Consider the following 144,179-nt stretch of genomic DNA (forward strand, 5'->3'; position numbering starts at 1 on the left):
ATTCAGCCAAACTGCAGAGCAAAATCACCAAAACCGATCCACATTGCAGTAATAAGTGTAATTAAATAGCATTCTTTGGAGAGAAGAGAGAGAGAGAGAGAGAGAGAGAGAGAGAGAGAGAGAGAGAGAGAGAGAGATGGTATTACTTTATCATGCATTTACACGAGCAGCTTGATAGCATTTAAGTCACAGCATACAGACGAACTCAGTCTGGATTAAGTGAATTCCCCCCACAGCGTTGATGTGTCTAAAAGCTACATTACATGGGCGTCACAACCATTGTATGTGGGTGGGACCAGACCCAGGGGGAGTAAACCCAGACCCCCCTACTATCAGATTTCAGGATTTATGAGACTCTATTGTAAATGTATCCAAAAATACAACGAAATGCAGTTTAGAGCAAAACATTGAACTTAGCAGCTTTAAAATAGCATATAAGCAATGAGGATTTCTATAAAATACTGGTCTGGTCCTGGTCTTGAGACCGGTCTTAAGACCACTTTTGTACTCGGCCTTGTCCCGGTCTCAGACATTGAGGACTCTGGATTTTATTTTAAGACCATAACTAAATAAACTAAACTAAAATATCAATAATTGCTTTTGCATTGTCTGATTTATTTGTTAAAATCCTAAAATTTTGATCGGATGTGAAAACTTCAAATGCAACCAATAACTCTAATTAAAAATGTGTTGTTACCGTTAACGACTGTCACCCCGCCCCGTCCCCCTTCACATGCACTCAAAGAAAGTGACTGAGGAGATATGGCAGCAAAATCTTCGTAATAACATTTAGCTATCTAACTATAAAGGATTAATCTGTCAAACAGTGTCCTGAAGAAAACACACAGCAATCTCTCAATTCTGCAGTGCAACCTTACGGAGACGGCTGGGACCAAGTTATTAACTTTTACTGCCACTTAGAAAGAAAGCATAAAGAAAGGTATGCTATGTGTAAGCTTGCGTAGGCTATGTACAGGCCTACTGTATACTGCATACAGCTCCCAACATAAAAGCTAAGCTAGCCAAGAGATGTAACAGCAGAGTGCAGACCGAGTTACGCGGTGGGTTATACAGAGCAACCTATATTAAATAGGTTTCTCTGTATAGCCATAAGCACATGGCACTTTACTTTAAAAGAGATCATTTTGAGCAAGAATACACAGTTGCAGATCAAAAACGAGTGATCAAATATAGAATAATGTTACAAGAGTCAACCAGAAAGCCTAATTCTTGCACAAAAAATTGTTTTTATAATAATCAGTACATGATAATCAAAGTGATATAATTTCCATCAATAACAATATATAAATGTTTGAGTTAATTCATTTAAATCACAAATGAATTAGTAATAATTTTTGCATTAAAATATTTTTGTTTGTTTGAAAACGGACTGAAAAAGATTTGTTTTAATGTAACTCATGCATTTTTGTTGTAAAAAAGATTTTATCATAAGATTAGTGAAGCGATCCTCTGTTTGGCATCAAGTGTTTGTTCTGACCGTAAAGAATAGTTTAAAACAACAATTATCACCTGCGTTTAAATGTGAAAAAAATAATGATTTGACATTTATCGTGTTATTTATCAATATCAAATGATACAACTATTTTATTGTGATAACATTTCTGGCCATATCGCCCAGCTGTAGTGAATGGTAAACATAGAAAATGAGTGTTGAATAAAGATGCTGTAGTTGATTTCAGCTCTTAGTGTTTGTATGTGGGTGTTTTAATGGGAATGTGGATCTTTCAGATCAATTTGAGAAGCACCTGTGAACTAGTTCAACTTTTATTGTGTGTCATGTAATGTTGGGAACTGGTCTTGGTCTTGACCCGGTCTCGCCCTCCCTCTGACTCGGCCTCAACTTGGTCTCAGCCCCTAAAAGTCTTGGTCTTGTCTCGGTCTCGATAAACTCTGGTCTTGGTCTTGACTTGGTCTTGGTCTGGGCAGTCTTGACTACAACACTATTAACATCTTGGCCTCTTCACTGGTTGTTGACATAAATGTAGTTCTAATACAGTAACAAAAGATGTGAGCACAAGTTACGCATAAGCCCACCCTGTCTTTCAATCCTAGTGACGTCCCATGGATGAATAAATTCTTGCTTATTTGCTGCTAAACCATATGTTGGATGTTTTGGTAAAAACAAGTTATGATGTTTAAGTGAAACCTGAGAAACACTGAATTTAGCAGTTCTCTTACTTTGTGTCTGAGGGTCCAGGTTCAGGACTGAAGGATATAGGTTCATGTTTGGACCGGTCACTCTTCATAGACAGACAGCTGGATGCTGCAGACTCTGCTCTGTCCTCCTCTTCCTCCACACAAACACTCATCTTCTGGGCTTCAGTCAGTCTGAGAGGTGAAACAGTGACACTGACTGTGAGCTCAGAACACAAACACAAACGGAGATTTGTGTTTCTGCAAAAGAACGCCTCAAGTACGTTGTACAGTTTAATCGAGAATCATATTAATTAATAAATGCATAAAGTGCAATTTATTTTCATAAATAACAAATTACATTTAAATTGATGCCGTTTTCGTTGTGTCAATCGAGCAAATACGAGTGCATAGCTTCATGTATTGTTATCACGTGTTCGCTGACTGCGCCAGCGCAAATTTCGTTTTGTGGCTTTTCTGTCAGAATGTGCCTTAATTTCTTCCTGCAGTCAGTACACATTAATTTTAATGAGCTTCACTGTCCACCAGGAGCTCGCTCACATACGCCACATTTCAAGTTGATTGTGATTTTTAAAGGGAAATCTGCGTACGAGTGCGGTCGCACCGATTTATAAATAAGAATATTTTTGTGCATGCAACTTTTAGGATTCTTTTTATGAAGGCTACAGACCCCAGGACGTTTCTTTCCTCTGCAGTCCACAGGGAGAAAACACAGGGAGTCAGAGGGTTTGACAGTATAATAATAAAAATGTTAGATTAACACTCACCCTGCCTCAGCCTTCAGTTTTCCTCCTTCTCTGTCGACTCAAAATGGATTCTGAACTGATTGAACTCTTTCAGTTTCAGGTTCCTCCCTGTTCCAATGTATGGAGGACCGATCCTGACACAGTCAGAAATAAATAAATGCTCAATAAATAAAGCATCCAATTAAATACACAAAAAAATAAAGTAAATAAATAAATGTAGGTAGTAATTAAATTATACAAGGAGACTGAAGGAAGCCATCTGACTGTGTGAGGGGCAAGATCGTTGATGTCTGCAGGCAGAGTAGGAGCTCTCCTGTCTGACTGGTCCACCAATAGCAGAGAAGATGACCCCTTGAGACACAGCCCCTCCTCATTTGCATAATGAGGCAGAAATACATACAGAAATGTAAAAAGGACAGGCAGAAATAAATACCATGGGTGAAAATAAATAAGGTAAATAAATACAAAGGAAGAATAAAACAGACAAAAATATTAAAACACACACATAAATAAATACATTTAAAAATAAGTAATTAATAAATAAAGTTGAAGATTATAACAGAGAATAAATAAATAAGGTAATTATTACAAAGGTGAATAAGTAAAGGCACTAATTAAAATATATACATTTATGTCTCCTTGTATAATTTAATTAATACCTACATTTATTTATTTACTTTATTTTTTTGTGTATTTAATTGGATACTTATTTATTTATTGAGCATTTATTTATTTCTGTATTTATTTCTGAATGTGTCAGGATCGGTCCTCCATACTAATGTACCTGGATCATCTGGTTAGTCTTGCTCCTCCCCCCTCCATTTATCAGGTGACTTCTGTGTGTGTGTGCTCGCGCGCGTGTACCTGTGTGTTTATGGGCATTTCCTAAAATAGTAATATAGTAAAATGTGTTTTGGTCGAAGTTTAAATGATGTAAATAATCACTTTTGTTTAAGTTACAAAGTGCTTTTAACTAAATTAACTAAATCTGTTCTTTTACAGGGGGACTGGCAAAGATACATCAAAATGTATTTAAAGATAAGATACCAAATACCCTCATTTCAAGTGTATCACAATATAATACAGCAGCCATTGTAATGGTTCGTAGTGAGTGGAGCAGAGCCAGGGGAGGATACAGAGCACAGGAAGCAAAAAACTGAAGGTTTAACGGCTTTATTGCACAACCAGGACAGAAAGATGTGGCGGCAAAGCAGGTAAAAAGGGAGAAACACAGTAAAAACACAGACCTCTGTGACACTCTATCCATGTCTCATTATAAACTACTGTATTTTTATATTTCAAAAATACTAAGTGCATTTTGTATCTATCTGTATGTGTTGTATGTTATCTGCACCACCATCTTGCAGATCCCAAAGCTCTTATTTGTGCTCCATGGAGTGAGGGTACATGAATGCATCCTTCCCTGAAGTCTTTTACTGACCGTCACACCCACTTAATCCGTTATTGATTGGACGCTGCAGCTGACCGGACTGATCTGATACATCATGACATCATTGCAGTTTCACACAGGAGTGAAGACAGATAACAGATTCAACTCAAGAGTATCATTGCCAAGTTTTACATTTTATTTGTTCTAAAATCTGTGTTCACTGTTGGTCTGAACAACAAAAGCACCACAAACGACTTTCTTCATTTATTAGAAAGATTTTTCTTTTCTGATATTTATTACTTATTTTATGGAAACAAAGTCAGAGAGAGTTGGAGACACATCATTTACTGTCATTTCCAATCGGTCCCATGTGAGGCTGATCATTCCTGAGTGTTTAGTCCAAACAGACGACAATAAAAAGTAGTAAACGAGTGAGAAGTTAGTCTGAACAAGTCAATAAACTGGTGCGTGCCTCAAAGAGAGGACTGACTGTGACTCTTGCTGCAAAGAAACACACTTAGCTGCAAGCATGTAGGCCTCTGAATGTGAACATATGAGGCACTCTTTATTCTTCTTCTTGTTATTATTACTATATGCAGCCTTTCTGCTACAATTAGGCTTCACACAACAGCTGCAGCAGCCTCTCCACTGTTTCAACCTGACCTTTCTTTTCTTCGGGAGGGTCAGGCCAGTTAGAGGAGGTCGGTGCAGACAGTCGGTGATTGTTCCTCTGGCTGGATGAAGCCCGACGCTCCTGGTTTTACACATTATCATACAGAAAAACAGAAATGAATGACAAAATATAACATATTCCCAAAATTTCACAAATCATGTTTTCAGCGGAGCTCATGGGTTATTAAGAGGAGCCGAGCTCCCCTGTAGTTCGCTCCCTGGTCAGAGTAGTGAACATAATAATAAATTTAACGAAATGTGCAAATGTGCACCAACTGGTGTGTCTCTGTGTGTTTGTGCAGTGGTGAGTAGTTAATCCTAATAATAAAACAATTCAACATTACTGTGTGTGTCAGGCTAAAATTCAAAGAAAATATAATATAAATATAAAAACCACTTACCATTTTCATTGTTGTTAAAACTACCCAAAGTCTTGTAGCTATGAACTAGCTTAGTTTACAGAATTCAAGGTAAAACTTTAGCACTAACTTGCATGAAAGATTTCTACATATACACACAATAAACATGATTTAAGTTTGAGGCGTTAAACTACAAAGCAGGAAATGCTATAACAAAAAAAAAAAAACTTTCTTACCTAAAAATATATATTTCCTTCTAAAAGTAGCTGTGCTGCCACAGGGGGCCGTGTGGAATCAGGACTAAACTGAGCATGTGCAGAGTGAATGAGGTGAAGGATAACTTGTTCCTGATTGGAGAAACCGACCCGTGTTACAACCATACCTGGTCTCCCCTACATTATTTAAATTTCCCTGAAACATTAGACACCATGATCATATTCTGGTTTATTCAATACACAGTCAGAATATCAATAAATAGGCAACAGAGTGCAGGTTGTTCTTCATAGCGCTACACAAGCAGCACACTTTAGCCTAGCCTCTAGCTAACAAGCGACTTAGCGCATCATGGCCAGTGCAGAGAAGTCAGAGCTTGAAAACCCTCCCTTATTGTTAAGGTCTTCTGTTTGGGCACACTTCGATTTCCTAGTGAAATACAACAACGGACAAGTCGATAAAACGAAAGCAGTGACATTTCTCTGTAGTTATCGGGTGTGTTTCTGGCAAAACTTGCTAACTCAATAATGGTATTACAATGAGAACGTCAATGCAACAAGGGAAAAAAACAAAAACAAGCACAGTGCAAACGCCTTTAAAACGACTTTAGAATTTTTTTTTTTATCTGAGCAGGCCTTCAAGCTGGGATTGATAATGTTCATAGATGGAATAAAAGAATAAGAAGAATACTGCACTGTAATCCATATTATTATCCATCCATCCATCCATTGTCAAACGCTTATCCTGCGTACAGGGTCGAATACATGTATCTCGTGTTTTTGAAAGCATGTCAACATTATACTGTAGTTTTTATATAATTAGCTTAATTGGTAACAGATGTGCTCCCTTTCTGTCTCAGCCTTTGAAACAGGCTAATTCACTGAATCCTCGAGCTCCACTAGCTCCACATTCCTGTGGCACCACTGAATGTGTCTCTTGCTGGACAATCACCTGCCTCTGCTCCAAAGTTGGCACCAGTCTCATCAACAAATTCATAGAAGTACATTTTCAGTTTATTCCAATATTCAGTTTATACAATACAATTTTATTAATATATTTTCTGTTTTTGAATGTGTGATACAAAGCCAATGACACATGAAGCAATCTCGCTTATAATTTGTCTAATGAAGCAAATTCTTTCATCCCTGACAGTGGAGCTGATCTCAGAGCAGTTCAGACTGCAGCACTGTTGGGATTCCTCTGTCAGTCACTGCTGGATGAAGCTCTCCTCTCCACTCTACCTCCCAGTAACATGGCCCAGTCAGAGCCTCTCCACACACAAGCTGATGCTGCTGCTTCAACCTCTCTGGATCATCAGGACACAGCTGATCCTCTCTCAACACCACCACCTTTCTGATCACTCACACTCGGAGACCACTCCTTGTAGCTGATGAGAGAAGAAGACAGAAGTCATAAATTAGAGTTGCAGTACATCCAGTATAAAGACCAGCAGCCCTGTGGGACTGTGTATTGAGTGCAGAAAGCCTCGACTGCTACGCTGGTGGCAGCAGTGGTAGCTCACTTTTCCAAGGCATAAATAAAGGCAGTCTGTCCTCTCAGGAGGAAGTGGACATCCAGGCCACTGAGATACAGCAACCCATGCTGAAGCATGACATGCACAGAGGTCTCTATGTGATACACAGGAAAATGTGGTCGCATTGTGCGATTTTATTAGCAATAGTCTGTGTAATGTGCAATAATTTCATGTGTTTATTGTTGTAGCAAAGCTTTATTTAGTTAATTTGTTGTACATTTATGTTGGGAGCATAATACTGATTTTTGCCACAAGGGGGCCTCGGCTCCCCAGCCAGACAGCTTGGTGTGGCTTGTAGCTGACCTTCGTCTTCAGTAGGACAGAAGCAAGGAAAGGAAGTGCATTACCTGTTGCCTGTTTCATCATCTCTCTGTTATTTACATTAATTATAATCTGGGAACAGAGTTCACTCTCTGGGCCTGTTACAGATTCTTGGGGGGTCGTCCTGGATCGGCTCTCCGGGCTGGTGAGGAGCTGATTCTAAAACCTGACATGACCCTGGACTTGGGAACCTGGTGCAACGTCTGGTGCTTGTACCTAGAGGCGAGCAGTGGCTGTGATTCAAGAGAGCTGTGACCCACTGAAAGCAGAAGTGTAGCTCTTTATGGAGATGGCGCCGTGTTCTGGTGCACTTTGGTGCACTTTGGAGGTTTTAAATTAACAGTGGCTGGTGTAACGATGTGAGTGGTACAGCAGTACTGTTCTCATGACCTGGAATATTTACTGATACACTGTAAACCATTCTACTCTCCCTGCGAGTTTGCTTCCTACTTTCAGCTCGGTGTTTACATTCCACCATAGACCAACGTGCATGACGCAAAGCGCACGCTGGCCGACCAGATACTGCCACAGTGGAGCTCGAGGTTGTACACTTCATGAACTGTCTGTATTTGGGGAGTTCGTGGCTGAGATTTCCTTTGATAAAGTCATCAAGAACAATAATTAAGGAGTCCGGGCAGCGTGCGAATTATACAGTGACAACCGGGGGGGAGGGTCAACTTTTTTTCCCAAGTCAAAAATCTTACAATGCTTATAATATCCTTGCTTATTTAACTAATGTGTGTCTGTAGATGATGATAAATCAAATTCATCAGACCAGTTCATGGGTGCTCTATACCACACAACAACTTTTGTAGTCAGAGGTCACCAAATATTCTAGAGCAAAACTGCCAGAAAGTCAGACACACAACTGAAGACCATCATGACCGCCCAAAACAGACCCACACAATGTTGAACCGGAACCAAAGACACTATCATAAAATACAGTCTGTATTATCATCTCTAATTCCTAATTTTGTAGGAATGTAGGTAATTTTGCTTATGGAACTAGGGTTTCCATATCGAAACCTTCATTCTGGTCTGTAGAAAAAACACATGATTACTAAATGTAGGGGAGGTTTACAGGAAATACTGGATCTCTGCTTTAATACTAAGGCTGCTTTGTCGGTTAAGGGAACTTCCCTTGAAGATATTTCTTCCATTTGGAACACCTGTAACATCATCAAAGCACACATCAGTTCTGCCGTGTTTTATCCTAGTATCGCAAACACCTCAGATAACCGTTGTTACTGTGGTCATTTACTCAAATTATATATTGAATATATATTAAAACAAACTGATACAATTACAAAACTTATATTTCTATAACTTATTCTATTTATATTCTATTAAAATGTATGTAACTTGTGAATGAGTGTGATTGGATTAATTTTCAACATATGCAGCGTCATTCTTAAAAAAATTCATATGAGCATTGTTGTTTTTGGGTTAACCAACTTCTGAAATAATCATATAAATAATGATAACATTAGTTAAAATGACAATAATTACAGATATACAAACTCTGTTCTCTCCTCCATTGTTAGTTTTTGCCCTCCTATGAGGTGCAAAGGCTTATGGGTAATCTTTCTTGTCAACTTCCTGCGAACTGACGAACTGTTGTTCACTTCTTTCCTACACAGTTCACAGTGCACTTTGAAGTGAACATGTTGTGCTCCCTGCGGAATCGTACTTAAAATGGCCGAATACCCTGTGCACTTAACAGGGAACTACGGGTCGATCGGGATGCACCTTAACTGTGTTTATTACAATTCTGCTGAAACCAGCATGGACTGACTCCAACCCTCTACTGACCTCACGGTCTCCAGTCCGCAGTGTGGACTCTCCACAAGATCAGACAGCGGCTTCACGTCTGAATCCTGTAGGTTGTTGAGACCAAGCTGCAGCTCTCTCAGATGGGAGGGGTTGGACTTCAGAGCTGAGGCCAGAGAAGCACAGCTGATCTCTGACAAACTGCAGTCCAACAATCTGAATAAAGAACCAATGATGTAACTTTAGAAGACAATGTTCCTCCTTGAAATCATTCAGTGTTTAATAATCTGTTCAGAGCTGAAGAAGGTTTGGAATGTAGAAGTTTGGAAAATGGAAACTCCAAACACCTGAACCCAAAAGGATGCAGGTTCAAACTGTAAAATTTTAATGTGGAGCTTAGCATTGCTCTGCCACAGTCAATGGACTAAACGACTACAGAAGGAAATCGACTTTAGCATTAAGATCCTCAGTGTGGATCAGTATAATATCAGCCTTATGTCTGCAGTTTAATCTCAGCACAGAAGGAATAAATGGTTTCTGACCTCAGAGTCTCCAGTCTACAGTGTGGACTCTCCAGAAAACCACAAAGCAGCTTCACTCCTGAATCCCGCAGCTCTTGGTTGAAACTCAGCTCCAGATCTCTCAGATGGGAGGGGTTGGACTTCAGAGCTGAGGCCAGAGAAGCACAGCTGATCTGTGACAAACTGCAGGAACTCAATCTGAATAAAGAATAAATGATGGTGATAAAAATCCATTTCTAATCCAATAACATGTATTCAGGTTTTAAATTGTGGAGCTCAACATTACTATCTCTACTTCAGCAAAAAAACTTGATCAGTTTAAAACAAATATTAGTTCAGAAGATATTCTGTATACAGATGTGACCATTTACCAAAAATTAGAAAGATTCATTTACTTTAACGACGAAGAGCGAACATTTTCTTTGTCTTTGTGACTGCAGACTAAATTTAGTACAAGAAACATGAAAATATGAACAAAAGGACATTTACAACTTTATGGATAGAAGTTATGTATGAAAAGAAATTAGGTTCTAGTTAATTAACCATATCAGATCTACAATATTAACAGTCAGTGAACTGACCTCAGAGTCTCCAGTCTGCAGTGTGGACTCTCCAGAAAACCACACAGCAGCTTCACTCCTGAATCCCGCAGCTCTTGGTTGTTACTCAGCTCCAGCACTCTCAGATGGGAGGGGTTGGACTTCAGAGCTGAGGCCAGAGAAGCACAGCTGATCTCTGACAACCTGCAACCAAACAATCTGAACAAAGAAGGGAATAACTTGGTTAACTAGGTTAACTTGCTAATTAAACATATCAGATCTACAAAAGTAACAGAGTCAGTGAACTGACCTCAGAGTCTCCAGTCTGCAGTGTGGACTCTCCATAAGATCAGACAGCAGCTTCACTCCTGAATCCTGCATATTGTTGTGACTCAGGTCCAGCTCTCTCAGATGGGAGGGGTTGGACTTCAGAGCTGAGGCCAGAGAAGCACAGCTGATCTCTGACAAACTGCACCAACTCAATCTGAATAAAGGGTAAATGATGTAACTTTAGAAGACAATGTTCCTACTTGAAATCATTCAGTTTTTAATAATCTGTTCAGAGCTGAAGAAGATTAAGAATGTAGAAGTTTAGAAAATGGAAACTCCAAACACCTGAACCCAACAGGATGCAGGTTCAAACTGTAAAATACAAAAAGGTAAAAAGAGCTTACATTAATATTAATGACAACGTGTTGCTACTTCAAAAAAACTTATACTCTGCAGCTCCACCAGTGACTCCATCTATACAAACTCATGTTGTGCAGTCAAACAAAAATAAAACCCCACAGAAACTGATTTAAGATTCCACTCAAGATCCCAAATTTCCAAAGATGTCAAATATATCAGCATGAACTTTGGGGGAATGTGAACAAAAGACATCTACAATATTCTTTTAGGAATAGTGGAGTCATAAAATCAAAGCCTCTTCAGTTTATTCTATTCAGCCAGTATAAGCAGCATATAGATTCATAACAATGTTGGAAAAACAAATAATGAAATTATTTGTTGTATTTATGTATTTATTATTCTTATTTATTTAAAACATGGTGAATAGAAGCTGAAAATCAGAAGTTTCAGAGCTTCAGAGTCAATTATCCAATGGAGATGTTTTTTGTTATTTTAAGGTTTTAAATGTGGAGCTCAACATTGCTCTGCCACAGTCAATGGACTAAACCCCTGAAGAAGAAAATAGACTTTAGCATTAAGATCCTCAGTGTGGATCAGTATAATATCAGCATTATGTCTGCACTTTAGTGTCACCACAACTTTCACATCATATTAATCTCAGCACAGAAGGAAAAAATGGTGTCTGACCTCAGAGTCTCCAGTCTGCAGTGTGGACTCTCCAGAAAACCACACAGCAGCTTCACTCCTGAATCCTGCAGCTTGTTGTCACTCAGGATTAGCTCTCTCAGATGGGAGGGGTTGGACTTCAGAGCTGAGGCCAGAGAAGCACAGCTGATCTCTGACAAACTGCAGCGCCACAATCTGAATAAAGAATAAATGATGTAGATGATAATCCATTTCTAATCCAATCAGATGTGTTCAGGTTTTAAACTTATTCAGTGAAGGAATAGTAGTGTAATGGATAACTTTTTCCAAAATAGTAATATTATTACAGTTAGTAAACTGCTAATCCAAAGTATTGAAACGATTTAAAAACCAAATGTTTTAAAATAATGTTTCTACTCCAGTTTCTGTGTATATGTCTATGAAGTAGTAAGTAGTAAAAAACATAATGATGTCCGCTGACACAACATAAAAGTGTGATCATATGTCTAGATGTTTCTTATAAAAAATAAAATTGAATGCGAGAGAAAGTTATAAAGATGCCTCTCGCACATTTAATTTTACCTCACATGACATGTTATTACAGCAGAGCACAGCAGCTGTTGAACTGCCTGCATAAAGCCAGAATAGTGGCAGGAGGCAGGCTTGCTTTTCCCCGATATTAGATGTGATTTAGCTTCTGAGTCCTTTTCAGACGGCTGACTGATGAAATTATCATCATCTTAAAAATCCAAGATAACATCAAATAGCATAAAAAATTTGCAGAACAGAGCATCAGTACTTTTTAATAATATCCTCTGTGCATATATCATCATTTAGTCTTCAGTTTAGTTTTTGTGTGTAAATTCTCTGCAGTACTCTGTAGGACTTAAGTAGTATGATTGCTGAAAACATAAATGTAGCCCCGTTAAAATGTGCATAAATAGTTTCTATGGTAATAATTTTATTGTAGGTTCAATTTCATGGTTAAAATGTTCAGACATTTAAAATGTTGTAAATAAATCCTCAAAATGTAAAAATCCATATATGTGCGTTATTTTTTATTTCATTTGATAAATGACATTCATAAGAGAAATGTATACAAAAGTGGTCAGAAATGTGTTGGACTGTGATTGCATGATTTGCGTACAATAACGGTTGTAGCAGTTGAGCTAGGGCTCCCTACTAATTCCAAGGGAGCCGAAGAGACAGTCTCTGTGTTTGCTCTAGTATGCCCAGATACAAAAAGCCCTAATGCAGTTCCAGTTATTATTGGCACCAACTCCCAGAAGCTGCATTCTTTACTAAAACATTGTAAAGAATTATACTCACTCCCTGATAATAATCACTCATTTCGTCATAGTGAGAAAAAAGAATGGCAAAGTGAGAATATACATCGACTACCGTCTACTGAACAGTACAACCATTCCAGACCAGTACACAATGCTGCATGGATGATGTGCTTGACTGTCTGACAGGAAGTAAATGGTTCTCTGTATTCGATCTGAGAAGTGGATATTATCAGGTGGAGATGTCTGAGGCAGACAAGGAAAAACCAGCCTTCATTTGTCCCCTTGGGTTTTTCCAGTTTGAGATAATGCCTCTGGGCCTTACTTGCAGTCTTGCTACCTTTCAAAGTTAAATGGAGAGAGCAGTTGGAGACATGAACATGATATAAGTCCTTCTGTTTTGTCTGAGTTCAGTTGGAGGAAATTATTTGACATCCATTTTTTAACTTCACAAAGGCAGTTGTTAAGTGAGCTCAGCATTCCAGGGTGTGTAGATCTGACGGGCAAGTATATTTGTGTGTCATCAGCATAAATATGAAAAGAAGTGCCATGTTTATGGATAATGTCCAAGGGGAAGCAGATACAAGGAAAACAAAATGGGTCCTAAGACCGACCCCTGAGGCACACCATATTTAACTGGACAGAACGAAGAGACATAGTTGTTTACAGACACACAAAACTTCCTATTTGACAGGTAGGATGAAAACCATTCTATGGCAGTACCAGAGATCCCCACCCAGTGCCTCAGTCTGTCTAACATGATGTTGTGATCAATGGTGTCAAAAGCAGCGCTAAGGTCCAGGATTACCAGGACTGAGCACATGCCTTCATCAGCAGACATTAAAAGGTCATTGGTGACTTTAAGCAGGGCAGTCTCAGTGCTGTGGTACTTCCTGAAACCAGACTGAAACTTTTCAAATAATTTGTTATTTTCCAGTACAGTGAGCAGCTGTTTGGACACAATTCTTTCTAGAATCTTTGCAATAAAAGGCAGTTTTGAAATTGGTCTAAAATTATGTGGGAGGGAGGGATCTAAACCAGGTTTCTTTAAAAGTGGGTTCACACAAGCAGTTTTAAAATAATCAGGGACACAACCAGTAGATAGGGAGCTGTTGAAAACAGAGATCAAATGGGGCCCAACAGAATCATTTAATTTCAGTAAAAATTTTGTAGGTATTACATCAAGTGGGCTGGAGGACACTCTCATTTGTGATACTGTTTTTAAAAGCTCAGACAAGTCGATGGGATAAAACTGGTTAAAACTCTCTTGTTGCTGGTGAGGAACCTCTGAGTAAGAGGCAGCGGATGATCTGTGTTTGGCAGAACTCTGGTGGAGCATTAGGAGAGTCTTCTCCGAATCTTGGATTGGCTGGAGGAATGTGGTCTCAAAATCTCCATTAACAAGTGCCAATTCTGCCAACCCCAAGTGAAGTTCTAAGGGCACATTGTCTCTGCTTTTGGTGTCACCACAGATCCTGAGAAAGTGAGTGCCATTGCCCATTGGAAGAAATCCATTGCACCAAATGTCCCAGAGATCTTTTCTGGGATTTTGTGGGTACTAACAGCGGTTTATTGAGAATTATTATGCAATTGTCCACCCTCTAAAAGAACTAACTAAAAAAGAGCAATTGATATTTGTGCTCAGACAAACCCAGAGAACAAGAGAACTGAGAACTTGTGATATGGATTTGGTAGATATACACTGGACAAGAGCAGAATACATGAACTGACCTCAGAGCCTCCAGTCTACAATGTGAACTCTCCAGTCCAGCAGACAGCAGCGTCACTCCTGAATCCTCCAGCTTGTTTTTACTCAGGTCCAGCATTCTTAGATGGGAGGGGTTCGACTTCAGACCTGAGGCCACGACTTCACAGTGAGTCTCTGAGAGTCCACATCTAAAAAGTCTGTGATGACAGAAGAGGTGCGGTTCACAGTGAAAGCAAACAAACCAACTATAGGATTTTATGATAGCAGAGATGTGATCTAAACATTATTTCCAAAGCTAAACCACTAATGTCCATCTGCTGATGCACAGTGTTTTCAGCAATCTTATAATTGATGTCTAAGCCGCTATGTTTATGAAAACCATTTTGGTAATGTATACTTGTAAGTGAATGTATTTCCTTGATTAATAGATTAAAAAGTAGGGGAAGTAGTACTCCCTTTACCCTGTCAGTTCATTAAGTCCATAAAACATTTGTGACAGCGATACCACAGTACTATATACTATGGTACTATAGGCTAATAAGCCCCGAAATATTACTGTGCATGTCCTGTTTTAACGTTATTATTCATAAAAGGCTCTGCAATTGATCCGTGGTCAAACATTATCATTCATGCTTATAATAAATGGGGGTGGCGATGCAGCAGTGGATAAGACACATGACTTTGTTGTGAGAGACCCTACAGTGACACGTCCACCAATGTGTCCCTGAACCCTCAGTTGCTCCAGAAGCCTGCGACCTCTGACAAAAACAGCAACTGTAAGTCGCTTTACGGTTAGGGATAAAAGCTAAAAAAATAACAACAACAAAGAAAACCCTATTACTTCGTGAGCTCTTTGCGATACAGATCAGAAGCATTGAAGTGCTGCATAACCTTCTGTCAGTCACCTGAGTTTGATTTCCTCACGTGAGTCCTGATGATGCAGGATGACAATTGCCAAACAATTGTTCAATCAACAAGTTACCTGTAAGTCTGTGTAACATCATGGTTACGTCTGTGGTTCGTTTGTAAAACTAAATTGTAAACATGAACCAGACCAGAACTAAAATGCAAATAAAATGTATAATTTTTTTCACTTGAGTTAATAAATCAACCCAGAAGTAGGGTCATATTACCATTATTTCTAATGGAACAGGACTTATTTTTGCAACCAGCGGACTCACCCCCTGCTGTCCGTTAGAGAGAATGCAGGTTTAACCCAGAGGTTGCCGCTTGATTAAGATTAGAGAAATAACATTTGACAACCGCTCGTCACGTCACTACAACACTCGATTGGATAACGATGCATGCCAAGAGCTGCAAAAAAACTGCAGGATGTTGAGTTTGTAATGTGATTTTTATTTTATTTTTTTAAAGGTGGTATTGTGCTCATTTTCAGGTTCATAATCTTATTTAAACACCATATTTTTTGTCGTACTGCACTTTGCTGCAGCTCCTCTTTTCACCCTGTGTGTTGAAGGCTTCCTTTTTAGCTATGGAGTTATAGATCTTGCCTCTCATGATCCTTGTTGGGAGTTGCACAAATGCAGTTCCTAGTTAAGGAATACTAGCCAATCAAAAGCAGAGAAGGACAGGTCAGTGAGATGCCGGTAAACACAGCTTCGGTTCAGCTGTATATGTTCCCCTTACCAGCTTGGCAACATGGACTGGGGCAAGAGTTTCAGAGTTGTGAGTTATTAATCTGTTACATAAGTATCTTTCATCCATAAAGTTATAACTGAGCTCTGTCTCTACATCACGGTAAAAACTTTATGTCCACTGACTGCCTGGAGGGTAGCTAGTGTTTGGAAGGGAGAGGAGAGCTGTGTGCTGCAACCGGTGTTTTTGAGGGCGTGTCGGAGTAGCCGCTTGGCGAGGGTTATATGTCACACATTTTGCCCAAAGTCCACCGCCAAAGAGAGATGGGAACTCCCCTTGGGGTGGACTTTGGGCTTTTTCTCTTTGCAAACCTATTACATGCACAAAAAAGAGGGAAAAAGCCAAAAAGCAGAATACCACCTCTTGAATGCCCTGTCTACACGAACACGGGTATTTTCATAACTGTGACTTTTTCTGCGCAGTTCGGCTGTTTGTCCACATGGAAATGCAGTAACAAGTCACTGAAACCGAACATTTTTGAAAACCCCTGCCAGGGTGAGGATTTTAAGAAACGCTGGTTGCAGTGTTGTTGTGTAGACACTACAACTGTGTTTTTTGTCTTGTGACATAAGAGTGTGTGCCGTTATCTGTTGTGTTTGATGATTGTGCGCCACTACTTGCTTTCTTTACAATTTTATTAGGCTGTGGTTGGCCAACATGGCTTTACGGTTAGGGTCATATCACTTTAAGGTGGTTTGGCATGCTCTTGACAGTGCTTGATAGCGCGTGTTTGCGTTTTCATGTAGATGGAGATTTTTTTAAACAAAGTCTGCAGAGAACGGCACAAAACGGGTTCACAGATAGCTGTGATCCATAGTTGAAGCACACAAAATGACAAATTAACAACACGTCAACAACGTAGGGCAGACTAAACGCTCCAATGCTGAAACACTTCAGTGTGAGTGGATGCCGGACAAAACCGTGGCACAGCTGGTACCACTTTCTGTTCGGCTGATTCCATTATCCCACGTTTTCTTCTAGTTTTGTTTGTTCTTGTAAAACGTACACGCCCTGTGTCAAATCTGATTTATGAGTAGGACCGTAACAGGAGGCGCTTGTGATTGGAGAGCAGGTCAGTCACATAAAGATGACAGCGGAATTAATTTGAAACTGCATGACTGTTTAAAACAGGATGGATATTTTTAATGTCTGTTTAACCTACATTTTAATCGCCTTCTTCAAGACTAGCTAATCATGTTCTTTTTTGATTTGAAAGTGATTAATTGTTCAGGCCTATTAGAAACACAGAACAGAGGCCAAATCATTAAAAGTTTATGAAACTTTAGTGTGGAGGATTTATATTGTATGTGTGGGTATCTTTCCTTTAATACTGATGCTTCAGCTTTACAGTGTTAATAATCACATCTGGACTTACTGAGCCTTTCTGCAGTTCCTCACAGCTGGAATCAGTCTCAGTCGTCCCTCCACCGATGTGTTGTACTTCTTCAGGTCCAACTCATCCAGAACCTCCTCTGACATCTGCAGCATGTAGGCCAGAGCTGAGCAGTGGATGTCAGAGAGTTTCTTCTCTGATCTGTTCTCTGACTTCAGGAACTCTTGGATCTCCTGATTTACTGAGTGGTCGTTTATCTCCATCAGACAGTGGAAGATGTTGATGCTTCTGTCTGGAGAGATATTTGTCCTCTTCTCCTTCAGGTTGTTGATGGCTCTCTGGATGATTTCTGGACTGTTGTCTGTCTGACCCAGCAGGCTTCCTAAGAGTCTCTGGTTGGACTCCAGAGAGAGGCCATGAAGGAAGCGAACAAACAGGTCCAGGTGGCCATTTTTACTCTCAAGGGATTTCTCCATTGCTTCCATCAATAAAACATCCAGGGTTAAATCAACATGTTTTTTCCCCAGGAGTTTCTTCAGTACTTTTAGCTTCCTGTTGGTGTGACAGTGGAACATGTAGACTGCAGCCAGAAACTCCTGAACGCTCAGATGAACAAAGCAGTAGACTGTTTTCTGGAAGATCACACTCTCTCTTTTGAAGATCTCTGTACAAACTCCTGAGTACACCGAGGCCTCTGTGACATCAAGACCACACTGCTCCAGGTCTTCTTGGTAGAACATGATGTTTCCTTTCTCCAGCTGTTCAAACGCCAGCCTCCCCAGCTTCAGAAGAACCCTCCTGTCAGCCTCCGTCAGCTCCTGTGGACTCGTCTCATGTCCCTCATCATACTTGTGCTTCTTCCTCTTTGTCTGAACCAGCAGGAAGTGTGAGTACATGTCAGTCAGGGTCTTGGGCAGCTCTCCTCTCTGCTCTGTAGTCAACATGTGCTCCAGAACTGTAGCAGTGATCCAGCAGAAGACTGGGATTAGACACATGATGTGGAGGCTCCTGGAGGTCTTGATGTGTGAGATGATTCTGCTGGACAGCTCTTCATCACTGACTCTCCTCCTGAAGTACTCCTCCTTCTGGGCGTCAGTGAAGCCTCGTACTTCTGTTACCCTGTCAACACATGAAGGAGGGATCTGATTGGCCGCCGCAGGTCGGGAAGTTATCCAGACGAGAGCCGAGGGAAGCAGATTCCCCACAATGAGGTTTGTCAGCAGCAGGTTGACTGATGACTTCTGTGTGACATCAGACACGACCTCATTGTTGTTGAAGTTTAATGAAAGTCTGCTTTCATCCAGGCCGTCAAAGATGAACAACGGTTTCCAGACAGCGAGCTTCTCTGCTGGGACCTTCTGTAATGTTGGATGGAAAACATGGAGCAGCGTGAGGAGACTGTGCTGCTCATCTTTGATCAAGTTCAGCTCCCTGAACGAGAGCAGAACCAGCAGACTGACATCTTGGTTTTCCGAGCCCTCTGCCCAGTCCAGAGTGAACTTCTGCACCGAGAAGGTTTTTCCAACACCAGCGACGCCGTTGGTCAGAACCACTCTGATGGCTCTCTGTTGGCCAGGTAAGGCTTTAAAGATGTCCTGGCACCTGATTGGAGCGTCATGGAGGGTCTCCATCTTGGAAGCTGTCTCAAGCTGCCTCACCTCATGCTGGGTATTAACCTCTTCACTCTGTCCCTCTGTGATGTAGAGCTCAGTGTAGATCCTGTTGAGGAGGGTTCCACTTCCTGTTTCATCACTTCCTTCAGTCACACGTTCACATCTCCTCCTCAGACTGATCTTATGTTCATCTAAAACCTCCTGCAGACCACTATCTGCTGAAAGAGAAGAACAAATAACCTGAGACTAAACAGAGAGCAAGAATCCAGATAAATCAAATGTTTCGGATGGATGATATTCATGAGAATATTAAAAACCAAATGTTCCTGTAATTAAACAGAAAGTCCTGTTTTCAGACATGACGACATCAGCAGACAGATGAACAGTCTTACTTTGTACAGAGCTGCTCTGACTGGCTGTCTGCAGTCCAGCTCTGGTTCTGGATCTTACCTCCACACTGGGGACAGGAGGAGTCTCCTGATGAAGCAGACTGGTCCCAGTATGAGGTGATGCACTGTCTGCAGAACCAGTGTCCACAGCTGGTAGAGACTGGATCCGTCAGGACGTCCTGACACAAAGCACAGCAGGACGGCTGCTCCTCCACAGGAACAGGACTCCTCTTCCTCTCTCTGTGAAGACATTTCTTTAGAACTAAAATGATTTGTTGCTTGTTGTTGAAAAATCTCCAGATGTGTCCGACACTGTGTAGAAGCTCAGATGGTCACAGAGAACAGTAAAAGTGTCGTTACTTTTCTGTTTTGAATTCAGCTTTCAGTCAGTAATGAAGATGATGCTTCCTTTTATTACATCTCCTCTGCTTTCAGAAAAATCAGGCCTCTCCATATATGCTGTACTGCTCCTTCATACTCCCGTATATGATTAATTGTGTGGGGAAACATTTACAAAACAAATACATATCCAATCTTCATCCTACAAAAAAGAGCTATTCGAATCATATATAAAACTGCATACAGAGAACCAGCCAACCCATTCTTCATTAAACTCAAAATATTAAAATTCAAAGATTTGACTGACTACAATTCAAATTGTTTTTAGAGCACATACTAACCAATTGCATAGAAATATCCAAGAGCTGTTTCAACTACGAGAAAACACCTACAATTTCAGAGGAATATCAATGTTTAGTAAACCGTTAATAATAGTTCCAGTTAAGTTCCACTATATAACAACCCAGGGTGTTATCCTGTGGAACAACAGTAAAATCGATTTAAAGTTATGTAACAACTTATTGCAACTGAAATTTCTATTTAAAAAAAGAATCCTTTGACGGATATGAGCTGGAACAGTGATTTTCTTTTTTATTGATTTTTATGTATTTTATGTTGAGTATGTATATATATATTTAATTGTTTACCTTGTTATAGTCAACCCAACAGATTATGAACTCTAAACAATTTAAGTAGTTAAAATATATATCATTGAAGTGGGGGTAGGACAAGAAAATATATTCCAACTTCTTCCTACCCCCTTTTTTGTTGATTGTTTTTTGTTGGTTTTTTGGTTGTTGTCTTTTAACATGTTTTATAAAGAGTTCAAATTTTTTTTTCAAAAGAAACAAACAGTAGTTACTACAGAAAACCTCCATACTAGTATGGGTCTAACAGGAACAGGTCTTTCGTAACGGTGCACATGTGTGCACATGAATGCAATCTTTAACGTCATATATTAGGCTTGTTTTGTGTGTGGAACATGTGTAAAATCTGCCGTCACTGAGTCCTACATGCCAACTTCTCCCCCTCAACTCTCTGGCCCAATCCCAAAGTCCACCCTCATAGACTTTGAGGCGCGTTCCGTGAGGGTTTACGGCTGTCCCACTGTCAAATCTTCAGTACGCATTTCTGCAGACTTTGCCTGAGGGAATTGCCCACAGTTCATAGCGGTATGACATGAAACACAGGGGTTACCAGGGGAAGCCCAGAAGCGCGAGAAAACCCCCGGCAAATCCGCGTTATAAGAGAAGAAGAAAAACAGTAAACAAAAAAGCATCGACCCCTACGCTTATGTTAACATTGTTAGATTTTTTCTTAACCTAAGATGGTACATAGAACACATGAAATTGGAGGAGAGCAACCACCTTTACACACTTAGTTTATTCAACTATTTATTTTAGTTATTGGTTATTGATGCTGTTTTGAACAACAATAGTGTATTGATTATTGACAAATATATATTGACATTTACCTCTCCTCCACTCTGTAGGGCAAGAGCCTGCAGGACTTAAAAATCAGGCAAAAACATAAAATAAAAAGTGTGCAACGTGTTTCAGTGTTGTGACAACCCTGCCTAGTTGGGTGTTTAACTGTGTGGTGTTGGGCAGTTTACTGTTCTCCTTTTGTCCCTGAAGGTATCAGCGCCCGTAAACTAGATTGGGAGCACCTGGGCCGGTCGTTGTGGGAGGAAAAATACTCCGGCCCTTTTGCTCTCACTCTCTCTGATCTGGTCCCACTCCTGCCTGCAGCCCTCGCAGCCCTCCTTTGTTTTGTTACATTATGTTTGTTACCACTCCTCAACACCCAAGCTCCATACTTTTCACTCATCCACATCTACACCACTGATTTCACTGACTAACACACTCTACACCGTTGATTATTAGTTTAGTTGTTTAAGTTGTTACAATAAATATGTTTACTTTTGGCAGTCCTCGTTGTCCTCTCCGCATTTGTCATGGCCTTTGAGCCGGGTTATGACAAATTGGGGGCTCGTCCAGCCGTGAGTTTCCTGTTGATGCTGCGATTGTTTGGTAAGATTACTGAAAATGGTATTTGGTACTTAGTGTTATAGTTTGTTGCCTAGTAGTGTGTAGGTTTGCTTTGTATTTCACACGTGGATTTACCTCAAGGTAACATGATAAAGTGACAAAGTGCTGTCCCGTTCCTGTTTACAGCATTTTGAGCTCCTGCAGCCTCTTGCACTCAATCACTGAAGTGACATCAGTAAAGTCTGTGAGGGTTCAGGGTTTAGGGTTTAGGGGGGACATTGGGATTGGGTCTCTGTCACTCTCCCTTTGGCTCCCACACACAATCATCCCTCTTAATTCTCTGCCAATCACAGGTACGAACACAGTTTATTGACAGGCTTCTAAACACATCGCACATTCACAAACATCCTGGAACACTGGAAAACACAGTGCTTATGATAAACAGCCCTTCCTGCCTTAGCTGACTAGAACAATCTTACTAGTGACATTCTGACTTAACAATGAAAACCAACTAGTCATCCAGTCCGTTACATTATATTTCTTATTCTTTTTTATTTTATATAATTTACTTATTATGTGTAATTTGGTAATTTGTTTAAGAAATTGTAACCTAATGTGGATGTTTACAAAACTTCATAATAAAGCAGCATCAATTTAATGTTTGCATTTTTTCCCTTACTGTAACAAAAATAAACCGAACCGTGACTTCAAAACCGAGGTACGTACCGAACCGTGATTTTTGTGTACCGTTACACCTCTAGTTGCTTACCGGAGCCAACCTGATTGAAATTGAACCTTCCCTCATCCAGGACAAGGGCTAACCACTAGCTAGGACATGCACATGTGGTAACAAGATTGACATCCCTGGCTGCTTATGAGCACTGTGCACGTCTCCCCTCCAGGACTCGCAGACGCTGTCTGTCACGCCAAGAGGAGTCAAGCTGGTTGTGTCCACCATGATGTCTGTGGGCCCCACTTTGCCTTACAAAGCATTTTTTCCCCAGTTGTCATTAACAGAAAAAGGCTACCAGGCGGTGGCAATTTATGTGAAGGCATTGAATGCATTGTCACTACTGTTGGCCTATCAGGCTCAATTAGAAGACAACATGTCTACATCGCCCACCCCAGCCTTGTGTGAGGAACTGTATGTGGACCTCTGCCTGAACCTCCACAGATCTGCTGTCCAAACCTCTAGAAGAGCTATGGCCCTGATGAGGGTGGCTCTCAATATCCCTGTGGTCCCGAAAGGGTCATTCGGCCCGGCGGTGATGCTATGGGGTTGCAAGGAAAAGAAGAGAGAACGTGAAGCATTACAGCTTTGTCTCCCCAGGATGGTGTCTATCCTTCTCCTTATACTGCGCCCAAGCCGAGGCCCATCCAGCTTATCGCAAGCCCGAGTGTCACCCCAACCACAGGTGGGTGCCCGGCTCAGAGCAATGTGCCTGAGCTCAAAGGTGCATGGGCAAATTTCAGTTTTATTGTTCATATGTAGGTTAACACAGGGTCAACAATACAATGAAATGAATGATAAGAGAGAAACAAAGGTCACTCCCAGCAATGCAAACAAGTAAATATTTATATGGCTATCTCGGGCACAAACTGGACTGCTCACATTGGGAAAAGAGTGTGTTGCTCCCATCTCAAAACATCACATTTATAGGCCTATCTTTAGATTCAAAATGTGGTTGTTGGCGGGAAGGGTGGAAGCTTTTCGGGCTTGTCTGGCACTTTTTCGCAGAGGAGCTCTTCTGAGGTTCAGTGTGCTTCCGGCTTCTGGCTCTGATGGCATCAGCACTTGTTGTCGTTCCTCTCGGTCACTTATACATGAGGCCGTTTCAGCCATGGATTGCGTCACTCAAACTGAACGCGACGCACCACAGCTGGGTTTTGGTTTCCATGGCATGCGTCCCTACTCTGCACCCTTAAAGATGCATTGCTTTTCTGAGCGCAGGTATTGGTATGGGAACAGTCCTGGTGAGGAAAGTTACGAAAGATGCCTTTCTGGAAGGCTGGGGGCGGATGCCACGAATGAAGCCAGGGCAGTAAATGGCACATGGAGCTCTTACATATATAGTTATATCAACAGACAGGGTGGGGCTGTGTTCACTTCATCTGCACACAGACTGATAATGTGAAGCAGTTCTAACCTGTTGTCACTGATGCCATGTATGTATTGGGGTTAGTGAACAGGGGTCAGATTTATTGTTCAGGGACAACCCTCGTTACATAGATTGTAAACTCTACAGCAAGGTAGGTTGGATACATTGGCGCACGAGTGGCCACGTGTCCTCCTGTACGCCTTTGTATTCCCTTTTTCATTAGAGCTTAGAGAAGGGATTTCCTCAGATTTTGATAGCCCCTCGCTGGCCAGGGAAACACTGGATAGCAGAGATATTTCACTGGACAGTTGTTGCCTCTGCCCCTCAGCAGCGATCTCCTATTGCAGAATGCAGCAGAGAGATATTCCCTCCTCACCCAGTGCGCCTATGTGGGTAAAAAAGCTGGATTCAGGAAATCAGAGCAGCTGTTTGTGTCTTAGGCCACCCCATCCTTAGGATAAACCCTTACAAAGCAGCATTTATCACACTGGATTTTGGGGGCTATTGATATGGCCTACAATAGCAAGGGGTTGTTGGTGGTGATTTTGTCTGCTCAGTCCACTGTGTTTCTGTTTAACTAGATTTTACAGGCTGGATGTTACTGCACCTTCACTGACTCACACAGTTTGGCCATAGTTAAGGTGCCTGAGGTGCCTATCTCGCTAGCTGTTATTGTCAGGACAGGCACAGTGTAAAATAGCTTTCTGGGCACAGCATGGGAAGTGTGTCCCACAGTGAGATACTTCACTCCTGTCCTCTGAGAACCGAGTATAATCATTTAACCCAACGTTTGTTATGAATAAAATCTCAACTCTTCCTGCTGCTCTTTTAAAGTAAAAGTCTCCATTAAAGAGACGTGATTATGTCCTTCACTGTCTTACAGTCACTCTGGGCAGCTAAGCATGAGTTAGATTTCAACTGAGGTTAGACATGGTCTAAGTCTCACATAGCATGTGTGTGTGGTGTTACAGATTCAAGTCCAGACAGTCCCCTTTACGATTCCTGCCACTCTCTGCTGTCAACAATCAAATGAGAACAATTCATATATTAAAAAAACAAACAGTGGTCCAAATCTACATGGGACCATTTTCTGTCGTTTTTTCATCCATTTTGAGCTCAAAGTCCCACATACTTTTTTAATGATTCAAAGCAGATTTGGAGTTAATATGAGAAAATTTATGACACATTTGAGGCAGATTCTTTCAGACTTTAAATAGTTCTAAATCTTGACGTCAACATGAGGCCAAACATGCGGCCAATACATGAAAATGTTGTTGAAGTGTAAATTCTTAAATGGAGATTCTCAGGTGTTTTGCAGAAATAAAATCAGATCCATCTTAGTTTGAAACAGTATTTGCACTAATAGTTCTGCATCAGGAATGTTAATATCTTACATTTGTCTTCATCCTCAAAGCATCAACTTCCATCAGGTCAGTTTACAGTGAAAACTGTTCTCTTACCTTGTATCTGAGGGTCCAGGTCCATTACTGAAAACTAGAGGAGGCTCTTTGGACTGATCACTCTTCATAGACAGACAGCTGGACACTGCTGACTCTGCTCTCTGTCTGTTAGAATCAATTCTGTAAATAACAAGATGTTTTTATTTATATCACTTGATAAATTCTCCGCTAAAAGCCATCAGAAACAATTAAAATGTTAATTGATGAACAAAACAGAAAGATGCCTGCAGTTGGTGAATAGACATTCAAAGCATTGTGCAGAAGCTCCGATAGGGAAATCCTACTGAAAGAAAGAACGGAGGAGACCAGACAGAGAAAAGGGTTGGGGGGAGAGGTGCAGAATGCGAGAGCAAAGAGGAGGAGATGGGTTGTATGGGTATTTATGGAAATGCCAGGAGGGATTTGATTGATGTGTGTTCCCGCTCCAGGAACTCTGCTACTTAGCGGCACTTCACTAGCAAATACCACAATCAACAGATGCAATATATGAATAATTAGTTGAAGAACAAAATAGAAAAATGTACATCTGTGTTTTTATTAGCATCAGCATTGAGTCCCTTAAAGTTTTCTTTCTCTCAACAGAATGGAGCATCTTTCGATGTAACGATTAACATAAAATTCTGTGTGGACATTGAAAGAAAAAACTGTATATCCTAACAACAAACCACAAATACTGTAACTAAGTGGGTTAAAGACTGTATCAACCGCAAGAAATTGGCATTTAAGAACCGAGACACAGCACAAGTGAAAATTGTGCAACAGAACTTAATCACTTGCTCAGGGAAGCCAGGAGGAGACAGCGAGGAGGAGTTTTATAGAAGGCAACGTGGTGGTGCAGTTGTTAGCACTGTCGCCTCACAGCAAGAAGGTTGTGGGTTCGAACCTTGGTCGTGTTCTCCCTGTATCTGCGTGGGTTCACTGTCCAAGGTTAATTGGCGTCTAAAAAAAATTGTCCTTAGGTGTGAATGTGAGTGTGGTTGTTGGTCTATGTGTGGCCCTGCAATGGACTGGCGACCTGTCCACGGTGTACCCTGCCTTTTGTCTGATGTAAACTGGGATTGGCTCCAGCCCCCTGCCATCCTGTATGCAGGATAAGCTGTTGACGATGGATGGAGTTTTACAGAAATTAACTCAAAGAAACGAAGACACGAAGGTAATTACTAATATGACACCAGCTCAAAAATGCATCAGTACCTCTGATGACCTGCAAAAAGCTTATAACCTGAATGGTGACCTTCTATCTGAGATTAGATTCTTGGGACTTTTCCTCTGAATGGAAGAATGTTTTAGAGACACTTTCTGTCACAGAACAGGATGCAAGGCGTGTTAGAACCTCAGGAGGTCAGATTACTTTTTAAAGTCCTATGTACTAACAAGGCCACTGGGCCAGATGGACTATTATATTCCTGCTAAAGACATGTGCAGAGGAGCTGACACCTGCATGGTGCCCCATCTTTCAAAAATCAGTACACTCGCACACCTTGTGGAAGAATTCAGTAATTACACCTGCACCCAAAAACCCTTGCCTAAAGGTGAATAATGATTTCAGGCCTGTGGCACTGACATCCATTGTCATGAAATGTCTTGAGAGGACAACGGTGCCACTGCTTAAGTAAGATGTTTGTGTGCTTTTAGATCCTTTTCAGTTTGCTGGGCGGGGCACAGATGACGCTATGAGCAGCATCTCACATCTGGTCTTTAAACACCTTGAGGACCCCAATGCACGCATTTGTTGATTTTAGTTCAGCTTTTAACACTCCTCCAGAAACTGAAACACATGAATGTTAACTCTTTAATTCTCAACTGGTATTTTACTTTTTTAACAAACTGTACTCAAACAGGTCAGAGTGAATAATGCTCTCACGGAGCCCAGGCCAATCAGCACTGGTGCCCCTCAGGGTTGTGTCAGCTCTCCAGTCCTCTTTACACTGTGCACTAATGACTGCACTAGACTCCCCCCCTAAAATTATATTATTACATTCTCAGATGACTCAGCAATCCTCGGCCTCATGCACAAAGATAGAAGCCCAGCAGCGTACAGAAATTGAGGAATTTGTCCAGTGGTGTAAGAGAACCATCTTGTGCTAAATGTGACTGAGACTGTGGTGCAACACATGGGCTGTTGGATAGTTCAATATGCCATAAGCTATTGGGCTGTGCAACATGTTAGTTAAGCAATACACAAGCTGTTAGATTGTTCAATATGTCACTTGTGCAATACATAGGCTATTGGGGTTGTGCAATATCTCATTGTGCAAGAGTTGTGCTACATTTGTGAGGAATGCAGCCGACAGGGTTGTTCAATCAAAAACTGCCAAGATGTTTATTATTATTATTATCATTATTATTATTATTATTATTATTATTATTTTGTGTTGTCTTTGTAAAGTTGCAGAATGGACAGAGTCCAAAACAAATTTCCCTAAGTATATCTTATCTTATCTAATTGTTTTTCAAATACACTAGCTGGCCTTTTCCTTAAAAAGACAAATACAGCTTTTATTTGTAGGAGTGCATTGACTGAAAAGAGCATTTACTGGGAACAAGCCTATTTAAGATTACAGACCTTTCTTCACTCAGTATCCCACCCAGCTTCTGGTACAGACCATGGTTTTCTCTCACCTCAACTATTGCAATGCCCTCCCAGCAGGTCTTCCAGCTTGTGCTGTGAGATCCCTACAAATGGTTCAGAACGCAGCAGCATGTCTGGTTTTTGATCAAGCTTAAAGGAATCATGTCACTCCATTACTCAGTGATCTCCACTGGCTCCCCGTGGCCTCCAGAATCAAATTCAAGTCACTAATGCTTGCATACAGAGTGACTACTGGGTCTGCATCATCTACCTAAACTCCATAATACAAGTTTACATTCTTTCTCGGCCACTACGCTCCTCCAACGAACACCACCTGGCTCTGCCATCCCCTTCACGCAAAGCAATCTCAGCCCCGGCAGTTATCATCTGTGACAACACGATGGTGGAACAAGCTACCACAGGCTATCAGAGCAGGGGCGTCCCTCTCTAACTTCAAGAAGCTCATGAACACTCATCTCTTCCGAGAGCACTTATTATAACACTCTTATAACACCTCTTACTTTTAACATGCACTTCCTATGCTCTTCTTCTTCTATCTCCTTACAATTCTCTTGTATTGATTGCACTTTTTTGTTAGCTCTTACTTCTGTCCATAGGTATTTACCCCATTGATGCTCTAACTAGTATGTATTGTCAGTTGTAGATCTTGTGCTGTATTGATGCTTCTATGTTGCACCTCAAATGCATGTCGCTTTGGATGAAAGCGTCTGCCAAATGAGTAAATGTAAGTGTACAGACATCATGGAGCATAAATGTTTTTTGCCTTCCTTTGGTGTGAAAGACCCAGGTTCAATCCCCTGCTGTGACACTTCTACCACTGTGTCCCTGAGCAAGACACTTAATCCCTTGTTCCTCCAGATGCGTGCGACCTCTGACACAATGAAGCACACCGACCACTATTAAGGGATACAGACTGATTCAATAGCCGCTTTCACACAGAGATCTTGCAGTCAATGCGGAAAAATGTTCGCCAATATGCTACAGTCGCTCATTCATACAGAACAAAATCTTGCAGCATAATCCCGCAACTGTGTGTGTGCTTCACATAACAATCAGGTGTAATGCCAAATTTTGCATGCCTGCAGAGAATAGCATGCACCTCAAAATACTGCTTTTAAACACTATAATATTCTTTGTGGGGTTCATTAATGGCAGTGTTTCCCATATATTGATTTATTTGTGGCAACCCGCCACAATATCAACGCTGACCACCACATGTTGATTTTTGATTATTTTTTTTTACCAGGCCTATTTATAATCATATTTGATTGCAGAGCTGCGTGCAGCGCATATATTCCTCTCATATTTCTCTCTCTTTCTCATATGAACACCTTTGCAGAAATCAGTCCAACACAACGCTGTCAATGTGGGAGACCCAGCTATACCAATATAAACCCTGTTACTGCTGAATGACAGAAGCTAAGCAGGTTTGGGCTTGGCCAGTAGGGGGCAGTCTTCCCTCTGGTCCTAATAATAATGCCCCAGCACAATGATGGGACACTGTGCCGTCCTTCAGATGAGACGTTAAACTGTGGTCATTAAAGATCTCTTGGCACTTGTCCCAAAGAGTAGGGGGTTCCCCATTGTCATGGCAAAATTCCCAACCTGGCTTTTGCCATCTAATCATCCCCTGTAGTAATTGGCTCAATGTTTCTCTGCCTCAAGCTGATGTGTGGTGAGCGTTCTGGTGCTAAACGGCTGCTGTGCATCACCCAGGTGGGTCCTGCAGTGGGTGGTGAAGGCAGCAGAGCCGGCCATTGGGACAATACTACCCCCCCTCGAGGACACCTACATTAAAGAGGTGGTATTATGGTTTTTGGCTTTTTCCCCTCTCCTTTTTTGTGCATGTAATAGGTTTGCAAAGTGAAAAAGCCGTTTGTAGTCCAGCCTTTACTTCCCTTTCTTGTGATGTCACAATGAAAATACGTGTCATAATGCTCGCTGAGCGACTACTCCGACACGCCTTCAAGAACAGCGGTGGAAAAACTGAGCTGCAGCACACAGCTCTCCTCTCCCTTCCAAACACTAGCTACCCTCCAGGCAGTCAGTGGACATGAAGTTGTTCCTGTGATGTAGAGACAGAGCTCAGTTAAAACTTTATGGATGAAAGATACTTTTGTTACAGATTAATAACTCACCACTCTGAAACTCTCGCTCCAGTCCAAATTGCATACCTGGTTGGCAACATGTAGCCTACAGGTGAATCGAAGCTGTTTATCGTATTTTCGCTGACCCGCCCTTCTCCGGAGGAGGTCTAGCACGCTGGTGCGACTACGCAGAAGAGGACACCACACGCTTTCTCTCCAATGTGCAACAAACTGAATGAACTTCAGCTACTGGTGGGCCTACAGAGCGGATCAATGTAAATTGTCCGTACTTGTATAGCGCCTTTCTAGTCTTTTCAACCACTCAAAGCGCTTTTACACTACATCTGCATTCACCAGTAATACACATTCATACACTGAGCCTAAGTGCTCACACTCATTCACACTCGTTCATACACTGGCGGAATAGCCGCCAGGGTCAAATCAGGGTTCAGTATCTTGCCCAAGGACACTTCAACACGCAACCAGGGAGCCAGGGATTGAGCCACCGACCTTCCGATTAACGGCCAACCCGCTCTACCTCCTGAGCCACAGCCCACAATGCAACAGTGATTCAGCAGTACTGTTCTCATGACCTGGAATATTTACTGATACACTGTAAACCATTTAACTTTCCTCGCGAGTTTGCTAGCTACTTTCTTCTCAGTGCCAGAACAGTTTCTTGGAAGACACTGACTGTCATGCCCCCCTCCCCAAAAACACACATGCAAAAAACAAACACACACTCCTGACCCCATACTTTACAACAACGCTCAAGTGTGCTTTATGCTTATGATTGTTATGAATCATTCTTATGATTCTAAATCTGACGCATCCAGTGAATGGTCTGTGGGCTGTATTGCTATCGTAGTATGTTGTGATTGGTTGTCTGTTCTTCACGCACCATGGCCTGTACGAAACAACATTTCGTTCAGCCTTATACTTGTATGTGAAGAATGACAATAAGGTTTAACTTTGATTTTGACAGCGTGTACAACCATTTTGCTTGTATTTACTTATACAATGAACTTGTGCCTTGATGTTTTGCGAGGTAAGAATATTCAAAAGAGACTTAATACTGAACATTATGATCAGCATGACATAAGCAATTGACATAGAAAACAGATAGTTGTAAGTAGTTGTATATAATAATTTGCATCAATGTGTCTGATGCATTTGCAATTTGTTCAAAATAATGAGAACTTGCTTTTATGATGTGCACAAGTGAGAATTTCAATTCTGATCTGACAAATGCACCAAAGCGACTGAGAAAAACTGTAATAATATGTTGTGTGTGTAGCATGAAGGGACTACACATTTTGTTTTGCTATGCAGCCTTGTGCTGTATAATAAGAAAAAAAAACACCCTGTACCTTTTACCATGTACCTTGAATGAGGTTCTCTTACTTTGTGCCTGAGGGTCCAGGTCCATTACTGAAGACTAGAGGGGACTCTTTGGACTGGTCGCTCCTCACAGACTCTGCTCTGTCCTCCTTTTCTATACAAACACTCATCTTCTGAACTTCAGTCAGTCTGAGAGGTGAAACAAGTAACACTGACTGTGAGCTCAGAACACAAGAATCAAGACAAACAAGACTGAGAGAACAGGAAATACCACTCACACACCAAGTTTTGAGTTCACTTTAAACTTTCCTCTACAGGAAGAAAACTTTACATTACATTAACTTCTTTAGCTGACACTTTTATCCAAAGCAACTAAAAATTACAATTTTTGTCAGAGGTCGCACGTCTCTCGAGCAATTAGGGGTACACTGTACTATCACCACCCCTGTTGCTTTGACAGTAAAATAATAAAAATGTTGGACTAACACTCACCCTGCAGTTTTCCTCCTTCTGCTCTGTCGACTCAAAAAGGATTCTGAACTGACTGAACTCTTTTAGCTTCAGGTATCTCCCTGTTCTCCGGTGACTCTGTGCATTTGTGTGTGTGTTTAACATGGTGTGTTTATGAGTGTACATATTTACGTATATAGCCTACTATATACGCACTATTCACTGCTCACTGTGTATAGTTACTGTTTACTGTGTATAGTTTTGTGTATATTGGGTGAATGGTCTGAGGGCTGTGCTGCTGTATCTGGTTATTTGTAGTTGTCTGTTCTTTATGCACCATGGCCTGTACAAAACAACATTTCGTTCAACTATATACTAGTATGAAAAGAATGACAATAAAGTTTGACTTTATTTAACTTTGATTTTGACAACGTGTTCAATCATTTTGCAAGTAGTGACTTATACAATGAACTTATGCATTGATGTTTTTGGGGGGTAAGACTATTCAACAAAGAACTAGAATAATACATTATGATCAGCGTGACATAAGCTATTGATAATGTAGGAAACAGCAGACAGTTGTACATACTCATTTGCATCAGTGAAGCATTTGTAATTTGTTCAAAATAATGAGAATTGCCTTTACGATGTGCACAAGTAATGCACATCAAAAAGTAGGCTCAACAAGTAGTTTTGAGAATTTCAATTCTGATCTGACAAATGCACCAAAGCGACTGAGAAAAACTGTAATAATATGTTGTGTGTGTAGCATGAAGGGACTACACATTTTGTTTTGCTATGCAGCCTTGTGCTGTATAATAAGAAAAAAAACACCCTGTACCTTTTACCATGTACCTTGAATGAGTTAGTAGCGGTTCTCTTACTTTGTGCCTGAGGGTCCAGGTCCATTACTGAAGACTAGAGGGGACTCTTTGGACTGGTCGCTCCTCACAGACTCTGCTCTGTCCTCCTTTTCTATACAAACACTCATCTTCTGAACTTCAGTCAGTCTGAGAGGTGAAACAAGTAACACTGACTGTGAGCTCAGAACACAAGAATCAAGAGAAACAAGACTGAGAGAACAGGAAATACCACTCACACACCAAGTTTTGAGTTCACTTTAACCTTTCCTCTACAGGGAGAAAACTTTACATTGCACACTGCACTATTACAACCCCTGTTGCTTTGACAGTAAAATAATAAAAATGTTGGATTAACACTCACTCTGCCTCAGCCTTCAGGTTTCCTCCTTCTGCTCTGTCGATTTAAAAAGGATTCTGAACCTTTTTGTTTTCTTCAGTATCACACTGTCTGTACATCCATGCTAACATTACATTTATTCATTTAGCTGACACTTTTATCCAAACCGACTTACAATTGCTATACATGTCAGAGGTCACACGCCTCTGGAGAAACTAGGGGTTTAGTGTCTTGCTCAGGAACACAATGGAGGATGTCTCACAGTGGGAATCAAACCCAGGTCTCCTGGCAAGGCCAAAGGCAAGCATCTTATCTATGCGCCATCACCTCCATTCACAGTTAAAAGCGGATTCAAATACTTTTAATGGAGATACTTTGACTAAATGTGAACAAAGAAAGACTAAAAATCACAACAGCACATCTGATCAGCTATTTGGGGTCTCTCCCTCCTGATGGCTTTAATTGTTTCTGAATGTTCTTTATCTGACTGGACCTTAAGTATTTGAGTAGTGAAATCTAATGATTCTTGTTTGTTGTGAATCTCTTGAATGTTTCCACAGTGTAACGTATAGATTTGTTTCTTCCCTCCAGGCGAGAGCGAAGCAGCTGTATAACGCTGGCTATAAAACGCCGACTCACCTGGTGAACGCTGACCCTGCTGTTCTGTCCAAGATGAACGAAAACTTTTTAGTGAAAACACATGGAATATATTCCACGTGTTTTCACTAACAAGTCTTCTCTCCCACACACACAGAAGATGTGTAAATGCCTCTGTAGCTCAAATTAAATTCTCAGGTTCACTATTTACATGTTTGCCCACATGTAGCAAAGAGCTTGTCTGGGTTATTGTTGGTGGGATGTGGCGTCTGCACTCTCTAGTTGTAGCTGAACCAGCTACCCTTCATTGGAATCAGGTGTACTGATGCAGTCGCAGCAAAGTGTTGCTGACTTTAACAACAAAGAATCTCTGTTCACCAATGAACTTGAAATGTGAGTTAAATGTAGGCCAACTGACATCAGGGGCACGTTCAGATGTGCAGCGTTTTGCTACGGTTTTCAGGTTAAACAACATTCTTTGAAATGGTGTGCAACCATAGACAGTATATTACTGGATGAAGCCAGCCCGATGATTTGAATGGAGAGCAGTGAAGCCAGTTTTGGACCAATAAAATACAAACCCGATTCCAAAAAAAGTTGTGACACTGTACAAATTGTGAGTAAAAAAGAAATGGAATAATTTACAAATCTCATAAACTTATATTTTATTCACAATAGAATATAGATAACATATCAAATGTTTAAAGTGAGACATTTTGAAATCTCATGCCAAATATTGGCTCATTTTGGATTTCATGAGAGCTACACATTCCACAAAAGTTGGGACAGGTAGCAATAAGAGGCCAGAAAAGTTAAAATTACATATAAGGAACAGCTGGAGGACCAATTTGCAACTCATTAGGTCAATTGGCAACATGATTGGGTATAAAAAGAGCCTCTCAGAGTGGCAGTGTCTCTCAGAAGTCAAGATGGGCAGAGGATCACCAATTCCCCCAATGCTGCGGCGAAAAATAGTGGAGCAATATCAGAAAGAAGTTTCTCAGAGAAAAATTGCAAAGAGTTCTAGCACAGAGCACAAACACCAGCTTATTCCACGAAATCAGATTATGGTTGAAATCGTATAATCAGCAGAAGGCATGCCTAGGACACAGAGTGAGAGCAGTGCAGTCAAAAACAATCAGTTAAATAAAAATCCACCAAAAGGTTGGAAAGCAATGAGAAATCCATAACAGTGAAATAAAAGTTCTAAAAATCCACCAAAAGCTGAAAGGATGGAAAGCGGTGGTCGTGGTGGCGTCGATCTCTGACGCGCTCTGGTGAAACTTTTGTATTCTAATTGGTGTCTATTTCTGTTGATGATAAAAATGTTGGTAAACGTTCAAGCTTTCTTATCTGGCCCAAGTCTTGAATGTTTTTACACGAAAACCTGTTTTTGAAGCATATCATATAGTATGGATTCTATTTGATATTGATTAGTGATATTCTAGTAGAGGATTGAATTGGTGCCATTTGTAGTGAACAAATGAGGGTACTTTGTATTAAAGTTTGAGAACTCTAGCTGCAAAATTCAGTGAGTTATAGTAGCTGAAGCAAAAACTCAAGCAGTTAAAACACAGGTTCATTTTTAGGACGATGTATTTAAGGTAAAATAATAATTACGGAGCTGGAGGAGGGGGTTAATGTTCTGAGAAACTCTAAATTTACTCAAGTAAAGTCATAGATTAAAGTGATAAATATGGATTAAACTATTTTATTGTGAAATACAGTAAATCTCTCTGTGAAGGAGTCAAACGGCTTTCCAAGTCTTTCTTATGCTCAGAGTAAAATTAAGATTTTTGACAGAGAGTAAAACACAAATATCCAATTAAATGTGTTAATCTGCAGAGGCACTTTGGGTTCAGGACATCTGAATGACATGAAGTCCAGGTCCAGGTGGAGGAGGTGGCTGAGTGTGGAGCAGAAGTAGTGGAGGAGTCTCAGTGTGTCTGCAGAGACTGTGTAGAAGGACAGAGCAGCAGCAGAGCAGTCCAGATCCACTGATGATACTCTGTCACATCCAGAGGAACACACAGGGATGATGGTGGACTTGACTTTGTGTCTGACAGTGGAGCTGATCTCAGAGCAGTTCAGACTGCAGCACTGTTGGGATTCCTCTGTCAGTCACTGCTGGATGAAGCTCTCCTCTCCACTCTACCTCCCAGTAACATGGCCCAGTCAGAGCCTCTCCACACACAAGCTGATGCTGCTGCTTCAACCTCTCTGGATCATCAGGACACAGCTGATCCTCTCTCAACACCACCACCTTTCTCATCACTCACTCTCACTTCTTCCATCTGATGAGAGAAGAAGACAGCAGACGTCATAAATCAGAGTTTACAGAGACTCCCTTCATCAGCTGTCAGTCAGTGATGCAGCACATCCAGTATAAAGACCAGCAGGGACTTCAGTCCTGTTCAGACCAGAAGTGGAGCGTCTGTTCTAAAAACATTTGGACCAAACTAAAGACACATGGACAGATATATATATATGATGTTAAAGGTCCTACATGTTCATACAAAGACTGAACAGCTAAACATCAGCTGTGCTTACTGGACTTCAGCAGAGGTTCTGCTCTGTAGAAAGACCACATGGTTACTAAATGTAATGATGGTTCTCTGAAATAAGATCCAGTGATTTGCAGGCTTCAGTCAGACTGATCTCAGAGCTGTGACAAAGATGAACTGATCAGAAGTTTAGTGTTGAAATGAGAGAACAAACACTTTGAGATCAGATTTGATGGTAGGACAGTTTGATGAATGAGGACCACTGTCTCTATACATCTTGTGATGCTGTCAGCTGGAATCCAGCTTTATTTCCTGGAGACATGAACACAACACATCAACTCAAACACATGATCACAACAAGCTTCTGGCTGATCTGATTGGCTGCCTGTTCTCTCTCTCTCTGTCTTTCTGTCCAATCCTGAAGCCTGTCATCATTCTCCTCTCACAGCTTCACTGAGGAAAGCAGCCGCTGAGAAGGTTGGAGGTTTATAGGAAATACTGGATCTCTGCTTTGATACTAACTGTGTTTAGTACAATACTGCTGAAACCAGCATGGACTGAGTCCAACCCTCTACTGACCTCAGAGTCTCCACACAGCAGCTTCACTCCTGAATCCTGCAGCTTGTTTCCTCTCAGCTGCAGCTCTCTCAGATGGGAGGGGTTGGACTTCAGAGCTGAGGCCAGAGAAGCACAGCTGATCTCTGACAAACTGCAGCCCCTCAATCTGAATAAAGAATAAATGATGGATATAAAAATCCATTTCTAATCCAATCAGATGTGTTCAGGTTTTAAATGTGGAGCTCAACATTACTATGTCCTAATCAATGAGCTTTTCCCTAAAATGAGTAGAGGGACTTTGTCATCGTGTTATTGTGGATCATCATAATGTCAGCCTTCTACAGACATCATCCAAATGTCAGCACAACATTCATACATGCTGCTGATCTCAGGCCAGTCATCAAATCAGACTTCTTCAGTTTCTTCAATTTCTTGTGATTCGTAACAATCAGGTGCCATTCTATGAAAAATACTAAATGTGTTGGCCAAAATGAAATAAATCAGATTTTATTATTTTATTTTTTTATGAGATGAATAAGACTTTTAGTGACTACAAACCTTACAGAGCTTTTTAACACATGTCCCAGCACTTCTGATGCTCATTTTATAGCACAGATTTAGCCTCTCCTCATTACCACTGTCATCTCCATCAACACACAGCTGACTGACTGTGAGCTTCATCCTCAGTCGTCTTTAGAACTGGATCAAATGTGCACTGAGCAAAGTGAGAGGCTCGTTCACTTCATCTTCAATGTAACAGAGTACCTTCCTGTACAAATATAGTGTATTGTTTATGCTCCTGTTTCCTGGTTGAGTCAGAAACCAAAGTGACATCATTTATCACATGTTGAAGTGTCACCTGTCATTGGTGAACGCATTTAAATTTAATCATTTAGCTGATGCTTTTATCCAAAGCGACTTACAATTGCTATACATGTCAGAGGTCGCACGCCTCTGGAGCAATGAGGGGTTAAGTGTCTTGCTCAGGGACACAATGGTGAACACCAAAGGCAAGCATCTTATCTATGCGCCACCACCACCCATCAGCCACCCATCAGCCACCCAGATCAGACCCAGTACTTCAAACAGCTGCATATGGAAATTTGCTTCACCATCTCTGGATCTGTGCTGCTGGATGGGAGTTTCAGTATGTGTGTGTGTGTGTGTGTGTGTGTGTGTGTGTGTGTGTGTGTGTGTGTGTGTGTGTGTATAAATGTACATGTTTCTGTAAAACACTGTGTTCTGAAGGTGATATATAAAATGACATTATTCCTGAAAATGTGTTGAACTTCTTTTAATGTTTTACAAATATATATGTCTCACATGGAACAAAAAGATAAACATTGATTTAATTTAGCAGCACATTGAAGGATAAATCCTACAGTTTCCTTAATAACATGAATCCAGTTTGAGTTCAGCCTAAATTTGGAGCCAAACTTAAAAAGAGCTATAGTGATTTGTGCTCAGACAAACTCAGAAAACAAGAGTACTTTATTTTAAATTTAAAAATTTTCTTTTGATATAAATTTGGTAGATAAACACTGGACAAGAGCAGAATACATGAACTGACCTTAGAGTCTCCAGTCTACAGTGTGGACTCTCCAGTCCAGCAGACAGCAGCTTCACTCCTGAATCCTGCAGGTCGTAGTTACTCATGTCCAGCTCTCTCAGATGGGAGGGGCTGGACTTCAGAGCTGAGGCCACGATTTCAAAATGAGTCTTTGAAAGTTCCCAGTCTGTGAAGAACAGAGAATTTAAAACTTAAAGTAAAATAAAATCTGACATGTTATTATAAAAACAGACTGCAGCTCAGCTGGTCAGCTGGTCATTCATTGATCACAAGGTTTGAGCTCTTGTTCACATGTCAAAGTGTCCTTGAGCAAGATAATGAACCACAAACTACTGCTTTAGACAAAAATGTCTGCCAATGACTGTTATGTGAACATGTCATATTGTGATTAACAGGCTTCTGCGATTTGTTTGTTAAACTTTATTTTAACGTCATGTTCACTGAGCTGTAAAATCACTGCAGGTTGGAACTGCACTCGTAGGGATTTACCTCAGTTATGTGATTGTGTGTGTTTATCTTATTATGTCACTCCATCTGCTTTTCATCTCCTAGAAAATTAACTTAATGACTCCTTTTGCATCAATAGCATAATTAGTACTAAAGACTGTATTATTAACATTTTATGGGTGATTAATTTTTTCTCATGTTTTAAAAAAAAGGAGACATAGTTTTGAAAATGTGTGTAAGCAGTTGCAAAAAATGGGTAATAGTTTTCTCCAGTGGAGTTCAGCTGTTTAACAGCATCATTTCTTCTCTGAGCTCGGTGATGATAAAATCCCTCCACTGAACTGAAGCTGCTGAGCTCTCCTTCACTGGCAGAATGAACCTGGAGGCCGTCCCAGCAGCTGACTGTGTAATGAGCTGCTGTCTGAGGAAACCAGACAAAGACTGTGGCTGCAGATTCAATGAAATCCACAGTGGAAATGTGTGTGTTACAGGTACCGGCTGCAGCAGATTTACCATTTTGGTTTACAAACCATATTACTCATATAAACAGCAAAAAAAGTCCTTTTCAAAAGAGTAAAACCCCACAAAATCAAATAATTACATTGACACATATGTGATCACACTCTAGTGATTTCCTCTGCATACCTTGCCTTTAGTGTTGCTGTTGTGAAATGGAGAAGAGAGGAAACACATTGTCTGACAGTTTGTGTTTGCAAACTAATATCATTTCTCACATTAAGTTGTAAAAACATTCTCTGTCAGTGAACATTACTAAAGTAGCTTTGGAATTTACCAGTTTCTAAATCAAACTCATTTCTAATGTAGCAAAACACATAAAGAGACATTCATTGTTGGAACTAAACTATAAAGTGGCACCTTTTATTTGATGAGGATGGAGAGGGGGATGTTCTGTTCGCTCTTTGAGAAGGAGTATTGTCTCCCCTCACATCCTCTCAAATCAAATATTGTATAAACTGTGAAAATGGACAGAACACTCCTTCATATAAAATAACTCAGAAGCTGGAGAGAAACAATTGAATAGCAATAACTGCATGAAAGCTATAATGAAAAAAACAATTGACGTCAGCTCCAGCAGATCACAGATATGACATGTCTGTGTGTCTGTATATAAGAAGAACAATAAGCAGACACAGTATAGAAACACAGTACAGAAACTGGATCATTGTAAAAATAAAAAGACTGCAGTGATAAAATGATGACTGTCAAAACATTTTCAGCACAAGCTCTTAATCCTCAAGTTTTCCTGCTGGGTTAGATAGAAGATACTTGTGTCACTAACATGCTGGATAGAAACACAGCAATGATGTTTGTAATTGTCTGTGAAGATTCTCAGTCATCCAGGTCATAGTTATGCAAAGAAGGTTAAAGTCAAGGGCAACTGGACTTGGTTGAAGATACTAGAAGACGCTTTGTCCCTCATCCAAGAGACTTCTTCAGTTCTGACTGACTTGTAGGGAAACCAAGATCATTAATACTGCTGGTTCATTAGTGCTCCTGGCTGTAGTAATGACTATCGTTATGGTCATTAAAACCACCCGAGGCCAAGTCTGAATGACCATCGTTGGCATCTTCCCCTGAGGCCAAGAGGAAATGCTTGTTCACTTTCCTGGGAAGTGATGAAAGGACAGCATTGTAGATGGGGGATAAGTTTGGCTTCCTGGACTGTGTTGTACACCTTGAAGAGGACAGGAGCCTGAAAACTGGGGTTTACAGGAAACCCCCACACAAATTCTTACTTTTTGACTCCCACTGAAACATAAGCTAGGGGTCATTAGAACCTTGCACGACAGAGCGGACAACATACCAACAAGCGCCCAAGCCAGGGAGAAGGAACAGAACCACCTGAAGGGGGCACTTACAGCCTGTGGATACCCTAAATGGACCTTTGTGAAAACAGCCACAAAATCCAGGAAGAAGACCAAAACTACAGGGGAGGAGGAAAAGAAGGTCAAACGCAACAACATTGTGATTCCATACGTGTCTAGAGTATCAGAGAAACTCAGGAGGATTTTCAACAAACACAACATCCCTGTGTTTTTTAAACCCAAGAACACACTAAGACAGATGCTGGTCCACCCCAAAGACCGCACACCCAAACACAAGAAAAGCAATCTAGTGTATGCGGTCCAATGCAGTGAGGAATGCACAGACCTGTATATTGGGGAGACTAAACAACCACTACACAAACGCATGGCTCAACACAGAAGGGCCAACTCCTCAGGTCAAGACTCTGCAGTCTACTTACATCTGAAGGACAGAGGACACTCGTTTGAGGACCACCAGGTGCACATTTTAGACAGAGAAGATGGATGGTTTGAAAGAGGTGTCAAGGAAGCATCTACACCAGGGTGGAGAAGCCGTCATTGAACAGGGGAGGGGGTCTACGCCACCACTTATCCCCCACTTACAATGCTGTCCTTTCATCACTTCCCAGGAAACTCAACAAACGTAACCTATTGGCCTCAGGTGAAGATACCAACGATGGTCGTTAAGCAGATTTAATACTAGTTTAGGAAACTTTTATAGCGTGGAGGTTTTATAATGTGTGTGTATAAAGTGTGTGTCTTTCCTGTAATACTGATGCTTCAGCTTTACAGTGCTGATAATCACATCTGGACTTACTGAGCCTTTCTGCAGTTCCTCACAGCTGGAATCAGTCTCAGTCGTCCCTCATCTGATGTGTTGTATTTCTTCAGGTCCAACTCTTCTAGAACCTCCTCTGACATCTGCAGCATGTAGGCCAGAGCTGAGCAGTGGATCGCAGAGAGTTCCTTCTCTGATCTGTTCTCTGACTTCAGGAACTCTTGGATCTCCTGATGTACTGAGTGGTCGTTCATCTCCATCAGACAGTGGAAGATGTTGATGCTTCTGTCAGGAGAGATCTTTGTCCTCTTCTCCTTCTGGTTGTTGATGGCTCTCTGGATGATTTCTGGACTCTTGTCTGTCTGACCCAGCAGGCTTCCTAAGAGTCTCTGGTTGGACTCCAGAGAGAGGCCATGAAGGAAGCGAACAAACAGGTCCAGGTGGCCATTTTTACTTTCAAGGGATTTCTTCATTGCTCCCTTCAGGAAGTTATCCAGGGTTGAATCAACATGTTTTTTCCCCAGAAAGTCCTTCTGTGTTCCTGCTGGTGTAATAGTGGAACATGGAGGTTCTCAGGTGTTTTGCTCCAGAAATCAAATCAGATCCATCTTAGTTTGAAACAGTATCTGCACTAATAGTTCTGCATCAGGAATATAAATCTTTGTGTGTTGAGTTCACTCTAACGTTTCTTTCCTCTACAGTCCACAGGGAGAAAACTGACTCAAAGACTTTGACAGTAAAATAATAAAAATGTTGAATTAACACTCACCCTGCCTCAGCCTTCAGTTTTCTCCTTCTGCTCTGAAGACTCAAAATGGATTCTGAACAGACTGAACTCTTTCAGCTTCAGGTTCCTCCCTGTTCTCAGCTGGATCACCTGGTTTGTGTTGTTCCTCCTCTCCATTTACAGGAAATCAGGTGACTGTGTGTGTGTTTCTCTCTTGGCCTGAACAGAATGAATTCAAATGGGTTTTGGTCAAATGTTGGTTCTTTAATGAAATTTAAATGTCTTTTACACGGGGACATGCAAAGATACATCAAAATGTGTTTTTAAATAAGATATCAAAACAATCTAAATATAATACAGCAGTCATTGTTACTGCTCGTAGGAGGCAAACTGAAGGTTGTTTTCACTGTAGGTCTGAACTACAAACCACAAACACCTTTCTACATTTATTAGAAAGATTTTGCTTATTTTATGGAGACACAGAGAGACGGAGACACTTTCTGATTTATCATGACCATTTTATTGTCGCATTTAAGAGACTTATGAAGCACCCTATCTGTCTATCTATCTGAAATATGTATAACTATTTAAAATAAAATAAATAAAAAGATAAAATATTTTATTCAGTTTAATTGCATTTTATAGTTATTTCATCTGATTCGTTTTAAGTCCTGCAGGAATCATTTATAACTCAGTCCGTGTTTATTCTGCCACCTTGTGGAGAAATGATGCATTACAGTCCCTCCTCAGTCACTCAGGGTCTTGAGTGACTGAGGAGGGACTGAAGCAGACTCAGGTCAACAGTCTATCCTGTGTACAGGGTGGCGGATTTTTATCTTTTATATGATTTATAGCATTATAATTTTACTGCAAACAAGGAGACGTTTCCGCGCTGCTTCTAGTTCTACCTGTGCTGCAGTGAGCTGCAGGACTTTTAGCCCAGCCTGTGTTCTGCAGTGAGAAACGAGTCAGCCTGAGTGAAAATGTGACAGGAGCAACACCCGACCAGAATCCATCGGGTCGATTTATATTTCGGGCCTTTTATTTGGGCAGAACAGATGAAGGGAGAGAGAGAGAGAGAGAGACCCAGCCCTTGCACGAGGTGCGCTCCGGGACTCAGAGGGTTAAATGTTAAAGGGGTGGCCTCTGAGTCCTGTGTGCTCAGCCTGGGGTGGAGTCCCGTCCGTTCAGGCTCGTCCCGGAGATGATCCGGCTCTGGTGCGGACGCTGTGAAGCCGGAGGAAGCCTCCTCCTCCCCGGCTGTAAAGAAGAAGAAGTGTTCCGCACGTGTTGGAGGTTCCGTCTGCAGCCATGAAGCCCGTCGCGGTGCTGGTTCTGTGTGTCCTCAGCTGTCAGACTGACGGAGTCCACATCACAGACCCGGACAGGAACTCCTCGGCTGTGATCCGCCGGGTGGACCTGCGCTTTCTGTCCGTCACCATCGACGCCAGCCTGGCGTCTGAGGAGAAGTTCATGTACCTGTTGAGGTGAGCGCGGTCCAGACAGAAGCGGCTGGGATCTGATCTGAAACCCGATCTGATCTCTGAGGGAGGCTTATTTAAGTCACAGGAAGTGTTAGAAGTCCAGTAACGCGCTGATTGGATTCACGGTGTTTCACAGAGCTTTAAATGTTTGACTTTAACAGACTGAATGAACCTTTAATAAAATAATCTGTCAGAAATACCGCGGGCTTCTTTGTGTGCAGCTAAGTAGGTGTACTTACAGTGAAATACTGCACTGTTGGTTTTATTCTACTTCATACCTCCACTCATTCCGAGAAATATTGATCTTTTGCTGCACTACATGTGTTTATTGAGTTAAATTGCAGATTAATTACAGATTATAGGTGAATTTAGACAGTGAAAAACAGAAAAATGTTTTAACCAGATAATGAAAAAAATAACTAAGAGACTGATTGATTAGCCTAATAAAGATATTTGTCTATTGCTTTCCTGTAAATCCCTGTCAGTTCTAGTTTTGGATGTGTGTTACCTGAAGATGTTTTGTTATGATGATTGATACATTTCTTAGTAATTACACAAAGAGTACTACACAAGGCTCACATTGTGTAATATGTACCTACTTTTACCTCAGTAACACTGTGAACGCAGGCCTTTTTACTGAAACATTGTTCTTACATTGTAGAATTGCTTTTTTTAAACTTAAATATAAGATGTGAAAATAACATTTCCTCCACCAGTGGTGTAGTTTTGGTATATTTTGTAAAACATTCACTTACATTCATATGTGTTCAGTATCAATTGATCTACTGATTGTTTTCTCTCTATAAAATGCTGCAAAAATACAAAACCCGAAAATGTTCAGTTTACTGAATGATCATGTCAGTATCTTTAAACTTCGGACCTGTTTTCACATATGTTGGTGTTGAAATGATGCGTTGGTAGGAAAGCTTTAAATCCCTGCACTAGATGCTTCAGTCATAGCTGAACAGGCTGCAATATGTTCCTTCGGGACGATTACGCCTCTTAACATGGCGTCCACAAAAAAGTGCTTCTTGTGGCCACTGACAGGCTCAGACTGTTACACCAGGTGTCTGACAACAACATGACATGAAATGTCGCTGTGTGAACACACGTTAGAAAAAGCGAGTCACTGTAAACCACTTTATTTTAGTGGATATTAAAGATGCAACTTGATTGTATGAAGACAGAGTGATGCTTCTTTCTTTTACCAGTTTTTCCACTTTCTTCTTGAAAATGAGTTAAATGGACATTAAAATGATTTGTCAGGAACATGTATATATCTTGATGTTTTCTTCTCTACAGTTCAGTGGGATGGAGCAGCAGAAGCTCCTAAACTGATCATGTCATAAACTGAAAGTGTTATTGACAGTAATAATAAAACCGACCTCTGGTCTCCATGGCTGTAATAAAAAGTGTTATTTTCTCTCTGGAGACCAACAGAAGCGTCGTTGAGGTTTTACAATCCTCACATCAACACTGACTCTTTGTTTTGTCTCTCCAGCTCTCCAAAGGTTCGGACGCTGGCTAAAGCATTAAGTCCGGCATTTTTGAGATTTGGGGGGACCAGACAAGACTTCATGGTGTTCACCCCACAGAGGCATCAGCAGGAGTCTGGTTCCACTGCAGGTAGCCTGTGTTGCAACAGCTTCTAATGTAAATAATGCTGCTCCTTTTTAAACCTTCATTCCTCCCACTCAGTGTGTCATAACTTCTTCTTTTGCTGCGACGACCTCATGCTTTCTCTTCCTCAGAAAAACTCTGTCACACATAAACCGCTATCAGTTCCACCCACAGTGAGTAAATATGAAAGTCACAAGGAGCAGGCTCATGATTATAAGGCTGTGATTCGTCATATGTGTATAAATATATATTTTCAACCTCCTCCGTGTAAGAAGTGAAACTGGGATCCATGTTTCTTATTGTTAGACTTGACCCAGCTGCTCCTCCCTCATGTGACCTCATGTCGTTTCTCTGGTTTCAGCTCTGCTACAAAAACAAGTCCAGATATCACTGAAGTATTTCTACATATACAAATCACAACACTCTACACATGCATTCGCTGGCGTTGCTCTTCAGTGTTTTGGCTCCTCGGCACATTTCAAGGTGTTTTTCTGCCCTTTAACATGAAACACACTGAGCGTTCCCTCCCCTGTCGTTGTTAGATCAGTCCTGTGATAAAGTGGAGTTGCCCTGGTGGCTGGAGGAGAGGCTGAAGAAGGAGTGGACTCAGCAGCAACTGATCCTGGTGAGAGAAGATCTGCAGAGGAAGTACAGCAGGGTGAAGTTCACAGGTACGAGCGTTCCTGCTTCATGAAATGTGCTTCTGTAGTTCACATGATGGATCCAGATAGTATTTAGATTTGCTTAACCTCCCTGTTGATCATGATCTTCTAATCCTCTTCTTGCATGAACACAGATGTGGTGACCTTTATGTTCCCTCTGTGACAGAGTACACCGTCGACCTGCTGCACTCCTTCACCAACTGCTCGGGGATGGATCTGATCTTCGGGCTGAACGCTCTGCTCAGAATGGCTGACAACAGCTGGAACAGCAGCAACGCACGCTCGCTGCTGCAGTACTGCGAGTCCAGGCGGTACAGGATGTCGTGGGAGCTGGGCAACGGTGCGCTGACAGGATGAGACAACTTCCAGGTTTACATACTGTCAACAACAGAGCTGAAACGATCAGATTCACAGGAGATTAACCTGCAAATATTTTATGATGATCGTGATTCAAGCTTCTTCATCGCTTTTCTTACACACATTGTTAGTCGGATACAATAGTTGTTGTTAATCATCCACACGTTGTTGGTTTGGCTCTGAACATGGGATTTTATTTTATTTTAAAAGAATATAGACTGATACTTTAAATACTTTAACTGCAGTTGCTTCAGTCACTGAACTCACTCTGACTCTCGTTCAGCAAACCACTGGAAACAGGCTGCTATCAAACTCTTTATTTCAGCCAGTGTGATTGTTACATGGATAAAAATTTGGATTTCGAATAACGTATCAATTAGGAATCATTAATTTGGCTCAGAGAGACAGCAAATCTAGGCTTCATGCACAGATTAAGAGAGATGTAGAGAAGGTTACCGTAGTTATTTCAACTTGGAAAACCTGTTTCAATTCTTTTTATTGGTGAACCCTCACAGACTGAAGAAATATAAATAATTGAGGAATGGACGCATATTCAGACTTAATGACGCCTCAAAGGTCATTAAGTCAGTTCTTTTTCACATCTCTTGTTTACCACATTGTGCTGGTAAACCTTAATGACCAATGATGTGTAGCATCTCCATGCTGACAACATTTATCCTTTTGATCTCAGCAGCATCAGTTTGATCCGTTTATTGCAATTAAATCACAGCAAAATGTTTCCTTTGGGTTCATACATAAAACCAATTAGCGTTTGGTCTGAATGCACAGTTACACATATAAAGAACTTCTATAAAAACCAGACCAGGCTTCTAATTGAGACCTTTATTTGTCAAAACATGTAGCCACACCAGGCCTGTAAACAGGACATGAGTCTATCGGCCACTTTTAATTAAAGTTTTATAGTAATTGTCAGCTGAAAATACATTTTAATCAGAGTTGTGTGTGTGTGTGTGTGTGTGTGTGTGTGTGTTAGATCCACCTCCTTCTTCTGCTTCATTGTTCTAGTGAAGTTACAGTCATACTGAAACACTGCGGTCTGGCATCTGAGGTTTTGCCTTTCCCTTCTGTGTTTTTCTGTGATGTGAGGCCTTTTTATCTCGTCGCTGGTCACACAGGAAGTTATCTCTTATTATTTGATCTGTCTGGGAAACAGTTTGCTCTGTTGAACAGTGGTTTTGTGTTGACAGTTACACAGAAAGGCCCACAGGAAGTGTTAACACCATTTTACTGGCAGAGAACAGCACTCCTTTGAAACTGAATTTACTTCTGTTTTTCCTCAGAACCAAACAGCTTTGAGAAGAAGGCAGGGATCCGGGTGGACGGATACCAGCTGGGACAGGATTTCACCCGTCTCAGGGAGATGATGTCGGAATCCAAATTTTACCACGACGCCGGACTGTTCGGGCCGGACATCGGTCAGCCGCGAGACCGCAGGACGGACATACTGGAGGGGTGAGAGGTCACACAGGTCACGATCACTTCAAACATTTTAAAGTATTCAAAATAATGACAGCGTTTGACAAACCCGGTTTTTCACACATCAGTTCTCGGATAAACGTTCAGAATGAAGTCCTGCAGGATGCATTTAAAATCAGTCGGCCGTCAGACACAAAACCATAAAAGAAGAGCTTCTCTTTAAAATCAAAATAACTGCACATGAATTTGTGAATGCATACTTATTAATATGTTTATTTTGCCAACTGAGAGGCTGGATAAGTAAAATTAACCATCCACAGACGTGATGTCGGGCAGAGATCGATGAGTCTCCCCACAGCAGGCTCTCTGGCTCTGCCCCCTTTGACTCCCCGTCTCTTTAAAAAAGATGATCATGTCTTTTCATCAAACACGTTTTGATGGTGTGTTATTGTCTTGATGTCTGTTCTGTCATCTCGATCTGGTTTCACTATTGTTTCGCACTTAAGACAGTGCTCTAAATTTCCTTTCTCACCGCCTCAGGCTAGATTTGACTCCTACACACCAGCTGCACCTGGTTCTTGTGTGAAGTCCCAGAGAGGCAGCAGCTGCACCGTGAGCTGAATACAGAGCATCAAATGCTGACCGTGCACCGCCTCAGCGTACAAAGATAGACTGTTCTCGTAGTGTCCCCTCTCTCTGCTGTGTGTCGGCCTCCCTCTGCAGCTGCATACACAGTCAGGCAGAGACCAACGCACACTCACCGGGTTATTATCGTTAAGGGAAACTGACGAAATAACAAAAACAATGTGTGAAAACAACATTTACGTTAGTCCACGTTTTGTTTTAGTCCTGCCTGGTATCAGGCGTGGTGTATAAGACTGTGTCTGAGATAAGAGCCTCACAGTGGAAGGTGATGAAATATGTGGATCATTTCTCAAAGGGAAAAACATCGCACAAATTTGGGGACAACAAAGAATCCACTTGATGCGGAAGCTGAATTCTTTCCCAGAGTATCTTATGTAACTTTTATTATTCATTCAATGAAAGTCTTTTAACATTTTCTTTTATCTGCTGGTTTTATGGATTGTCAGCCTCAGCCGCGTTGTTAAAATCTGCTCCAGGATTATTGGAGTTCAGCTGACAGACCTGAGCTGGTTCTCCAGACAGGTCATGAGTCATTCTGACCATGTTCTTAGTCATGGATTCTGTTTAATGCCCTCAGGACGGCGCTACCTCGCCCCCCAAGAAAAACAAATTATTTTATTCCTCCTGCCATCTGGCTTTTAAATACTGCTGTCAGCAGCAACTACACATTGAATTTTGAAAGTACATTTGAAAAACTTGCACAAGAAGGCAAACCTAGCTTACCTTAACAAAGTAAGAGAGAACGCCAAGCTCCCCTCCCCCGAAACAGAAGCTAACCTCGGTCCAGGCAGCTGACACACAGCTTTTACATTGTCACCTGTGGATGTTTTTCATTCATTTTGTATGTATGTTTTGTTAAGTTTTTATTTCACAATACTTTTTTCTGACCTTTTTGAATCTTGCCCCTGACAAATACTAAAAAAGACTAAAACTAACACTGAAACTAATAAAAACTAAACTAAAACATGGGCAATTAAAACAATAACAATCAAATTAAACCAGAAAACCTGCTTTAAAAACTAATTAAACACTAAACTGAATTTGAAAACAATTTAAAAAAGCACAACTGTAAAAACCTTGACACACACACAGCTGACAACCTGCAGCTTTGCAGACCAGGCACTTCTTGCTTGCACATATGTTTCTACTATACTATTCAGACAGAATATATTGAACAGCAAGTTAATACACAACAGGTACATTAAAGGAAGTTTGGGATTCCCTGGTACAGTTTAGTAAAAGAGTCACACAGACAGAAATCAATCTTTTAGTTAATATAGAGAGATGTTTAAATAAATTCCCTCTTCAATATGAAGGTGGATCTTTGTGTTTTAAGTTGGAGAAACATTAAATGTATGTGTATTTACAGAATGTTGCTGGTATTTATTGTTAATGTACTATGAATTAGCAGTATTTACTACCTGTGCTGTGTATTGTTGGATTGCAGTGGAGGGTTGGTGTGGGTGAGGTTTGCCCTGACACATTAAATTTGATCAGGAGAAAGACGTAAACACACAAACCGCTGGCGATTATTGGAGTTTCAGTTTACAGCAGATACATAGCTGAGTGTGTGTGTGGGGGCAAAACAAAAAATATCTTCTCCACCGCTGTTTGTCGTTGCTGCAGGTTCCTGCGGAGTGGAGCTGAGGCGGTGGACGCCTGCACCTGGCACCAGTGAGTTTACCTGAAACCTCAAACTATACAAATACACTGACACTGATCATTTAACTGAGTAACTATATACAGCATGTGTATTATTTATCAGTGAGTCAGATCATCACAGACTTCATTTACTTCCACTGCTTAAAACAAATGTTTACATTATCGTTTATAAAGAACAGCAGACGTGACTCCAGACTGAGACGTGTTATAGTCTGTAGTGTTTTACTTTTTTATGTATTGCTGCTGACTTCACTGCTAAAAAGTGACGCCAACGGGTCTTGACCATCAATATGTGAGGAGTTGGGAGTGAGAATGTGTGAGATGTTTATTTATCAACTGAATCAGACAGGATGACATGAACAGCTGCTCGTGTAGATTTGTTGTCGATTAACTGAATAATTCAGTGAAGGAAATAAATCTGTTGATTGCTTCGTTCCCCCTCTCCTGTTTCCTAGTTACTATGTGAACGGGAGAAACGCGTCCTTGGAGGATTTTCTGGACCCAGAGATTCTGGACACTCTGGCCTCAAAGACCAAAGAAGTCCTGGAGGTACAGATGTGCAGCAGAAGGAGACGGAGGCGGCGACACGTCAGCGTTTGAAATGTGTGATGCTGAAGTGGGTGTTTTCTCTCTCTGGGCTCAGAAAGTGAAGCTGGTGTCTCCGGGGAAGTCGGTGTGGCTGGGAGAGACGAGCTCGGCCTACGGAGGAGGAGCTGCGGGACTGTCGGACACGTTCGCCGCAGGATTCATGTGAGTTTATACCAGTCATGACCATCGAGTCGAGAGCGAGTCCAAACGGGAGTCAAGACCAAGTCAGGAGACCAAAAAGATCCAAACGGTGTCAGTTAGAGCCGAAACAGTTAATCGGTTCATCAAGTAGTCGTTCAGCAGTTTTGATTTAAGTCACTTTTTAGGAGAAATAACCACAAACGCTCTGTTTACAGATTTTAAAGTGTGACAGCTGTCTTCAATTATCATAAATTAAATATCTTTGCACAAAACAAGCGATTTAAAGACCAAACTGAGGGAAAATTCTCCCTGATTTATATCACAGAAGGAATGCAGTAAATGACAACTTGTGCTGTAATTTCTCTGGAACGCCGTGGTGTCGCCGGACTACAGCGTGTAGGCTAGCTGATTGAGTTTACTGATTACCCAGCAGCCCCGGTCTCATGACAAACCTTAATTCATCCTGCTGCTCACTTACAACAAGACTCATGTGTGATTCTCAAAGTAAAGACAACAAACCGTCATTCTTCAATCATCTTCACTTACCTGTTGGGCACATAGTGTAACACTGTGGTATTAATACACCTTTCAGTAGTAATAATACATGTTTTAGTTGTATTTATACCTGTTTACGTGTTATTAACAGATGTTTCAGTAGTAATAATACATGTTTTAGTTGTATTTATACCTGTTTACGTGTTATTAACACATGTTTCAGTAGTAATAATACATGTTTTAGTTGTATTTATACATGTTTACGTGTTATTAACAGATGTCTCAGTGGTAATAATACATGTTTTAGTTGTATTTATACCTGTTTACGTGTTATTAACAGATGTTTCAGTAGTAATAATACATGTTTTAGTTGTATTTATACATGTTTACGTGTTATTAACAGATGTTTCAGTAGTAATAATACATGTTTTAGTTGTATTTATACATGTTTACGTGTTATTAACAGATGTTTCAGTAGTAATAATACATGTTTTAGTTGTATTTATACCTGTTTACGTGTTATTAACACATGTTTCAGTAGTAATAATACATGTTTTAGTTGTATTTATACATGTTTACGTGTTATTAACAGATGTTTCAGTAGTAATAATACATGTTTTAGTTGTATTTATACATGTTTACGTGTTATTAACAGATGTTTCAGTAGTAATAATACATGTTTTAGTTGTATTTATACCTGTTTACGTGTTATTAACAGATGTTTCAGTAGTAATAATACATGTTTTAGTTGTATTTATACATGTTTACGTGTTATTAACAGATGTTTCAGTAGTAATAATACATGTTTTAGTTGTATTTATACATGTTTATGTGTTAACAGATGTTTCAGTAGTAATAATACATGTTTTAGTTGTATTTATACATGTTTACGTGTTATTAACAGATGTTTCAGTAGTAATAATACATGTTTTAGTTGTATTTATACATGTTTACGTGTTATTAACAGATGTTTCAGTAGTAATAATACATGTTTTAGTTGTATTTATACCTGTTTACGTGTTATTAACAGATGTTTCAGTAGTAATAATACATGTTTTAGTTGTATTTATACATGTTTACGTGTTATTAACAGATGTTTCAGTAGTAATAATACATGTTTTAGTTGTATTTATACATGTTTACGTGTTATTAACAGATGTTTCAGTAGTAATAATACATGTTTTAGTTGTATTTATACCTGTTTACGTGTTATTAACACATGTTTCAGTAGTAATAATACATGTTTTAGTTGTATTTATACATGTTTACGTGTTATTAACAGATGTTTCAGTAGTAATAATACATGTTTTAGTTGTATTTATACATGTTTACGTGTTATTAACACATGTTTCAGTAGTAATAATACATGTTTTAGTTGTATTTATACCTGTTTACGTGTTATTAACACATGTTTCAGTAGTAATAATACATGTTTTAGTTGTATTTATACATGTTTACGTGTTATTAACAGATGTTTCAGTAGTAATAATACATGTTTTAGTTGTATTTATACCTGTTTACGTGTTATTAACACATGTTTCAGTAGTAATAATACATGTTTTAGTTGTATTTATACATGTTTACGTGTTATTAACAGATGTTTCAGTAGTAATAATACATGTTTTAGTTGTATTTAAACATGTTTATGTGTTATTAATATGTTTCTGTGGTGTTAAAACATGTTTAAGTGTTATGTGCTGTCTACAGGTGGTTGGATAAACTCGGCCTGGCAGCTGTGCTCGGCCTGCGTGTTGTGATGAGGCAGGTGTTCATTGGTTCTGGGAGTTACCACCTGGTTGACGAGAACCTGGATCCTCTTCCTGTAAGAGTCCTTTGTGATTTATAACTCTATTTGTTTTAATTGAGTTTTGCACTCCATGTGTTTAGTGAAAATTTAATTCTGTGTTGAGTTCAGGTCCATCAGTTTAAGTGAAGTTTTTCTCTTTTTGCTACTTCACTAGATTTCAGAGGGAAATATTGTCCCCAAGGTGGTAAATAAATCAATGGAAGCAGTAAACGGTCTGAACTCTTCCTCCACCGCTGTTAACCCTTTAGTTTCATACTGAATGAGCTTCAGCTGTCATGTGTCTTCTTTTAGGATTATTGGTTGTCTGTTCTCTACAAGAGACTCGTCGGACCGGAGGTTTTGAAAATTGAAGGATTTTCCAGCGTAGCTCGAAGTAAAAGAGTGAGGCTGTATCTGCACTGCACCAACAGAAACAGGTACTCTCTCATCTCTCTCTCATGTTCAGTATTTTTTTTATCTGCCTGTGACATGATGTGGTAACGCTGGATTCATTCCTGCAGCTACAGCGGTGGAGCGGTCACGTTGATATCCATGAACCTGAGTAAGAAGCCGGCCAGGATCTCCGTTCCTGCACCCGTCTCCTCGAGCACAGTGGAGGCTTTTGTTCTTCAGTCTGACCAGCCGGGGAAGGAGGGGCTCTACTCCAGGTGCCCGTCAATATGACCATTTATCACTGAGTTAGCCTGAAATCTTCTCTCCTCGTGTCATGTGAAGAGTCACGTTTTACTTACTTGCTTTCGTGTGAAAGCTTCTCCAAGGCAAGAGAAGAAAAAACAAAGCTTGTGTGTTACATGGCTTTTTCACAGCTGCATCATTTCTTCCTCACGTAATTTGTCTTCATGAAATTTATGTTCAGACGTTCAGTCTGGTCAGATATGTTTCTTAAAATGACCTGGGAACGCTCGTATTAACGTTTCACACCAAGACAGAGTTTAAAGACGCCGTAATGTGGACATCGTCTTAATCTTTAGCCTTCAGACGGCCGTCGTATCTTGTTTATTTAATCTGTTCACAAACAGGAATTTGAAAACCTGTTTGTGGCTTCATGAGAAGCTATGTGCAAGAACTATTTCTTGTTTTGTACTATCGGGCCTGCACAGAGACCAAACGTGTGCTCAGCCACCATAGTCGTCGACCCTGGGTAGATACTTATAGCTGCAATAGTTACGTAACCGTTTCTAAAACCATAGACTGTTTGGGTTCAGATTAAACAAACCAGATAAACATGGTAATCAGTGAACTTCAGAGTGTTGGTAGGTGGAGTTTTGAACTTTGGACAGAGCCAGGCTTGTGCTGTCCCCCTGTTTTCAGTCTTCATGCTAAACTAAGCTAAGATAACTCAATCCAGACTCAAAATCTGCACTTAACACACAGACATGAGACTGATGTCCATCTGAACATCTCAGAGAGAAAGGAAATAAGAGACTTTCCCAAAATGTTAATCTATTGCTCAAATGCTCACATTTGTTAATCTGGAACAATCAAATGTTCTGCAAAACATAAACAGAATACAAATGTTTTGTTGATTTACTGATCGTTTCCTTGTGCAGTCAAGAAGGACGGCTTCTGTCTTCCTTCCAGTTGTTATTATTTTGACGCTGATGAAGAAAGAAAGTCTTTCACACTGTTGTTAGGCTGTGAACAGCAGCTGATGTCAAAACACAGTAAGGAGCTGTGAGAGCGGTCAGCTGACTGAGGTGGGCACACTTCCACCTGCTACTTCCTCACTGAGAGGAGTTTCTGCGTCAGACGTGAAGATTGGATAAGCATAGGTGTCATTTACAATTACACTTGGTAAAGATGTTCTGAAACATAGCAACAAGAAATGTTAAATAACAAACCTTGAGAAAGAAAGCATGAAATGCAAAGTAAATATAGAAGAAACAAATGTGCTTTGTGCAAAAAATTATATATTATTATATATAATATTTTTATATTCATGATTTGTCACCTGCCACCGCAATTTTGTGTTTCCGTTTATTTAAATAAAGACATTTTGGCCATAAATCAGTGCAAAAATGTCTTCAGAATGCAGGAAATTTAGAATTTAATGCTCCAATTTTTGTAATGACCCCCACTCATATATTTCAGCGTTGTATATTTATTCTGTGGATATTCTCTTGTCTGAACCGGATGATTGAAGCCTGCTGGGGGGAGGAGCTTCTCTCTGTGGAGAGAATTATCTGTCATCAATAATACTTCACACCTGCACCAGCTGACTCTGCCCACACACACTAACAAGCTGTTTTTTTCTGAAGGTCTGTGAAACTGAACGGGGAAGTGCTGAAGATGGTGGATGATAAAACTCTTCCTGACTTTAAAGGAAGTCGTCTGCCTCCAGCTGAGCGGCTGCAGCTTCCTGCGTACTCGCTGGCCTTCTTCGTCCTCACAGATGCTCGGGCTGCGGCCTGCATCTGACCTCAACATGGACTCCTCTGTAGAGACAGTCATCACTACTGAGAAAACAGCTGCTCATCACTGGACTCAAATGACCTGAGGCAGTAAATGGATTTTTGTTTTGTTGAGTTTCTCTTATTTAACGGATGCTGCAGGGTCTTTAGTGTTAGAAATTATTACATGCTGTGCTAATAAAGATTTTTTTATATGGTCTAACCGTCCCAGTCCGTCTCAAATCCTGAAATCAGGGAGTAACTGTCTGGAGGAAAATAAAGTCCTGCAGCTACAGCTAGCTGGATGCTAACAGCATGCTAACATGCTCATAAGGACAATGCTAATGTTTAGCAGGAATAATGTTTGCCATATTCACTGTGTTAGTGTAGAACAGTGGTTCTCAAACATTTTCTGCCACTCCCTCCTTCAGAAGCCAAAAAAAGTCTGTGCCTCCTCAAAGTTATTACAGTTCATCCTGAGCGGAACATGAAGGTCTGAACCACGTTTCATTAAAGTCCATCCTACAGCTGCTGAGATGTTTCGGACTGATCGAGGTGGCCACATGTGTCATTTACACTGGGGACGCTGGGGACATGTCCCCACCACTTTTTGAAAGCATTCGTTAAAAATGTTCTGAAAAAAAGCACCAAGAAATGACAAAGGTTTATTTGCACAATAATAAAACATGCAGTGCAAAGTAAATATAGAAAAAACAGATCTGCATTGTCCAAAAAAAATTACTTAAGCTTAGAAAACAATTTAATTGCTGCATTATATTCCAGTATATTTTTATATTCTGAATTGTCACTTTCCACCTGAAATTTGTGTTCCCCTATATATAATTAAAGATATTTCCACTATGCATTGGTGCAGAAAATGTCTCCAGAAGGCAGGAAATTAAGTGTTTAATGCTCAAAATCTTGTGTTTTGTCACAACAGTAATCTGAACCCTTAAATGTCCCCACCACTTTTCAACACAAAGTGACGCCCTTGGACGTGGCTAATGATCAATACATCCCAGACCAGGTATTCTCAGTTTTTCCTTTTTTATTTTAAACTTAAAGAAAGAGACAAATACTGAACTTGATGCTTCTCCACCAAACTGCAGCAGAAATATGTTCAGAGCCTCGTTATTCTTCCTGCTCCTCCCCGTGTGTGATGATGTAACACAGAGATTTATAATCCAGGTTTCCTGCTGTGTCGATGTTGGACGACTGGAACATCTGCTTCACCTGCGATCAGACAGATTAATGGCACTGATCAGTGTGATGAAATGGGCCATTTCTCCATTAGTCGGTACTTTAAGGACATTTTGATGCTTGTACTTCAGGAAAATCTTGAATCTAGGACTTAAATGTGATTCTGTGATATTATTACTTTATTACTGAAGTACTTCAGAGTACTTCTTCCACAACTGCATTTCAACATCTTTCAGATTCAAATCAACTTGTTTCAGTTTTTAAAAACGAGTTGATTTGAAATGAACTCACCACACAGGCAGATTTGGACAAAAATAAAGATTAAATGTGCTTGATGAGATTCAGATGTTGCAGTTATAGCAACATAAAGCTAGAAGATACTTTACCTCCTCATGTGTAAACTTGTCTGCTTGTGTCGTCAGAAGTTTCTGTAATCTGCAAAACAACAACAAAACAAAAATCCAGAAGCATTTCATTAATGGCAAAAATTACGTTTCTAAACCTCTGAACATGCAACTGACAACTTACTCGTCTTTGTGAATGAAGCCTTTGGCGTCAGGATCGAACAGTTTGAAGGCGTTTAAGATGGTGTCTTCAGGGTCGGTGCCTGCAAACAAATCAGAGACAAAACATGGTGACGACACCTGCAGGCAGCTCACTTTGTTCTGATAAATCGATTAGTTGTTTGGTCCATAAAATGTAAATCAGTGTTTCCCAAAGCCCAAGATGTCGCCCTCAAATGTCTTGATAAACCAGAAAATATTCACATTTAAGAAGCCGGAAACAGAGAAATTCTTCTTAACAAATGACTCAAACTGATAAATCGATTATCAAAATATTTAGAATAGTTGTGTTTGGGTGCTGTTTTCCTATTTAACCACCACATGAGTCAGTTCAGTTTAAAGTGACACTATATTCAAATTTCCAACCAAATGTAGTGCAACTTTTATCTCAGTAACCATGAACTACAAAATAAACCTGACTTGCTGCTTGTCTCCACCCACTGCTGCTGTGTGAACACAAGCTCATTGGCTGATGGAGACAAACAGCTGGTGGAGCTGATTCTCTAGTCGCTGCCATTAGAACCACCACAGAAGAAGAAGAGGACTGAAAAGAGCTCCAGTCACAGTTTACTGCTTCATCAAGGCTGTTTCTGTTCATCCATAAACTACTTCTTCACCTCAGACAACTCTTTTACACAGATTTAAACTTTTATTCAAATTTCCAGTGTTTCCACTCACATACTTTTATGAGTAAATTAAAAAATGTGCATAAAAACAGGTGGATGGAAACTTTAGGCCAAGTCTAAAAGAAGAAATTACCCGTTCTTCCTCTTACCCCATAAGCAATAAAAAGCACATCTGCCCATTTCAGCACACTGTTGCTACAACCTGTCGTGGTCTGGTACGACCAGCATGGGCTAATGTTAGCAAACTACATGTATGTGTAACTGACATTACTACATACCACACTCCTCCCTTCCTGCCCGCTGTGACACAAGAAAAGGAAGAATCTTCCAGCTCAAAACTGCTGCTGCCAAAACAAATAACTACAAATGAATCCAAATTCAGCGAATCATCACATTTGAGAAGCTGGAACCGTGAAATGTTTGGATGAAAAAAGATTTGAACGATTATCAAAATAACTTAATTAACGTTCTGTCTATCGCCTGATGGTTTCAGATGTATTTAGAGCAAAGCGTCACGTTTTATAAACTCATAGGTTTTGTGTGTAAAAATCTGAACTGGTAGAAGAAGAAAGGAGCATTGAAATAAAATACTCAAGTTAAATACAGGTACTTGAAATTTGTTTTAAAGTGCAGTATTTTAGTAAAAGTATTTGCTCTACACTCAAACAACCGTCTCGAGTTGTCGGATGCTGTGAACCTTCGCTGGTCATGAATATAGGAATATTTTCCATCTCTACTCAGGCTCTTGGCTTGGAAACCAGAGGGTCACTGGTTCAAGTCCAGCTCGGCCAGAGATCCGGAGTGTGGACCCGTAGCTGGAGGGGAGCCAGTTCACCTCCTTGGCCCTTCTGGAGGAGGCTCGAGGTGGCAGCCCCCTCGCTCTGACGTCTCTGCATGTGTTGTTGCATGTGTGTGTATAATAACAATAATAATTACAACAGTAAAAAAACACATCATTTCCCCTTCAGGGATTAATGAAGTCTGTTTTCTTCTTCTGGCTGAAGCTCCTTAAACTCAGGATCCTACACTTCCCACCATGCAACTAGATGTCATCTTTGTACACCTGTTTCCATCAGACTCCGCTCTGCTCCTCCGAGCCCTCAGCAGCACATTGGTGTTGATGTTCTCACCGTGGAGCTTTTCTCCGAACAGGTTGAGGAACATGGTGAAGTTGATGGGCCCCGTGGCTTCTCTCAGCATGTCCTCCAGCTCATTGTCCTTCACGTTCAGTTTACCTGAGGAGGCAGCACACACGTCATCGTCACAGCCAGGTGGTGTCTGAATGATGTGTGGAAAACATTTCCAGTCAGAGCTACAAACCCAGAGACGCATATGTGTCCTTCAGATCTTCTTTATCAATGAATCCGTCCCGGTTCTGGTCGATGAGCGTGAACGCCTGAATCAAAAACACAAACGCATGTTTAGTAACGAGGTGAAAGCTTTGAGTGAATCTCTGCTGAACGTCACTTCACCTCTTTGAACTCTTGGATCTGAGTTTGTTCAAACATGGAGAAAACGTTGGACGAGGCTCTCTGAGCTCTTTTGGCGCCTCCTTCCTTCTTCTTTGTCTTTCTGCTCGCCTAAAATTTCAGTACATTAAAATCAAAGCTAGAGTTATTGAAACATTATTTATGACTAAATAAACAACAATCAGATAAAGTTATTACTTATTAAGAGCTCCGGAGTAATCGGGACTTTTTCCAGTAATACTACGTTGTAGAAATACAATTTACAATTTACAATTTTAATTTGTAATTTATTTAATTACAAATTAGGGTACTGCATTCAAAATTTTACTCAAGTACATAATACATATTAGCAAAATATTCAAGTACCAAAGTACTCATCAGGCAGAATAATTTATATTATATTACTGGATTATATTTATTGATGCATTCATGTGTTCATTACTTTAATGTTGCAGCTGGTGCAGCTACTTTTAATGACTTTATACACTGCTGGGTACTTTAATCATAATACTAGTTTACATATTTTATCAGTTGATTGATATTTTTAATTAATAATCTGAATCTGCAAAGTAACGAAAGGTTTAAAATGAATGTAGTGGAGTAAAAATGATGTAGTAAATAAAGAAATATTGAAGTAAAGTACCACAAAATTGTTCAGCAGTACAGAACTTAAGTAAATGTTTCTTTCCAACACTGCATTTGTTAGCTCATCTCTCTCAGCGTCACAAACCAAAGTCAGCAGCTGCTGGTCTCAGATTTCTGCCTGGAATCAGGCTCGACTTTGCTTCCTGTCTGGAGGTCTGAGGTAACAGACGGAGCTACCTGCCAGCTAACTGTCTGAAACTGTGGTGAGGTGATCGTGTTGGTACGCTGCTGCCACTGCCAGGGAGACAAAGGCCAGACTGCAGCGTATCACTCTCTCTGCAGAGAAGGTGACCGGCTGCAGTCCACCATCCCTCCAGGACTCTGAGGCAAGCAGGGAGGATTGTGGCTGATCCCTCCAAACCCGGACACAGACGGTTTCAGACACTCCCACAAGACCAGTGTCTTCCAGTCTGCAGCTGACACTGACTCTCATGACTCCCCAAACCTCTCCCAGTGTAAATGTTTGCACAATACAAAGCTGATAAAATTGCACATGTAAATATCTGCCACATGGCACACAGTCACATTACTCTTTTTGAACAGCATTATAGACACAAGCCTAAGCTGGATTTTCCAGACATCCAGATGATAGGGAGCGGTACTGAGAGCGTCTCAACCATAGACTGTATATAAAAAGGTTTCAACCTGCTGACAGTTTCCTTTTGTTGTCTGTCCAACATTAAAACTGAACCTTTCACCTCCTCCAGCTTGTTAATTATGTAACTTAAAATAACAATAGTTAACTCAAACTCTTTGAAATTTAGATTCTGCTTTAAAAAAAGGTCTTTTAGTCTTTCAGGAATAAAAATATTAGTATTTGATCACCTACCATGTGTCCTCCTGGTTCCCCGTGTGATGCTGTGGCTGCAGTCGGTGTGAGCACAGAGTTTAAGTACAGCAGCTGTCTGGGATGCAGGGAGGGGATGTGATGATAGTCTGGATGAAACCGGGGTCTCCGGGGACGAGCCGGACTCGAGATGGGACCCCCCAGCCCTGCAAAGTTCCCCTTATATGGGCAGGTGTTCGGTAAAACCCAGGTTCTCCGGAGGCCCAGCAACAACTGCTGCTGCTGACCAAAACCTTTTAAAGAGGGTTTCTATTTACAGGGTTCACATTAAAGGGGGGAGTCCCGAAGCTCACTGAATAAACTGACACTCCTCTTTTACGTTAACACTTTTTATTCTTTTATTAAAGTCAGTTGTAAAATCGGAGACTGAGAGTTTTTACTTTGAGCTTAACAAACCAAACAGAACATATCAAACATGAGCAGCATCCAACCCAGCTGCCAGTTAGCTCAGTTTCACCACGAGGAAGCGTCAACAACAGTTCAGTTTAACAGTAAAAATCTTCCATCATCTAAGTGTCCCACAAAAAACAGTAACTAGTGTCCTAAAGGACATTTATTAGTCGTATCCATCACTGAGCAAACAGCCAACAACACTTAACTTTGCTTCACATTCAGCTGCACATCAGGGCGTCGCTCTTCTTATATGGAGACCTGAGTTATCCAGATTATAATGTTGATAAATCTGGATTATTTAGGCTCCTTGAAGCTTATTGACAGTTTTAGGGACGGAACCACATCAGTCCAGGTTCAAGGGTCAACTTCTTTATATCATGTGTATAAGAACAGACTGAAATGCTTCAGCTCAGACTTTCCCTGCCTTATTTATCAAAAAGGAAAAGGGGTGGCACTATGGATAAGACACATGCCTTTGGTGTGAGAGACCCAGGTTCAATCCCCCACTGTGACACATCCACCATTGTGTCCCTGAGCAAGACACTTAACCCCTCGTTGCTTCTGAGGCGTGTGACCTCTGACATGTATAGCAATTGTAAGTCGCTTTGGATAAAAGCATCAGCTAAATTAATAAATGTAATGTACACACACAATAACATTAAATATTTACTATAGTGTTCAGTGCACAATGTATGATACAATAACAATAGAAGTTTTACTGAAGTGTGCAGTGCATGTGTGGCTGCCTGTGGACAGAAGCTGTTACTGTGTTGATCTGAAAGGAGGAGCATGAACAGGGCGGCTCGTGTCCTGCATGATGTTTTTGGGCTTTCTTTTTGCAGCAGATGGAGTAAATATGAAGTATTTTTTGAAAATACAAATCTTCGACTTTCTTTGTGATGAAAGAGCGTTGATGTAAATAGGATTTTAGATGATAACATGCAGGGTATTCAGAAATCGTTATGATCTGTTGGTGTCATTTTTACACAGGTGACTTACCTGTGAACTCGATCGAATGAACAAAAAATTAATGTTTGTTCACAAACAAAAAGTGAAAACACGCTCACTTTGCTGAGAACTTTACTGCTCTAAATAGATTTTAATAAGGTTTCATTTTAATAGTAGTTTCATGATTATCACATAAAACACGTCCGACATGGACCTCAGCACTCCAGCATTACGTTTAATGTTTAATCCTGTAAAGCTCAATGTAGAAATGACACCTGTTACAACACAGGAACGCATTAAATTAGAAATCTGCCCCAGAGCATGCTGGGAAGGTTAACAACACACCTACCTCATGCAGTTACAATCACGTTGCTGAATGCTGATCCTGGTTTAAAGTTCTGCTCTTTTTGCCTTATTTATTTATTGATTTACACAACAGATTTACACATTATAAACAGTTACTGTCAGAGGGAGATTTACATCATAGGTGGATTAATTTATAAGGCAAGGCAAGTTTATTTGTATAGCACATTTCAACAACAAGGTAATTCAAAGTGCTTTACATAAAACATAAAATATAAAAAAAGTTTAAAATGTACAATCAGGGTTAAAAGAGTTAATGGAAAATAAAAACAGGCTGAGGGGTTGAGCAAATAATTGAGTTACAGTCATTTTGAAAAGAGAATAAACAGAGAAGTACACTTAATCTACTCTCTCTAGCTAGTCTGTACTCGGGTCCATAGCAATCTTTGGGTCCACTGAAACTCCAAAAACCCTCGGACACCACAGAGAAACCAGGACATGTCTGTCCGCAGGCCACTTTGATCCTTATATTCCCCTCTACCCACCTGCACGTTTACAGGTGGACAGAGGTTCCTGCAAATCACTCGGGCACGAGATTTAAGACCACTTCCTTCACTCTGTTCAATCTCACTCTCATCATCTTTTCACTCAATTACCTACTCATTTCTAACCGTGTAAATATTTAATTAAAAGCAATGGTAAAAAGCTAAAAACAAAGAAAAAGAAAACAGGACAGTAAAAGTTACAGTGCAGTGTAAGTTATCAATCTACTAGTTAAAGGCAGCGGTAAAAAGAAAATTCTTCAGTCTTAATTTAAAAGAACTGACAGTTTCAGCAGACCTGCAGTTATCTGGGAGTTTGTTCCAGATATACGGAGCATAATAACTGAACGCTGCTTCTCCTTGTTTAGTTTTGACTCTGGGGACAGAAAGCAGACCTGATCCCAGACGACCTGAGAGGTCTGGATGGTTCATAACGAAGCAGAAAATCAGAAATGTATTTTGGCCCTAAACCATTTAGTGCTTTATAAACTAACAGCAGGATTTTGAATCAATTCTTTGACATACAGGAAGCGAATGTAAAGACCTCAGAACTGGAGTGATGTGATCCACCTTTTTGGTCTTAGTGAGGACTCGAGCAGCAGCGTTCTGAATCAGCTGCAGCTGTCTGATGGATTTCTTAGGGAGCCTGTAAAGACACTGTTTCAGTAGTCGACTCGACTGAAGATAAAGTCATGGATAGGTTTTTCCAGGTCCTGCTGAGACATAAGTCCTTTAATCATTGATATATTCTTCAGGTAATAGTAGGCTGACTTTGTAATTGTCTTAATATGGCTCTTCAAATTCAGGTCTGAGTCCATGACTACACCAAGATTTCTGGCTTGATTTGTGGTATAGATTGAAGTCGAGCACTGACTTTCAATCGTTCCTCCCTGGCTCCAGAGACAATAACTCAATTCAGTTTTATCCCTGTTCAATTGAAGAAAATTCTGGCACATCCAATCGTTGACCTGCTCAATACAGTTACTCAGCGCGTGTATGGGATCATAGTCCCCTGGTGAAATGGTTATGTAAATCTGTGTCATCTGCATAATTATGGTAACATAATTTTGTTGGTTTTCATAATCTGAGCCAGTGGAAGCATGTAAATGTTAAACAAAAGAGGTCCACATGTCATTTTTGTCAGCTCAGATGTGTGATTACCTATAAACACAAAGTAGTCCCTCTCCTTTAAGTAGGATTCAAACCATTTTAGTACTGTGCCATAAAGTCCAACCCAGTTTTCAAGTCTGTCTAGTAATATGTTGTGGTCGACTGTGTCATTGCAGCACTGAGATCCAATAATGCTAAGAGTGAAATTCTGCCACTGTCAGTGTTTAAATGGATGTCATTGAAGACCTTAACAAGAGCCGTCTCAGTGCTGCGGTGTGGTCGAAAACCTGACTGGAAGACATCAAAACAGTTATTTAGTGCCAAGAAAGCACTAAGCTGTTGAAAAACAGCCTTTTCAATGATTTTAATTAAATTGGGAGATTTGATATGGGCCTGCTCATTAGTGAACTGTCTAGATTGCTCTTTTTTAAGAGTGGCTTAATGACTGCAGTTTTCAGGGCCTGTGGGGAAAAAACCTGAGAAGAGACATGTTGACAATTTGTAGTAAACCTGAGGCCATGCATTTAGACACATATTTGAAAAAACCTGTTGGCAGAATATCAAGGCAGCATGAGGAGGATTTCAGATGTTGTATTATGTCTTCCAGGTTTTTATGGTTAATAGAATCAAATTGTCTCATGCTATATGAATTGTTTTTAAGTGGACACATGGACAAGACATATCCTGTAACTGATATGGAGGCACTGATTGCTTGTCTAATTGTTTGAATTTTGTCTGTGAAGAAGGAGGAAAATTCATTGCAGGCCCTGGTGGATAGAAGTTCAGAGGCTACAGACGCAGGAGGGTTATTTATCCTGTTGACAGCAGCAAACAGGGCACGAGCATTATTAGTGTTTTTGGTGATGATGTCAGAGAAGAAGGACCGCCTTGTATTTCTCAGCTCTAAATTATAAATGCGAAGTCTCTCTTTATAGATGTCATAATGAACCTGGAGATTTGTTTTCCGCCACCTGCGTTCAGCTTTTCGACACTCTCTCTTTTTTGAGTTCTAACCAGCGTGGCATTTCTCCATGGAGATCTTCTCTTACCAGAGACCACCTTCACCTTGGCTGGTGCAATGGCATCAATAACATTTGTAATTTTAGAACTGAAATTATCTACAAGCTCACTGACTGAGGCCCGTGAGAGGGCGGTTGTTGAGGAGAAAGCCTCAATAAATTTTTCACTAGTGTTTTCAGTGATATGCCGTTTTGTGATTACCTGTTTGTAGACTTGTGTGCACGCAGATAGCACTCTCAAAGAAAACACAGGGATGATCAGAGAGAGCAACATCAGTCACCACAACCTTGGAAATGTCCAGACCCTTGGAGATGACCGAGTCCAACGTGTGCCCCTTATTGTGCGTGGGCCTCCTCACATGTTGAGTCAGTCCATAATTACCAAGGACACAACACAGTTCTTTAGTCCCTCTGTCCTGGGGGTCGTCAACATGGATGTTAAAATCACCAACAATAACCACACAGTCAAAGTCAATACAGATTATAGACAGCAGCTCACCAAAGTCATCAAAAAAGTTTTCACAGTATTTAGGGGGCCTGTAGATATTTAGAAAAATAGCTCGAGAAGAGGAATTCAGCTGAAGAGCCACATATTCAAAAGAAGCAAAATTCCCATAAGACATCTTTTTGCATTGGAGGGAGTCATTAAACAAAATGGCAGCTCCACCTCCTCTCTTATGCACTCTAGCTTCACTCATGAAGCTGAAGCTGGGAGGCGTAGACTCAATAAGGACAGCTGCACTGTTATCTTGGTCCAACCAAGTTTCAGTTAAAAACATGAAGTTAAGATTGTGAGAGATTATAAAATCATTGATTAAAAATGTTTTTCCTGCCAAAGACCTAACGTTTAACAAAGCTAATTTTAGTGTGTCAAAAACATTATCTGGCCCACTGTTTTCAACAGGTTGCGGCTGACGAGGAATTAATACTAAATTTGCAGGACATGTTGAGTTCTTCCTGTTTCTTAACACATTCAGGATGCTTTTTCTGTTACCTGTCAAGACAGGGATGGAGAAGACTATCAGCACACTGGGCCCCGGCTTGTCCTGGGAAGAGTCATGAGTGCTATTTTCCTTGTAGCCCGGACCCAGCACATATCAGACAGAGCTTACTGGGCTTTTTCGCCATTGCGGAGCGGGAGGGCGGGTTGGGCGCTGTATGTGTGACACATGTGTCAAACCAGGAGGACTTAGAACCAGTGGTGGAGGTGAACGGTGAGGGAGGTTTAGGGTAGAGAAAATGGGAGTTGGTCCCAGCTCTAACCAGGTCTTCCATGTGATCAGTGGGGAGAGGGGAGAAAGGGTGTCTGGAGATAAGGGTGACCTAGATGGGGATTGGGGGGGCAGAGATGTTGAATCCTCACTGTTTTCAGTGAGGGAGGTGGAGGCTCTTCCTCTTGGCTCAGTTGTCTCCCGTGATCAGAGCTCTCTTCCGGCGGGGGCTGAGGTGGCTCTCCTTCAAGGTTTCTGGCGTGTTGTGTTATGTCTATATCTATCTATAAGCACTTTTTGAATCAGTAGTACTTAATTTATTTATTTATTGTTCAAAAAAGACAAAATATTGGTAAAAGAACCTAAAAACAAATACCTTTTTATTAAAAAAATAATACCCCTACTGAATAAGACTAAATTAGATTCAACTTTATTTTTGTTGCACATGTCTCTGGTACAAAGCAACGAAATGCAGATAGCATCTAACCAGAAGTGCTTAATCAGTAATTAAATAGAATATGATACATTATTATACAAGTGAAAGGTCTGAATGACATATAAATATAAATATATGTGTACATGAATATTTATAGCTACAGGTCAATAGAGGCTATGAACAGGTTATGGCAGTACGGTATGAATAAAATATGCACAGTTGTGCAAATGTGCTTATTGTAGGGATTATACAGTATGTACAGTAGGAATGTCTGTGTGTGGGGAATGATTTACAGTAAATACTGAATGTGGGGTACGAATGTACAGTAGTGGAATAGTACGCTTAGAATAAGGTCAGTTTTTCTTGTTCTCTACACCAAAACAAGAAGAAAACAAAAGAAAGTGTCCATTGATGTGTCTGAATATTCTAGCTTTTAAGTTACAAAATATATATTTGTCATCATGGTCAACACATGTATTGTATTTGGAGCAGTTTGATCAGTGTCCACGTGGCGGCGCTGTAGTCATTGTGCTCACCTCTTGTGTCTTGTAGAAATATGGACAAACATAGCACCTATGTTTTAATATTTAGTTTTTCTATATGCTGAAGAGTCTTGGTGACCACTAGCTATTACTGATAGGAGCAGCATGTTCATCCAAACCTGTCTGTGAAACTGAAACAGATTCTGTGACAGACCTGACGCCAAACTCAACAATTTAACATCTCTTTGAATCAGGAAGTCAGCAATCAGAGAACCCAAATAAAGCTCTTGTGTTTTGCTGGAAAGGGATCAATGGTTCATGGGCAAGTCAATTTTAAAAGGGGAAATTCTTTCCAAAATGCAGTTTAATGTAGTTTTATAGAAAGACAAATTAGAGGCTGGGTTATTTAGCACTGTTCTCCTTGATCTACTAGAAATACATGTACATGATAACTGGCAGCATGGCGACTTTAATATGCCAAATTTGAGAATGGAGATTGGAATAAACATAAAAAACATGTTATTTTTCATTCGTTTAACTTCTTTATTTCACACCATGTGAAAACAAAACCTTTCCTTTTTCCAAGAGGTAATATTCAAATACTCAAGTAGCCTATGAGTCCTGCATTCAAAATGTTACTTCAGCAAAAGTACAAAAGTATTAGCGTCAACATATACTTGAAAGTACAGAAAGTAAAAGTTCTCATAATACAGAATGGCCCATTTTAGATTAAAACATTATATTATATTAAAATCACTGACGCAGTAACGTGATCATCCAGGTAAATTTCACCAAAGAATCAATTAAGTATTTTCTTTACCCATAATAATACATCATCATTTCTTTGATTATATTTTGTATTAAGCTATTAATCTGAAACTACAAAGTACTGTTGTCAGATTAATGTGCAGCAAAAAGTACAGTATTACCCTCTGAGATGTAGAAGTAGAAAGTAGCAGCAAATGGTAGGCTAATACTCCATGTACCTCAAAACTGTACGCTACAGTATACTTAATCTATCACTGCTCTTTCCTGTGAATTATTGCCCTGTTGTTTTGTTAAACTTGTCAAATGTTAATTTCCCAAGTAAAGTATGAATTCTAAAAGAAATTCAGTCGTTAAAGGAATTTTTGTGTTGTTGTTTTTTATTGAAAATTAGGAAAATATGCAAACAAGTTTGGGAATATGTAAACAAACCAGAAATCAGTTAATACTGGTGGGACTGATACTATATGCCTAGCACACTTAAACATAGCAGCAGACAATAGAAGTAAGTTACACTGAAAAACAAGAGAGATAAAGATAAACAAACAGCAATTAATTAAATAAATGTGAACAGAGGAGGAGCTCAAATTAGTAAGATTAGAGACATTAACAAAGCAGGGATGTAGAGATAAAAACAAGTGTTTTTTAGTGTTTTTTTATTTATTTAATCCATCACTTAGTTAAAGTAGTTGGCAAAGAAAAGCACGTGAACACAGTAAAAGAGGAAGTAACTACTGGCCTTTTACTAACAAGCAGCCTTTGTGTGGTATTTACACCTCTTTTTTACACAGTCCTAAATAATCACAAGGTTCAGTAGGCCAATGTGAAACGTGTCCAGGCTATACGTAAAAAATAAATGACTTTATTGTATTTAAAATAAGGTATGTTTTAATTTTTAAGGACGACCAGTCATGAAACGTGCGTGTTTGCTCCGCCGCTGCGGTAAACCCAGTGAACGCGGCGCATTGATCTCGCGTTAACACTACACTACCCAGCGGCCCCCGCGCCGCCGAGCCATGTTGTAGGAAATCCGCTTGCGGCGGATTATTGTAATCCGACAGAGGGTCTGGACGACACATCGGATCACGACAGCAGAGCGGAGCCCAGCGGCCTGTAACAGATGCAGCTCGTCCCAGAATAAAGGGATAAAGTTGAGATATGATCTGACGCACCGCGCGCTGCTCCCGCACGCACTCATCGGCGGCGCACGGGCCGTTTCCTGGACCAATCGATCCGCCTCGCGGACACTGACAGCGGCCAGGCACCGCACAGCAGAGAGGGAGAGGAACCAGCTTTATCTGTTAGTTAAAGACATCTCCCCCTTCTCCCTTCCCCCCCTTAGCCAGGTTTAAGTCCGGCTCGGCTCGGCTCGGCTCGGTTCTGCTGCTGCCGCCGCTGCTGACACGCAACTAGCTAGCGCGGCTAGCTCACCCCAGCTAGCTAGCTAGCTAGTAAGGAATTTAGCAAGTTTAGTCAGGAATTTAGCAAATTCTCCGACCCGCAGCCCGCAAGGAGGGAGGATGTCGGCGAAAGACCCGAACAAACTCTCCACCACGGACCGACCCATCAAAGGTACGTGACATTTATTTAATCGTTGCCCCTCTCGGTGCAGGAAGTTCACGGCTGCTGCTGTCGGAGCTAGTTGGCTAAATGTGAGCAGCTTAACGCGCCGCTGGGTGACGGACAGTCCCGCTAACAGCTCATTTACTCTGCCGGGGTTTGTTTGTTTGAGAGGATCACGGTGCGTTAAACCGCCTCTCTGCACCGAAGGGACCGAGATAACCAGGTTATGTAAATTAATCAATCCGACGCAGCTAATGAGTTAGCTGCTTTAGCTTTAGCTGCCCCCTGAGTGCCAGATGTCAGTTGTGCGTTTGACATTTTGCTGTTAACGCTGCTCAGGTGCACCGAGCAACACCTGGGTCCGTCTCAGGTACGAGTCTGAAGGCGTGTCCGCGCCAAACATTTGATGGTTGTTGCTGCAAATGCGTCGCTGCTGTTGGTGGTTGAATGCAGGTGTTGACCTGAATTTAACACCTTCACTTTCCAACTAAGCTACTTTATTTTAACACTTTATTTAACCAACAGTTTTCCCCCAAGAGACTGTTGGTCCTGGTCCAAGACAGAGCTGATCCTTGAGTCCTCCATAGTGAAGCATGAAATATTTATGCCTCAGCATTACGTAACTCTCAGCAGACCTGACACAAGTAGTTGATTAATCATTTGGCTGATAAGACAGATAACCAGTCTAAAGACTTTATTGTCTATCAGATGTCAAGAAATTGCCTGGGGAAAAATGCTTATCACCATTTTCCAGAAGTGACGTCTTCAGTTTGCTTCTTTTGTCCAAAATCCAAAGACTCTTTATTTACTGTCATAAAATGACAGAGAAGCAGCAGGATGTCACATTTAAGACGATGAAACCTGCAAATGTTTCACATTTTTGCTTTAAAACAATTAATGGATTTATCAAAATAGCTGTCGATTAATTTTCTTTCGATCGACTAATCTAATAAAACAGAGTTGCAGCATCTAAAATAGTCAGATGTCCTTCTATTCTTTGTTTTATTAAAAAGCTGTAACCTGAATATTTTAGGGGTTTTGCACAGCTGGTCAAACAAAACATTTTGTACATATCATCTTAAACTCTTCTGACAGTCTAGAGACGAATCAATCAGCTGATTAATTGAGAAAACAGTGGACAGAGTGATTAAGTGAATACAAGTGTCTCTCTCTCTCTTCAGGTTGGCATATTTGTTTTTCCAGTTCCCCATTATGACATTTTGTGACACCGGTGTTGCACCAAATGCTGTCACCCGTCAGATTGTGACCCAATTAGGCTTTCAGCTGTATTCCCTCTGCAGACGTTTCTATAATAACACTTCTCCACATACTTCAGCTGCTGGGTCACACATTTTAATAGTTGTAGTAGCAGAAACTGTTTCGTACAGGTGTGTTTTAGAGCACCAACACCTCACCTGTAACTAGCTTTCTGGTTATTTAGTTAAGTGTGCAGGTCAGCTGTTCCCAAACCTTTTGTGTCTGAAGTCCTGTCAGATAAACTCTTCAATTTTTTTTTTTTCTCCGGCGTTTACAGCTCACACAAATCAGGATCTGCCTCGCCAACCGAAGGGGGTGTGGTGTTATATTTAGGAGTCTATTATAAATAAGTAAATATCCAGTCTCTGAATATGATATGACCCCGTGGACACAGGAAGTTAACGCCCGCCATCCTCCGCATGTGGGTGAATTAGCTGAACGTACCAGCCACAGTGGCGGGTAAATAAGTTAGTTAACAGAACGATTTGTGAAATTTGAGAGTTCGGGTGTCCGAGTGAAACCAGCAGAACCACAAGGAAGACAACACACGTGTAATTTCATGGCAGGGGTGAACAGCTGTTATTTTTGTCGACCAGATGTTTGCAGACTCTTCCTCTGATTGGCTGGTACTGGTTCGCCTCTGTTGGTTCGGGCTGGTGTTAACCAATGAGAGTCCTGGCTGATAAGTGACACTTGTATGGACTGTAAAATGCTCACTGAGGTTCAATCAGCAGCGGCGCTGAAACATGCAGAAAGTTAGAAACCGATGAGCTGCGGGTCTTAACGAATCCACGGTTCATTGAACTTTGGTAACCCTTGTTGCGCTTCAGTACTTAAACAAATGGCGTTACACGTCTTGCACGAAGTCAGAGAGACGGTGTCAGTATTTTCTATAAGAGTTAAATATTGACTGGATTAAATAAAATAACCTGTTGTTGTTGAATATTGTACATCTTGTTTTATTAGTTTTCCCACGCAGTGACACACCGCTGGTTAAAACAGGATCTGGCTCCCACAGAGAGAGAGAGAGAGAGAGAGAGAGCGCTCATGTGGACGAGTGGAGACACGAAACAAAATCTGTGTTTGATCATGAAGCCTGATGTAACTCTAACAGCTCTGTGGTTTAGCACTGAAGTGAATGAAGCGGAGTCTCTAACAGGGACGGCCGTCTCATGTGGACACGGTAATGCACCTCAGTGTCTCATGCGCCGGTCTCCTGTATGAAGCGTTGTTATTAACCTCTGCGTGATGAACTGGTCGTGGGTCACATGTCTGCTCAGCTGACCTCAGTTGTCTTCCAGTCGTCGTTGCTGCAGCAGCTTTGACGGCCTGTAGTACTAATTATCTGTATTTTCAGAATATTTTCCTGAAATGTGTCCCGAGGCGCACGCTGTTTCTCCTACACAACATTTAACCAAACAACAAAACAAATACTACAAACGGATATCAGGCATCAGGAATAAGAAGCTGCAGTGACTGTTGGATTTAAATGATCCTGAATGCAGAGCACGTGAACGTGGCGTCTTTATGCAGACTGGCGTTCCTGTGCACCACCTACTTGTCTCAGTGTTTAGTTAAGCGTCAGGTTAGTGATGTTGTGTCTGTGGGTTAAGGGCGGCCACGTATGATGGGCTCAGTCCGTTAGGAAGGCTTAGGAGTGTAAAGCAGCAGGAGAGCGTCACTTCATTAAAGCTGCCTTCTTCAGGCTGCTGGTCAGTCAGGAAGTCGACGCACACGATGTAGGCTAGCTGCTGTTTGCTTCACCCGTCCGTCCAACCCGCTTCTAGATTCCCTTTGTTGGCTCATTTATCTGTGTGGCCTTCAGAAGTCCAAAATGGACCCGTGAAAAACCTGTGGATAAGTAGACGTGATTCAAAATACGATCCTGGACAGTGTAATAGAGAGCAGCAGCAGGTATAAACAGTCAGTGGCCACTTTATTAGGTACACCTGTAACATGTCTCATCTCAGCCATAGATCCACCGTTACAAAGACGATCATGTTCATCATTTAACAGCATAATACCCGGCTACACCTCGGCAGTCTGCGTGGCTCGGGGCCAACAGAAAGTCATGTTTAGATGGTAACTTGCTGTTCAAACAAGCTGGAAGGAAAACAAACCAGGTTTTTATCCACACCAGGGCTGCAGCTGGTGATTGATCTCATTATCAGATGATCTCCCTGATTTCTGACATTATGTAAACAATGTCAGAGGATGAGGATGAGCGCCTGAGGTGTTGTCTTTCAGTTGCTTATGTTATCAATTTAAAATGATATGACTGGAAGGGTTTAGGCATTTTGATTTGGTAAGTTATATAAACAGATTTATTGATTTAGCAGCTTTTGTTTTTGGGACTATTAGACATCTGAAGATGTCTGCTTTCTGTCTGGGAAACGTTAACGGGATATTTGAACCATTTAACGACCGTAAAAGACGAAACGACGAATCTGTAATGGAAATGACATTCAGTCTTCTCATCAGCTGGATAATGATTTCAGGGTGAACGGCGAACAGACGTCCTGATGGTTCGAGTTCATCACTGCTGCCCTTTTCTGACTGACGCTGCAGCAGCATCCTGTTCAGCTGTGTGTGTGTGTGTGTGTGTGTGTGGGTGTGTGGTCAGTACACATCGTCTCTGGCCTTTTGGCTTTTAGTTACCAATGGTAATCGAATCAGTCTGTTCATTTGCATCAGCTGGCACGTGTAATGATTCTGTTCTCGTTGGCTGATGATGGAGCCGGTAGAGGGCCGTAAAGACTGTGGTAGAGGTTGAGCTGTATCTGTGGATCTCACCTCGCCGCCCAGCCAGCTGCAGCTTTATGGTCTGAGCGAGAGCGCTGCAGGGTGCTAGTCAAAGTTACACAAATTATTTTATTATTAGTTTGGCCATGTCTTTGTCACACACAGCCGTGTCGTTACCTTCAGGGCATGTTTATCAAGTACATTTACATACAGCAGCAACGCACACACAGCGGTGCAGAGCTGAATGGGCTTCTGTGTAACAACTCACAACTTTGTTTTAACTTAAAGATCCACAGGATCAAACACACCCGTTATTAGTTTACTTTAAATGAGGATTAACGTTCACACAGTTTATCTTTACTGTTCCTCAGGATTGGGGCCGAATAATGTAATTATTATGACTGATATTTCAATTGTGATATTAAAGGGAACAATTATTTTTACTTTTTTACTTATTTTCACTGAAAATATGATCATGGTGTGATTATTTTTCTAAGGATCTGCACTAAAGGATATTTTCTTAAGTCTGTAGAGTCTGATGTGTAGGCCGGGACGTCTCTGCAGCACCACAATGTTTAATTTAAATTAGTATTTCGACACATGTATGACCTTTTTAACAAATATTGCACCTCCTGCGATTTGAAAATTGCAATAGTCTGTAATTTAGATTAATTGTACTCAATATTAGTCCAACATCACAGAGCCTGCCAGCCACATTAGCTGCACAACATGCTAACACCAAGTTAGCTAACCTACAAAATAATAAAACAACAGAAAACATGACTTCCAGATGTGAAGTCGGCCCACACCCCTCCGTCCTTTGAAGCGTTACGGCCTTTGTTACGGCTGTATTTCAATATTGCGGCTATTGCGACAGCTGTAGGAAGAGGACAGTAAAAACAGACATGTTTAGTACAATAATAACCTTGTTTAATACTATATCAGCCACAAGTACAGGCCTGTATGTAGATTTATAGTAAATTAGTTTAAAGATTAGATCCGGTTCTCACAGGGCTCGGCCTGAGCTTCAGCCCTGAATTTGCCTAAACAGTTTGTGGTGGTGACATACAGAAATGATGCAAGCTGTATACTGAGGAACTTTGCGCAAGTACCTGAAAGTACTAAAATGTTTTTTTTTATACAGACAAATGAAGGCGGATCAAAGAAGTGGGATCACTGTAATCTGACGATCACACACATTCCTGCCGTCCTCTGCCTCCACACGCTTCCTCGTGTCGACACGCTCTCTCCTGGCCCAGTGGTCTACTTTAGTGAGCAGCTCTGAAATCAAACCAGGTCGCATGCGTTCAGCCAGTCACATGAGAGCTCCTGAACTGGTTTATCACCAGCAGATGTGAGTCTGATCGGACGGGGTGATCACGAGGAAGACGGCGTCTCAGACAGTTTTGTGAAGAGAGAAAACAAAAACCACAGTTGTGAAACGAGACGTCACAGACCACTGTAGGAAGTGGTATTCAAATAACCAACGACAGTCCTCCACGGCTGAAGGGACGGAGAGAAAGTTTAAGAATAACTGCGCCAAAACACTCAGCTGCTTGCAGTGTAATCAGCTTAGGTAAACTCTCACAGGGCCCGAAGTTTCCACCTGCCATGCAGACGCTTCATTTACAGCAGTTAAGTCAGAGTAAGATAAATGTGAAAAACATTTTACATTCCACTGATTAATAGAAGCTTTGGTCTTCTGCTTGTTGTTGAACTTTGTCCCTCTTGGCCACCGTGCCCGCTGTGGCCAGGAGCCAGCCAAATATAAGCAAAACAAAAGAGTGTTTCAAACAGGCTTTGTTTTCTTTTTTTCTGCTGCTCTGCACAAACGTTTCTCTGGACGGTTAGCCAGCAAACACTAGCAGCACCCAAAACCAAACCAGTGTTTCCCACAGACTGAGAACTTGGGCGGTGGTGTGGTGGGCGGCGGGGGAGGTGTCAGTGTTAGTGGGGGAGGCTACATTTTCTATTCCTAGTAGTTTATTTCTTATCGCACCATTTTAATTCTGCTTCATTCTCCACCCTTGTTTTTTTTTTTTTTTAGTGTCACTAATTTAATCTCTTTTCCCCACTCACCTTCACCTGTGCTGCGAACGCACCTGCTGGCCCCGCCTCTTCCTCTCTCTCTCTCTCTCTCTCCATGTACGTGTCTGCTGACCGTCTCCATCAGCTGTAAAACACAAAGAACTTGTCTTCTGGATTCTGTTAACAGCAGCATGCAGAGGAGGCTTGTTAACGATGTAGCCTGTCAGAAAGAAAACAACGTGCTAGCAAATGAGTGACATCTGCACTGGTGATAAAATATCCTCCGTGTCTTGTAACGTGATAGAGAACGACTCTGTCTCTGCAGAATGATAAAACAACGACGAGGTTGGATGTGTGTGTCTAAAATGGGAAATGAAAATATAATCACTTGTTAGCTGCTTCTGACTCTCTGAAGAGCTGCAAAGAGATTTCCCCTCTCTGAATTTATTTTATTGATCTCCCCGGTGTTGTATAGACTCGTGCCTGATATTAATTGGTGTCGCTGGACTTCACACAGATCATTTGTGTAGAACAGGACTCCTCAAACTCAGTTCTTATCTTCTCCTTTTTGGTCGTTTGTCTAACTGACAGAATTAAAAACAATCAGCCGCAGCTGAGTAAATTAAAACGTGGAGTCGTCTGTAACAGCTCCGTCAGCTTGTTACGATGCATAGCGGCGCTTGTAATTACAAGATGGCAGCCTTTCAAATGGCAGTCTTGGTGTGAAAACAGTTGATCTCTAACGCGACCTGTTCCTTCAGGTCTTCCTTTCTGCCTTTCTGTGGAACAAGGGTGTTTTCCAAGAACTGGTATTTCCTCAGAGGGCGTGTTTGTGCTGCCAGACTGTTACTCTTTGTCTTCAGGTCGAGCCTCGACACGCCGCCACAGTCTCTGTGAGAAGTTCTGCAAATCACATCAGAATATATCGGCTCTGGAATCTCACAGACGTGCTCCTGTATAATCTGTCTGATAGATCATTTAGGTCACGATAGACTGTCTTCACATTCAAACACACGCCCGGATTACGTCACAGCCGAGTCTGCAGACAGGGAGGAACGGCTGGAACAGTTTATTTTATTATCCATTAATCTGCCCACTTGATTAATTCATCCGTGCATTAAAACATCAGTATATCTTGCTCCTTTTGTCCAAAAGACAAAAAAATATTCAGCTTACTACAATGTCAGACCAATAAAAGCAGCTAGTTTGGTCTTTAAATGAGTAATTAATTAAAAAATAATGAAAAAAGGTGCAGATTATTTTCCTAAGATCCATTCAAACTGGATAAAAACCCCACTATCATCTGGCTTTCGGTGTGAAAAGGTGCTATCGGCATTCACTCCAGGATCAAATGACTCTGCTGAAGTCTTGGGTATTGATTGTCTCCTGCTCTATTTAGCATGCTAGGCGAACAGGCCGTCAGCTGTGACCTTGTATCCGCACTGCGACGTCCGTAAACTCACCTGCCAGTCTACGGACTCCACCCAGCAACCACCCGAACGTCCTCACCAGCCTCCGTGCTGCTTTCTACTGTTTACTGACCCCGTTTAACGGTGGTTTGTGATGTTGAACGTGACGCGTCAGCAAAACAAAACAAAAAGCAAACTTCTGCTGGCAAAGTGACAGAAGTCTGTTGTTTATTTAGTTAAAAAAACGTGAATAATCTCTGTTTGATGGACGTCAGGTGGTTTGATCAACTCTGACTGTAAAGTTTCCAGGCTTTTATTTAACTTCTGCTTGTGTTATGTACACAGAGCAGTTGGCCCAGTGGTGATGAGAGTTCATTTGTCAGGATTTTCTTTGTGTTTTCAGTTGACCTGTGTTTGTTGGTCTGAAGCTGTGTCAGATCAGAGGTTTCAGGGGGGACGCTATATGTTGTAGGGCTGAAACATTTCATGGATTCATTTACAGTTCGTCAAAAGAATCAGCAGCTATTTTCAATGTTGAATCGTGAAACAACAATAACTCTCAGGTTCCAGCTTCTAGGTGTCTCAGATTTCCTGCTTTTCTGTTTTCTGCCTCAGTAAACTGAATATCTTCTGTTTTTAACTGTTGGTCGAGCCAAACAAGACATTAAAGGACGTCTCCTGGACATTTTAAAATAAGTTCTGACACTTGTTTTTAAAGTCCAGATGATTAATTGATAGTGAAATTGATTGTTAGCTGCAGCCCCAGTCAGTTGTTTACCTTCGGGCTGAAACATTACTCCCCGACCCAGGATCAGTTATGTGCTTTGTGTCCTTGCTGAATGTTCCCTGTGTTACATCCTCATTTTCAAAGCTTTCTGTAACAACAGACATCCCGTCTGTCTTCAGACTGAACTTTAGATTAGATTCTTTATTGTCTAACTCTATCAGCGTTTGACCCGTCTGTCTCTTTCCTGTCTGCAGCGGTGCCATATCCTCCCGGTACACGCCTATCCATCAAAGACCTGTATGTGGACGGGAGGCCCAGCGTGGAGGTGCTGAAGGCCCATCTGGTGAAGGAGGGCCGGCTGGAGGAGGAAACGGCCCTGCGAATCATCAACGAGGGCGCCGCCATCCTCCGCCAGGAGAAATGCATGCTGGAAGTGGAAGCCCCCATCACAGGTAAACCCCTGCCTCCCGCCGCTCGCATCTCGCCATATCGGGGGCGGGTTTCCCTTGAAACTGAGATCTTGTGATGTAAATTAAAGCGAGACAAAGACGGCGTGTGTGCTCTCTGGAGTCTCGGCCAGGGTCACAGATCCGCCCCGTCTCAGATGTCTATTTCTACAGCTGCCCCCTCTGACATGTGGCTTAGCTTAGGTATCCCAGCCTCCCCTCATGCCCTCTGACTATTTTTATCTCCTCCTGCGTCCTCCCTTTCTCACTTATTGTTGTTTTTGTTTTTTTTGTCTGCTTGCTTCTTCTTCTTTCTCTGCCGTTCAGCCAAACTTATCTTCATGTTAAACGTTTGAAGCTGTTTTGTGTTTGTTCTGTGATACTCAACATTTTTCTCTTTGTCAACAAATCCAGTCTAAAGACCCAAACAAATCATCTATCAAAGGATACTGAGCCTTTTAAAGTCAGACATGTTGCAGGTTTGGGTCTGAACATGAGATCTGTTGACAATAAATAAGAAAAACTAAAATAACAGACACATGAATCAACGTGTTTGTGTGTCCAGTGTGTGGAGACGTCCACGGGCAGTTCTTTGACCTGATGAAGCTCTTTGAGGTGGGCGGATCCCCCAGCAGCACCCGCTACCTGTTCCTCGGAGACTACGTGGACCGAGGGTACTTCAGCATCGAGGTAGGCGGCCGGCTCGCGCTCGCGTGTTTGTGTTCCTGCCGTTTCGCTCTGACATTTGGAGCGGCGGCCCCGGCTTAGCACAGCGTCTTTAAATAGTCGTAGGAAATGAAAGACACACCGTCTGCGTCCTCGCCCTCCTGACTGCCGCGCTCAGCCCCACCCAGACACACACAATGTACGTGCGCACACACACGCCTCCTCGCATGTCGCCTCCAGGCTCGGCCTCTGTCCCACTGCCAAAACAATCCGAGGGAAGGACCGGGTCTCTGGTGTAGCTATGGATGGCATGACATTTCTATTGGCTGCTGTCATACTTCCTTGTTAGGATTAGTGGATGTCCTGGAAGACTCTTTTGTTCAGAGGCCGGGCCGCAGAGAGCCACATTATCCAGTTTCAAAGACAGAGTCAGAATCCGGGTCGGCTGCAGTTTGGAGTCACTGACGCTCCATTTGAACCAGATTAATTTAGAAGTCATTTATCTTCAGGAAGCCACGTTTTCCAGATGATCTGAACAGCGTCAGATGAGCGTATCGGAGTCTGAAAGGTATTCATAAGATCAAACATCACAGTGTCACACAGTTTGTCCTCCTGCCCACGTTCACCCTCTTTAATCAGAGTTTGTATTCAGGCGCTGTTTTTCAGAGCCCGGTGCAGAAAATTGGCACATCAAGTGGAACAATCGACTCCGTTTTATCTCTTTATTCACTTGATTTCAGTTCTGAATGCAGCTGCTACAGATCTACAAAACACTAAGTACTGTTGAAATAACTGAAGCTGCTTTGTTCCTGCTACTTCAGTGTGCCACAGAGTAACAGCTGCTTTATCACAGGAGGTAAGACCCTGGAAGAGTTAGACTGCATCTATAGGAGCCAAGGTTTTGTATTAGTCCTTCTGCCTTTCCAGCATCTGGCTCCTCCTGAGGTCGCTGGAACAATCAGATTCGCCTTTAAAGATTTAGTTATCGGGGTCATAAGACTGCACATCGTATTGACTGATGAACTGATCATTTTGACAGCTCTACATGTCGCCGCCCGTGTGTGCCGGCCTACATCGTAGCAGCACAAATCCCCGCTCTGACCCGGTTTACACTCTGCAGGGTGTGTCCGGCGTTCGTGGTGCTGAAGGAGTGAGTCTTCTGGTTCCTCTGTGAACAGACCTGTTTGGTTTTTAGATGAACAGCAGGTCAGAACTGGCTCCTTGTCGACGCCTTCAGAAAAGAGTTTAACAGGTGGTTTGATGCAGAACAAAAACACTGAGCGGATGACTGGCAGCTGGAGAGAGTGGGTTTGCTTGGAAGCGAAGTATGCGTCAGATTCAGCAGCTCCTTCATGAAAACAAATGCACATTTAGAAGCTGATTATCTCCCCTGCAATACTTTAAATTCATAAAATGCTGTAGCAGGTTATCGTTTAAGATCCTGCATTTGCTTATTCTCTAACAGGAGGTCACACAGAACAGTAGCTAATCACGTCTCTTGTCTGTGGTGGCAGATTCTCTCTGAATCGCTATAAACTCCAGTTTTTACTGTAACAAAATGCTCATTTAGTCCCACAAACATGTGAGAAGATTTCATATGAACGCTGTGCTGCCTGCATGCTGTCGTCATAAGAATTCCCACTATCTTTGTATTCAGTAAACGCTCTGCTAAATATCAAACCCTCTGCAGCTTGTGCCCAAAAATGTTAGAGCGATAAAAACTTTAAAATCGGTCTATCACTAAATATCAGGATAAATGTCAAATCATTATTTCTTTCAAGTTTAAAGGCTGATTTAGTTCCTAGTTAAGGACTACTAGCCAATCAGAAGCAGAGAAGGGCGGGTCAGCGAGAAGCCGGTAAACAGCTCGGGTTCAGCTGTACATGTTGCCGACCAGCTCGGCAACACGGACTGGAGCGAGAGTTTCAGAGCGGTGAGTTATTAATCTGTATCCGTAAAGTTTTAACTGAGCTCTGTCTCTACATCACAGGAACAACTTTATGTCCACTGCCTGCCTGGAGGGTAGCTAGTGTTTGGAAGGAGAGGAGAGCTGTGTGCTGCAGCTCGCTGTTTTTCCACCACTGTTTTTGAGGTCGTGTCGGAGTAGCTGTTTGGCGAGCGTTTTTTCACGTATTTTCTTGTGACATCACAAGAAAGTGGAAGTAAAGGCTGGACTATAAACGAGCTGTTTTCAGGCAGTTCAGAGCAGAGTTTTCTGTGGCAGATGGGAACTCACTTTGGGCTGGACTTTGGGCTTTTTCACTTTGCACGAGTAAAAAAGAAAAATCTTCTTTTTTCAGTCCCTTTTCCTCAACAAAGTTAAATGTCTTAAAGAAAAATTAATTGCCAATTTGTTCATGATTCAAATGAATTGAATCAAACCTTTTATAACATTTGTTATATTGTTACAACGGAAAATAATATTGCGCTATCTTTTTTAAATTTTGTTTTTATTATTGTCCAGCCCTGTGTTCAACTACTATCGACCAATCAGACGCTCTCCTGTGCACAGCCGACCAGTTCCTGTTAGCTTTTAATGCATTTATGCTTCACGTTTTGAGCAGTTTATCCTGTTGTGTTGGTGTTTTTTACCAAAGTAAATGTTACAGCTCTCATCCCCGTTGCATCATTACTGATTAGTGTCTTTTTTTGGGGGGGTGTCCACTGAGACAAATTGTTGTAAAACACTAAAGTTGAATGCGAAATCAGTGTCGTCATCATTACATTGGGAACAGGAAGACGTGTCCAGCCTTCTGGCTCTGGCTCCACTGTGTTTCTAAGCTCACCATGAGCAGCAACAGGTCAATATTTACAAACTGCAAGAAATAAGCTTCGAGTCAATTCGGTCTCATTTAGTTTCATTCTCCTGACTTTTAAAAAATAAAATCCTGTCAGAAGAGACCAAGATCGTGACTATAATCTGAAGAGTTTAGTTTTGTGTTTGTGCACAAACCGGTTCAGTTCAGTAACCAAATATTTAGTTTCATGTCACACACCCTGACTTTATCGATGCGTGGTGCGGCTCTGCGGTGAATAAAGTGTTCCCTCTATGACGGCCTCTTCCTCCTCATCCTCCCATGTGTCTCCCTGCAGTGTGTACTGTACCTGTGGGCTCTGAAGATCAACCACCCCAACACCCTCTTCCTCCTCAGAGGCAACCACGAGTGCCGGCACCTCACAGAGTACTTCACCTTCAAACAGGAGTGTAAGTCCTGCAGCTGTTTGTCTTCACGTCCTCCGCCATAGACAAACTGTGTCCTTTCCTGCAGGTCTGAGAGGGCGCGGTGCTGTGTGTTTAAAATGTGCCTCTCTGTTTGTCCTGCAGGTAAAATAAAGTACTCTGAGCGTGTTTATGATGCCTGTATGGATGCGTTTGACTGCCTGCCTCTGGCTGCTCTCCTCAACCAGCAGTTCCTCTGTGTGCACGGAGGTCTGAGCCCTGAAGTCACCTGCCTGGATGACATACGAAAGGTAACCAGAGGGCCGGACAATATCACACAAAATATTGTGATTGAAATTGTAAATATTTTCCTATGAACTAAACCTCAGCGCTGTATTTGGGTCTATATTAAACTATACTAAAAATAATTCTACATAAACGGATTCAGATACAATCAAGTAAAGCTAAATCACTTTTCCAACCGCTCACTCGGGCTGCGTTCAGACTGCAGGCCAAAGTGACCCAAATCTGATTTGTTTCAGTGTGAACAGTTCACGTGGAATCTGATCTGTTCCAGTTTGGATTTGAGCCTCTTTCAGATGTGGTTCAAATCAGATCCTGGTCTGATTGTTTGAAATGCGACCTGTGAAGTCTGGACGTCAGATCAGAGTTCAGGCGTCTCTGACACTGACACTGTAGAGCGACCGTCATCACAATTCTGCACCAGACGGAGCCGCTGCAGAGACGTTTCATAGAGGAGACGCCCCGCTTTAAAAACCCTTAGTACAACTCAATGGGCCTCTATGCCCGCTAGAAAGCCAATCACAGCTTTTAACAGCAAAAGCAGGAAACGTATTTACATTTATTCATTTAGCTGACGCTTTTATCCAAAGCGTCTGCTATACATGTCAGAGGTCGCACGCCTCTGGAGCAACTAGGGGTTAAGTGTCTTGCTCAGGGACACATGGTGGATGTCTCACAGTGGGAATTGAACCCAGGTCTCACACACCAAAGGCAAGCATCTTATCCATGCACCATCACCACCCCCTATTCAGCCAATCTTGTGGTTCCACTGACCTAAGAGTCCGATTTACTTTACTGCGCATGCGTAGAAGTAAAACTTGTCTGGAAAAACGTTTATGTCGTCAAACTTTTTCAGTGATTTTTAATCAGATTTTACTGCTGATTTTATTGATTGTAGTTTTTATGTCCTGGTGACCTGTGAAAGTGCAGTTCTGGCTCTCTCCCCAGTCATTCAGATACTAGCCTGGTCTTGTTGGTCTGAAATAGCTGCAGAGTGACTTGCCTGTAAGGACTTTTGATATTACTCAATAACATAGTAATTAAATCCAGTATATAACAGTCACCTCTTGCAGCTTGTTAAGACACTGTTATAAGTTGAAATTAAAGTCGCGGCAGTTTCTCTCTTTCAAACTGAGGTTCTGATATGAAATAGTTGCTCACAGCTGGTTGATTGTGTTTGTAACGTTGGTGTGTCTCTGTGTGCAGCTGGACCGGTTTAAGGAACCTCCTGCGTTCGGGCCGATGTGCGACCTGCTGTGGTCGGACCCGGGGGAGGACTACGGCTCAGAAAAGACCCAGGAACACTTCTGCCATAACAGCGTCAGAGGCTGCTCTTATTTCTACAGGTACGCCCGTCACCGCGGGACGCTGTGTGCTGCTGCAAATGTTTCCACATTTAAAAAAACAAAAAAGACCAAAAGCAGCTTGGTCTGTTAATCTGAGCTGATTAAAGCTTTTACAAACAATGGCTTATCTCTGGATAAGTGACCGCTGCTGAAATCCGCCGTCAGACAGATACTGAAAATAAATATTAGCATTCTCTCCTCGCTCTTTATATTTGTACTGAATTTGCGGTGTTGACACCACATGGAGGTCACAGCGAGGGGAAAGCAGCAGCTGCTCAAAAGCCTCTTTCATCCTACATTAGTTTGTTTAAGTAGCACAACATTTAAACCATTCAGTGAGAAATGACACCAAGCCACTGTGTTTCTCTAACGCCCCTAATAGATCTGTTGGAGATTACAGCCGCCTGTCAGTAGGAGTTTTAGTCCCGTCCCGAAAGCCCGTCCAGGTAGCTTCTGGTTTTAAAGACCAAGCTGCGCCCCCTTTCAGAGCTGCACCTCGTTAGGTAAACGTTCCTGCAATTCAGCGTCTCGTATCTGAATAAACACCAGCTCACCTTTTATGTTAAAGTCACCATCTCGACGAGGTCGAACACACTCTGGTCTGAAGTAAACGCTGTTCAATTAACGACTCCAGGTTCAACACTTACAGAGAGATTCAGCGTGTTCACCTTATTAATTAATAACAGTAATGCATTTAAATCATTTATGTTTCTCACCAGAAGAAAAGAAGAAAATACACTCAGTTAAATAAAGTAAACTTAACCTAACCTTAACAAATACTTTGTACTACCAGAGAGAGAATAAGATGAGCACTGACGCTTGCTTTAATTCATGAAAACAAACTTGTGAAACAGTTTGTGCTCTTCAGTCTGGGCTTTTCAAGAAACCATCAGTCCTGTTTCAGAGAAAGAATGCAGCACAAAGAAGAGAAGCATGCAGATGCAAAAACAATCAACTTATTCCGCGTGAATGCAGTATTTTGTACTCGGGGTGTGTATTGTACTTGTCGTGCGTGTAGTACTGCGTGTGCGTAAAGGGCTTTTGGTGTTGGTGATCCGAGGTGAATCGTCAGTTCTGTGAGGATCAGATATAAACTCCTCCCTCCTGTGAAAAAGCCTCGACCTTAATTGATCTCTAATTTTAGCACTTTGAAGCGTCTCTTGTTATTCTGGAGTTGAAGCGTTAAAGGCGGCGGCGGCTTCTGGGAGACAGCCGGGCGGCGGGAGGAGACGAGGCTGAACATTTGGAGAAACATGAAACAGTCGTTGAGTGAAATCCCTCCGCTCTGTGTTTACCAAACTGGCATCTTGGTGTTTGTTGGAGGATAATAACTCCCTGTTCTGTCTCCAGTTACCCAGCAGTCTGTGACTTCCTGATGAACAATAACCTGTTGTCTGTAATACGAGCACATGAAGCCCAGGATGCAGGGTGAGTGACGCCTCCTGTCAGACATCAGCCTGACACTTTCATTTTCTGCAGTGATACCATATAATAATACTGTGGTGTTATTATTGTGTTATATTAGATGGTTGCTTGTCTTTTATTATATTCTCTTTTTTTTAATTTGAGCTTTTACAACAACACAAAAAACAAAAGGTTTAAGCAGCCGAGGCCATGTTTCTCTATTGGCTGTGGTTCCCAACCAGGGGGTCGGGACCCTCCAACACGGTCACATGATAAATGTGAGGGGTCATCTGATTATTAATGGGAACGCAGTGAATCCTAAACATCTGTCAGTTGCCAGTTTATTAGGTACAGGCAGTTAAAGCTAATGCAGTCTCATCTGTGACAGTAGTGACGGTTATAGTGATCAGTTTTAGTTTTAGAGTAGAGTTTATTCAGCTTGAGGGTCATTTTGTAGGTTGTGGTGCTGTTTGGGCTGGGCAATAAAACAATAGTCAAGATCTTGGCAATATAATTTCCCTCAATGACAAAATGTTCAAATTAGCACTTACTTTTTCTATCAAGATGTTTATTTTGTTGAGGCCTAACAAAACCAGATATTACTTAATTTTACTCGTGCATATTTGTTAAAAGATTTTCATCATGTGTTTGTTCTGACCATAAAGAAGAATTTAAAAACAGTCTGGTTTCCTAAACCTTCTTCCTTCAGGAGCAAAAATCAGCCTTGAAACTTGAAAGAAATAATGATATGACATTTATCCTGATTGTGATAACATTTTCGTCCATATCGCCGAGCCCTTGGTGCTCGTCCACTCCATTTTTATCAATAAGGGAAAACAAAATACCAGAAACACACTGAAGTTGAACCAGCATCTTTTCTAAAACAACAAACGGAGCATTAAAGCCTTTTATGTTGTATTAGACTGAGTATTAACTGAGTGTTTTCTGCTGCACAAAACAAAAATACACTATGAATGTTCCTGTGTAGAATTACTTTGTTTTAAGGGGACACGAGCCGATAAGGTTGGGAACCATTAGTCTGAGGTATTGTTTAATGCTATAAAGTGTTATTGTTGTTGTTTTATCTGTTTTGTTGCATCTCAATAACCTAATCTTTATTTTCTTATCCGTCTTTAAATCTCATCATGCAAAACTCCACCCTGTTTGTTTTTGTCCGTCAGGTATCGAATGTACAGGAAAAGTCAGACGACAGGCTTCCCTTCTTTAATTACAATATTCTCTGCTCCGAACTACCTGGACGTGTACAATAACAAAGGTAAGAGGATGGAAACCATGGCAACAGGTTGGCAACCTTGAAGCCTTGGCAACGGCAGACTGGAAGCGCTCGGTGAAGTAGAAAACGTTGACGTGTTTGGTGTTGTGTCCTCAGCGGCGGTGCTGAAATATGAGAATAACGTGATGAACATCCGGCAGTTTAACTGCTCCCCTCACCCCTACTGGCTGCCCAACTTTATGGACGTCTTCACCTGGTCTCTGCCCTTCGTCGGAGAGAAAGGTGAGACTCCCTCCGCTGCTGTCTGTGGTGGTGTCTGCTTTTATTTAAATGTTTAAGGCTGCAGAGCGTTACTGCAGCGTGAATAACAAGGGGACAAAAACATGCAAATGACCACAGACCAGAAGTGAACAAACCCACTGCACCATTTGGAGAAAAGGTCACTTTGCGATTGATGGTTTGATGTAGGGCAGCACAATAAAACGATAACGATAATTAACGTGATATAATATTTAATGTTTGATTTCATTCACTTTAATTATTAACAAATTAGGACTTTATTTTTTTTATTAAGATGTTTATTTTATTGAGGAAAAAGGACTGAAAAAAAACTTTTACTTAATTTTACTTGGGAATATTTGTTGTCAAAGATCATAATTGTTTTGAATATTCTACCTAAGTGTTTGTTCTGACCGTAAAGAATCAGGTTTCTTCAGCTTTCACTCAGGAGCAAAAATCAGCCTTTAAACTCGAGAGAAATAACGATTTGATGCTTATCGTGATAATTATTGATATCGAAAGAGTTGAAACTTTTTATCCTGGTAACATTTTTGGCCGTATCTTTCCTTTCTTAATCCAAGAAATCTGTCCATCAGATCCTGTAGAACCTCTTACATGTTGAAAATATAAATTAAGATTATAATCTATAAAACTGAACCTTTTTAAACAAGGTTTAGTCCAGTTTCTGTGAGCGGCTGCGCGTTGGGATCACGTTCGACCGTGAGCTGCTGAGGACCGAGAGACCCGGTGACTAACTTACCCGCCTATCTCAATTTAAATCTTTCCTGTGACACAGATGGGAGTTCGTGGATCGTGTGACATAGCTGCAGTGTCGGAGGAGTTCTCGGCTCCCGTTATAATTGTGTCACATAATTAGGTTCGACTGTTTCCTGATTCAGAGACGACACTTTGAGCCAGAAACCATTCAGTTCTTTTGTCAGGCAAAGACTGAGACCGCAGAGCTCCATGCTGACTTTTATACGTTTTAGAAATTTAGGGGCACACATTGATTATTAATATTCATCATATTGATTTTTAACTGAGGCCACAGAGGTGTTAACATCCTGAATAAATACTTTCATTCACTAATTAATTCCAGTCTCTTCTGTTTTTCCTGATTGTGAACACAACGCTTCCCGCAGACATGTCACCTTTAAGCAGGGTTGGGTATCGTTAAAGGTGACATTCACCTTTTTATACTGAAGGGAAACCAGTGATGGCTACGAATGACACGAGTCCCCAGAGATACCCCCTCTAGGACAGAGACTCCTTTCACTTTAGAGATGAGAGAGGAGGAAGAGGATGAAGATCACCGAGCGCTGAAAAGATCTGTGGTGAAGGAACCAGAATCGATAAAATTGATACCCAACCCTACTTTTAAAGTATAAACTTTTTTCGTTACTGGAAGGATTTTTATAATTTAAAAATCTGCAGGGAAGTCTGTAAAAAACTGTAATTAATGTGGATGAAACGAATATTATGTTGGTGAGGACGACGTGATGATGTCCATCACACTGAGTTCACCGTGTGAGAGCTGCTGATTGGCTGCAGGTGATCTCACCGACAGCCTTTATTTGTTTGTGCCGGCCCTCAGTCATTATTTGAACACTGGCCTTTAGGTGAGAATCTTCTATAACTCATTTCCTGTAGCTATTTCACAATAAAAGCCTCCATGCGGTGTGTGAATAGAGCTTTCAGTCTGAAACGAGAGCAGCAGTCACGTAACACTAGAGCTGCAACGATTAATCGATTAGTGCAACAGAACTGAGTAATTGGCCAAATATTCTCTGTTTCCAGCTTATTAAATGTGAATATTTGCTGATTTTATTTGTCATTTATGACATTAAATCAAATGTCTTGAGATTTTGGACAGTCTGAAGGCCTCGCTGTCGGCTCTGAGCAGTTGTGAAAGGTGTTTTTTAAAGTAACCTGTTAATCAGGTAATTGATAAAAGAACATGCAGATTCGTCTGCAGAGAAAATAATCATCAGTCTCAGCCTTGGCACGAACCCTTTATTGTGTGTTTGTCTGCATCTTGATGTGTTGGTGACTGTGCTTGTTTTCACACAGTGACAGAGATGCTGGTGAACGTGTTGAACATCTGCTCTGATGACGAGCTGATGTCAGAAGGGGACGACACATGTGAGGGTAAGAGGATGTAACGCCTTCTCCCATCATCGCACCCGGCTGTTCTCATTTTTAAAAAAACTGTTAGTAACCACGTTTGACCTCTCAGATATTTCAACCACAGGCTGTTTTTGAGTCGGTAGTTTCCACTAGTTTCTGGTGCAGTTTGCAGATCAGCCTGCTGAGATCTGTTAATCCTCCTCAGAGAGCAGTTTGTCACCTTCGTGTCTAGTTGTTGGTCATGTGGCTGAGCAGGTGTGAGTTATGAAAGCTGCTCTAGTTGTTGGACATGTGAGGCTGGAGAGTTACCTGCTGAACAGCAAACTGACCGTACAGTTTTTACTGATAAAGTAGCTCATAACTCTCAATTGTCAGATTGTCCTTGAACGCACCACTAAAAGAGAGTTTTAAAATGGTCCCTGCTTGCAGCTGCATGACCACGAAGCTGATTCAGAAACTGTGTCAACAAATCTCATGTTCAGACTCAAACCTGCAGCAGGTCAGTCCGTCTCTCAGACCTGTCTGACTTCCTGTCTGTGGCTCTCCGCTCCGAGCCCATTGGTTCCTCCTGAGGACTTTAAAACTCCTCAGATATTTAGTTTCATGTTAAAGTTTCATTTCCTCTCCCAGCTGCCCGCTGTAGTTTCTGTCAATCAATAATAAGAAATCATTTTTATTCAGCAGGAAGAGAGGTAAAAGAAGTTAACTGGGAATGCAGTCTTTAAAAAGTGGGTTTCTGCGGGCCTGTTTGAAAGGTGGCGCGGTGTTAGCCTGTCAGATGTGGCGAGGGAGGGTGCAGCTAAGGTAAAGGCCCTGTCGACCCAGGTCCGGCGCTTTCTCCTGATGGGTTTTAGTGTTGCGTCCGCGGAGGTGTGGCGCAGGAGGTCCGGAGAGGTAGGGCTGGGCCAGGTTTAAGTTTAAAGTGGATCCTGTAATTAACCGGGAGACAAACACATGTGATGCTCCAGTGAGTCTTTGTGGCAGCAGGACGGTGTATGTTGGCCTGAGTCAGAATAAACTACAGTGTGTTCACGGTGAAGGAACACGAGGCTCTGATGGGTTTATTAGTTTCTGGCGCGGCTTTACGGAGGTTCGTGTTGGTCAGAATACTCAGTGAGCAGTCAGCCATCGTTGTGTCACTGAATATAATTAATCAGACCCAGTGCAGCTTCAGGAGGAACTGAAACCCTGAAGGAAGCTGAAGCGTGGTGTTCTGTGTGTTGGCGTGATGGTTGAATCTTTGGCCAATCACGTGTCCCCCAGCAGTCGCTGCTGTGAGCCAATGCCAACGCGGTGCAGTGTTTATCCACAGAGCGTGGCCGAGTGCCACAGCTGAGCCTCTGCAGTCTGTTGCTAGGTTATTCTCTGCTGTCCGCAGAGCTACAGAGCTCTGCGCACCGGCTGGACTCTCCTGCGGCGGCACAGAGACGGCTTTCTTCAACTGAGTCCTCCGCCTCTTTCCTGTCAGTACACTACACCAGTGTTTCAGTGAGATTCTTACTGAGCTGAGGTGAATTAGCAAATGCATAAGACACCAAACTATAGACGGTCCATTAGGAGCAGAGGTTCGCTCCGTGGGCAGCTTTAGCATCAGCCCACCTTGGTTATGCAGCAGCCCACATCCTCCTCCTCCTCCTGCTCCTCCTCCTCCTCTTCACCAGTCCAGCTCTTAGTTGTAGCTCAATGGTTCTGCAGCCGTAAGACAGTAGGGATAAGATAATAACTCGCCTCATGTCTCTTCCAGATATTTAGGAGATGGATCTGACTTATCGCTTTGTGTTCTGGTTGGAACAAAACGACTGTTAAATAAATGCTGAACATGTTTAATCGTATCAAACTGATCCAGTCTTTTGGAGCCTTGCGGTTGTCATGGAGACACAAAAAACAAATTGCTCATGCTCTCAAATTTGCACACAAATGACTTATTTTCTGCTAGAACACTTCATTATTTGTAACATTTTAATTATACCGTGTGTACCTGAACACAACCTGTAGTTAAACAGTCATTCTGTGAACAAACCTTAAAGTGTTCATATTAAGTGTAATTATGGATCGAGCTGCTGACTTCCACTGATTATGTTGCTCTGCGTTCGGCTGCACGGTGTGGAAACGGCGTCCGGTGGTGCAGGGACAAGGACAAATGTAATGTGAGAAGACAAAAAAATAGATTTTTAATTTGTGCTCTTAAATCAATAACTCATGTACACATTGGTACTAAGTTGGATGTACTTGTCACTAGTCATTCGTGTTATTTGGACACACATTACTAGTTTGTATTAATTCAAGAGAACTAACACCATTTATTATTACGGTTATTGTTTGCATACGTTATTAATAAAGATAAAACCTTGCGTGCTCCATGTAGTCGCGACTCTCCACATTTGAGTCTGTGTGGCAAAACAAAGCTTCAGTTATTAAACACAACCAGCTGCGTCTCCGGAGAGAAACGCATGTGCAGCTCTGATTGTAATTTTCATTTTGTTCTTTAGGTGGAACTCCGGCTGTCAGGAAGGAGGTGATCAGAAATAAGATCCGGGCGATCGGAAAGATGGCTCGTGTCTTCTCTGTGCTCAGGTTGGTTCTGTTTCTCTCACAATTTTACAGGAAAATAAAGATTGAAGGAGGGTCACTTTGCCCTTTTTGAGCACTTCCTGGAACGAATGGTGACGTTTGAACGGACGCTGCTTTCCTTCAATAAATGAGGTTATTGGACAGAAAATCCTGCGTCGAGGAGTAACTGCGGCTCCGTCCTGTTTCCAGTCGTGCTCCACTTTAGTACAAGGCTAATGACTTCTCCTTGATTTACACGTGTCCTCTTTAATCCTGTGGAAGTGTGTCACAATAATTTGTCCTTTATCAGAAGGCCCAGAAAAGCACCACAGACACGTTATCTAAAGTTCTCCTCTCACTTTTAGTTATTACTAGTGAGTTAGTAATCACTATCGCTGCGTGGGAGCAGCAGGCTGTTTATCGCTTCTGCTTTTGTTAGGTGGTTACTGTCCTCGGCGTGCTCCACCCTCGCTTCATAAACACAGGATTAGATTTATATTCAGAGGTGGAAGACGTACTCAGATCTTTTAATTAAGTAAAAGTAGCAGTACAACAGTGTAAAAGTACTCTGTTACAAGTACAAATCCTGCATTTAAAGGTAAAATACTAAAGGTTCTCACAATGCAGGATGCTACATTTATAATATACATTAAATGATAATAAATGACTGGATAATTATAGATTCATTCATTTGTCCATCACTTTAGTGCTGCAGCTGGTACACGTGGAGCTCATTGCAGCTACTTTAAAAACTGCAGGGCGACTAAATCTACAATAATACATCACATTTTATCAGTTGATTTTATATTTTGAATTAATAATCTGAATCTGCAAAAGATAAATATACATATATAATATAAAGTACCTCAGAACTGTTCTTTAGTACAGTACTTGGGTAAATGCTGTCGGCCGCCGGCTGCACTGGAACGCTAGTTTAAATTTTAAATGTCTTCTCTCAGCAGATGAGGACATTTTGTTCTGAGCATTAATTCATTACAAGTGAGCTCAGTGTCCTCTTTATGGAAGTGCGTACAGCAGCACGTAACAAAGGAATATAATAAATTCAAAAGGCCACCCACACACCTGAAAACAGCTAAGAACCCACACGCTGCTCGCACATACAAACCACACACACACGAATAGCAGCTAACCAGAAGCCAGAGAAAGCAGAAATGTTTTCACTTTTCTCTGTTAAATATTGGACACAGGTCTCAGGTCACGAGGGTTTGATTCAGAGAGCAGGACCGGTTCTGAAAGCAGCACCTGATAACGTGATATTAGTGAGTAAGTGTGATATATGAGGGAGACAGCCCGACCTCATGTGTCATATAGACTCAAAAATGACTACTTTTGGTCATTATTGTCATTTTAAGACCATTGATGTGACGACAGTCCAAAGAGAAAGGAACTTTTTATTCCTAAGAATATTCAGACATCTTTTTTAAATATCATAAATTAATGTATAAAATAAAACCACAAAACCAAAACAAAGAATAAAAAGGACTTTCAGGCTCTTAATTGCTGAAAACATGCTGCATATGCGCTGTGCCCCCCACAAAATCCTGCTCTTTATTCTGGCATGATGTTGGTGAGGATGCTAAAATGTTCTCATGTAAACACAACAGATGATATCGAGGAAAGCTAAAATGATTGAGGTCGTAATGTAATTATGAAAAACAACTTCGCACAGAGGTTTTAAACTCTGCTTTACTCGAGGTTCCTGACTGTATTTCATAATACGTGAAGACATCTCATGCCTCTGGTTTTAGACTCTACTACAAATATATCTTATAAATATGTCTTCTCTTTATTCAGCTGTAAAAACATCTGAAGTCTGAGATCATCAAGAGAGAAAAGGAAGATAGAAACGCTTATCAGCTATAAAGAACGTGCATTATGTTTCTGTATGATGTTGCAGAGCGTGTAGGAGTTACAAAGCAGCTGTGTGCTGATTCATCCTTGTGAAACATGATAAAATATGTGGTTAAACAGATTATAAAACATCTGACGCTCTAAGTTTATCAATAAAAGCTCTTGAGCAGCTGTGCCAAAGGCTAAAACACGAGGCCTCCTTGCACCGCTGTTGATCTTGAGGTCATTGATCTCCCTGACGTGGTTTGTGTATGTGTGTTGACAGAGAGGAGAACGAGAGCGTGCTGCAGCTGAAGGGCCTGACCCCGACAGGAACGCTGCCCGTGGGAGTTCTGTCCGGAGGGCGGCGAACTCTGCAAAGCGGTGAGTGTGAACGCAGCCGAGCATCCCACCAAAACGCTAACACGGAGTCCAGCTGACACTAACGCCCTGCGCCTGCACTCACATGAGAGACTAACCGCTCAGAGACACACGGTGAAAGGGAAATGTCAAGTGGCGTCCTCTCCTCCTCTGAAGGACCGTCTGCTCAGAGAGATCTGCCCTTTAAACACAAACAGTGTTTCTGCTTTGTGTAATAAGAAAGACTATTAACTATTTAATGACACCAAGTCCTAAAGAAGCTGAAACCTCATTCTTAGTCGTTGACCGATGTGTGTTTATCAGTGTCCGACGTTTAGAGAGAGAAGACATCAAAAGTAACGCGAGTAAACCTGCAAATATTCAACCTTCATCTGCAATAAACTGATAAAAAAGACGCCGGAATAACGATATCATGAGGCTGATTTGTGGAACAAATGATTTCATGCTTTGTTGGGTCTGTCTGCAAGATGACACGCAAACAACTTTTAAAATGCTTATTTTCTGAATGGAGTTTGGCTCAGTCGAAGCTCTGCTAACTTGTGATCAGGTAGTCCAGCTTCCTCACTTCCTTTTCTCCCAGCAGACTCCTATGAAAACGTTTGAGATTTAGAAAAGACCACGGTGACCCTTGTGTTAACCCTTTCAACACTTTCCTAAAACTCACAAGGGAGAGCGCTAACATCGTTCACCAGCAGCTCACTGAGGAGGCTGCCAGCAGAAGTGTCCTAGTGAGACATTTGCTGTTTATCGCGCGAGTATCGGCAGATTAATCTCAAATCCTAACAACTGCTCTGGCAATTCAAAGACCTGTAGTAGCGCTGTGGATCAAACAACGACAAATGTTTGTTTCCAAAACTTGTAACATAAACGTCCCTGTCAGACACCCAGCGGATCATCCAGCTCGTCGACCGCTCAGGTGATTAAGCCGACATCAGGACCTCAAACTGAACAGCAACCTGATGTGCGGGATTTCAGCCCGATTCTGAAATGAGTCACAACACTTAGTGGTTGAAACACGGTGCTCTCGGTTTTAGAGGTGTTGGCAGGGGTCATCTTGAACATCTAACAGAGCTAGGCTAGCAGTTTCCCCCTGCGTCCAGTCTTTATGCTAAGCTAGCTAGCTAACCACGTCAGAACATCTCTCTCAAACATTGAACCTCAATTAATTTTTAATAAAATCTGTAATTTAGCTTTTTAGGGCAACATAATTAAAACTCACATTTTATCTCTCTAACAAATCCTGATTGTTGTTGTTATTATTGTTGTTATTATATTTATTATTATTATTATACAGGCTGTTCTAACCTGACTGTGGTCACTGCCATGTGGGTGGGGGGGGTTGTATGATGTTCCTACGTGTTAACAGGACTGACTGATTGCTGTGATAACGTGACTGACTGAATGCATTGATATATAACGTTCCCACTCTCTCTCCATTGGTTTTGGGCATGGCACTTCTACTCACGCTTACACAGCCACCGTAGAGGCAGAAGAGGCACGAGGTATGCAACCCCGTCCGTCCGTCCGTCTGTCTGTGTCATGTTTTAACTATGTGATGATGTGTGATGCTGTTTAAGTCTTTAACCTGAGTCCTGCAGGGAGAGGTGAATGTTTATTTTCCAGCTTGAACCACAGCTTCTATTTCATTTTGATTAGTTGTAACATCGTTTTAGCTTTAGTGGAGGAAGCTGATATCGTGTGTCTCAGGCCTCAAGCAACAACAAGCAGAGGCTCATGTGTACTTTTAAGAAAAACACTTTAATATTCCTCTCTTTAGCATTTAAAGGCTGTAGATAAACTTTTAAGAAATGTTTATAACACTATGATGTAGCTGTAGGCAGATTACTCCTGTGGACACTCATTGTATCTATTATTCTGTCCACCCCATTTATATCAGTGAGGACAGGCGACAAGGGTTTTTATAACAACAGTGACTTTGTCCTTTTAATGAAAGTCTGTTTCTTTGTCTTCATGCTGTCCGTGTCCTGTTTTGAAGTAAGTTTTCCCTCCTGCTTTAACCAGTGCTCCCAGTGCTCCCAGTACTCATGTACCATTAAGACCTGTGTGCAGCAGGGTCAGACATTAAAAGAGGGTGTTTATGAAACACACAAGTCTCTATTTTCAAACCTGGGCCTTATTTTCACTCATGTTGGTGTTGAAATGACAGTTTGGAGTATGTGCAGTAGATGCTTCAGTCACCCTGCGAGTGACGCCGGTGGAAACGAGTTTGTTGTGTACGTAGAGGAGCTGCCAGCGAGACTTCAGTTTCCTGTTAAAAACAAAGGGGGTCACCAGGAGGCCCTCGTAGGGATCCGTCACATGATGTCAGACAACAAGAAGCACTTTTTATGGACGTTATTTGACTCTACTTTAGATTTTGTTAGTTTCAGTGTTTAAGTCTTTAGTACTCTGCCGCCGTCTCCCGCCATGATGCCAGGCGAGGGGTGCAGACTAACAACTGGCACAGCTAAGAAACTGGAAGATCTCATTTCCACCCAAAATACCAGGCTGATGTAGGAACTATGAAATAAATCGACAAAGACGAAAACTAAAGACAATTACTTTATAATTTTAGTTTTGGCCTTTTTATTTCAGTAAATGAATTTTCTTTAATTATAATAACTTACCCTGAAGGAATACGTAGCAGCCGCTTCAGCCTCAGGGCTGAAACATCTACTCTACCGATTCAAAACTTTGTGTAGCTACGAGTCATTTCAACACAAAACATGTGAACAGGTTTCAAAATGCTGAAATAACCATTTAAGAGAGGTTTAAAATACTTTGTTATTGGTTTTGACTTTAGAGCACCAAAGAGGAAACCGGTCCGTCCTCGCCTAGTGCCAGATCCAGCTGGTGAAGAGACGTTCTAGTCGTAACACTCGAGCACCAACCTGTCCTTTAGTTTCAGATATACGAGTGGTCAGTCTAAGAAAACAACCTGTTTATTAAAATAAAGTCACGCTGATGTAATAAATCAGTTATTCAGATCCATTTATAAATGTTTATTTGTAGAGTCAGAACAGTTGCAGGTAGATCAGAGTTTGTGCCTCTGCTGCTCTCTGGAGGCTCCTCGCTCATATACGTCTTGTTTCCTCGCAGCCATTCAAGGCTTCAACCCGCAGCACAAGATCCAGAGCTTCGAGGAGGCCCGAGGTCTGGACCGCATCAACGAGAGGATGCCCCCCCGCCGCGACAGCAAGCCCCAGGAGGCCGCCCCCTCCCTCAACAACCTGCCGGCCAGCCCCGGACCTCCGGACAAGAACGGCACCAACGCGCAGGCCTAGATCCTCCCCCCGCTCTCCCTCCTCTTATCTCCCTCCTTCTTCCTCTCCTTCCTCCCTCCTCCTCCCTTGCTTCCTCCCCGCCCCCCCTCTATTCTCCGTTTAAGAGCAGGAGAAGAAGCGACTCTCACCACGCTTAATTTATTTTATCATCTATTAAATATCATAGTTTAAGACTGAACAGGATAAAATCTCAGCCGTACGTGGACTTGCTAAAGGCAATCAGTGCCCAGTCGAATCCATTTTGTAACCAGGAGGCTGGTGTTCGGGTGTTCAGCGTTTTTATTTTGGCGGGGGGAGGAAGTGACGCTCATTCGAACGCCGTCTCCGCGCACACACAGAAACGATTGCATAAAGTCCATCCTTTCTTATGCCAATGATAGTGTGACTGAGCTCTGAGGAGCAAGTGTTGACATTTATATTATATACTGTATGTATATTTTAATTGTTCCCTCTTTTCAATGTGATGGTTTTTTTGTTTTTTTACAACACATAGATTTAGGCTTAATTATCCAGAGTGGGGGAGAACGAGGGAGGGAGGGAGGGGAGCAGGAAGGTGGAGGGTAAGAGTATTCTGCTTAATTACAACTCGGGGCTCGAGCGTTAATGTTCAGAATTAAGATTGGAAATGTCAGTTTGACGGCAAGAGCTTCACTCAAGGTCCACTTACTGACTTTTCAGCTGCTTGATGACGACGAGTTGTCAAGGCTGATGGTTAAAAGCTCCAGAAACAGCTAGTTAATATGAGGTGGAGGTGTGCTAATTTCTAGTATTAAGGGTGTTGGGTGGGTGGGGGGGGTGGAGCCTACATTTCCCATGATGCAATTGGACAGCATGTTTCATTACAGCCTCCCAGCCCGGGAGAAAAGCCACTTCTGTCAAACTCCCGATCTCTCTCGGCTTTTACTGAGACATTGTGGTTCGTTCCCACCAAAACACAAGTTTACCGACTCGAACGAACTACAAGTAAACGCCTCTCCGTTCATCTCGTGACCTTTTTAGATAATCTAGATAAACTGACTCCAGCCTGTTTGATTTCTCAGATCTCAGAAATGAATTTAGCGAGTTTAGTTTTTCTGTCACTGACGGATGAAACTACAAACGAGACCCGAGTTTTAACGAACCGGAAAGATCCTTTACAGAGAGAAGCGGGGGGGCAGAGGTGTGTTGACGACAGTGTTGACTCAGACCTGGTTGGGTTTGATCGGACTGTTTTGTTCTTTATTTTTCGGGGGGGGGGTAAAGTATAATGGGATGTTGTCGGGGGAGGACGAGGCCTCATTTCTGACTTCTGTTCATGTCTCAGAACATATCTCACAGAATGTACAGAAACCGTTTAAAAGATTGAATCATGATTTTTTTTTTTCTTTACAGCTGAATTTGAAAAAAAAAAGAAAAGAGAATTTTTTTTTTTGTCGTACATGTACTGCGAGGCCTCTCATTTATGTAGATGTTTCACTCCATTCAAATAAAAAAACAGAAACGTTAACGCTGCCTGTGTGTCTGTTGAATGCTGCTGCTGAAGGACGCGTCGCCGTGCGGCTGCCAATCAAAAGGCCAGCGTGGGAGGTGTCGCTTTGTCCGGCGGAGAGACGAGTGGCATTGAAACATGGCCAGCTCCTCGCTCTTCTGTGTAGGCCCATATGTTTCTTAGCAACACAAACCCTCCACAGGATTACCTGCAGTTCACTGAAGTAGCAGCGACACAGAAAAGGTTTATGATAATAATAATAATGCAGCAGCGGGGGTGTTTGAACACAACACACAGTCACAGCGCTGCACAATCTCTCACTACTGCACAGAGGGAGGGAGGGGGGGTGTATGTAGTAACAAATGAGGAACAAGAGTGAACAAATAAAACATGAGGTGTCAAATTAACACTGATGATACATGAAGGTATATTTAGGTCCAGCACTGATTGGTTTTAAATCTCCTTAATGCAACTGCAGATATTATTAAACATCACCGTGTTTAATGTTACGAGAAAAATTTATAATAAATACAAATTATTTCCGTCACAAAGATTCATAACTGTTTTTAAATTCAGCTGATAACAGGAAGGGTCAATAATTCATGTTGAAAAGGCCAGAGAGCTTGTTTTTAACACTGTAATGTCCCAAACATCAATTAATAACGTTTAATAACGGTCTTCAGAGACCGCGATCTTTAACAAGCAGGTGGAAATAAATAAGCTGCTTTCACTGTGGTCGTTTGAAAGGCAAAACTCTTTCATGGCAGGAAATCTGCGGTGAACTAATTATTTGATTGAACTAAAGATTAAGTCTTCCTATAAAACATCTGTTTCAGCTTCTCTCGTGAAGATTTGCTGCTTCTCTGAATAATTGTAATAACTGTAATGTTTGTAGATAACGTCGAGCTTTGGACACAATAAGCAGTGTGAAGGAGTCACTTTGGGCTCTGCCTAACTGTGACTGCACAATCTTTACAAACCAAACGATGGTTTCATGGAGGAAATAATCAGCAGATTGATCCAGAATGAAAAGAATCATCAGCTGCAGTCTGATACTAAACAGTTCAGAGAAATAATAATCTGATGAATATAATAGTCCAACATGTTACTGCCTAAATACTTTAAAGGTTCAGTGTGTAATATTTCTGAGAATCTATTGACAGAAATGCAACATAAGATCCATAACTCTGTTTTCAGTGGTGTATAAAGACCTCACATAATGAACCGTTTTGTTTTTATTACCTTAGAATGAGACATTTATATCTACATACATGGACGTCCCCATGTTGCACCGCCATGTTTCTACAGTAGCCCAAATGGACAAACTGCTCTACAGAGTGTTTAATCACTAAGTTGAATACGGAAGAAGAAGAAGACGTCTGGTTTATTAAATGTGAGTTGAGAAGATAAATTTGCACAAATGGAGGACCACACGTATTATTTAGCTCAGAGTCGACAGAGCGCCACTGTAGCTTCTCCTGCGAGCCTGCGAGGGGGGAGTGAGCTGCTGGATGCAATTCAAAACTCTCGCCACTAGATGCCACTAAAACCTACACACTGAACCTTTAAAGGAGACCTATTAAACTGCTTTTCCAGTCCTATATTGTAGTTCTGTGACTCCCGTATGGCAGCTTTGCATGATTCAAAGATCCAAAAAATTTCTTTCTATCTTATACTGACTCTTCATGCAGGCCTTCATTTCAGCCTCTGTCTGAAACAAGCTGTCGCTGCTCATGTCTCTTTTGATTGGCCAGACCTGAAGCATGTTACCAGGCCGTTGTTGTCGCTGAACAGTCCAGGCAGAAATGAGCGTTGCTGTGCTGTTGCTATGGGAGCAAATGACCATATATGGAGCTCTGACTCCGTGTGTCGTAGAACGGAGCCGTTTGTAGAAAAAGCTGTTAAAAACGGAGCGTTCAGAACAGGAAGAAACCCGAGGTTATTGCTCACAGGGATTTCTTAAAAATGCTTTAACCTCATTTTTTGAAGTTTTTGGCCATGTTTAAAATGAACATCCAACATTATAACATTGTAAATAAGTCATAAAATGTGGAAAAGCATAATAGGTCTCCTTTAAGCACTGATTACACTCACAGACTGCAGGAATATTTACTAGTAACAGTATTTCTGCTGAAGGATCTCATTACTTCTTCCACCACTGACGGTAACATGTTAACAGTCATTTGATCCATTGGTAGCGTAAAAAAATTTGTCTGTTTCTGGCTGTTTGGTGTAATATTTGGTAAAAACTAACATGTTTCATGTGTGATTTGGTCATTTTAAATAACTATAGAACAAATCATTTTACAGATGTTTCAGGGTGTGAAGGAGACAAGAACGAACCCTTTGAACGTGATCTTTTTTCTCGATTTATTTAACATCGTACGACAGAAACAATGAGGACTGGATGGTGCGGAGGTGTAACCAGAAGAAAGCATGAAGACGGACACTGAGCGTGAAGACGGCGGCAGAGAGACGCGGTCCAGTATAGATGATGTTGATTAGTACAAACTGCTGCTAGAACATCAGGTATGTGGTGAAATGTTAAAGACCGGAAGTCATCAGTGTGGGTGCTCGTTAAAAAAACAAAACAACTGTACAGCAAAAATGTTTTCAAAATAAGAGTTCACAGTAGCAAAGAAATGTGTGGCAAAAAATTACAATCATCAAATAAATAAAAGGTTCCACGTAATAAATATTACAATCAGTTACATGTTTAATGCGCGACAGAAGCTCCTCACATGGATCCGCTGTCGTTCAAGTTGAAGCAGAAACTGGAGCAGAGGTCTGGATCAGGAAGTCTGTTTCTGTTTGGTGATCCTGACAACTGGTGTCATGAAGCTGGTTTCCCATTGGTCCCGTTAACGTTGAACCAAAGATATTAATTACAGCCAAACACGTGCAGCCTCGTCAGAACTGTGAGGGAAGTTTCGAATATGATGTGAGGGGAAAAAAAAAAAAAAAAGAGTTTCAGCTCCTGGAAATATAAACAATAAAATCGGAAGCAGGAGGTGCAGAAACACGAGGACGTCCAAGTTAAAGGTGGAAACAGACCAAATACCTGCAGACCTGATGACATTCCCATCAGCCTCAGCTGTATGATATGTTTACTGCTTATCAGCTGATGTGAGCATGCTAACACGCCAACATGGTGAACATCACACCTGCTAAACATCAGCACCGTCACTGTGAACATGTTAGCATTTAGCTCAAAGCAGCGGGACGCGGTGGTCGACTCGCCGCAGTGTATCCATCACGCACCGCGAATTCAGGGATCCATAAAAAAAACTTCTGCCCTCGCTCTTAAAAACCAGACACGTGTTTGTGAGGTCAGAATATCTGGGGTCAAAGTTCAGTTTGACTGGAAGTCAGTGTAGCTTGAACAGCCTGTCTGTGGTGTGAAAGTCCTGTGAAGGCGGGGAGCAAAGCAAAACCGCCGGATTGACCGCTTTTCTCCCCAGACAGTCAAATGAAACAACCGCACGCACGTTAGCTGCAAGTCGAGCTCTTCCTGTCTGTTTCTCTGTGACGAGCCTTCATTTTCCAGTGATCTGATTGGTCAGTCGTTAAGTGTGTTCGCTCTGCATCACAGGTTATCGTGGTGAACCAGCTTCATGACACCAGAAGAGACCTGCTAACCTGATTCAGACCTCTGGAGCTCAGTGAGACAAACTAGATGATGATGGTTGATATTAGTGGACACATAATGAGGATGATTTGCAAGCGGTGGTGATTATAAGTGCAGCACAGGAAATATGTCTGAGTGTCGGTTAGTCAGAGTGAAGGGTTAATCAGGGCCAGCCTTCAGTAAACCCTGATCCAGGGGGGGCCGTGATTGGTTAGTTAGATGGAGGACATGTTTGCGTGGACTAACGTGATGAATCTGTATCTCCGCCTCCTCCTGTCGAAGCGAAGCAAAGGGGTTCATCAAGTATTTGAGGGCAACGATGTCACTTCCTGTTAGAAAAGTGAGACTTTCTTCTTCAGTTCATTTCTTTTCCACAAAGAGAGGCGGTCGAACTCGGCAATCGGCATCCCGAACAGCTGCTCAAACTCCTCCGGAGCCAGATGCCTCTGAGAGGAGGAGAAGAAGAAGAAGAAGTCAGATCAGGATCCAGATTATCAAACAACTCAGAGTCGTCCTGGAATAGAATTAGGACTAAAGCGAGAGTTGCTGAAGTCGTCTAAACCAGGACAGAGATGTCACTGTCGTAAGTTCTGACTGTGGAGGGGTCTCAAGTCACACCAACATATCAAATGGATTTAATTTGACTCTCAGGAATGACTGGCTTCACTGGGGGGTAAATCCACATTAGTTTTGCACCTAATTCAACTTTAACTTCGACACACAGTTTGGCCCGTTGACCAACAACAAGCCTGACAGCTGATCTCTGAATGGACAGAGAGTCCAAATCAGAGGAGTCTCAGCTCATTAGCTGTGTGTGAGTATAAACTGCTGGTTCACACTGACACAACTCTAAAGGGTGAATTTCTGTATTTTTAATCCTCTATTCTCACATTTGTTGCTGTGGAAATGACAATTAGGCACAAAAAGTTTAGAACCTTGCAGTAGATGCTTCAGCGAAACTGAAGTCTGGCTTAAGGACAGTTCTCGCTCTGAAATCTTGAGAGAGGTGAGTTGTTGCAGGAAGATGCCGGTGGAAACGAGGGAGAGGAGTTTATTTACATAAAGGAGCTGCTAGGAAGACTTTATTCCCCGACGTTACTCCAACACAACAAACTCCTCCAACTCTGACTCACGTTTCCGCCGGCGTCTTCTTGCAACAACTCTCACGAGATTTCAGAGTGAGAGTTGTCCTCGAGCGAGGCTTCATGTTAAAAACAAAGGACTACAGTTCAGCTGCTGGCTGAAGCATCTACTGCACAGATTCAAAACTTTTGGTACCTATGAGTCAATTCAACACCAGTATGTGAAAATACGACAGATTAGTGTTCGTGTCGTTAACAAAGATCATCTCTGTGAGTCGTCTCTGCTTAAAGCTTCATCTTCCTGTTTTCTCTGAATACGTTTGTTATGACAGATCGTCTCAGTCGGACCTCCTGCGGCTCTAATAAATATCAACACAGACTGAAGTTAACAAAGTTTCTAAAAAGCTTTTGCTGCTCTACTAAAATGAGAATTTAGATGATGAGGAGCTGTGAGTCGTTCTCCATGCAGATCCTCTGGAAGCTTCACATCAGCAGCTGCCGTCGTGTTCAGGGTGAGAACATGCAGACTGATCAAACACACCACCGCCGCCTGAGATACACACCTCCAGCCGAGTGCGGTCGACTCCTGGAGGCAGCTTACAGCGCCCTCTGTGGGTCACAATCAGCGCTTCATAGGGATAAATCTGAGCAGCAGACAGAAAGAAACACAAATATTTAAACATTTAAACAACAAATTTTATCGGCGAGTATTCTCATATTGCCATTTTCTTTATTAATATAATGCTTCACACACCCAGCACACAATGATTCTGTCTGAATACAATAGTTAATATGCTGCAATCCAGTGCTACAATACCAAAAACTGTGGCCCCACAAATATATAAAATAACATGGATCAATAGTTCTGTTTTTGTGTTGAATTATTGAGATGTATTATTCAACAGTGTCAACGGTCACATATACAGTATAATCTCACCAGCATCTAAGAACACAATTCAAATATAATCAAATCCTACAAACATGTCACAGTCGATCTCCAACTCACATGGAATAAAGTAATAAATATAATATCCAAATATAAACAAACATCTTCTACATGAACATGTCTGATTCATCAACAGTAATCCACATAAAGTAAAGTATTTATTTATTATTATTTTATTTTTCTCCTCCTACTCAGTGCTTTAGAAATATAATTACAACATTTACAAGAGGATTCAATTAAAGCTCCATCTATCATCATAATAATTTACGACATGAACTGTTGTAAAATGTAAAAATATATCCAAAGTACAGAATGAAACGACTTTTGTTTTCCATATTTCCAGATTCGTTCACCTTCAGTCGCCCCTCTGGTTCTTCTATTTTTAATTTGTATTTACAGTAAATCTCATCTGTACACAGTCATCTCTTACTTTTAGACAAATTATACTTTTTATTTAACCACATGTAGAATTTTTAATTCACCTCAAGTTTGGCTTTTACATCCCTGCATTTCCAAGTCGCTACATCCTTAATCTTTATTCCTCTTCAATTCAATTTATTTACCACAGCGTGTGTGTTGTTTTAAGGCAAATACAGCAGTTCTCTTTTTTTAATGCAGCTAAGCTAACAGTTTCCCTCTGCTTCCAGTCATTGTGCTAAGCTAGGCTAACCACGTCCTGGACCTAGTGTTTGCTTTGACTTGTGAACAGCGTGTCTGGACTCACCTTCTGCTCCAGGATGCTGGGCAGAGAGTTCCCTCTGTCCATCCTCTCCCTCCGAGACTCTCCGTTCTGCACACACAGAATGAAAGATACGTATATATCTAAATATAATATAATAAATACATCTAAAATCTGCGAAACAGCAATGCAAAGCCAGAAGTAAGCAGAGTGTTAGAATGACGTATAGCATGACGACGGAGTAACGGTGCAGCACACAAACATCTGTTTTCAGGGCAGACAGACGTTCAGGTGGATCGGGGTTGTGCAGAAACTCAAGCTGAGTGCAGGAGGAGTTAACGTAGATTTGCAGCTGTTCAGTCGCAGCACAGGCGGCAGGTTAAACACTGCTGACGCAGCTGATCATGCACATGCCACACAAACAGTCTGAGCAGACAGCACGCTTACCTGAGCAGCTGCAGAGACGTGACGACAGGAAGGACACGGAATAAAAGTGATCAGAGTGCTGCAGTTTAAAGTCCTGTCCAAAATCACTGTATGCTTTTAAACCAGGTGACATGTTCCTTCATTACCATGAAACACACTGTAGTTTATTCTGACTCAGTCCCACAGACGTCCCAAACACTCACTGCAGCACCACACGTGGATTCATCCGCCGCTGAAAATAGTCCCCAACAAATACACTATTTCCTCCTGATAGAAACTACAGCGAGCAGCTGTTTGAGGAAACTACTGAGCCTTTTAATACATGAAACTATATATTTGTAAAGATTTAAATCTTCAGGAGGAACCAGTGGGCTCAGAGCTGAGAGCCACAGACAGGAAGTCAGACGGGACTGAGAGACGGACTGACCTGCTGCTGGTTTGAGTCTGAACATGAGATTTAATGACAGCAACAAAAATGTAGAAAAACACCAGATCAAACCTGACTGCTGGAGTCAGGAGGCGGTTAGCTTAGCACCATCTCCTCTAAAGTTTTATGGGGAGTATGTTTTGTTTTGTCCTGACCTCACACGATAATCTCGCCTGCTTATAATATGCTAACCTTGAAAGTCACACTAGGTTACAGCAGGAGGTAGGAAGATGCTTTCTTTATTTGGGCAGTTATTCTGTCACTCTGTCAAACTCAACAGGAAATCCTACCTGGCAGTCCTTTATCTCCCTCTGTGGAAAACTCTGCAGACTGCATCTGCAAACACACAAACACACAACATCTGTTTATTTTCTCGCTTTACACTTAAATGTATTATATTTATTTTCTTCAGCCAGTATTAACATATATACAAGCGTCAGTCCGACACTGACGTCCAGAGCCAGATGATGATGACTGAAATGTGTCATGAATGTAATATTTAGAATATATAAAATTAAATATAGTGATGGGCTGACAGATTTTTGAAGCTTTGTTTTTATAATCTGCAGCAGTAAATGTTCAGAATATTCTACAATATAATAAAATATCTATAAATACATTAACCAATACGCATGAAGTAACTGTCCATTTCCTCTGTAATGTGATTAAAGAGTAACTAAAGTACTTTTTTTTTTGCTGGAAACTTATGTATTTGTGTATTTAGTGGTGCTGTTGAAAGATTCAGGTGTGCAAATTTCATTTTCCCATTGTAGTGCAAATTATTTGAATCCTACATATTGTGTTTTAAATATGCATAGAGACTGCCCTCTACTGGTAGAAAACCAACATCTCCCAAGTCTGCAGCCAGTGCAGAGGAGTTAGATTGTTCTGTAAGCATAAAATGATAGTTAGTAATTGTAGACAGTTGTTAGGTTGTTTATAGATTTTTCCGTGTTAGTAGTTGATGGTTAGCTTTAGCTCACAGGTCCTAAAGATTACAGCACAACATGAAACCTGCAGGATTCAGTCACCATCATCAGTTTCATGAACCCAAAACATTTAGACGTAACGTTTTAGCCAAACGTGATGAAGGTGGCGAGATTCTGCTAAAAGCTAAACGATCAGTTTGTATCATTCCTTCTGACTCATAATGTGGTTATACTGTATATTTATGATCACATTACTTCTGTATGTGAAACTGCTGCTGCACACAAACACTTACTCTGGTCAGGCCCGGCCCTGAGCGCGACGGAGACTTGGATGTATTTGCTAACAAACCTGCCGGCAAACAAAAGAAAGATTCACTGAGACCAGATCCCTCCTGAACCTGGACACTAAAAGGTGAAGAGGCTGCTGACGCTCTTACTGGTGTGCATGTGTGTTCTGTCGGGCAGTGACTGTGTCTTCCTCCGATAGTTAATGGCCTTTTCCTTCTCCTCCTTCAGGATGAGACGACCCAGGTTGGACTTGATCTGGATTCCCCACAAACACAGGACCCGTCAGTCATTACTCCTGGTTGTTATTACTGTGTTTGTGTTGCTCCAGACGTTTTACCTACAAACCTTTTCCAGCTCTTGCTCCTGCAGCGTCCTGGCCTCGTCTGTCAGGTCTTCAAACTCATCTTCCTCCTCCTGGACCTTCTTCTTCCTCCACTCGATCTCTGCAACAGGTCAACCTCAAGGTTAGATCCAGCTACAGACACCAGCCTGCCTCTTTGTGTCACTTAGCATCTGATTAGCTTTACTCAGATTTAGCAGCAAAGCCAGAATGTTTCAGGGGTTTAAGATTTTGCTGCTGGGATCTGATCGCTGTGGCAAAACGAGACCATATATCACTTTTACTCCTGAAGAGAGAACTGAAAAAAGGCTACTGGAACAGTGTGTGTTATAACGAGGTGTACAGGACGTCGTGTTCGGTACAGCAGGTGACCCAAACAACTACTGTCAAAAACACTCTATTCAGGTCGACTACACATTTCCTGAGGACAAGTTTTACACAGAAAGTTTTTCCAGTGCACCAGTTATTGTATTTGTAGTCGCCTATTTGTTAGAGCCAAGCTCGTGATGTGACAAACACAAATGAGGACCGGAGATGGAGGATCCTTCCTGATATCTCAAGACACTGTATGGGAGCACAACGATTTCCCGGTTAGTCACAGAGAGAAACGGTTACTGTCAAACTGTGTGCCCACATTGTTCAGCTGCAGTCAGCTAATGTCTGTGGAAACACTTCAAACACGTCATTTACAACAGCATCACGTGAATAATGTGCCGATGAGTGGAACGAGACAAACCCAGTCCTACTCCCCACAGCAGATTCGGGTCAATAACTAACGCTATAGGAGTGTTTATCGCAGCAGAGACACAACCGTACTCAGCCGTGCTGATGAGCACAAGCTGCAGGTGTTCAGGGGTTATCAGCAGGCGGTACTCATTGACAATATTGCCAGTATTTGAGTGTTTCAAAACTGGGACCCCAAAACTTGAGGTACATACCAAGCCGAGATTTTTGTGTCCTGTAACAAGCCTAATGTTTTATTATTACATTTAGCTGACGGTTTTATCCAAAGCGACTTACAATTGCTATACATGTCAGAGGTCGCACGCCTCTGGAGCAACGAGGGGTTAAGTGTCTTGCTCAGGGACACAATGGTGGGTCACAGTGGGGGACTGAACCCGGATGTCTCACACCAAAGGCATGTGTCTTATCCACTGAGCCACCCCCCGTTAAATTATTAAGGTCTAGTTGCCCAAAAATAAATCAGTCTGATACAAATTCTGACCATTTCAACTCCTTACATTCTGTTGTAGGATCAATAATCTATTAAATATATCAGCTTACATCAGTGTTGTTGTATAAATCTGTGGTTATGAGCTCTGGGCTGCAGGTGCTGGACTTGTGCTGCTGCAGAAGTTCATACATCAGCATGTATCAGGTAATCAGTGACCCTGTTTCTGGTGTCAGGAGTCGATGTGACTCTTTTTAAATGTAATTACACATTATTACAGTGTTGTCCTTTTAAGATCACCCAAGATGAACGATTTGAACTTTTACAAATTAATATATTTATTTGACCTTGTACTGAACTTTATGACCTTAAACCAGGTTTCAGTTAAACCGGTGATGCAGCAGGTTTTAGTTTAGTTTAACCCACAGGTGGACTTGAGGAGACCAGGTTAAACCCCGTCTAAAGAAGCAGCCTGGGTGTTGTTGGCGTGCGTTACCCATGGCGGCCAGTGAGGGGGGGCAGGGCCAGTACTCGGTCTCTATCTTGGACGGCTGGTTGGGGTCTGGAGGCTGTGCGGCGGGAAACTTTGCTGACTGAATGACGCCTTCCACGTGTTTGTTACCATCTGCAGAGACGGAGAGAGCAGCGACCATGAAGGACGAGAAACACAGAAACCGCAGCGATCTACACGAACAGGAACTCACCCTGTTTGTAGATGGGAGGTTTCCTGTAGATGTTGGCGCCATTATCTGAAAAAGAGAAAAATTTAGACGTGTGTGTGTGTGTGTGTGTGTGTGTGTGTGTGTGTGTGTTTGTTTTTTTCAGTTACCCGGTCTGTGGAAATGCTGCTGGCTGCCGCTGATCTTGCGTCCAGCCTGCAGTTGCAGCGTGGATCCTCCAGGGGACCCACTCTCACTTTCTGCTCTGCTTTTATTTCCCCTCACCTGCAAAACAAAAACAGAGGAGGCTTTGAAGGTAGTGAGAGTAACTGAGTCTTTCTGTCCTCCGGTTCAGACTGAAACATCTCAGCAGCTGTTGGACGGATTGTGATGAAATGTGGTTCAGACCTTCATGTCAGGATGAAATGAAATTATTTTGACTTTCCATCTAGCGCCATCATCAGGTTAACATGTTGATGTGTCCAACACTTTGCTTTGTGACCAAAAACCTGCAGAACTGATGACATCAGTTGGATTTTTTTAAATGTAGAAGCAGGCGGTGCTGCAGCAAATGAAACATTCACAACTGACTGCTCATTCTGCAAAAACTACTGCCTCTCTCTGCAAAGTACAGCTCTTGAATTTGACACTGCTTTGAGATAAATTAAAATAAACCCGGAGTTTCCGGCCTGTCCTTTTGCCTTTATACAGTAACAACAACATTTCATCCACCACAACTGACCACTGAAGTACATGCCGGAGCCGCGGCTGCAGCGGCTTCAACAGAGACCCTTTCTGTTCTCAGAGGCTGCAGACAAACCAGAAGCTTTAAATGTCACATTTTTTACACGGAGGAAGACAAAGCAGTGGTTGAAAGTCAAGAACATGGAGACATCAGTTTTGGGTTTTTTTGTCGTGACCGCTGCTGACTCATGGAAGATTTTGACTGGGTCACCATCTACTGTGTAAAATATTATCTACTGACCTCTATTGAGTCAACCTCATTAGTGGTCAAGCTGCATTGAGCGGCTTTACTGCTGCATCATAAGAAAAATGTCACCTCACAAGGTCAACTTACGTTTTGTTTTTGCATGAAAAGGTGTGAAATAGGGTGGAACAGTGAAGTTTAGATTGATTACACAAACAACATGCTTTCATTTTTCTGAACCAGTCTCTTACCTCCGGAGATCTGGGAGGAGATGTGGGGGGAGGAGACAGAGATCGCTGCAAAACCACAGAAACACAATTAAGACCCATTAACCCAAAATCATAAAACAACTCAGCTCCACAAAAGCCGAGAGCAGCAACTGCAGAAACAGTGAAGCCTTTTAGACTGAAACCACCTCGAACATGCGGACACTGCGGCACGCTGAATGAAAAACACAGAATCTACAAACAGCAGGAGCTAAATCTTTATTTAGAATATTTACAGCTCACAGTAATTAAACGTCTGAATGTACCTCTCTGCGTGGCTGGTCGAGGGAGGAGAAGCTGAGGTGTGGTTGGTAGGTCATCAGGTCCGGTCTCTCCACCTGCAGGATGGCTTTATCTCTGGGCAGAGCTGCCAGGTCTCTGTAGACCACCACCTGATCGTTCACTCGGGCCTGAACACACCACACACACATACAGGTCAGTGTTTGAGCGTGCAGGCTGATGATACAGGTGTCTTTGAGTCTGTATAAGAGTGTTTACTGTGATGCCAGTGGCGGGAGACCCCGGGGTGCTGGGGCCCCTGGAAGAAGGCAGGTTGATTGGGGTTACCCGTCCCTCCACCTGTGACAAACATTTAGGATGTGAAAATCATTCCAGTTTATAAAAACCTGCGCGTTATTTTGGTTTTATTTTGCTTTATCCATCATTTCTATCAGTAATAACATTGCAGTCAGCCAGCTGTTGGAGCCCTGGGGTAAAGAAACACAACCAGCCCTGCAGGTTAGTCAAACTGTTAAGCGTACGACCCAAACTATCTGTTGTAAACATCCATTTAACATTTTCCTAATCTCATAATATTTCCCAACAAATGTAGCTGCAAAACAACATGAACAAGAGACAGGACAGGTGAAAGCAGGGCTCCTTCTGTCCTCATCAGACACCTTGTTCAGGGCTGCATCCGGCATTTTTTACACCTCAGGGACCTGAACCTGCGCCCAGATGGTAGGAGAGTGAAGAGGTGTGTGATGTCCACTGCTATTGTACTTGTAATCCCAACTGAGTAAGACAACGAGCTGTAAAGATTAGCTTGCTGTATCCGGTGACATTTGCGGACGACCGTTTTGAAACCTCCAGTTTGGCATTTTGGCCGTCGCCGTCTTGTTTTCTTGGAACCAGACGTGACCATATTTGGAGGGTGGAGCTAGTTAACTTGGTTAGCAAGGTGCAGCCGTAATTCACATCAACCGTGATATTATTTGGGATGTAACTTTTGGCAAGCAAAAAACAGGCTTGCACCAAATCGTACTTTTGTTGACAAACAAATGAATAATCGATTCCTTTTAGTACAACTGCTAATGGTAAACGGTCTGTACTTATAGCACCTTTCTAGTCTTTGCAACCGCACTTTTGCACACTCCGTCACATTCACCCATTCATACACTGATGGCAACTGCTCATCAGAACAGAAATAAATATTCACATGCATTCAAAACCATCGGGAGCTATTTGGGTTTCAGTGTTTTGCCCGAGGACACTTTAACATGCATCCTGGGAAAGCCGGGGATTAACTTTAATGAAGTGAAAACACACTGCGAAAGGGTCAGAGACACCGACTGCAAACCAAACAAACAAGTTCACGCCTAGATAAATGTACACAGAGCAGCAGACACGAGTCGCCTCTCTCCTGATTGACAGGTTGCCATGGTAGAGACCTGTCAATCACAAGGTAGCCCCGCCCTAAAGCCTCCCCTGCTTCCTAAAAAAATCGATACAGCATAGTATCGTGATATTTTGCTAAGCAATATCACATCGTAACACGAACGTCAAGTATCGATCTTTTATTATATAAATTGTACATGAGAAGTTTGTTTTTTGGCACTAATAAAATTGCTTTTTCAGTCCACTAGAAAACAAATTTTCCTTTGGGGACACAATTTGAAGTTGGGAAAAAGATACAATATTGCTATAAATTGCAATATGTTTAAAATTGCAATAATATCGTATCGTGATACCTCTGGCTTCTGGCGATTCCCACCCCCACTGCTTCCTGGTCTCTGTTCCTCTAAATGGGACCATAATTTACTAAATGAACATCATGCTGTGTTGAAGAAGACTTGAAACTAGCGACTGAGACCATAAACTCATCAGGAAAGTGTTTACTGAGGGAATAAATCAGCTGACAAGTAGAAACATTTTCTCAGAGACTTCTACACAATCGAGTGGAGTCGCCCCCTGCTGGCTGCAGGTTTAAGGCACATCAGACCCGGAGGTTCCTGCTTGGTATCATCACACTACACAACATATTCGTCACATATGACAGAATTCAAGTTGGTCCCCAACCAATAATAGCTTGCCGTCTCTCACAACCTGAGTGATGTCATCAGAAAGGAGGCGTGTAAACAAACATGGCCTCCGAAGTAGTGTGTGTGATACTGGCTTTCTAAGTCGTGAGGCGTCCCAGATGTGGCGTTGGTTGTCGTCCACTAATGATTCACTATGCAGGGTAAAACCATTAGCTGCTTTGTTTTGGTTCCCGGCGCCCTGCATCCGTCGGGTCGGCTGTTATCAGGCTAAGTACAATGTCACCGTGTTCCCAGATCTCAGCCATTAGCTTGAAGAGTATAATATTATTACTGATAGAACTGACGGACAAAACAGCATCACTGTCCGAGCAAAGGACGAGTTGTTTTGGACGTGTACTGTATGATAGATTACCTTCTGCATGACTGGAAAGAAACTTCCTTCTGTTTGGTTTTAACCAGCTGGACAAAAAGGAGAGAGACAGAGAATCAGCAAACGCATTAGCCATTACACAGTATCTCATCACAGGCTGACATTTTGTGAATGAGTTGTGGAAATGACTCATCTGGAGTCTGAGGAAAAAGCTCATTAATGACTTTTCATTTCTGCTGCACATTTGCCAGCAGACATTTTAATAGATGAGACTCACAAACACTTAGTTTCATGTTTCTAAAGCTCAGTAATTTCCTAAAACAGCTGCTCGATGTAGTTTTTAATCAAACAAACAGGAGGAAACTGAGCTTTTGATGGGGAACAATGGAGCTCAAGGCTCAGAGGAGGAAGAGACTTCATGAATTAAGATCAGGTGTAGATGCTCACATTTCAGACTATTATCAGCTGAGGACGATTATTTGATACGGCTGAAAGCTCCAGAACAGGCATTACTGCACCTTTTAAAGCTAAAATATAATCTCTGAACCTCGATATTAAAGCTAACCTGGAGAACAAATCTTTAAACCGTTTAGAAAATTGGAAATTAGACCCAAAACAAAGATAGTGTGATAAGATAGAAAGCTGCAGAACAGCCACTAATGGACTTGTGATGGTTTCAGCACCCTCTGAATATTCTTCATATTATAGTACTTTTTATTACTAAACAGCTAAAGTACTGTGATTTATGATGTGAATGCATCTTCAACAGGCTGCATTTCTATTTGCTATTTTACTAAATCGAAGTCTGTGACAGTGTAACGACAGTTTTAATAGTGAACAACACAGCAGCAGCACTACGAGTGATCGTTTCCAGAACTTGATCTAAAGAGAGACCGATTCAATCTTATTGATACTCAAAACAAGACTTAAGGGAAGCATCGAAACTTCAGGAATTTATCCGTCCTACCTCATTATAGTAGTTGATTTTATGTTCTACTTGTGCAGTGTGCAAGATGAATTATAACTTAAAAGTCCTGTAAATGAAAAGAAATGTAGCAGTAAAGAGCAGTAAGAGCTCAGCAGCCTCCCTGACGTCCACACTGGGACAGTTATTAATGAAATAAATCAGTTTGTTCAGATCGTCTTTCCTCCAGCTGAGCTGCTGTGAGAACAAATGATCCCGTTTCAAACACTGCGGCGTCATCAGCGTTAGGCTGTTATCAGAGCCTCCTCGGGGGGGGGGGCATTGTACCTAAACAACATGGGAGGATATCCTCCCTGAAAGATCCCAACTTCCTGTGACGACCCCCCCCCCCCTTCATGTCACCTCGTCTCTTTCATCTGCGTCACCCTCCCACTTCCTCCTCCATCTTCGACTCCATCTCCATCCCTCCCTCCCTCCCTCCCCTCCCGTCTCCTCCCTGGCTGTTTATCAGCTCGCCCAGCCGGGCCAACGCCCAGCCGATCCTCAACAGTTGCTGCTGTGGTTACACTCCTCCCTCCAGAGAATCAGCACCTCACAGCCGGGGAGCTTCACCTTCCCTCCTCCGTCTACTTCTACCCATCAGATGTCGACAGGTCAACCTCAAAAAACTGACTCCAGATCAGGGAGAGAGGATCTTTCTGTCTTGATGTAATTCAGATCCTTTAATGTAGTAAAAGTATCAATACTGTAAAAATACTTTGTTTCTTTTCATTCACAGTATTTCTAGTTTGACATTTTGGGAAATCCTCTTCTTCTCTTTCTTGCTGAGAGTCAGATGCTCAGATTGATGAACTCTCGTGTCTGTACGCTACTAAATATGAAGCTACAGCCAGTTAGCTTAGCTTAGCATAAAGACTGGAAACAGGGAAAGTGTTAGCCAGTAAATATTCTGCCACATGACCACAACATGGCGTCTTCACACGTCAGTTTGTGTTCAGATCGGGCAGATGAGCTGTAGCATGTCAATCAGTGAGCTATAGAGGTGCTTTAGCAGATGTTTCTTTATGCTAAGCTAAGCTAACTATGGGCTTGTTCCAGCTTTACTGAACTGTTCTTGCAAAAACACATTTCTTTTTAGACACTTGTGACGTGGTGACGACTCACAGGGCTGGTTACTCCTCCTGACATTTTGTTTTGGGGACTGTTCATCGATTTCATTCAATAAAGACTGAAGACGAGAACAAGCTCTCTGAAGCTTCCTGCGTGTTTGACTCTCTGGCTCTCCGTCCGCTTAAAGGTCACCTCTGTCAGGCGGCTTGTTTATTGAAAAATGGCGCAAATTTGCACGTTAACGTTAAACCAAAGTCCTTATAAAGGCAAGTCCTGCCACTCGGCAGCCATCTTGGTAAGACGGTTATTTCAGACCCCCGGCTCTGAACTGCATCAGGACATAAACCTGCATGTGTAGAATCACCGGTAAAAAATGATAAAGTTTGATGACTTTGCCCCAAAATAAGGTTTTATTTCTACTACACATGCTAGACCCTTACGTCAGTGGACCCACATGATTGGCTCGGCTGTTAAAAGACAATTGGCTTTCTCGCCGGAGGAGCGGGACAACCACCATCTCTGGCGTACAGGCTTTCCCTACAGAGCTGTATTGAGGATTCTTTAGGTGGCGAGTCTTCTCGTAAAGCTCCTCTGGTTATCATTGTCATTGTGAGCATGTTAGCATTAGCATTTAGCTCAAAGCACTGCTGTGTGTGGGCTTCACAGAGCTGTAGACTCTAAAATATCAGTACAGGTCGGGTTTTACTCTTTTTTTTGTTGTATGTAAAGTAACCAGCAACAGATCTGTCAAATAAAGGCAGTGGAGTAAAGTAAGCTACAATATTTCCCTCTGAAATGTTGCAGAGTAGAAGATTAATGTGGTATAAAATGAAAATACAAAACAAGTAGTAGGCCTACTAGAGTAAATGTACAGTTACATCCACCTCTGAGTCTCTGAGGACTTGACAGCGATCCATCCACCTGACCGGCAGCAGGCTGAGTGCTTTCTGTGCCTGATAGTCTTATCACTAAGAGCTTTTAACTGCCACAGAGTCGTCAATGGAGCTGAGCGCAGTGTGTGTGGCCCATTAGTCCGACCACACACACACAAACCAACGTGATCAGGTAAATGTACAAAAACATGCAGGACAGGCTTTTACACAATAACACAGCGTATCAGGATATTTTCCTCACTACTGATATCAAGCCTCCAACTAAACTGTTACTCTCATTATCAATAATTTTGTTCATTATTTGTCCGATTAAATAATTATTCACTTAGTGAAAACATCTATGTGAAAAAATGTCTTATTTCTGTCCAGAACCCAGAGATATACTGAGCAATAAAACAGAGATAAGCAGAACATATTTACATGTAAGACGTTGGTGTGAAATTATTTTTATGTAATAAATTAGCATAGGCTACTCAAACAATTAATTAATTATAAAAATTGACTGTAAGGAAGTAAAAACAAGCTGCTACAGGTGTAATATAAGAGGAGGAAGAGGAAACTGAGGCCACCTGACATGTAGAAACCAGAATAAACCATAATATCTTATATTTATGGTTGTGGGGACATACTGCTCCTTTAAACATTTTACTAAGACGTGGATATAAATGATCTGGATCAATCGATTATTGACGCACAGAAAATTGATCCAAACAATCAAAACCTTTTGATTTTTGGACATATTTCCCTAAATCAGACATTTATTGGACCAAACTATTGATCCAGGAAGCATCTTAAAAATAAAAATGATAGTAATTGGCAGCCTGTACAATGGAGGCGAGTTTCTACCTGTATATAATCAGAATAAAGCTGTATCCGACCCTCAGAGGCCTTTAATAAACAGATGTTTCTACAGCAGCAGGTCTGAGAGGATCCTTCGACGGTACAACAGCATCTCGTGTGGCCTTCAGGATCTGAGGCTTCGTAACGCGGATGATGAAAAGGGGAGGGAGAGGAGACAAGTGCGTCTGCAGGAGCACGATAACAACACAGACACGGGACCAGAACCCGGAGCTGCTCCTCTACAGTCTTTTATACTGCTGAAGAGAAAAGAAGCGGCTCTTACCTCCAAACAGCGCAGAAAAAATCAAAATGTGCAGGATGAGACCTGAACGCGACCAGCAGCCCGACGGTGACGCTCCTGACTGCCGGAGCCGAGGAGGAGGAGGAGGAGGAGGAGGAGGAGGAGGAGGAGGAAGGGTGGAGGAGGAGAAGGTGGGTCGCTCCATCGGACCAGTCCACTCTGCTGAGTGCAGAGGGGGAACAATCAGCTCTGTTGTGATATTACATAATGTCTACTAGAAACATGATGAAGCGCCTGCTGCTACAGAGAGGCCGTTACTGTTATGATCAGTGGGGGGAATTCAGAAAAATATATATATTAAATTCTACATTCTGATCTTGTTTTTGCCATAAATTTTAAAAAATAAGCCAAAACAGGATAAATTTCTGAATTAGTGTTCCTGTGTCTGCTTTCTCAATGTGAAGAAATGTGTGTATGGTATTTGGATAGTTGACACAAAACTCATAGTAGCAACATCACATATTTGATCATTTGGGACAGAGGTTCATTGGTGTATAGTATGTGGCCCCCAGGGGCTCCTGACAGTTTCAAGGGTGGCTGAATTGAAGTGGGGAAAAAAGGCTACATTAGTTGTCAAAACCAGATCACAAACAACAGCCTTCCTAGAGTCAGGAAGTAAAACACACTTTAGTCCTGTGTTATGTACTTGGTGTCTGCTGTTATGTCAAACAGGAATTAATCAAAACAAATGCAATGAAACTTAGACTATTTCTTAACCATACATTAAATTAAACTGAATTAAATTAAATAGCCTTTTATGTCTCTGGCTACTTAATATCATTTATTAGCTTGTGATTTGTTATCAAGGCTTAATTTATTATTGCGTCAACAAATGTCAAATAACTAGACTGTTAAAATGTTATTTTTCTGTTTCTTGGGTGCCATGTTGTTCTGCAACAGACCGTAAATCCATCATGTAGACTATAAAACCACAGATTAAACAAAGTGAGAAGGCTACACCTGCCCGCTTTATTAGACTTAAGGCACTACCACACTAAACATACTAGACATTTGCTTTATTGTTTGTCCCTGTCAGTAGGTTATTGGAACAGGTTCATTTGAATAAATTATAAGGCCTTTACAGTTTGAAGGATTATCATCATTAGCATTTTATCATTCTACTTAGTTTCCTGTAGGCTATATCTCTGTGGTCCCTCTTTGTATCAGGTGATATAAATCCACACATTTCATTTTAACAGGCTCTTTACATAGTCCAGTTTAACTGAAACATGCTGTCCCAAATAACCACGCCATGTTCTGTAACTGAAAATAAACAAAACATAGGCCTACATGTACATTTTTGGTACACAATCACATACAGTTTTTTGTATATCTTTTTATAGTTTGAGTTCCTCTTATATTTATTACTGATTCAGGCTGTTTTCTATATTTAATTTATTATTCAGACCTACATACATCATGTCTGTACAGGAAATTAGGAAGGTTTTGTAATGTTTATATTTTAGATAACTTAGCTTTTTGTTCTCTCTAATTTGTTTTATTTATTTATTTGATTCGAATAGATCTGAATCTGTTTTCTCACCGCTTCTCTTCCCAACACAAACAGAACTGACAAATGAAAACATTACAAACATTCAGCTGCAGTGGAAATAAGATGGGAAATGACCAGTGATAATGTTCTACTGATTTGGCCAAAAGAGGGAGAGAAAGTCTGTAGAAGATGAAATGCATTTCACACTTTTGTCCACAAGGTGGCAGAATAAACACAGAATGATGTATGAAGTATGTAAAGGTATAATCAGGAAAATGTACTTAAAGTATTAAAAGTAAAAGTAATCAATGCAGAGAGAAAAACATATTATATCATTAAATTATTATTACTTATGCATTTAATGTAAATGCAGGATTTTGCTGTTGTAGTAGTTGTAGACACTGACACACCTTCAACATTAGCTTTGAATGTACATGGACTCATTAAACTGCACAGTTGTGATGAACAGGATAAGAGTGTTTGATAAATCATGTGATAGGAACAGTGAAAAAATAAAACATCTATTTCAAACATGCTATCTGGACGAAAGGAGCTGCTGCTGTTTTGTTTCTTTTTCTCATTTTCTGAGCTGCTTCAAAGAGCCATGACCACATATCTAAGCCAAGTGAAATTGAAGGATACTGGGAGGTGGGTTCACTCTGGGGCAAGTTCAGCGCCGACAAAAAGTAGCAAAACGTTTATTACAACAGACACATTGGTGCCTTGAACACCCACAGCGCGCTGCACCTTACTGCCTTGAATCTGTTTACATAGCCTACATGTCGCAGCTGATTGGGTGACACGTCTGACACACCAAACCGGAGATAACCTGTTGGGCAAGTCGTAAAGAAAACATAGCAAACAGGTGCAAAACACCGTTTTTAGATTGAACTGGATCCATGAACACTGCAGAGCAAATTCATTCAAGTCTAGAAATCTGCTGGGTTTGGTGTTGTTGTACGATTAACAGTCAAAGCTGCTGACTGATTAAATATTGAGATATTAACATGTGAAGTCATATGTCAGAGAATCTAACTGCATTCACTGTAGAGATTAAATTCACAGATAAAGAGCAAACTCAGGATTTCTTTTACTGTGGCAGGGCCATGAAATCGAAAGGAGCATTCACTTGTCATGGTGATCCGACTCTCCTTAAAAAGGAAATATGTGTTATATGTGAAATATGTGAAATAATGTTTATTTCCTATTCTGTGTTCATGAACTAGGATGTTGCTGGAATCGGTACAGCCAGAGACCCCTGGTCTTATAGTGCCAGTGCTGTGAGGAAGGATGCTGCTGTGGGCCAGAGACAGGGAGGAGGGTGGTAGAGGAAGAAAACACACAAATGTTCGGTTTAATTCTGCTGTAGAGAAAGACAGTAACAGCAAATAAACAGACAGAGCACACAGACTCTACAACATACTCAGACGCACAGCCTTTGTTTTAACTGTATTTGTTATAAACGTGTGCTCTTAAAAAAGCATTGTGTGCCAGTCACATGAAATGTTATAAATCTGTTAAATACGGTAGGCCTACTGCTTATATTATCTCACCATCTGTACACAAATGTAGCTTAAGTAGTAAAAGTGTTTTTTCTGGGTGGTAATATGTACTGGTGTGGCTTCAGTGTCAGGGAGGAATTTTTGTCCCAGTCCGCCCCTGGCGAGATGAGAAATGATAGTGTTTCCCTATAGGCTATACTGACAATTTTTTATTTGACTTATTATTTCCACGTTATGGTCAGAGGGAGGATTGATCTATCTTATATTTATGGTTGATAATTATTATGTAGGCAGCTTATAGTCACCGTCTCTGGTATGATACTGTCCACTAGGTAATAGGAAATATAGGGTAGTTTAGGGTCATACATCCCTACCCTTAATGTAAATATATAAAATTGAACACAATTTTAAAAAATACAGCTGATTTTAAATGATAAAAAAACAACTTAGGTCAGAATGGCTTTGATCAAATTGTGAGAAATCTTTAGTACACCACAGATAGATAGATAGAAAGACTTAATCAGTTTTTTTTGATACATGGCGTGGCTGCTGGATTTTGTAGTTTTACTTTACTATAAATTTGTGTATTTGGTATTTTGTTTTTGAAATATCTTGTATCTTTGTCCGTCCCTGTGTTAAAGAACATATTTAGTTCATTTAGTTTACAGCACTTCAGCTGTAACTTAAACAAAACTGATAATTTAAACTTCATTTAAGAACCAGTATTTGGACAAAAACACAGTTAATTCATTTTGTTCAGACCAACAGAGAGAAGCACACACATACACACACACACACACACACATACACGCGTACCTATCCAACAGTGCACCGTCGGAGTAAACTGCCAAGTGTGGACCTGTGTTTCCAGTCCTTTTGAAGTAAAATAAATATAATACAAAATTTACTTTTACTGTCTTTTAACATAATATTACTGCAGATTTGCTTTTTTTGCTTTTTAAAGAAATTGCCAAGAGGGGACTTAGATCCTTAAACGATAGCTACCTATCCAAGAGGGGACCTCCATTGTTATGCAGTGGAACTGTCTGTGCTCATTCTCACCTAATGAGTGTTTTTACCTTCAAAGACTTTCTTTGTTTCTTTCAAAAATGGATAATTTTACTTTAATGTGAGCGATGTGTAAACATTTCACCGTGATCCAAACTTTAATCACTTTAACTGAAAATAAATAAACTTTAAACTTTAATTCAGAAGTAACTTTGCTGCATGCATTGATATCAAGCACTACAGTATTACCAACAAAAATTACTTGATCTAGGTTTCAAATACCGTTTAAATAATAATAAAATATCTTATTACACTAGTGCATTTTCTCTTAGGGGAATTCATATTCTTCTGTGTGGGATGGTCATTTTTATGACCTGTGTGGAATGGTGATGTATGCATTTTAAAGAGTTACATTGTATTTGCTCTTAATAACTGAATCTTAGACTGGTTTTGAATCACACATCCACTACACTCTGTTAAGGCTATTTGGATATCTTTAGGGGCTAAAGTCATTTATGAATATAATGAGGTCAGACAACAGATAATGAGTTATCCTTTTTCTAATAAGGATAATTTGACATTCAAACTATAGCATGTATGACAAACGAAAGCAAAAACAATAATACTTATGAGAAAAATATAATCTCAACTAAGCAGTCTGTTGACACATGATTTGATAATATGCTTTTGAAACAAAACTTAAAGGCTCAGCAATAGTAGATTTCCTAACTAGTATTAAGCTTCAGACTGTAAGATAAAAGGCTACCCAAATAAATTGATGTCCTGATGGGTTTTCATCAGGAATGCATGGTATTTTCATGTTTGCATTAGGCTTACAGAAAAAAGGTCCACACTTGTATGGCATTTAATGACATGAATCCACTGTTGGTTGCTACATAACGACACATGTCCCCTCTTAGATAGTATGGAGCAACAGTCACACTCCAACATCCAGCATCAATAATTATTCCGCATGATTTGTTATGTTTTTGTAATGAAATATAAAGTCTCAGCTTTAATGGATGGCTTAAACATTTTCACTCTTGACACTGTATTATAATGAAGGGCTGCCCACAAGTTTGGGGAGTCATAAGTAAAACTTTACCAACTTAAACCTTCAAGAGCCTGAAGTTTGATCCTCCACCTGAGAAGCTGCTGTCCTTTGCTAAGAAATGTGTAACCCACATTACCCATGAGAAAAAGACTATTACCGATGACATGACATCCAGAGGCAAAGTCGATCCCTTGTTGAAGTGTGTAATGAAAATGCTGGTTTAGTTACAGACTTGCAAGCTTAGATGTACCTGTGTACTTTATGGACAAGCCCTAATATAAAGGGCTACCCAAATTAATTCATGAAGCATTAATGTCCTGATGAGTTTTCATCAGGAATGCATAATATTTACTGGTCCGCATTGCCTACAGAAAAAAAGGTCCACACTTGTATGGCATTAAATGACAGGAATCCACTGTTGGTTGCTACATAACGACACATGTCCCCTCTTAGATAGTATGGAGCAACAGTCACACTCCAACATCATTAAATATTCCTCAAGCATGATTTTTATTATTGTTTTGTAATGAAATATGATGTCTCAGCTTTAGTTGATGGCTTAACCATTTTCAATCTTGACACTGCATCAAAATGAAGGGCTGCCCACAAGTCAGGAGGGTCATAAGTACTTTAAGATAAATAAATAAAAAGTAGGAACAACATGGTCAGCAGCAAGATACTTTGTATTAATTTTTTATTAGTTTAGTTATAAGTTTTACTAGACCTTTGAAATGGTTTAGCCCCCAAATCTTCCAAATATGATATTGACAATTAGGACATGATTTTAATCAATTTTACAATGTACTTGTTTCTTTAATCTATATTTATAGGTGTGCATTTTGTTTGTTGATTTGCATTACAGAAATGTCCACTATTGGCTGGTATATAATGACACAAGTTCCCTCTTAGATAGCATGAATCGACACTCACACTGCAACATGGATGAGTAAAAAAGAAATGTATGATTCTTAAAAGAAAATTATAATGTAACCTAAATAGAATCTTTAGTTATACTTGTAAATAAGGTCTATTGTTATGTAACAAGTAATAGTTTCCAAATAACTCTCAATTAAGTCTTTTCCAACTCATAATATGTTCTTCATTCAAAAGTATTGCTCATAACTAGTTCACTGGTATTTGACGCTTTTTGACCCACACACATTCCCTATTCTGAACTTGCCTCCTTTCTCCAAACAAAACATTAAAGCAAAAAACTTTACCAACTTAAAAATTCAAGAGCCTGAAGTTTGATCCTCCACCTGAGAAGCTGCTGTCCTTTGCTAAGAAATGTGTAACCCACATTACCCATGACAAAAAGACTATTACCGATGACACATTAAATGACAGGAATCCACTGTTGCTACATAGGGCACATGTCCCCTCTTAGATCCTATGGAGCAACAGTCACACTCCAACATCATTAAATATTCCTCAAGCATGATAAATAAATTTAAATTAGGAAGTAAATGGTCAGCAGGAAGATTCTTAATGTTCTTTTTTTATTTGCTAAAAACAGATTTATTATGAACTTTCACCAGCCCTTTGAAAGGATTTAGCCCCCCAATTTTCCTAGTATATTGACCAATTATAACAATCACAGGATTTCAAACAATTTTACAATGTACATGTATCTTTAATCTATATGTAATGGAATGCATTTTGTTTGTTGTTTTGCATTACAAAAATGTCCACTGTTGGCTGGTACATAATGACACAAGTTCCCTCTTAGATAGCATGGATTGACACTCACACTCCAGCATGAATAAATAAAAAAGAAATTGATAATTTCTAAGAGAAACTTATAATTTAAACTAAATATAATCTGTAGTTACTTGGGGTTTGAAGAGACACTAAGTTTACAAGACTAGGCGAGACACAATATTGGGTGCAAGTGTGAAATGTTAAGTAGTTCAAGTTCAAAGGCCTAACGATCATCATTGGTCGCAAGAAACCCTCCCCCACACTGCAGACAATCAGACACAGATTCTCACTGCAGACAATCAGACACACGTTCACACCCCTCACCTGCTCCAGGTCACCTCTCAGAGACAGCACTCACACTTTCTCCAGGATTTTGTATTTAGCTTAACTCTGCATTGGATGCTAATTCATAACACAGTTTCCTACAACCACAAAAAGAAAACGGTAGAAATATATGTAGACATATGTTTAGTAAAAGTGCCCAAACACCCAATTCTAATAAAAATCTGATGATGGTACAGCCAAAGAGAGAAAATAAATACAGGAGAGAGGAGATGCATGCTAATAAGCCACAGGTTTGATTAGAACTGGGCCACTGCAGTAAGAACTCATTTGTGTATGGTGCACATGCTCCTGAAGACACACGCTCATAAACTGAAAGTTTCTTGCTCTCTTCTCTCTTAACTTTGACCCTCAATTTACTGTATACTGCACTATAATGGCCACTCTACATTTTGGGTTTCAACAATACGCTTAAAAGAAATGTATGCCAGTTTGTATAGCATATTTACAATATTGGTAAGCCTGAGAGAAGTTCTCACCACTGTTAAATTATAGTATCCCTGACACAAGTGGCATGTAACACAAAATAAATTAAACACTCAATAAACACAATTAAGGCAAATAAAACAGAAGCCTTTTAACTACATAGCCTAAATACCTATGGTAGAAGCACAAAAAGCAAGGACAAATGACCAAATAATAAAAATCTGAGCAAGACAATAAGGCATTATGTTGGTTCTGAGACAGGCTGTAGGTAACTCCACCACTACACTTAATGTACGTAGAAGTTTAAATTCATCAGAAGAGAGTGACCTAGAATTTGAATGACTATGAATGCCTGGTTGACATTCATTGTAAGCCTTACATATTAAATGATTCCCACTGCTTGTAAACCTTTTCAGTGACTTTAAGCATTGTTGATCATGTGTCAGACCAATCAGAGAGACCATCAGTCTTCCTTCTTTTGAGATAGATTTCCATCCAAATACACTATATGGACAAAGGTGCTACCCCTGTCCTAATAAATTTGGTAGGGGCTGTGTTTTCATGGGTTGTTAAGGGAAATCTTGCCTATGGATTTAGAATGGGATGTCATAAAAGTAATGCGTAGGTGTTGCTGTATTTTTGTCCATACTAGTGTAATAAATTAACTCCATATTATACACAATCGCTTTAAAATTCATTTGGTGATATTTTAAAAGTTATTCAACCCCATTATTTGGGGGTGTACTAAATCGCACATATGTATGGTTATTATACTAATTCTTAGTAGATGTTTTCTGGTGTAAAACACCTTATTTAGCTACTTTTTGTGAGTAGCTTGTAACATAGGGTACAATTTTCAACAAAAGTGGAGTATTGTACCTCCGCTCTTTACAGTTTCAAAATATCTCCCACAAGACTCCAGAGAAGTTGCATTACCAAAGGCCAAGTCACTGGTTTGCGATCTTGACGCCCTAACGACCATCGTCAGCAACAAGAAACCATCCCCCACGCTGCACACAATGGAGAACAATGACTGAAACTTCACAACCCTCACCCAAGATGACTTCTCAGAGACAGCTCTCAACATTTCAACCTTAAAACGTTTGTGAATCACATAGGCTCTAGTCACTTAAATGTAGAGGATTCTTTTAAATCTACATCATTAACTGAAGACATGTGTAACTCTTTCTAAAAAATCCACAACAATACCTTCAAGCAGTATGTCTGACATGTCTACCACAGTAAACAAAAGTAAATCAAACCTATATCTAATTGCCAGAGAACATTTGCATTACTATGCCAGCAGTAGTTAGCATTTGATGTCTTATCCTAAGAACCAATCACTGTCCAGATAGCTAGTCAGGATTGTGTATATATATTCTGGGCTCCTCAGAGAAGGTGCATGGCAGTCTTTGGTGTCTTGTGGAAGTGTTGACAAGTATGCAGTTTTTTGAAGGAGAAAACCAACTTTAAAATTTCTTTACTATTCTTACTAATCGTTTACCAGTCATCCATTTATCTATCTGTCTATCTTAACGGTATGTAGACATATTTCACCTGTGTTGTTCTTTTGAAAAACTTTTTCATCTTTCCATCCTGAAGACCAAAGCGAGAGGTAAGTTGAACATTTTTACCAATACCCCTTGTATGTTTTCATCAAGGCTGTTTGTAACTAAACTATCAAATTTAAATATAAACATGTACATATATATATATATATAGTACTGTATAACATAGTATATTCTGACTGTATCAGATTGTACAGATAGTTTGTTATTGTATATTGATTGCTTAGTGTGTAAATATTTTTACACCTATGTAGAATGTTACCTGTATATTGTATATAGGGTGTATATAGTATGAATATTATTTATACTAATACATAGAATTTTAACTGATTCTACTTTTATTGTATTTTATTCCTTACATTCCTATATACATATATGTACACAGAAAAAGTACTGATAGCTTATATTGTTTTACAAAGTCACCCAAGTTATCATGCTGTTCTTCTCATTGTATAAACAATAATCTTAAATTAACTTGTTATAAGTCAAGACACCATATGATGTATAATATATTGTAAAATATTTCACTGGAAAATGAGAACCAGAAGGGTTTTTCCTAAAAAGGAAGCCTTGCAACTTTACTGCATCTGAGAAAGAAAAAGCCAAATTTCAGAAAGGATTCATCTACAAGGAGAAAGGTATTAGATCAGAACATAAGATTCTCTATTCAATACTGTATTTAACTACAACTTTCTTGGTTGCTAATGAATTATAAGGAAATGGAGCATTGTTAAGTGTGTGCATAGTATTATACACTATATATAGTTATATGTTGCCATGTAAGGTGCAACCTGAAAATGGTTTAAAGGCATAGCTTGATTTTGTGTTCAGATATGAGAACAATATTGATCTTGTCATTCAACTCTCAGCAAGTCAGTCAAGCTAAGCAGGCAACAATTAAAATAAGAAATACCCACTGCCATCATACATAGTGTACAATTTTGATGTGTATTATATAAATGTAGATACAAATCCAAACCCTTAGGGTGACATTGCATAAGATCCTCATCGAGTGTTAGAACTGCTGAGATAGTGTTGGTCGTTCATGGAATTTGATGACAGACAGACTGACAGATAATTCATTTATTCAGTATAAAAATCACCACCAAAAACACTGAGCCAGGAGAATTCTTGCAGGAATATATTTGAAGACACATCACTGACTCCAAAGAAGGGGCCCGGTTCTGAGAGTACTCCTTGTTATGGTACTAAAGAAGTCCTCAACGATTACACAGTGGCATTAAAGTACTATAAACAAATGTCTGGGTTTGATAACAAACCGATTCTCTATTCCCTCAACAGCCCAGGACCTCCACATCCAGCATCTTCACCACCAAGATTGTCTGAGACCAGCCAGCCGGACAGCTGCTGCAAGAATCGTTTAGCATCCTAAAATAATTTCTGCACAAACTGTCAGGAACCATCTCAGGGAATCTCATCTGCATGCTCGTCATCCTCTTTGGGGTCTCGACCTGACTGCAGTTTGCCATCATAACCGACTTGAGTGGGCAAATGCTCACATACGATGGCGTCTGGCACTTTGGAGAGGTGTTCTCTTCATGGATGAATCCCAGTTTTCACTGTGCAGAGCAGATGACGTGTGTATGGCTTCGTGTGGGTGAGCGGTTTGTTGATGTCCTAGTTGTGGATCGAGTGGCCCATGGTGGGGTTATGGTATGGGCAGGCGTGTTTCATGGACAACAAACACAGGTGCATTTTATTGATGGCATTTTGAATGCATAGAGATACCATGACGAGATCCAGAGGCCCATTGTTGTGCCATTCATCCACAACCATCACCTCATGTTGCAGCATTATAATGCACGGCCCTATGTTGCAAGGATTACAATTCCTGGAAGCTGAAAACATCCCATTTCTTGCATGGCCAGCATACTCACCGGAGGAATTCGGGCAAAAACAAAAGTGTTGCGTTTATAATTTTCAGTGTAAGAACACAGAAGAGGGTGGGCACATGAGGAACTTTCAGTTTAGGAGTTTGTGTGTGTCTTAGCTTAAAAGCACATTCAATAAAGTTTGCTTCAACATAGTTCTGTATATTTTGTACTGTTTTCTATTTGTGGTTGAACAACTTGTGTTATGAATAGCCATCCAACGTTGTGATGGTTCTGAGATGATCTATAGGTAACTCATCACTATTTCAATGGCTATTAAAATCACTAACACACATTTAAACTGTACATGCTAAAGAAAGAAGTTGAAAATATTGAGATGTAAAAATCTATGAAGACAAATACCTGCCAAATATCAGTGTGAACTTAATGCAGCACTGGTTGTGTGTTCTCCAGTTGATGCAAACTCTAAGTTCCATTGTTACGATGCTGCACCATTTGACAGCCCTCAAATATGCTTCTCTATTCGCCAACAAATGTTTAACCCCACATTTCAAAAAGCTACAATGAGAACATTGCTGGTGACACTTTTCTAAAAAACAAAAACAACAACACTACAGCTTATATATTTGGTTTAGATTATAATTTTCGAATTGTCCATTTTGCTTATTTCATATTATTTGTAAAGTGTGTCTGAATGTCTCTGTGGACCTTTCTCTAAGGCTAAGAACAAATGTACTGCCGAAGCATTTTAGAAAGATTTTAAATTTTTCAGAGACAGGCTTCATTTAGCCCCTTAATTACCACATCATAAAACCTAAACACGCACATATGAACTTGTTCATTTGTAGCTAAACTAACCTTTTCAACATTTCACACTTTAGTTTCGACATGATGTGATTTCAACTGTACAAAAGTAGCTCATCTCGGCCACACCTACTGACTACCAGTTATGCACAGCGTTCTAACTTTGACAGCTGTATTCTAAAACTAACATAGCTATCCTTATTAGCTAGGCTCCTTACATGCTTGCTGATAACTTTTTTGAAGGTGGGTCTCCGACATTGACAACATTGTGTTGGATAGATTTGTGCAGCGGTGTTTAGGAAACTAACTATTCAATTGACAGACAGGTCTGTTGTCAATGTGTTTGCGAGCAACAACTTCCTAAATATAGATTTAGGACACATACAAACACTGGTCATGTATCATGATAATTAACAGCATTAAATCCATTGATTAAAAATGAAGAGATCTTGCAGCTGACCTTTGTATTCATTTTGTTTTTACTTTCACTTTTTGTGCTTTTTGTGCTTTTAAAATACTCATTCTGCTGTCTACTGGGTAGTCTATCATTTTAGTAGTCTGAAGCTTGAAACAATTTAGGAATTTCACTAAAACTCAACCTTTGTATTTTGTTGAAAATAACTTCAATAAAAACTCAGGCTTTATATTTTCTTACAATAACAGATTATACCAAATAAAGACACTCTGTAGTTAGTTTCTTCTCATAAGTATGATTAAATTTGCTTATTTATTTTTTTCTCACAAGTTGGAGTGTGATTATTATAACTTGTGTCATCATGTACAAGAGAACAGTGGACTCCTGTCGTTCCACACAGTACAAGTGTGGTCCCTTTTTCTGTAATTCAAATCAATAAATAAAATGCATTTCTGTAAGTGTAGACTAAGCACATAGATATGATGACAAAATGTATTGACATTCAGTGGTTGTGAAAACTGGTCAGTTTAGTGTTTTAGGACTGAACAAGTTTAAAGCTGTAGTCAAAGTCTGATGTGAAATACTTTTTAACAATTAATTAAAACTGAATAGAAAGTATCTTACCTCTAATCATTTAATTTATAATTCAACTCTGGTTGTTTTTCTATTTTTGTTCCTTTTTTTGGAATCTAAAATCCATTTTACTCTCCAGGCCTTCAGTGTAGCCCTTTATTTTAATACATGTTGATCTTAAAACACAAGACATCCACTAAAACTCAGCCTTTATATTTTGTTTTAAAAGAATGTATAGAAAATAAAGAGACTATTTAGTTAGTTTATTTTGTCTCAAAAGTATGATTAAATTTGCTTATTTATTATTTTCACACAAGTTGGAGTGTGATTATCGCTCCATGCTATCTAAGAGGGAACTTGTGTCATCATGTACAAGCAAACAGTGGACTCCTGTCGTTCCACACAGTACAAGTGTGGTCCCTTTTTCTGTAATTCAAATCAATAAATGAAATGCATATCTTTAAGTGTAGACTAAGCACACAAATATAATGAAAAAAAAACGTATTGATGTCCAGTGCTTGTGAAAGCTGGCCAGGTTAGTATTTTGGGACAGAACAAGTTTAAAGCTCTAGATGTCAAATGTCAAATATTTTTTTATTAATTAATACATTTTTTTTTTATAATTAATTAAAACCGTAAAGAAAGTATCTTTATACTGACCATTTTATTTCTAATTCTACCCTGGTTGTTTTTCTATTTTTGTTCCGGTTTTTAGAATCTACAATTCATTTTACTCTCCTGGCCTTCAGTGTAGCCCTTTATTTTAATACATGTTGATCTTAAAACACAAGACATCCACTAAAACTCAGCCTTTATGTTTTGTTTCAAAAGAATGTATAGAAAATAAAGAGACTATTTAGTTTTATGATTAAATTTGCTTATTTATTATTTTCACACAAGTTGGAGTGTGATTATCGCTCCATGCTATCTAAGAGTGAACTTGTGTCATCATCTACAAGCGAACAGTGGACTCCTGTCGTTCCACACAGTACAAGTGTGGTCCCTTTTTCTGTAATTCAAATCAATAAATGAAATGCATATCTTTAAGTGTAGACTAAGCACACAAATATAATGGGGGGGGGGGGGAAGTATTGATGTCCAGTGCTTGTGAAATCTGGTCAGGTTAGTATTTTGCGACTGAACAAGTTAAAATCTCTAGATGACAAATGTCAAATAATTTTTTATTAATTCATTCATTTTTTATAATGAATTGAAACCATAAAAGTATCTTTATACTGACCATTTTATTTATAATTCTACTCTTGCTGTTTTTCTGTTTTTGTTCCCTTATTGAGATTCTAAAATTCGTTTTACTCTCCAGGCCTTCAGTGTAGCCCTGTATTTTAATACATGTTGATCTTAAAACACAAGACATCGACTAAAACTCAGCCTGTATATTTTGTTAGAAAAAATTAAGAAATTGTGTTTCAAGAGACAGCTTTCTTTACTGAGTAGCTTGTATAATAGCCCCTCTACAGTCTGATAGACTCCCTGGGGCTGCAAGCCATTCACTCTATAGGGGAGTGTTAAGAACGACGTGTGTGAATGAGTCGTTAAAATCTTTGCTGGATCCACTAGAGGCACTGCTGAGTATGGACTTAAACACTCACACACCTGCAGGTCCCCTCTTGACAATAGTTTAAAAAATTTACCAGATGGTTTTAGACATGATTTTAGCATGATTTAAAGCATGTCCAACAGGGGACCTAAAAAATGTCCCCTGTTCACTTTTTAGTCCCCTCTTAGTGGGTGTGTAACGACGTCGAGGTCCACTGTTAGATAGGTTGGTAAGTGCGCACACACACACACTGTCAAGTGTTTCTTTTAACTGTGAGGTGTCCACACTTGAAAAGGACCAGACTTCGGATTTCACTCAGAATAATTTATTTGAATAATTGAACAGGAGTTGAACAGTATAGGTGAAAAACCTTTAAACACAGAAATAAAAAGCATTTTGAATAAACAGGTATTTCCACAGTAAACACAAGTCAAGGTAAATATTTCAAAAACGATAAGTATATTTAAATTCAATATTATTCTTCACATTTCACCAAACTAATTATGCATTTTAATTAATCTTTAACAAAACAATTTTGGCTTACTATTTAAGCATTCTTTTACACAAATTAGGTAGAAAACCCACATATTTTAACCATATATATCCATGCATTTGAACATAGTTTCTCCCTCTCTTCAACCATGCAGCGACAACTTTAACACACCCATATTAACACCTAAACAGAAAAGATTTAAACAATGTTCAAGTGAGCTTACCGATAGCCCGTCAAAATCAAAAGTCTCATTCCCCGCAGTGGATGTGTGCTGCTCATTCCGTCGTGTCAGTCCATTTCCACCAGCCAAATGACTGCGTTATATGCCCCCGCTGATTGAAGTGTGTGCGAGCTTCTGATTGCTCAATCTAATTCACCTGGTCGAGGGTGCGCCAGGGCGCGCACGCACGGTCACACGCGGCTGCCGATGCAGAGCGGGGCGGCACGCAGGTGAGACGGCATGCAAGAGGAGGCGGGCACACGGGAGACAGGCGCACCTCTGCCAGATCAGCGCGACACACACACACACACACACACACACACACACACACACACACACACACACACACACACACACACACACACACACACACACACACACACACACACACACACACACACTTCACTCACCTGATTTCCTGTAAATAGAGAGTTGAAGAGGGGGAGGAGCAACACTGAGTAGGTGAGGACAGGTAACAGCCAAACTCCATTTTGAGTCGACAGAGCAGAAGGAGGAAATCTGAAAGCTGAGGCAGGTGAGTGTTAATCCAACATTTTTATTATGTTACTGTCAAAGTCAGTTTTCTCCCTGTGGACTGCAGAGGAAAGAAACATTAGAGTGAACTCAACACTTTGTGTTTCCTGAAGTCGAGGCTACATCCATCCCATGGCCATGATTGAATCATTATTTATATTTGCTGTTGGCAGGGTCACGGAGTGTAAATAGTAACTGCCTGGTTGTTTTTAATTTAATATTTTAAATTCAGCTAAATATTGTTTCTAGAGCAGCAATATTAATTTTTACAACAGTGAAGTAACTCAATAACTTTATCTGACATCACAAGTAGTGAGTGATGATTAGAAAGAACAACATCAGCCTATCAGTCCCTCCTCCTCCTCTCTCCTGGCTGCAGGTGACGTTACCTGGTGGAAGGAGGAGCGGCTGGTTTGTCTCAGCCAGCAGCTGAGTTTTTAAGACTAGTTATAGCCCGCAAGTCTCGATAGAAGTATGGATAAGCTCGAACCTTATTGATTTTTGAGAAATTTTGGAACCGGTGTTCTGTCGCTTTATGCTACCTATTCTGCGCGTGTGTATGACCCAAAAGCGTGGTCTGTTTCCACGCCCATAAATCTGTGCAACCTTGCTGTGACCTTGTTGCCGTGGAGAAAGTGGCTGATCGTCAGTAATATCAAATTAAAAATATTATGATATCTTAAATAAAGATGTCTTCCTGATTGTCAGTCATGCAAAACAAAAACATGACAATGCTGTACTCACTGTTTTTGTTGATATATTTATTTAAATAGTTTGTACTGTGCAAATAACACCTGTGTTATACACTTTCACTAAGCCGTTTTTACCTGAAGGCTATTCCTTAAAACGAACAAGTCGCTATTTAAAAGCTAATAGTTATTAGACTGTGGGTCTGTTTGAGTCGTTCATTTGTCACATGACAGCTACTGTGGAGCATGAACGACTCGTTCAGCGCTCACATGGGTCCATCTCAGTCTTTAGTTCATTCTGCAGGCTGAGTTACTGTCAGCGCCGGAGAATGAGGGGCAGGTCGGCTGTCAGGTAACAGTTACTGGACTGACATTATATAGCTATTTTGTTAATTATGTAACATTTAATAAAGCATAACGTTATTACAGCGCAGTGATGTTGTGCTAAGTTATAGTTTTAACACAGCTGCACCGTAATTTTAGTCCTGCTAGTGTTTACAGCTAACAGCTGATCCAGGTCCACCAGAGAACGCAACGTAACTTTTACTTTTTATTTACCAGCAGATCCGTGCTGTTGTTTCACAGCTCCTGACTGGTGAACAACCTGCAGTGTTTGAGAGTGATATGCTCATGTGTGTTTCTCTGTCTGCAGAATCAGGACCTGATGTGGCCCATTCTGCGTCCAGAGCTGCCAAACTGCTGCTTTATATAATGTGTTAATATTTCTTTGTTCCTCTCTCTGTGCTGGAGGTCTTTTAAGAACTTGGTGGCTCGATCCAGATTATTATTAAATTGGCTGAATTTTAATAAGGGTGTGTTTATTCATATAGTGTATCAAGCTTATTACTTCAGTATATTTACTGCTTTACTGATATTAATATTTTACTCATGGATAGAGACGTTAGGCTGCTGTATGAATGAGCACTTCAGAGATAATGATAGTAATTATATACATAATCCTTTATATGGCTGGTCTGGTTGTAAACTCAGGAAAGATTGTGACAATGGAAAGATTTAGCCGGAGTAGTGCTGATTACATATAGACAAGATATTTCTGTGGTTTTTACATGGTTTGAATTTGGTTGTAGGCCCAGGGGGGTTTATATAATGATGATAGAGAGTGATCAAGAGGGGAATTTGTGCATTATACTTTTTCAAATAAAGCAAGCCAGGCAGCCCTCTGTGTTTGAGAACGGTGCTGTTTTTTAATCGCCTACTAGAAGACTGCAGCAACACAATAACCAGCCTAGTTCAAATGAACCAAATGACAAAAAAATATTAGTTAATTTTAATGAACGAGATTTGAATGAATGACTCTGTCAAAAGAGTTGAACTTGTCATCACTACTAAGAGCGCCTATTACAGTAACATCGTGTCGCAGCACATTTCAAAATAAAAGTGAGCTTCTGCTGAACATAATGCAATTGATGTGGCAGAAACGTTTAAATAAATAAATGCTTAAAACAACACAAGTATCTAAAGAAAATATTATATTATCAAAGAAAGCTTACTACATTCAGCCAAAATTCGAACTCATGTGAAAAGAAAACATTTTGTGTCCACTGACTGATTTCACTTCACAAAGATAGCAGACCACCTCAGGGAGACCCCCTGCTGTCTCTGACATACTGGTTCTTGTGTTCTGAGCTCACAGTCAGTGTCACTGTTTCACCTCTCAGACTGACTGAAGCCCAGAAGATGAGTGTTTGTGTGGAGGAAGAGGAGGACAGAGCAGAGTCTGCAGGATCCAGCTGTCTGTCTATGAAGAGTGACCGGTCCAAACATGAACCTATATTCTTCAGTAATGAACCTGGACCCTCAGACACAAAGTAAGAGAACTGCTACGAACTCATTCAGTGTTTGCTGGTAATGTTTTGCAATTTCCCAGTTGTAGAGTGACATTAGGCTTCATTACCAAAGAAAGTCTCTCCCTTTCATCTTGGATTAAATTCTGAAAAAAGACAAACAGCCTTTACTTCTCCCAGATATTGTTACCCAAGATTTTCATTACTTTTAAACTCTAAAGTGAATGTGCCCTTCATGAAAGTGTTTTAGTTCAAGAGAACCAAGAAACAGAAGAAATGTAAATGTATTACAAAATATGGTTAGGCCACACTTCATCCTGAAAAGACCTGGAAAAACAGCTGTAAATACAAGTGCAACAAATACAGACCACACAGTTCTCAAAGTCTAGACTCATTAAAACATCCTAACTTGTACCAAAACATCCAACATCAAACAAGCAAGCGCTTATTCATCCAAGACTGTCCCTTTACTGTGTTTGCAGTGTAATAAAATAATCTGGCACTTGGATGGAAGTTGCCCTCATTCAGTTTGAGTGTAACACAATTCAGTGAGTGTGAATCATTTTGACTTGGGGATTTTTTACTGAGTGTTACAATAACGGTTAAATGTATTTGTGTTGAAATACAGAATCAGTCCAACAATGATCCAGGTCCATGAATGTATGCTTACGAATTCCTTATGGTAAATGCATTTGGCCATCATTACTGTGTAGTTTAAGACACACAAAAGGACAAGGAATGTTTATTAAAACAATCAGTTGCTTACATAATGGAAATACCTGTTATATGTATTGAAGGTGCACCAAAAAACAAACATATCACAATAAAGAAAGCCAAATGCATAAGAGGAAATGGCCAAGACAGCCATCACACGCTCCTCCCTCACGTCACATTTTAGTATCTCCTCAGCTCGCTTGGAACCTCGACATTCGTGATTTGATAAAAAGTACCTGGAAGCAGGTACAGGTACAACTTTTCCACAATGGAAAACCAAACAAAGGCGAGTAGAATTGAAGCGAGTCGAGCTGATACTATGCAGTGGAAAAGGTGCTAATGGTGCTGGAGCTATTTGATAACTAAGCTACACATGATGCAGTCACAGTGGGAATGAAGATGGTCTGAACAGATTGATGTATCTCCTGTCACCACAAGTGGTTTAGGAGGTTGGAGCAGGCTTCTGTTAGTAAGAGGTCCCACACCCAGAGGAGTCACACCTTCTTAATATAACCACTAACTAAGATTTATGCCACAGACAAAGAGAAATCATTGGTGCCGTCTTCCTCTTAGTATCTGCGACAGCTGTCAGTCACATCGAGAAGCTGGAATCTGATCTAAGAGGACTCATGCAAACTTTAAACTTCCTAAATACATAAAGGAAACTGTCTGGACTTGAACATGTGACACCACTGTTACATGCTCTGTGTCTGAGACTGCTGGTCTACCACAATTATTTAGACCACTTCTAACCTCAGTTCAAAACAAACTAACTCAAGCTAAGCTGCCCAGAGTGACTATAAAACAGTGAAGGACATAATCAGCTCTCTTTAATGGAGGCTTTTACTGTGAAGGAGCTGCAGGAAGTGTTGAGTTTGTATTAATAACAAACTCCAGGCAGATCACTAAATGTTTAATAAGACAGTCAGACAGGAAAAGCAGTTAATTAGTGTTTCTGAAAGCAGGAGAGCTGAAATAAAAGGAACAATCATCTTCATTACTGACTGAAAACAGAAAAGTAACGACACTTTTACTGTTCTCTGTGACCATCTGAGCTTCTACACAGTGTCGGACACATCTGGAGATTTTTCAACAACAAGCAACAAATCATTTTAGTTCTAAAGAAATGTCTTCACAGAGAGAGGAAGAGGAGTCCTGTTCCTGTGGAGGAGCAGCCGTCCTGCTGTGCTTTGTGTCAGGACGTCCTGAAGGATCCAGTCTCTACTAGCTGTGGACACTGGTTCTGCAGACAGTGCATCACCTCATACTGGGACCAGTCTGCTTCATCAGGAGACTCCTCCTGTCCCCAGTGTGGAGGTAAGATCCAGAACCAGAGCTGGACTGCAGACAGCCAGTAAGAGCAGCTCTGTACAAAGTAAGACTGTTCAGAAACGGAATCAGAATCCGCTTTATGTGTACACCTACAAGGAATTTGACTCTGGATTGTGCAATGCTCACGATGTGTTTACTTATACAATAAGACAATAAGACAATAATAAAATCAAACACAGGCTACAGTATAGAGAACACATATATACACACTATAAACAAAAACAGACAGATTGAGACAATAATACAATGAGCAGAGTGCAGGAGAAAATCATTATTACCGTTATTATTATGTACAGTACATGTCGGAGGTGTATGTGATATACAGGCGCACCTACTCATACAAGCATACATGTACACAGTGTGATGAGTGCAAAGAATGCTGGAATAATTAAGTATTATGTGCAGGTGTTATGTACAAGAGGTAGGTGGATTTGGTATACAGTAAATACAATAGACAATATGAACAGTATGAACAGCTCTGAAATAGATAATGATGAATAAATAGTAATTGGTAGCCAGGAAACAGGTGGCAGAGTTACTGGGTTATTGCACAGGAATGGTTCATGACATTGTCAGTCAGACTCAGCTGTTCATCAGAGAGATGGCTTGTGGGAGGAAACTTTTCCTGAGTCTGTTGGTTTTGGCGTACAGTGCTCTGTAGCGCCTATTGGAGGGGAGGAGCTGGAATAGGTTGTGTCCGGGGTGAGATGGATCTGCAGTGATGTTTCCTGCCCATTTGCTGACTCTGGAAATGCATAAGTCCTGAATGGAGGGCAGGTTTGCACCAATGATTTTTTTCTCCAGTCCTGACTGCCTGGACAGTGATGAACATGGAGTTCCAGGTGCAGAGGACCGACTGGATGATGGCTGTGTAGAACTGGATCAGCAGGTCCTTAGGCAGGTTGAGCTTCCAGAGCTGGCGCAGGAAGTACATCCTCTGCTTGGCCTTCTTGATGATAGTGTTGGGCTCTCACTTCAGGTCCTGAGATATAGTGGATCCCAGAAACCTGACAGATTCCACCGCACCAGAGTGCCAGCTGATCAACCTCTTGTCTGTAGGCCGACTCATCACCGACCCATATAAGGCCGAAGACTATTGTGTCGTCAGCAAACTTCAGGAGTTTGACAGATGGGTCTCCTGAGGTGCAGTCATTGGTGTAGAGGGAGAAGAGCAGTGGGGAGAGCACACACCCCTGGGGGGCGCCAGTGCTAATAGTCCAGGTGCTGGATGTGATGTTCCCCAGCCTCACCTGCTGACTCCTGTAAGTCAGGAAGTCTGTGATCCACTGACAGGTGGAGGCTGGTACAGTGAGCTGGGTGAGTTTGGTGCTGAGGATGGTGTTGAACGCCGAGCTGAAGTCCACGAACAGGATCCTTGCATATGTGCCTGGAGAGTCGAGGTGTTGCAGGACGTGATGCAGACCCAAGTTGACAGCATCATCCACAGACCTGTTAGCCCTTTGGCAAACTGCAGGGGGTCCAGCAGGGGGCCTGTAATGTCCTTCAGGTGGGCCAACACCAGTCTTTCAAAGGACATCTTGACTACACATGTCAGAGCGACAGGCCTGTAGTCATTTAATCCAGAGATGATGGTTTTTTTGGGGCCCAGGATGATTGTAGAGCATTTGAAGCAGGGGGAAACTTCACACAGCTTCAGTGATCTGTTGAAGATCTGTGTGAAGATGGGGGTCAGCTGGACGGCGCAGATTTTCAGGCAGGATGGTGACACACCATCTGGGCCAGGAGTCTTCCTGATCTTCTGCTTCTCGAAGAGCTGGTGCACATCCTCTTCACAAATCGTGAAGTTCAGGAGAGGGGACAGAGAGGGGGAGTGAGAGCAAGGCAGTGGAGGAAGGTGACTGTTTGAAGATGGTGTTGAAGTGGGGGAGAGGTGTGACTGTGGGCTTCTCAAACCTACAATAGAAACCATTCAGCTCGTCAGCCAGCAGAATTGGGGGATGGTCTCCTATAGTTACAGCGTAGTATCTCTTTGCTGCTTTGCCGCTCCTCCAACTAATAACTAGAATAAAGTTCCAGGTTCGATCAGGAGCGGTGTAATAGTGTTAGCAGCAGAAAGTCTGATGTTTAAGAGCTCTTCTCTGGTAAAAGTTACCAGAAAGGGGCAGCAGAAAACACAAAAAGCACTATGGAGCATAATCCAGAGGCTGCTATCTTACGCAGTGCCATCTTGAATCTGTCTGCTGATGTCGTCATGTCTGAAAACAGGACTTTCTGTTTAATTATCATATCCAATAATCATTTGGTTTTTAATATTCTCATGAATATCATCCATCCAGAAACATTTGATTTATCTGGATTCTTGCTCTCTGTTTAGTCTCAGGTTATTTGTTCTTCTCTTTCAGCAGATAGTGGTCTGCAGGAGGTTTTAGATGAACATAAGATCAGTCTGAGGAGGAGATGTGAACGTGTGACTGAAGGAAGTGATGAAACAGGAAGTGGAACCCTCCTCAACAGGATCTACACTGAGCTCTACATCACAGAGGGACAGAGTGAAGAGGTTAATACCCAGCATGAGGTGAGGCAGCTTGAGACAGCTTCCAAGATGGAGACCCTCCATGACACTCCAATCAGGTGCCAGGACATCTTTAAAGCCTTACCTGGCCAACAGAGAGCCATCAGAGTGGTTCTGACCAACGGCGTCGCTGGCGTTGGAAAAACCTTCTCAGTGCAGAAGTTCACTCTGGACTGGGCAGAGGGCTCGGAAAACCAAGATGTCAGTCTGCTGGTTCTGCTCTCGTTCAGGGAGCTGAACTTGATCAAAGATGAGCAGCACAGTCTCCTCACGCTGCTCCATGTTTTCCATCCAACATTACAGAAGGTCCCAGCAGAGAAGCTCGCTGTCTGGAAACCGTTGTTCATCTTTGACGGCCTGGATGAAAGCAGACTTTCATTAAACTTCAACAACAAGAAGGTCGTGTCTGATGTCACACAGAAGTCATCAGTCAACCTGCTGCTGACAAACCTCATCAAGGGGAATCTGCTTCCCTCGGCTCTCGTCTGGATAACTTCCCGACCTGCGGCGGCCAATCAGATCCCTCCTTCATGTGTTGACAGGGTAACAGAAGTACGAGGCTTCACTGACGCCCAGAAGGAGGAGTACTTCAGGAGGAGAGTCAGTGATGAAGAGCTGTCCAGCAGAATCATCTCACACATCAAGACCTCCAGGAGCCTCCACATCATGTGTCTGATCCCAGTCTTCTGCTGGATCACTGCTACAGTTCTGGAGCACATGTTGACTACAGAGCAGAGAGGAGAGCTGCCCAAGACCCTGACTGACCTGTACTCACACTTCCTGCTGGTTCAGACAAAGAGGAAGAAGCACAAGTACGATGAGGGACATGAGACGAGTCCACAGGAGCTGACGGAGGCTGACAGGAAGGTTCTTCTGAAGCTGGGGAGGCTGGCGTTTGAACAGCTGGAGAAAGGAAACATCATGTTCTACCAAGAAGACCTGGAGCAGTGTGGTCTTGATGTCACAGAGGCCTCGGTGTACTCAGGAGTTTGTACAGAGATCTTCAAAAGAGAGAGTGTGATCTTCCAGAAAACAGTCTACTGCTTTGTTCATCTGAGCGTTCAGGAGTTTCTGGCTGCAGTCTACATGTTCCACTGTTACACCAGCAGGAACACAGAGATACTGAAGGCCTTCCTGGGGAAAAAACATGTTGATTCAACCCTGGATGTCTTCTTAATGGGAGCCATGTTGAAATCTCTCCAAAGTAAAAATGGCCACCTGGACCTGTTTGTTCGCTTCCTTCATGGCCTCTCTCTGGAGTCCAACCAGAGACTCTTAGGAGGCCTGCTGGGTCAGACAGACAACAGTCCAGAAATCATCCAGAGAGCCATCAACAACCTGAAACAGAGGAATACAAAAATCTCTCCCGACAGAAGCATCAACATCTTCCACTGTCTGATCGAGATGAACGACCACTCAATACATCAGGAGATCCAAGAGTTCCTGAAGTCAGAGAACAGATCAGTGAAGAAACTCTCTGAGATCCACTGCTCAGCTCTGGCCTACATGCTGCAGATGTCAGAGGAGGTTCTGGATAAGTTGGACCCAAAGAAGTACAACACATCAGAGGAGGGACGACTGAGACTGATTCCAGCTGTGAGGAACTGCAGGAAGTTTCGGTAAGTCCAGATATGATTATGAGTAATATGGTTTGTAAATCAAAATGGTAAATCTGCTGCAGCATTTAGTTGACAGTAGGTGGCGCTGGGGGACTGTGGTTTACCCAAGGACTGTAATCAAGAGCACATGCTCTGCTGGTTTTCCTCCATAAATTAGGAGATTTCAGCAACGGCTGACCACGTCTCATCATTCTTTCCTGTATTTTAGGATAAATCTAGCTATTTATGGTGCTGCAGGCTGGTACCTGTAACACACACATTTCCACTGTGGTTTTCATTGAACACACATAAGCACATAACTGAGGTAAATGCATACGAGTGCAGTTCCAACCTGCAGTGATTTAACAACTCAGTGAACATCAAATTAAACATGACATTTGGCAGACACTTTTGTCTGAAGCAGTAATTTGTGGTTCATTATGTTGCTCACATACTTTGACATGTGGACAAGAGCTCAAGTTTCAAACAACAAACCTTCAATCAATGTCATCAATGGCTGACCAGCTGACCACCTGAGCTGCAGCCGCTCATGTTAATGTGCTTTGTGATGCAAAATGCACAGTCTGCTTTTATAATAAAGCGTCAGATTGTCGTATATTTAAAGTTTTACATTCTCTGTCATCACAGACTTTATGGCTGTGGACTCTCAGAGACTCACTGTGAAGTCGTGGCCTCAGCTCTGAAATCCAACCCCTCCCATCTGAGAGAGCTGGACCTGAGCTTCAACGAGCTGCAGGATTCAGGAGTGAAGCTGCTGTCTGCTGGACTGGAGAGTCCACACTGTAGACTGGAGGCTCTGAGGTCAGTTCATGTATTCTGCTGTTGTCCAGTGTTTATTTACCAAATTTAAAATCATAACAGAAGTTTTAAATTTCCTTCAGTTCTCTTGATTACTGGGTTTGTCTGACTTGTCTGAGCACAAATCACAACAGCTAAAACAAAAGTTTGTCCATCTGAAGAGTTTGGCTCCGAATTTAGTCTGAACCCATACTGGATTCATGTTATTAAGGAAACTGTAGAATTTATCCTTAAATGTGCAGCAAAATTTAATCAATATCATTTTTGTTCCATGTGAGAAACATCTGCCACATCTTTTCACAAGATCTCTGACGTAATTGCTGACGTAATCTGCACTCTGCGCATGCGTTGGCGTCTGTAGCCACCTGTCGGAAGCTCCGTCTTGAACCGGACTCTTATCCAGTTTTAATCCACTTTTTTCGTTACATTTTTTATATCCTTTTATTTAACTTAACTTTATTTAAGTTTTACGTGGGTTAAGGATTTTAGTCATCCGACATGGATTTTAAGATAGATGACCGTAAAAACGCGATCAACGCTACAGATCGCAACAAAGCTCCGGTGACTATGCAAGCCGAGATAACTCTGCCCCTTGAGGACTGCACACTCCTTAAGAAAGCGAACAAGAAGATTGCTGACCTTATGGAAGACATCCGACGACTTTCAGAGGAACTCAAAGAGAAAGATTCCCTGCTGACTGGCTTTATGGATGTAGCTTCAGTACAAGCCAAACAGATTGTTTCTCTTAGCGCAACCGCTACATCCAGGACACCGTGTTTTGGGACCCTTCTAGTCTTCCCAGGCTTTCATCCTGCTTGACTCCGAAGCATCAGTCAACCTGGGCTGAAGTGGTGGTCCGTGGCTGCAAGAGAGGCTCGGATGGGGCTGCCTCTCCTCCGGACATCGGCCTCTCCAACCGCTATGCAGCTTTGTCTAACGACACTCCGGTCCATCCAGCGGATTCACCTGCGGCTTCGAGTCTCCCTGATACGGATCTCTTTCGGCGCACAGTGCCTGCCGACACTGTTGCATCTCCTCCACCGGCTACATCTCCTGCACTGGGCCGCCGGTCTGCCGCCGGACTTGATCGGCGGCCGTCATCCCGGTCAAAAACCTCCGCTTCCCGACGTAGGATCCTGAAGGAGGCTGTGCTCAGACGCTCCGGAGGCCGTCTCTACCCTGCACCGTCAGGTAGCCCTTCTCTCAGGTCTGTTACTGCTACTCCAACACAACACTCGGCAGCTCACACACTCCATCCTCAGTCCGCACGCAGTGTTGAAGCAGATTCTGCTCAGTCCTGCTCTGGATCCCAACAACCAGCATCTCCTCGTCCTCTTTTCTCCCCAACCACACTAATAATTGGTGACTCCATAACCAGAAACCTCCGTTTCTTTAACGCTACCACTCGCTGCTTCCCCGGTGCCACCACGGCTGACATTTTAAAAAAACTCCAGGACCTGATGCCGTCGCTCCCGTCCTCCATCACAAGAGTGATAGTCCATGTCGGAACAAATGACACAGCTCTTCGGCAGTCTGAGCTGACAAAATTAGATTTTAACCGTCTTCTTAACTTTTTAAAGCAATGCGGAAAGTCCGTTTTTATCTCTGTTCCCATTCCCACAGTTGGTCGCGGTGCTGGCCGCTTCAGTAGACTCCTTGGCCTCCACGACTGGCTCCAGTCCGCCTGCAGGGCTCACCGTGTGTTTTATGTGGATAATTTTAATATTTTCTGGCAAAGAATGTCTCTTTTTAAGACAGACGGACTTCACCCAAACAAACGGGGCTCAGAAATGTTAGCTGCGCACATACAGCATGTGGTGCGGTCCACACATGACTTACGTGAATGACTCATCATTCATGCAGCACACCTGGACACACCACCGCTCACAGAACAGATCTCTGCCTCACTGCCACAAACAACTGTCTCCACCTGCTGGCATGTAAAGCCGTCTGCTCCCAGCGCTGTTCCACAGACTTCTATTCCTGTCATCATCACTCATAGACCAGTAAACCGAAATGTGCACATCCCACACAGAAATAATAGTAATCTCTTAAGGATTAGGACAACTGCACCAACTCCAGCACCCAGAACAAACTCATTTAAAATGGCTCTCTTCAATGTGAGATCACTTTCAAGTAAGACTTTTATCTTAAATGATTTTATCTTGTCTGCAAATCTAGATTTTATGTTTTTAACTGAATCCTGGTTGCAAATGAATGACTATAGCCAGCTAGCTGAACTGTGTCCGCCTCAATATGATTGCTTTAGTCAACCGAGGGTCAGTGGTCGTGGTGGTGGGCTAGTGAGCGTGTATAGGAAAAATTTTAAATGTCATCAAGTACGCTGTGATGAATTTAGCTCCTTTGAAGTTCTCACTCTTAAAGTTGGAGGGCTGCAACCTATCATATTTGTTATAATTTATCGCCCCCCAAAACCGCCTGGAGGATTTTTATCAGAACTTCCTGAATTTTTATCTACTCTGGTTTTAAATTATGACAGAATTGTTCTTTGTGGCGATTTTAATATTCATGTTGATG

At 41.2% G+C, this 144,179-nt stretch overlaps 6 protein-coding genes across 8 annotated transcripts in view; 3 read left to right on the forward strand and 3 right to left on the reverse strand.

Moving 5' to 3' along the window:
* Positions 1-5,766: 5,766 nt before the first annotated feature.
* On the reverse strand, positions 5,767-32,877 carry LOC119914965 (NACHT, LRR and PYD domains-containing protein 12-like). The gene is made up of 11 exons (XM_038734510.1): positions 32,745-32,877; positions 31,474-31,599; positions 25,390-25,509; positions 19,668-19,740; positions 17,541-19,357; positions 14,533-14,706; positions 11,558-11,731; positions 10,283-10,459; positions 9,723-9,899; positions 9,223-9,396; positions 5,767-6,942 (listed from the first exon to the last, which is right to left on the reverse strand). Exons 1-11 carry the CDS (start codon positions 32,849-32,851, stop codon positions 6,870-6,872), a joined length of 3,192 nt encoding a protein of 1,063 aa, XP_038590438.1. The 5' UTR covers positions 32,852-32,877; the 3' UTR covers positions 5,767-6,869.
* A 10,345-nt stretch (positions 32,878-43,222) lies between these two features.
* hpse (heparanase) lies at positions 43,223-55,578 on the forward strand. The gene is made up of 12 exons (XM_038733926.1): positions 43,223-43,554; positions 45,053-45,177; positions 45,714-45,842; positions 46,000-46,173; positions 47,492-47,663; positions 49,899-49,946; positions 50,390-50,483; positions 50,578-50,684; positions 52,866-52,980; positions 53,257-53,381; positions 53,466-53,612; positions 55,224-55,578. Exons 1-12 carry the CDS (start codon positions 43,379-43,381, stop codon positions 55,381-55,383), a joined length of 1,572 nt encoding a protein of 523 aa, XP_038589854.1. The 5' UTR covers positions 43,223-43,378; the 3' UTR covers positions 55,384-55,578.
* Positions 55,579-56,385: 807 nt separating this feature from the next.
* Positions 56,386-59,408, reverse strand: LOC119914561 (myosin light chain 5-like). Its single transcript, XM_038733927.1, has 6 exons — positions 59,217-59,408; positions 59,065-59,140; positions 58,875-58,979; positions 57,084-57,162; positions 56,942-56,990; positions 56,386-56,588 (listed from the first exon to the last, which is right to left on the reverse strand). The coding sequence occupies exons 1-6, from the start codon at positions 59,250-59,252 to the stop codon at positions 56,487-56,489; spliced, it is 447 nt and encodes a 148-aa protein (XP_038589855.1). The 5' UTR covers positions 59,253-59,408; the 3' UTR covers positions 56,386-56,486.
* A 9,490-nt stretch (positions 59,409-68,898) lies between these two features.
* Positions 68,899-98,157, forward strand: ppp3ccb (protein phosphatase 3, catalytic subunit, gamma isozyme, b). Of its 2 annotated transcripts, XM_038733661.1 has the most exons (14): positions 68,900-69,486; positions 77,895-78,092; positions 78,652-78,776; positions 81,846-81,957; positions 82,078-82,223; positions 83,422-83,561; positions 84,912-84,989; positions 86,147-86,241; positions 86,356-86,481; positions 88,549-88,626; positions 91,095-91,179; positions 93,293-93,390; positions 94,863-94,889; positions 96,487-98,157. In XM_038733661.1, exons 1-14 carry the CDS (start codon positions 69,435-69,437, stop codon positions 96,669-96,671), a joined length of 1,545 nt encoding a protein of 514 aa, XP_038589589.1. In that variant the 5' UTR covers positions 68,900-69,434; the 3' UTR covers positions 96,672-98,157. The 2 variants fall into 2 exon arrangements, with proteins under 2 accessions (XP_038589590.1, XP_038589589.1); XM_038733662.1 differs by lacking the exon at positions 94,863-94,889 and having other exon boundaries at positions 68,899-69,486.
* Positions 98,158-100,492: 2,335 nt separating this feature from the next.
* On the reverse strand, positions 100,493-116,727 carry dmtn (dematin actin binding protein). Of its 2 annotated transcripts, XM_038734384.1 has the most exons (16): positions 116,591-116,726; positions 112,582-112,628; positions 110,407-110,487; positions 110,175-110,318; positions 109,894-109,938; positions 108,885-108,999; positions 108,760-108,804; positions 108,552-108,680; positions 106,890-106,987; positions 106,694-106,799; positions 106,550-106,605; positions 105,618-105,663; positions 104,922-104,929; positions 104,520-104,585; positions 103,413-103,493; positions 100,493-102,213 (listed from the first exon to the last, which is right to left on the reverse strand). In XM_038734384.1, exons 2-16 carry the CDS (start codon positions 112,588-112,590, stop codon positions 102,100-102,102), a joined length of 1,143 nt encoding a protein of 380 aa, XP_038590312.1. In that variant the 5' UTR covers positions 112,591-112,628; positions 116,591-116,726; the 3' UTR covers positions 100,493-102,099. The 2 variants fall into 2 exon arrangements, 1 of the variants encoding a protein (XP_038590312.1); XR_005446850.1 differs by lacking the exon at positions 104,922-104,929 and having other exon boundaries at positions 116,591-116,727.
* A 15,272-nt stretch (positions 116,728-131,999) lies between these two features.
* Positions 132,000-144,179, forward strand: part of LOC119915024 (NACHT, LRR and PYD domains-containing protein 12-like) — a 21,940-nt gene continuing 9,760 nt past the window's right edge. Inside the window, exons 1-5 of the mRNA XM_038734567.1 lie at positions 132,000-132,152; positions 134,520-134,669; positions 136,498-136,670; positions 139,055-140,843; positions 141,471-141,644. Coding sequence (XP_038590495.1) covers positions 134,539-134,669; positions 136,498-136,670; positions 139,055-140,843; positions 141,471-141,644 — 2,267 coding nt within the window. The 5' untranslated portion in view covers positions 132,000-132,152; positions 134,520-134,538. The remainder of the gene's footprint in view (positions 132,153-134,519; positions 134,670-136,497; positions 136,671-139,054; positions 140,844-141,470; positions 141,645-144,179) is intronic.

The sequence above is a fragment of the Micropterus salmoides genome, unplaced genomic scaffold, assembly GCF_014851395.1.
Source record: "Micropterus salmoides isolate LMB-PRFRI ecotype aquatic unplaced genomic scaffold, ASM1485139v1 Ms_hic_scaffold_20, whole genome shotgun sequence".
NCBI classification, from domain to species: domain Eukaryota; kingdom Metazoa; phylum Chordata; class Actinopteri; order Centrarchiformes; family Centrarchidae; genus Micropterus; species Micropterus salmoides.

What these genes read in the sequence shown, in the direction of transcription:
- LOC119914965 (XM_038734510.1), bottom strand. Translation starts at nt 32,851, where the DNA reads ATGAGTGTTTGTATAGAAAAGGAGGACAGAGCAGAGTCTGTGAGGAGC. An exon ending in CCTGGACCCTCAGGCACAAA is followed by an intron (nt 25,510 to 31,473) that starts GTAAGAGAACCT and finishes TGTTATTTACAG; the next exon opens with AATTGATTCTAACAGACAGA. An exon ending in TGCAGACTGGAGACTCTGAG is followed by an intron (nt 9,900 to 10,282) that starts GTCAGTTCACTG and finishes TTCTTTATTCAG; the next exon opens with ATTGAGTTCCTGCAGTTTGT.
- hpse (XM_038733926.1), top strand. Translation starts at nt 43,379, where the DNA reads ATGAAGCCCGTCGCGGTGCTGGTTCTGTGTGTCCTCAGCTGTCAGACT. An exon ending in AAGTTCATGTACCTGTTGAG is followed by an intron (nt 43,555 to 45,052) that starts GTGAGCGCGGTC and finishes TTGTCTCTCCAG; the next exon opens with CTCTCCAAAGGTTCGGACGC. An exon ending in GACGCCTGCACCTGGCACCA is followed by an intron (nt 49,947 to 50,389) that starts GTGAGTTTACCT and finishes CCTGTTTCCTAG; the next exon opens with TTACTATGTGAACGGGAGAA.
- LOC119914561 (XM_038733927.1), bottom strand. Translation starts at nt 59,252, where the DNA reads ATGTTTGAACAAACTCAGATCCAAGAGTTCAAAGAG. An exon ending in GGCTTCATTCACAAAGACGA is followed by an intron (nt 56,991 to 57,083) that starts GTAAGTTGTCAG and finishes GTTGTTTTGCAG; the next exon opens with ATTACAGAAACTTCTGACGA. An exon ending in ACAAGTTTACACATGAGGAG is followed by an intron (nt 56,589 to 56,941) that starts GTAAAGTATCTT and finishes GTCTGATCGCAG; the next exon opens with GTGAAGCAGATGTTCCAGTC.
- ppp3ccb (XM_038733661.1), top strand. Translation starts at nt 69,435, where the DNA reads ATGTCGGCGAAAGACCCGAACAAACTCTCCACCACGGACCGACCCATC. An exon ending in GCCCTTCGTCGGAGAGAAAG is followed by an intron (nt 86,482 to 88,548) that starts GTGAGACTCCCT and finishes GTTTTCACACAG; the next exon opens with TGACAGAGATGCTGGTGAAC. An exon ending in CGTGTCTTCTCTGTGCTCAG is followed by an intron (nt 91,180 to 93,292) that starts GTTGGTTCTGTT and finishes GTGTGTTGACAG; the next exon opens with AGAGGAGAACGAGAGCGTGC.
- dmtn (XM_038734384.1), bottom strand. An exon ending in CAGAACACACATGCACACCA is followed by an intron (nt 106,606 to 106,693) that starts GTAAGAGCGTCA and finishes GTTTGCCGGCAG; the next exon opens with GTTTGTTAGCAAATACATCC. An exon ending in CCAGCATCCTGGAGCAGAAG is followed by an intron (nt 103,494 to 104,519) that starts GTGAGTCCAGAC and finishes TCTGCTGCTCAG; the next exon opens with ATTTATCCCTATGAAGCGCT.